Below are 144,179 nucleotides of genomic sequence, written 5' to 3' on the forward strand. Positions count from 1 at the left end.
TGAGTAAATGACAGTAAAAGAAAAAGTCCTCCCTTATAAGAGACTGCAAACTTGCTCTTTTTGAACATTTACCAATTTGTTTAAATGTGCTTTGTAAGCAATGATAACTTGTCATTTTATCATTGATCTGTCCTTCTATCTTGGAGGGATTCATTAAATAATGCATGCACCTCTGTGAATTACCCTTCTTCACTCTAGCATCCCCAGACCATTAGCCAAATATAGCAACATGAGCATCTTTCAACCCATAGAAACCCTTTGGCTTTCATTTAATTAAATTATCCCATTATGAAAACTCTTATAATGAGATTAAATTTAATTATTTAGTAGACACTTATTTGCACTAGGGAGCCTATCAATTATGCATGGGTGTGCTAAACATTTTTCAATCCATCACCTTTTCTTTTCAAGGAAGGTGCAATTTATTAACTGCAACTCAAGTAAGATGACAATGAATGTTCCTCAACGTGCTACAGATTGTTACAAATACAATGTGGAACATTATGTAAAAAAATGTTGATTATTATTTTTATTAATGTATACAATTTTGTTGAGTCCATTCATATGCATATGTAGCGAAGGAATGGATTGAAATCAAAAAGTATGATTAATACACGATGGTGAAAACTTGAGAGCATTCCTAATGAATAGAAAAATAAGATCTGAGTGTGGGACAGGCCTGTCTAGAACTGATCTTGGATAAAAATAGACCTGAAAGAAAAGAATAGAATAGACTAGAATAGAATTTTTTATTGGCCAAGTGTGATTGGACACACAAGGAATTTGTCTTGGTGCATATGCTCATAGTGTACATAAAAGAAAAGATACGTTCATCAAGGTACAACATTTACAACACAATTGATAGTCAATATATCAAAATAAAACATAAGGATTGCCAGCAACAAGTTATAGACATACAGTCATAAGTGGAAAGAGATTGGTGATGGGAACTATGAGACGATTAATATTTATTTTATTTATTTATTTTATTAGATTTTTATACCGCCCTTCTCCCGAGGGACTCAGGGCGGTGTACAGCCAGAGGATAAAAACACACCATATACACATTTAAAACAGAAATTTAAAACAAAGCATATTATAAAAGTGGCCGACATTTAAAAAATTTAAAACCCTAAAATTAATAAATGACCCCAATTAAAATTTAATAAAACTTTTAAGCCAGTCCCGCTTGAATAAATAAATGCGTTTTCAGCTCACGGTGAAAAGTCCGAAGATCAGGCACTTGGCATAAACCAGGGGGAAGTTCGTTCCAGAGCGTAGGAGCTCCTACAGAGAAGGCCTTACCCCTGGGGGCCGCCACCGACATTGTTTGGCGGACGGCACCCTGAGAAGACCCTCTCTGTGTGAGCGTACGGGTCGGTGGGAGGTATAAGGTAACAGCAGGCGGTCCTGTAAGTACCTGGGCCCTAAGCCATGGAGCGCTTTAAAGGTGGTAACCAAGATCTTGAAGCGCACCCGAAAGACCACAGGGAGCCAGTGCAGACTGCGTAGTAATGGTGTTACATGGGAACAACGGGTGGCTCCCGTTATTACTCGCCCAGCTGCATTCTGGACTAGCTGCAGCCTCCGGGTGCACTTCAAGGGCAACCCCATGTAGAGAGCATTGCAATAATCCAAACAAGAAGTGACAAGAGCGTGAGTGACCGTGCATAAGGCATCCCAGTCAAGGAAGGGGCGCAACTGGCGAACCAAGCGTACTTGGTGAAAGGCCCTCCTGGAGACGGCCGCCAAATGATCATCAAACGATAGCCGCCCATCCAGGAGGACGCCCAAGTTGCGTACCCGTTCCATTGGGGCCAATACCTCGCCCCCAACAGTCAGCCACGGCTGCAGCTGACTGTACCGGGGTGCCGGCATTCACAGCCACTCCGTCTTGGAGGGATTGAGCTTGAGTCTGTTTCTCCCCATCCAGACCCGTACGGCTTCCAAGCACCGGGACAGCACTTCGACAGCTTCGTTGGGGTGGTCCGGGGTGGAGAAGTACAACTACAGGTGTCATCAGCGTACAAATGGTAACTCACCCCGAAACCACTGATGACCTCACCCAGCGGCTTCATATAGATGTTGAACAGGAGAGGCGAGAGAATCGACCCCTGAGGCACCCCACAAGTAAGGCGCCTCGCGGACGATCTCTACCCCACTGTCAACACCGTCTGCGACCGGTCAGAGAGATAGGAGGAGAATCACCGATAGACGGTGCCTTCCACTTCCAAACTCTCCAACCGGTGCAGCAAGATACCATGGTCGATGGTATCTAAAAGCCGCTGAGAGATCTAATAGGACCAGGGCAGAGGAACAACCCCTATCCCTGGCCCTCCAGAGGTCATCCACCAACGCGACCAAAGCTGTCTCCGTACTATGACCAGGCCGGAAGCCGGACTGGAACGGGTCTAGATAGACAGCTTCATCCAGGTACTGGGGAAGCTGCCATGCAACTACACTCTCTACAACCTTCGCCACAAAGCGAAGGTTGGAGACTGGACGGTAATTCCCCAAAATAGCTGGATCCAGGGAAGGCTTCTTGAGGTAATAGTAGTGCAGATTCAGTAAATAGTCTGACAGTGTTGAGGGAGTTTAGCAGAGTGATGGCCTTCGGGAAAAAACTGTTCTTGTGTCTAGTTGTTCTGGTGTGCAGTGCTCTATAGCGTCGTTTTGAGGGTAGGAGTTGAAACAGTTTATGTCCAGGATGCGAGGGGTCTGTAAATATTTTCACGGCCCTCTTCTTGATTCGTGCAGTATACAGGTTCTCAATGGAAGGCAGGTTGGTAGCAATTATTTTTTCTGCAGTTCTAATTATCCTCTGAAGTCTGTGTTTTTCTTGTTGGGTTGCAGAACCGAACCAGACAGTTATAGAGGTGCAAATGACAGATTCAATAATTCTTCTGTAGAACTGAATCAGCAGCTCCTTGGGCAGTTTGAGCTTACTGAGTTGGCGCAGAAAGAACATTCTTTGTTGTCCTTTTTTAATGATGTTTTTGATGTTAGCTGTCCATTTTAGATCTTGCGATATGATAGAACTAGAACTAAATAGGAGGAACAAGAATAAAGGTAGAATAATTTCAGGAAGAGAAAGTATAGGTTCTGTATGAAAGTGGAAAATAGATTAATCAGCCAATAAAAGGCAAAGAAAATGGATATAAAGAAGAAAGATATGAACGCCGCTTGGAGCAGACTGTGAAGTTTCTTTATCACTGTATTGGAATTTAGTGAAGTCTGGCTTTGAGAATGAGGTAAGAGAGGTGAAATGATTGCTGAGTTCTGGGAAGTAGAAAGCATAAGAAACAGTCTCAAAACAGCCCATCTTGAATTTATTGTCCCTAAAAAGAAAGAGTGCAGTTGCCAGTCTTTCAATATTCTGTTAATATACTCTTCAATAATAAAAGTATTTCTGGAATCTGTGTACTATCTATTTCTGGACTTGCTCTATCTCAAAGGGCTAGCAATTACAGAATACCCAGATAGCATGTGGAATTAGGCTAACAGGAATTATGAAAAATGTTGCTTGTGTAATGCTTGAGGAAAAGAGCTAAAGGATAAAAATATAAATATAAGAGAGTAACTGTCTTCTAAGTCTGTATTTTACACAAAGACAACCAGCCTCTACTATGAAACTCAATAGCAGTTATAGTTGCACTTGTATACAGGTAGTCCTTGACTTATAACCACAATTGAGCCCAAAATTTATGTTGCTAAGCAAGACAATTAAGTGAATTTTGTCCTATTTTATGACTTTTCTTGCTATAAATGTTAAGTGAATCACTGCAGTTGTTAAGTGAATCTGGCTTCCCCACTAACTTTGCTTGTCAGAAAGTTAGAAAAGGGGATTGCAGGACTGCAGGACACTACAACTGTCATAAATAAGAATCAGTTACTAAGCACCTGAATTTGGATCATGGGGATACTGCAACAGTTGTTAAGTGTGAAAAACAGTTATAAGTCACTTTTTTAAAATGCCATTGCAACTTTTAAAGGTCTCTAAATGAACTGGTGGCTCAGACTGCTAAGACAGTCTGTTATTAACACAGCTGCTTGCAATTACTGCAGGTTCAAGTCCCACCAGGCCCAAGGTTGACTCAGCCTTCCATCCTTTATAAGGTAGGTAAAATGAGGACCCAGATTGTTGGAGGCAATAAGTTGACTTTGTATATAAATATACAAATGGATGAAGACTATTGCTAACATAGTGTAAGCCGCCCTGAGTCTTCAGAGAAGGGCGGGATATAAATGCAAAAAAAACCCAAAACTGTTATAAGTCGAAGACTATCTGCATCTGTAACAGCTGTGAGTTAAAACGTTTGACGAGGAAACCATATTTATAAAAGCAGATTTTCCCCAGAGACCAGAGTTCTCTCAAGTTCAAGGAGGGTCCAAAAATAATTTCCAGTCCAAAATTCCAAGTAATTCAACACAGCATGCTGACAAACTTGTAGATAGGGAAATAGAACATTATTTGTCACAATGACCCAGGCGAAGTGTTGCCCTTTTTTATAGCTCTGACTTGATTCATTTCTTAAATAATCCCACTTCTTTTTTTTCTTTGCACAGTAAAGTGCAAAGTTGTAAAGTTTAAATTTGTTTCTTTCAAGTAGATGGCTTGGCCACCTTCTCGACATTTACAACATGTTGCTGGCTCAGGATCTTGCCTCACTCAGGCCAAGGCAATGTCTCAGTCCATATTTATTTATTAATCAAATGTGCCCATCTATGTTTCTTCAAATGAATTTTCCACTGAGTGCACTTTCTTCTGTTCATTCTTGTGGTGTTCATGGATGCTTGTCATTCTGGACAAGTTGTTCAGCTTCTGAATCTGAAGTCTCTCACTGTTTCTGATGCAAAAAACAGGATTAGAGAAATCCTAAATTGATGGTCTAACCAGAGGTGGGATTCAAATAATTTAACAACCGGTTCTCTGCCCTAATGCCCAGCTGGGTAGGCATGGCTCGGTGGTCATGTGACTGTGTGGGCATGGTCAACTCAATGTCACTCACATCGATGGGCGCTTTGCGTTAGCTATTACAATGTAATAAGGGTTAACCAGAGAGGTAGTTTCTGTAAGCAGGGTAATAAAGATTAGGCTAGAAACAACACCAGAATGTTTCGTTCCTGCCTTCCTTACAGGATTAGCCCTGTAAAAGTGGAAAAAAACAAAAGGAGATTTTTTCCAACAATTGCTTGGAAAGTTAACAACCAGTTCTCCCGAATAGGTGCGAACTGGCTGAATCCCACCACTGGGTCTAACTGACTGCAGTAAGGAAAAAAAAATAGTCAAATCAGGCAAGCAACAGTAAAGCAGGATTAAAGGTTTATCCTTAATTAACATTTAAGCAATGTTTTCAATTAAACAATTAATTGATTCTATATTTTTATTAGGATGTTTTTGTGAAAGCTTTGATCTTTCTGGAGGCAACGTATCATAAAAGTTCAATTAACAATTAACCCAAGGACAATGCTTCTTTTGAGGTGAGCATCCAATAGTGTTGCCGGGCATAGAGGAACCCAGTCTTTGCTCCTGGAGCCAATCTTGCTGATTTCTTCCTTCTGCCTGCAGCTCATTGGAAGTACAATTTTGAAAGGAACTACAAATCTGCCTCCTAAGGAAAATGAGGTTCTTTCCTTCTTGTGTACCAGTTTCTGCAACCAATTATCTCCAGCTCTTTGTTCTGTAATTATGACCACAGTTCATGTGATTTATATGATTGCAAGACAAACTAGACAATAAATATTAGAAGCAGGGGATTGAAAAATGCTATCACAAAATTTCAAGTTTTTAAAAAAATACTCAACGCAGTCCTGCTCTAGACCTTATAGTGCCATGAAGGCATGTAAAGGATAGGTGTCACTAATTAAACACACGCAAAAAATTTATAGTGCAATACAGATAGTAAAATCTTCAAATATCTGGAGTAGTGTCTTTTTATTATAAAAATGAGAAGATAGAGCAATGTTACTGTATGGTCTAAATTTAATCATTGGGTTGTGACTGAGGCCCAAGTATGATTACCAAACACAATTCAGGCCTGAACAAACTTGTTTTATTAAAACATCTGAAAATTAATTCATTCTCAGCTTAGTCCAAAACAAATTCTTCATAAACAGTCCTGCGGCCTTATCACCAACCTTTGTTGTCTTTGGCAACCTGCCAAACGCTTTTCTTGGCAAACCCCCCACAAAGTTCAAGAGATGATGACAAAAAGCAATGGAATCAACATTGCTTTTCTACAAAGAACCCAACAGCTCATTGCTGCTCTTTTAAGCCTTATGGGAGTGGTCAATCATCTTCTGGCCTTACTTCCGAGTTATCCTTTTTCCTTTAGATGCTCTTGCCTTCTGGCAGCTCTTCACATGCGTGCACTAGGAACGGGCTCCTCTTGTTCCTCTGCCTCTCTGCTGTCTGCCTCTGGAGGCTCCGGAGTCCGTGCATCGCTGTCAGATGGCCCTGGCCCCATCTCTGCCTCTGACACAAAGCCCTTGTCCGGGCTTTCCCCTGACTCCAGGACTGACCCATTGTCCTCCCCAGCCTTTGCTGCCCAGTCTGCAGGCTGCTGGCAGACCGCAACACAATGATTAAACACTAGGATAGTTATGTGCTAATAGTATATGGCTCTTTTTCAGTTTTAATATTTTAATCATAATCATGTATTATTTGTTAAATAATAATAAGTCACAAAATATTTATTTTATTCTATTTGATGTTGTTATTTATACTGGTAGAATCTATTTTTGGTCTACCATTAATTTATTCTTAGGTAAGGATATGCAAGATTATGTTATGCTGCCTTCAAATAAAGTTCTTTGCCTATTTACTGTTTCAAAATGAATACATTATAGCAGCCACTTTACTTTGACTTGAATATATGCAAGGTAATTCATAACAATAAAGTCAAAACATAAATGTATGCATAATTTTCCAGGAGAAACATACTCAAAGCAATGGATGCCATCCTTTGAATCCAAGATCTCTGGCATATACATATGTATGCTCTTCCACTGAATAATGACCATTTTCCTGATAATCTAGGCAGGAGTCATTGCTGACGCAAATAACTTTGAAATGGACCATTGGGCCTGCTAGCAGAAACTGAACTATCATACAAAACAAATTAATTCAATATATAACTCCAACTAATATTGAGACATATTGAAAATTATAGGCCCATATTAGATACTGAGCAATATAAAGTGGTATATAAGTCTAAGTGCTATTGCTTTTGCTAATATAGGGAACTAGATAAGTATTGTGTCAAGTTTCTGGCTAACTCCCATGCTGGACTTGTGAAATATCACTCTCTGAGGACCAGAGGAATCAACTGCATCATACTTATCCTGCCTATCTCTAAATTTAGTCATATAGCAGTCTGTAGTCTTAAGCCTGTGCTCATGTCCTAAAGGAAATAGAGAATTAATTCCAACAGAAATAACTAGAATTTGATATGGGTTTATATCTTCTGGGGCCTCAGCATCAAAGAAGATTGTTCCCTTGCACCCTAAACATCAATTCTATCGAGAAATAAATAAAGGAGAAAAGGCTATTCCATCAGGAAATATGTTTGTGGATGTTTGCCTTCTGCTCATCTTTGTATAACTTTGGCCTTATCTATATGAGCAAATCCAGAGAACTCTGCCTACCAGGTAAGTTCTGACCTGTTCAATTAACAATTTCCAGCAGTATCCCTATTTTACAGGATTATGAAAAGAATTGCCTTGAGTGGAGTTATTGCTCAATCAGTCATCCCTTTGTGATCCTTTCATATCATTCCTTTCTATCACTGAGACATGAAAGTGATGGTATGTCTCCCCTCTCTAATATATAAAAATAAAAATCCAGCCTATGATCCCTTGGCCACTGAACCATCTGCTTAAAGTCTATTCACCATCTAATGGTTTTAGGGTCAGATGAATTATAAAGTGGAATGGAGAGCATGAGGTGGGAGAAGTGACCAGTATGTTTTAGCAGGTTTTTTTAATACATTCTGAGAACTCTAGTTTTTCTTAAGAATGGTTGGATTTTTCATACTATTTTTCTAGATTTTCTTCAGCTTCTTAAGCTCAGTGGTAGGGAAAAAAGGGTCCTGTTATCTTTATGATATGTTATGATAATGAAAATAAAACAGCCTATTAGTAGAGAAGAAGTAGTAAACAACTGTTCTTCCTTCCTTCCTTGAAGATCCATTCATAGCAACATGTTGGTCTAAAATGCTTATACTACATCTGATCAAAAAATGATTTTTACAATATGATCTATGAATTAGTTATAGAAGAAAATGATCACCTAGCTGGTGTGATTAAAACTTTGTGGTAGTTGTGTGTGTTGGGTGAGGATGCCAGGAGCTCAATATTCAAATTTTAGACACTGTGTTATGAATCATGGCAAGATAACCATTGATGAACCTCTTTATATTTTTTTAAAAAGTGATATTCAATTAAGAATTAGGTCATATTAAGGCTTTACGTTTCAACAGGCTGGATTATCTGAGTTCTTCATTCCTTTTACACGATGAAATAATGGCATTTTTAATACTGTTCAGATATGTGTGTAGTTGTGTGTGTCATATTGTAAAAATATCATTAACAGATTGAAATGTAGCCGTGGAAAAAGAACAAGGATAGTACTGTATTTAAACACCAAGTCCTAGGAGGAAACCTAGAGTTGGGTTTATTTCGTATGTCTACAAATTAATTTGTGGTCCCTTATTATTACATTACATTGTATATATTACATTCATTAAATAATACTTAGCTCTAATTATTTATATCACATGCCCAATCAAAATGTGTATATGTATATTGGATTCATAAAAACAAGGTGCAAGATAAAGAAACAGATGTCCCAAACATGAGATTGGAGAACTGCTCTTCAAAATCAAGAGGGCTGAGTTATGATCTGAGAGAATTTATTTTGTCTCCCAAACTATTCAAAATTTATGTGAATTGGAATTGCTTTAGAATTGGGGCTTTGGAATTGGTTGCCATCAACACATAGGTAATGCTTGGTTCTTACCATCCAAATCCAAAAACTGACCATATAAGGATGAGCAATCTGAAATTAAATGCAGGTAAAGCTGCTGTTGGCCAACAGGAAACCAGATTCAGTTATTGTAGTTTAGTCTGTTTGGAATAGGCTTGAATTCCTCTCTAAATATGCAACTGTGTAGTCCAATGGTAGTCAACCTGGTCCCTACTGCCCACTAGTGGGCGTTCCAGCTTTTGTCCAATACTGAAGCACTTTCCTTTTTTTTAATTTAATTGACTTTTTAAAAAAATGTCATAGCATTATTTAAAAACATTTTCATTAGGTTTTCATAAAATTCCCCATGAAAATTTAAATTTCTGAAAATATATTATTTGTATTGCTCGCGCATAAATTTAATTCACATTACACAAGTGAAACTAAATGGCACTATAGTGCGACCGCAAACAAAAGAGCCTCGTCCCAGAACAGCTTGTACAACTCTCTCCACACCACCCAGCTGTGGCTTTTCTCGCGGCCAGCGGGCTCGCCACGAAAGGGTCCGGCCTTCCGTACCGGACGGAGTGAAAACGAAGACACGGAGTCCAATTCTCCTCGGGGTGAGCGAGCCCTGAGCTAGCTCGAGACAAACTCTTTTATTGAGGTTTATGGGTTACAGAGTATCAGAAGGCAAGCATGTGATCCTGATCAACCATACATAAATTGACACGTATTATGGCAATATGTTTGCGAGCATATCTGAGTAAAATGAATATTCTATATGTGCAAAGCAGTTTTCTTATCATGTCCAGTGTTACCCGGACAGGCTCTGTGGTTAGCGTTTCTGAGCAGTTTGCAACAGCAGGTGGGTACATTTCTACAGAACTTTTCTGTTACAGGATGTATAGCTGCAGCGAGACATGGAAACATCACAGTTAATGGTTATGTGGTTGGAACAGGATATACAGAAATAATGCAACTTTGTCTGCTTGCTAGTTTTCCTTGTTAGATGATCCGATTCTGACAAGAATCTTCATCTTACAAGTTTTATATTGCTTATCTAAAAGATTATTTGGCTAATGCAAAGCAGAAGTACTTGACCATTGCCATAATGATTCCCAACACCCAGCTATAACAGGCAAGCAGAGGTGGTAGCCGGCGCCCCCCAACCCAATCAACAATGCGTGAGAGGCATGCGCAGACGACGATACATGGTGCATTACTGTGGAACCGGTGGGCAGTTAGAAAATTTTATTACTAACAGAGATACAAAAGTGGGCGGTAGGTATAAAAAGGTTGACTACCCCTGGTGTACTCTAAGGATGCTGCTGATCAGATTTAATGGTAATTGAATGTTTTTATATTTATGCCCAATGTACTCTTCATGAGATAGGGCAACAATTTTGTGCTGGTTTCAAATAGCAAGGTTTCCAGCTCCCAGGTACCAAGATTTTTGCCTTAAGTGATAGGAACAACTATTAAACAGAATGTTAATCAACCAATCAAGATGTTGTTTTTTTAAGGAGACTAAATGAAAATGAAGTTCAAGGAAAGAATGAAATATTTTTCAGTTTCTTTTGGGTTCAGATCCAGCAGTGTTCCATGTGAAACACTGCAAATGTTATAAAAATGTTCTGAAAAGCCCTACTGAAAGATATTAAGAGTCCAAATGAAACAAACAAAATGTTAAAAAGTTATGATATTTATGTAGTTACTTACCAAGCACAACTATATTATATTAACATAACCAAAATATCTTTACAATCCACAAGGCATGTCACAACTTTTGAGCATGTTTCGAAATTGAAAATTGAAAAATGTGGCATGCCCTAAGACTCCATCGCAACCATGGAACCAGTTGTGGGGGCAATCTTACCTCTGCAAAGTAGTCAAAGTGAAGGAATTTGGCTTAAAAAAACCCAGGCAAAATGGCAGCACCAGTTTAAGCAACTGAAGCAGGAAAACAATACTTAGAAAATGCATCAGAAAATCACTCCAGAGGTAGCTTTGACAGTGGGTGAGGGGTGAGTAGAAAATGACATCACCATACTGAAACAGTTGGGCACCAGCAGAGGCGCAAACAGGTAATACAGATAAATGCAAGGTCAGAATAGCCTGAAACCAGATTAGTGTGTTATTGAAACAAAGGACAGGTGGAAAGTATTCTTTTTCCCAAAAAATTAGTTTCAACATTTCTGCAAAACATAGATAGGATTAAAAAGGCACAAGAATTTAAACCTTAACTTCAGTATAACTAGGATTTGCATCTGATATACAACAGGTATACAACTATTTTTCAATGACTTCATTCACTATGGCTACTTTGCAGAGGTAAGATTGCCCCCACAACTGGTTCCATGGTTTGCTTATCAGAGATTTGCATCCTCGAATGCCTGCTTGTGCCTGTTTTGAGGTGCATTGCTTTTGAGAAAAGCCTGACAATCAGGTTTTTCCAGTAGCAGAAGCTGCATTTGCTGAAAAATGCTACAGAAAAACTGCCAACAGGTATGCAATCTCATATCACTGATATTGGAAAAGCTACGCTGGATATCGACTGTTCAGTTGTTAAATTTAAGATGTTGGTCATAACTTTTAAAGTTTTAAATAATTTGGGGTTAAGTCATTAAAGACACAACCAGCATCTTAATTTATTTGGTAATTAAGATCAATATAAGCAATTCCTTTGAGGTCACCTCTAGTTACAAAGGCCAGTTTATTGCACTTACAGGAAAACGGCCTTCTCATGTATGGGTTCCAAAATGTGAAATCTCTTCTCATGACATCCCAGAAAGGAATTTAAGACACACTTTTTTATTCTGGTTTTTAAGAATTGCTAATAGTTGATTTTAACAATATTTATATTGTTTAATGTTAAATAATGTCATTTATTGCATTTTGTACTATTATTTTGTGTAATACTGTAAATTCTAGATTCTGGATTCTTTTGATGCCAGAACAAAACAAGAAATTGAACAAGTCTCTTAAAAAGAATCTTGTTGTCTTTATCTTGTTTATATATAATAAAGGTATCTTAGATGTAGACAAAGATGTATAACACAAAGAGTTTTGATTTCCCCCCCGCCTTATTCCCATGAATTATTTTTATTGTGTTCCCTGCCTATTCAGTTCTGTTTTATTTACCATTCTATACTCCAATTATGTATAGTACTTAATACTAAATATACTACTCTGTAATATTTTTCTACAATATTTATTTATTTAAACAAACACAAACTATTTTCCTTTTAAATTCTTTTAAATCGTTCTACTTGAATGATTTTCCCTTAGTCTTTTCCAATGATTTGCATGGCCCCAAGCAGACTGGGTATTGTGTCGTTCTTGAAGGCCCTAGCTGCTGTTGACAAGGAATTGGCTTTCTTGAAAATGGGTGGTTGTGACTTCCTCAGGATTCCTTCCATTTTTTTTTATTTAATTTGTCACAACAGTATACATAAACATTGTCATAGTAAAAAAATAAAAACATATCATGAAATATATATATATACATATATACATACACACACACACACACACATATATATAAAGGATATGCATAGCTATATTAATTAGAAATAATAAAGAGAATAGGACAGGAATGGTAGGCACTTTTGTGCTCTTATGCACGCCCCTTATAGTCCTCTTAGGAATGGGGTGAGGTCAATAGTAGACAGTTTTTGGTTGAAGATTTTGGGATTTTTTATAGAGACTATGGAGTCAGGTAATGAGTTCCAAGGAGTAACAACTCTGTTGCAGAAGTCATATTTTCTGCAATCAAGTTTGAAGCGGTTGACATTAAGCTTGAATCTATTTTTTGCTCTTGTAATATTGCGATTGAAGCTGAAGTAGTCATTTACAGGAAGGATATTGCAATAGATGATTTTGTGTGTTAAACACAGGTCATGTCGAAGTCGACGTAATTGTAAGTTTTCTAATCCCAGGATTTCAAGCCTGGTGGCATAAGGTATTTTGTTGTTTTCGGAGGAGTGAAGAACTCTTCTAGTAAAATATTTCTGGACGCGTTCTATTGTATTTATGTCAGAGATGTGGTGTGGGTTCCAGACTGATGAGCAGTATTCAAGAATAGGTCTGGCAAATGTTTTGTATGCTCTAGTTAGTAGTGTAGAGTTTTTGGAAAAGAAGCTGCGTAAAATTAGGTTAACTACTTTTAGAGCCTTTTTTGCTATGTAGTTGCAGTGGGCTTTGGCATTTAGGTCATTTGATATGAGAACTCCAAGATCTTTGACAGGGTGAGGGTCGTCAGTAAGGTAATGACCATCAAGTTTGTACTTGTTGATAGGATTCTTTTTTCCAATATGTAAGACTGAGCATTTGCTGGTAGAGATTTGGAGTTGCCAAGTTTTAGACCAATCGGAAACTAAGTCGAGGTCTTCTTGAAGGGTAGAAGTATTGTTAGTGGTATTAAATAGTTTGACATCGTCAGCAAAGAGAACACAATAACTTGAGATGAGGTCACAGAGATCATTTATGTATAGTATGAAGAGCGTTAAACCAAGAACACTACCTTGGGGAGCGCCACTTTTGACAGGAACAGGATTTGATATAGCGTTCCCAATTTTGACCACTTGTTGTCTGTTTGACAGGAAGGCGTTTATCCAATTGTAAAGAGGTTCCGAAATGCCGTAGGATTTTAGTTTGAGGAGTAGTTTATCATGTACTACTGAATCAAAAGCTTTGCAGAAGTCTATGTAGATTGCATCTATTGCTTTACCTTGATCAAGGTTGGTAGTCCATATGTTTTTGCAATGAAGAAGTTGTAAGTTACAAGACAATTTTTTTCTGAAACCAAATTGTTTATTAGAGAGAAGGCTGTTTGTTTCAAGGTGCAGTGTAATGGATTGGTTTATGATAGATTCCATTACTTTGCATGAGACACAGCATAGAGAGATAGGTCTGTAATTTTCAACTAGGCTTGGATCTCCTTTTTTGAAGATAGGGATGACTGTGGCTAGAGACCAGAGTTTTGGAAGGGAACTAGTTCTGAAGGCTTTATTATGCTTAAGGGTTCAGCTATATTAATTGAAAGTTTTTTTAAAAAGTATGCACATAGTCCATCTGGTCCAATAGATAAAGATGGTTTCAGGTTGCAAAGGGCTTTTTCAACATTATCTTCAGTGAAGTCTATATGTGTTAGGTCGTTGTTTTCTTCTGTGAAGTTTATATGAGTTAAGTCGTTGTTAATATTATTGGTACGATTGGGGAATGTTGGATATGAGCCATCACTGTTTACACCTTGCCAGCTCTTGGGTTCTGTGCTTCCTGAATTTTTCACCACCATTTCTGTGTTATGAGATTCCTGAACTTACAGCACCACTGGTGTTATGGGGGTCATTTGTGCTTCTGGGTCTGCCGGTGCATGCTATCCAGCTTCTCTCATCAGGAATGTTCTTCTTTCTGATGGGCAGGATATAATTATTCAATGGCAGCTTCCTCCCTTCCCAAAGTGTTACTGAAGCTCTCAGCATGGCTTCAGCTCCTATTTATGGATTGATTATATATATTTATATAGTTGGACATCTCACATTTGCAACTCTAAAGTGTGCATGCAGGATTAAAATCAGTAATACACAATAATAAAAGTATAAGAAATGTCAGCAAAAGAAAACATAATACACAATAACAAAAAATTAAGGAAAGTCACAGTTTCAGGAAAAATTCAATTGAGGTCATAAGAAAGACAAACATAGTGACAGAATCAGCTAACCTCTAGTCCTCATACCCAAGGACTTCCAGAATACTAGCAGGTTCAATATTCCACAAATCCCAGGTGGAAATGGTGCTCCAGGAGGAGACTGCAGCCGAAAAGACATGCTTCCACACTGCTATTAATAGTCATTTTTAAGAGATGGGAACTTCTTAAGCTGGCCTTTTTCCTTTTTATTGCTACTTAATGTTCCATGGCCAATGATCTGCCAGGTTGTTCAGCTCAATTCTATTTCTTTTTCTCTTTTTGAGATCACCTTTTTATGGTGGTTCTTTCTGAAGATCTGATGACTTGTGCTTCTTCAGCTGAACTCTGGCTTTAAGTGCTGATTATCTTCCAGTGCTTCAACCCAACAGACTTCTGGTCCTGATCTGTCCTATCTTGTCCTTTTCTGTCTCTTGGGAAAAGCATGAAACACATAGGAGCTTGCCATATGCTCATTGTTTCATTCTGGTACTATGAGTACAAACAAACAAATAAATAAATCTTCCTAGTAATAAATAATCTTCCCAGGAGACAAATTCCTTGTTTGTCCAATCACACTTGGCCAATAAAGAAAATGCATTATATGGTATTGTAGTCCCCACAGTCTTATTATATCAGTCTGTAGTTAGTCAGGCATATTTTTTATAATTAGTTGCTATAATATCCATAACAAGTGTAACAGTACCTGGGCTAATTTCATTCTTCAGCTTGTCAAATAAATAATAAATATTGTGTAAAACAAAATTATAAAAATATTCTTACATAAGTTTTACATTTAAAATTGTAGATCTGTAAGAGCATTTTGGTAATCCCTTCTCCCACCCAATCTATAGCCTCTGTCAGGAACAACTTCATCTCTGATTGACAAGGAAAGAAAAATGATTGACTCTCTGAATAGCCCTCAGTTAATTGGAGTTCTATTGATGAGCCAGCAGGATTTGACATGATAGTAACATGTGATTATCACTTCGTAGTAATTTCTTTTCCTGAAAGTAACATGAATCTTAGGCAATCACTATCCCATACAGTGGTGTCTTTTGTTTTAGAGAAAACGTTCTAATTTTAAATTCAGTCTCATTTTTTTACAATAGTGTACTGAAGACAAAATGTCCTGAGATTTATATGATATTTCCTGAATTAAGTGAATTAAGTGAAAAGATAACCAACATTTTCTATACTTATGGTGGAACTTTATTTAATTTTACATACACATGGACTGCCTGATTGGGCTTAATACAGATACCTGTTTTCATATCAGATGAGAAATGTGCTTAACTATTAATTACTATGTTCAATTGTAATTATCTTGAAAGTGTCTAAAGCCCAATAATAGTTAAAACTTTATTTGTATCTTGTCTGAAAAATGTATCTCTTCTGAGTATTAGATAAGTAAACCAAAGCTGCTGTTTTGATTAGCCTATACACAGTTTGGTTTCCTTAACTTCCAGAGCATAAAGTCAAATTCAGTAGCATGAAGCAACTCGGTTTCCTGCAACTATCAGCCTAAGTAAACTTTAAGCTTTATAACATTGAAAAAAGCCTGTCCAGATTGCATAGTTATTGACATTGCTTAAAAATATCTAGAATACGGGTGCTCTTTCGTGTGTTTCCAATAGCAATGTGATTACAGAGTTCTGTGTATTAAGTTACCACAGACTTTGAATTCTGACCTTCAGTCTAAAACAGCTTTAGAGGTTACTCTTTTTCCGATTTGTGAGACTGCAAAAAAGGAGCTAATGCTCCCGAAAGGAAGGGGGAGGGCAGAATCTTTGAAGCTGCTAGATTCCCTGCTCACATTGCTTCTGCTTGGGCTTTAAGTATTTCTAAAAGTAAAATAGGAAGCTCTGTGTCTATCATTACTACTTTGATTTTAATGTCTTATCCTGCCTGGTTTGAAAGTGATGAGTGCAACCTATGGCAGACTAGCAGAAATATATAGACAAAGCACAAAATTAAATATATTGTATGAAGGATCCAAACAAGTCATGTTAGTTAACTAAAGTTAACTGGTGTTGGGTAGGTATGTTTATGAAATGGGTTTCCTTTTTTGAGTTGATGATCTGTTTGATAGCACAAGCTCAATCAAATCCAAACATTCCTAATATATGATTATCTAACTGATTTGAATTGAACAAATTAATCATATTTGAATTCTTTCTTTTTCATAGGTCACAGAAGAGCTTAACAACAGATGTAATAATCCATGCTACACTGAAAAATCAGTGCTGAAATTCCCAATGACGTACCATAGATATTAATGTGAGAAACAAAGATCAGATTGTAAATGCTGGATCTAGATTGCTTCCAATGATTAGTACTCTAAAAAAAATTAATAGAAAATAATTATAAAACAAAACTTTTAATAGATAAAGGTTATTGTGATGCATTTATGTGGATGCAATCTGAAACCAGTTTGGCTTAGTGGTTAAGGGACCAGGCTAGAAACCAGGAAAATGTGAATTAGTCCCATTTTAGGTATGAAGGCCTGAGTAACTTTGGGCCTGTCCACTCTCACCCAATGCCATGCTTGGACAACTAATGTGGATACAATGCTTGCAGATAAAGAAATATGGGAAATTGTTTAATGCATTGAAAGGAAAACAAAGGACATATCTTATTTTATACAATAACACATTGCAGAAATACAGATGGAGGCAATAGGTGTGGTGAATCATATGAGATTATGCAGTTGAAATTGGCAGCCCTTTTGAATGAATATATATTTAGACATGTTATGCGAAGCTCTAGCTCTCTGGAAAAGCTCTCCTACTGGGAAAGGTAGAAGGAGCAGAAGAGAATGACCAGCAGCAGGGGTGGACAGACTCAGTTACAGTAGCAATAAATACACCATTGGAAAACCTGAAAGACAGATTAGGGTTAGATTGCCATGGAAAAAAATCTATTTGTATGGTGGCTAGGACTCCAAAACTACTTGATGGCACATAATTAATCAACGAATATTATTAGGGAATTGAACTAAGAAAGAGAAGGCCTCATAGAAGTCCATGGCAGCTTATTTTCTGCTATGGCCAATTATTCTTAGTCAAATCACTGCCAAGTGCATTTACAAAGTTACTATTGTGAGAAAAAAATCTGGAGAAAATAGTACTGAGCTCATAGAAAAAAAGGTTGGATGTAAATCTAATAAATAAATAGTAAATGGAATTAAAGATGTTACATTCTTTTTAGCTGCAATGACAATTAAGCACTTGTTTTATCTTTCTCATTTGGTTGTTGTCAATTAAATATATTTCATTTGCACCTCTATAACTGTCTGGTTCGGTTCTGCAACCCAACAAGAAAAACACAGACTTCAGAGGATAATTAGAACTGCAGAAAAAATAATTGCTACCAACTTGCCTTCCATTGAGGACCTGTATACTGCACGAATCAAAAAGAGGGCTGTGAAAATATTTGCAGATCCCTCGCATCCTGGACATAAACTGTTTCAACTCCTACCCTCAAAACGACGCTATAGAGCACTGCACACCAGAACAACTAGACACAAGAACAGTTTTTTCCCGAAGGCCATCACTCTGCTAAACAAATAATTCCCTCAACACTGTCAGACTATTTACTGAATCTGCACTACTGTTAATCATTTCATAGTTCCCATCACCAATCTCTTTCCACTTATGACTGTATGACTATAACTTGTTGCTGGCAATCCTTATGATTTATATTGATATATTGATCATCAATTGTGTTGTAAATGTTATACCTTGATGAACGTATCTTTTCTTTTATGTACACTGAGAGCATATGCACCAAGACAAATTCCTTGTGTGTCCAATCACACTTGGCCAATAAAATTCTATTCTATTCTATTCTATACCCATAATAATTATGATCAGTCATGAAAAACTATTATTGTCTGTGTTGAGTGGTTTATTAAAATGAATTATTGACAATCTACCTGGCAAATGACCATGATATTCTGTTGTTTCTCTTAGTTTAGGGAGTACAATACATTTTTTTCTATAAACCTTTGCGCACAATGTTTTGCAGAAAATGTATAAAGTTCCTGTGCTATTTTATCTTGACCTTCTGGGCAATAAAGTGTCGAAACTGCTTGATTCGTATGCTTTAAACTTCAGAGGAATTATGCATGAGAAATAAACTAATTTTAACAGCTAGAACTTCTAAATCTTATTTTACTATTTGTTAAATATCAGTGTAACTGAAACATGTTGTTTTGGAAACAATTTATATTTTAAAAGTTCTTGATAGATAAATTTGAATTATACTTACATCACCTATAGACTCCAATAAGGTATGGTATAGAATAGAATAGAATAGAATAGAATAGAATAGAATAGAATAGAATAGAATAGAATAGAATTTTTTATAAATGTGATTGGACACACAAGGAATAAGGTACAACACTTAATGATAGTCATAGGGTACAAATAAGCAATCAGGAAACAGTATCAATATAAATCGTAAGGATACAAACAACAAGGTTACAGTCATACAGTCATAAGTGGAAGGAGATGGGTGATGGGAATGATGAGAAGATTAATAGTATGCAGAGTTAGTAAATAGTTTGACAGTGTTGAGGGAATTATTTGTTTAGCAGAGTGATGACATTCGGGGGAAAAACTGTTCTTGTAACATGAGTTACAGAACCACACTGACAAAAGAAGTGGCTTTGTCAGTTTCAAAGGGTTATGGTTGAAAATATAATTAGGTTAGGAAAATATAATTCAAGATAATGTCCGGCACTTTTTAGTTCTGCAAGTTTTATTAAACAAACACAATCTCATTAATTTTTCCTCAAGACAAGCAAAGAAGTCGCAACTGTCAAATTTATCCAAGTAAAATAGTAACTATAGATGCAGGTAAGAAAGAACTAAGAGAAGTTTGGGATGCTTAAAAAGTGTCAGGAATGAGATCTCAATATGTGGATCCATCCTACCGGTATCATATTTATACTAGGTAAGTTTGTTGGTGGTTTGTTATTCATATTCTTTTCTTGATTGAATGTTCTTATTTTTTAATTGAAAGTAAGCCATTCTGAAAGTACTTTGAAGAGAAAGGAAGAAAAAATATAACTAATCAATTGATCAATCAATTTATATAAAGAATTTGCCTCCTGATTCCAGTTCTAGAAGTAACTATAATCATAAGGGTTAGGGTTAGGGTTAGGGTAACCTAACCCTAACCCTAACCGTAACCCTAACCCTAACCCATAAGGACTTGGGGTCTTTGGAAGGATTGTCACTCTGCAAAGATATGAGTAAGATTTGTAATTGGTTCATTTTTTTTCTTTATAAACATTAAATTATTTTGTTATTTGCATTAAAAACAGTGGAAAGAGCTTGAGAGTACAATAAAATCTAGTGGGAATGAAAGAAAATACTCCTTTTATCTCTTAAAATTGGGGGTTCAGGTGCTTTTTACAACATCATGTGTGGTTAACAATAATATCTGTTGAATTTGGCCAGAATGTAGGAGTAATATCATCCAAATTGAGCGTTCTGAATAACACCCTCCTGAAATTTATATAATTCTTCATAACTGGAGTAAATAGAACTTGAGATTTTCAAAAGTTAGAAAACAGAAATAGCAGTTTTGTCCTTCTCTAATTTTGTCTACTTGTTTACTCAAGACATACATCTGCTATCACCTGAAGCAATTAAGCTTTTTAAAAAATAAATGTATTGATAAGTGCATATTTCTGCTACTATGCCTAAAATGAATTGCTGGATCAATATAGGTAACTTTAGAATCCAATAGAATTAAGATAACTCTGAAAATTAAAATAATTTTCTTAATCATTATCTTCAGATTTGATCTGATATACATTTTTATCAGAACTTCCAAGTACTGCATCTGCTTGAGGGTACTGGCAGTATGTCAATTCCATATATCTTTTGTGCAAATTCAGAAACAGAAGCATCATGTTTTGAAACTTCACAGCATTTCAGAAGCAGTTTTGTGATATATCACTAGGGACAGCTGTTCAAAAATATTTCATTGAATACTGTACTGTCAATGTTTAAATGTGCCTAAACTAGCTTTTTATTTTTATATTTTATATTTATATTTTAAGTTATATTTTAAGGAGAGAAAGAGTACCCTCTTAATACTTCTTCTAATATTCTTTGTGTGTTCACAATATAAATATTGTAGGCCAATGCCATGCCATAATATATCCTAATATTTCCATATATGTACAGTAGCTGCGATCCCATCAAATTATTCCCATTCAGTATTAAAGCTGCTTATGAAGTAAATTGATATTTTAAAAAATCAAAGATAGCAAGATATTATCTGAAGTTGCCTTATGCTAACCATCTTTACCCTTTGTTTCAATATTTGAAAAGTAAGAGATTCCAGATTGTTTGGCTTTGGACATCATAGGCAGAGATTATTGGATCAATATTCTATACACAGATTGGGAAGAATACCAGACAGACCATTCTCTCTTTATCTCCAGAAGTTATCCTAGAGATCAGGATGCATTGTCCCATTCTGATATTTACCGTACTAGCAAGCAAACAAAAAGCTTTTGGTTTAGTCCAGAAGTATAGAACAACTTCTGAATTTTTAATAGCATTTTCTTGCATTGTATCTTAGTGATATTTGCTGATTTGTGTACTCCAAAAAGATAGCGTAAACTTTCCTAAAATATTTGAATTGAAGTATACCATCCTTGAAAGCAAATAAAATTTTCCCTTTATTATTGTTTTATGGCATTCTGCATTGTCCTGGGGAGAAAGCAACTGTTCAAACATATTCAGAATAACTACAGCGGGCCTATGCAGTCTGGTTCAACTGTTTTAGTGGTCAAAGAAGTTCACTGAAGTATGATACCCTGATTCTGAATATATTAAGTCACCCAGACTGATTTCAGAATTTGCTAACAAATATGTTAGGCATAAGTATTATAATTTGAGAGTGTGGATTGGCTATTCAGTGACAAAGAGGAGGAATCAATGAGAATAGTTAACACTCCTCCCACAAAAGAATACACAGTCAAATTATAAAAGGTCACTAAGTGCAAGAGCTTCATCTACTATGAAGACAAGATGAAATAAAATACTCAAAATTCTATTTCCCTCAGATAATATAATAGGTGCCTAACTGCTAAAAAGCACTGTATTAAAACAAATGTTAGCATAAAACACATTTTCTGATGCTACTATAAAATTTAGTGCTTTGTTAAATATTTGCTAGCACAGTATAATTGCTTAGCAGCATGTTAGTTGCAGTCAGTATATAGTAAGCATACATCATTGCTTTACTAAATAATGTAAATGAGATCATTATTCCCAAATCCATATGCACCTGTCTTCTTTGAAATAGCTTATATGTTAATCATTAATCATATATGAATAGACATGATTTAAATACAGAGTACATAAAGTTACTACTGATTAGTAACACTGAAAAATGAAAAATGTCTAACTAATATTGTTAGTGTCATTGGTAACATTTTAAAACATCTTCTAAAAGAATTTGGTTTTAATTTTACACTCACTTTCTTGGGTATAACTCTCAGTAAACTGAATTGGCTAGAATAGGATTGCACTGTTAAAAAGTGTGATTAGTACAAGTCCAGTGTTTGCCAAACTGCCTCATATTCTCTTTTCTTGCCTTTTGGAAAAAAATCATTATGTGTGTGTTTCAAAATAAATATAAAACCACTTTTTCTAATAGTTTTGTATTAACAATATACCTGAGAAATAAGACATTACTGTATATATTACTACAAATTAGTTAAATAAATTACTTACGAAAAGAACTCCCAAAATAAGGAGCATTCTATGTCATCTTAAAAGTATTTTACCTTAGTAAGATGTTTCAATGAACTTAAAATATTGCATATATAACATTATAAATTCCACTTCGAACATATTTAAGAATTAAAAGAGGGGATATTTTGTGAATATATGTATCATGCCACAGAGGCAGACCTAACAGACATATGTGGATTTTGACCTTAACTTTCCATATATGGAAGTGTCTAATCATGATTTTTTGCCTTCACTAAGCAACCAGAGTTCTGTTCAAGGCTATCATGGCACAATTTCCTTCCTTGTGGAAAGTTTACCCAATGTATTTTTTTCTGAAAATATGTAAGTTGGACATTGCACAATATTTTTGTAAAGTATGTTGAGATTATAAGTTTTTATTTTTAACAAACATTATTTGAAGTTAACTTTGTACAGTATTCCAATATTCAACTGTGTACTCATATTACTTCATGTTGCAATACATTCAGGCACAACTATACCCTTCATTCAAAAACAGTTTTTACAGATATTTTAACATGTTTTAACGAACAATCTTACTGCCTTTGATAGCACATAATTTGTATTGGAACTGGACCAGTATTAGTTTAGAAATGGGTATATATTCTCAGATTGGTTAAATTGCTCAAAGCAACATATATTAGCTATCTGGATTTTAGTTAATTGTCTTATCTAAGAATTAGTTTTAAAAATTGTCTATAAAGTATTCCCATTCAAGGGTAAGCAAAGGCAACAAATATTAAAGTCGTTGTGCAGAAAAAATGAGTAGAAATAAGAATAATGCAGAATTACTCCCCGCCCCCAAAAAAGATTGACTCCAAGCAGAAGTGTATTTAAATAATTCATTTTGTCCACCATCATTTTAATCTCTACATTATAAACAGTTGAAAGGTTGCTGGTTAATCTGTCAAATTGCTGGAGGTTGGCACGGGTGCGGGGGGGTTTAGCGTTTTAACCTTCTTGTTCTCTTTCGTATTTTTGCCTCCTTTAAGGAACAACCAGGAACAAAAATCCGATACGCATCCAAACAAGTGCAGACGCGGGAGTTGGTGTTGCTGGATCGCCCTCTTTAGCTGTACTTTAAAGCAGATCTGGAGAGTGCCGCGAACGCCGTTCTTGGTCGCCTGCTTTGGGGATCGGGCCAAGGCTTTCAGTCCATCCACATCTCTCCCATCCCCCAGCTCTCTTCCCGGCTAAGGAACCCGACGCCGGGCTAGCCCGCTCGGAAGGTGCAGACGGAGCTTTTCCGCGTCGCCAGCTCTGCGAAGCTCTACGTGGCTCGGTAGCGCCGGTACCTCCGCAGCAGAAGGGCAGCCCGTCGGCCCGCTTCTTCTTGACAGGGCGCGCTCAGCTGCCTCTCTTCCCCACCCCACCCCCACAACCACCACCACCCACAGCTGTTTATGCACATGCCGCAGGATCCTTCATTTGCATACCAAAATTGCTTGCCAGCAAAGGTGGCCTCCGACGAGCCAGCCCAAGGGCTGACTTCGATTGTTCGCGTGTTCAAACCAATAAGGGCGAGAGACTAAGCTGTGGTTTGCATTAGGAATAAACAAAAGGGGACGAGTCGCAAGGAGGGTGTGTTGTTGTGGGGGGTGGGGGAAGGAAGGCGGAAAAGCCTCCGGGCTAGATTGGGGCAGACCTCCAAGCCTTGCCCAAGGTAGAGGCAACGAGCGAGCGCCGACGAGGCTTCGGCTGTTCCTTTGTCTGCTCTTCAGCGATCGTATCTCCGGCCGCGTTTGCGGAGAGCCGAAGAGCGAGCGAGCGAGCGAGCGAGCGTCTTGGTTTGCTGAGAGAGGATTTGAGCGGGAACTTAGGCGCGCGCCGAACTGGGTGCTGCTGCAGACGGACCCCTCAGTGCCACTTCCGACTTTAAGCCTTCCTGGGAAAGTCCTCGTTGGCTGTTTTCAATTTCGCTCTGGAGACCCGAAGGCCCCCCGCCCTCCCCGCCCCTCCCGCCGCCGCCACCTCACTCACTCGCCTTTGCCTCACACAGACCCTTGGCAAGCACAGCCCGCGGCGGCGGCGGCGGCAGCAGAAGTCACCCTCACCCCGCTCCTCGCCCTAAACGCGAACTTGTCCTCCAGAGCGAGCGGCGCTTCTAGGCTGCGCTTGGAGTAGGTCGGGGGTTCCTGGTTTGTTTTCTCGTTCTTTTTCAACCAGCACAGGCTGTTGAGCTTTTAAGAATAAAACGATGTGAGCAGCACTGGTTGGTTCACGTGAAGGGAGTATCTAACCCGAGTGGATGCTGCAAAGCCGTTCGCTGTAAGTACAAACCTGTCTGTTTCGAAAACTGCATGGATTTGACAACTGTCCCTTGTAAAACGGTGAGACACCCCCCCCCTACACACACACACACACACACACACTTTTTGGCCCGGCTAAAGCTTTATAAGGAAGTCACCCGCAAGAATGCTCTGTGTTGCAAAAACAAGTTTTCCAAGCAACTAAGTGAGCCCCCACCGAGGGATCATATGCACGTTTCTTCCCCCCCCCCAATCCCTGTTAATACCTAATATACGTCACAAAAATTTTTGCAGTAAATTTTGGCTGAGCTTCCTCTTTATGTAGACGTCTTTCAAGTCATATGTTCTGTGCTTCTAAAGTATTTATTGTGTTAAATTTGCTTGATATGACTGTTTAGTTTTCTCAAGTGTTCGCGGGTCACTGAAAATAAATAACCCAGTGATGAGTGATTTAAAAAAGATCCTTGAATTGCTGAAAGACAATTCAGAAGGAAAGAAAATAAATTTGGAGGAAGGATGTGTGGCAGAAATTTTGACAGCTTACTCTGAAGGAGGAAATCCTGGAAAAATTGCTGAGCATTAAAGGATGACTTTATCAAGCTACCTGACATAATTATAATATAAAACCTTTGGTATTTCTGGGAACTAAATGCTTACAATTAACTAGCATTAATACACCACTGTATTTATATGAAGCTTCTGAATTTCATTATTCATAAAAAATGTAAGTTTCATTTTTGACCTGTTTTATAAATGCCACCAGATGTTTAAAACACCCAAACCATAATCATGTTAAATTAGCCTCAGATAACAATGTAAGCGCACTTTACAAGGAAAATGATAAAATCTGAATTCAGTGTTTGAATAATATTTAAACCAGCTAAATATATTTTTCTGCAAAAGAAAACTTAAACTGACAAATTTTAAGAATAGTATTCTAGAAATTAGAGTATTTACATTTTTCTTTAAAGCATACCCAATACTACGTATCTTAACATTGGTCATTTTTTTCTTATTTTTCTGAAAGGATTATAGTTTTTGTTAATCCATGTCACAATATTTGTTTAAAACAAAATGTGTATTATTCAAATCTTGATACTATTTGGGTTATGGTAGTCCCTTTAAATGACCTGTCTTATACTTTTGGAAGCTGAATCCCTGCACAGTGACAGATTTATAAAACAAGCCATTGTTTAATTTTTCATAAATACAGCAGGGAAGTACATGATCCAAATGGGAGAGAAAAAAATGGAAGAATGGCTTGTTGTTGATGTTTTTGGGATTATTCATAGAATTTAAAAACATCTCTGATTCAAGAGCAGAGATTGTATATATATTTTAATCAAAAGAAAGATCCATTTTGTAAAAATCAAAATATTTTATTTTGACTTCCATGTCTATTTCAGAAGACCTGGTCTTTAGTTTTATATTTGCGTCATATGTCAATATATTTCATTAGTAATGCCAATATCTGTTGGGTGAAGTTCCAATGCTAGTTAAAACCAGTTTTAATAATTCATGCACTTTTGATACATGCATTATAAAGTAATTTTGAAGTAACTCCATGTTTGAAACCGGCAACATTTGTGACTCTTGCAAGTCAACTTTTTTTTAAAAAAAGGGGGGGGTGTATTTGAAAAAAGTAACTAAAAGAACTCTTGGGGTTGATTATAACTGGCTGAATATAATTTATTAATTCAAATATAAACTGTATAGTATTTTTACTTCAAAGAAATTCCTTTTGGTTAGTAGAAATGTTTTAAATTATAAATTCCTTTTTATAAGAATTGCTTCTAGCAATTTTTAAAAAGTCTGGAAAACCAATCATTTAGACAAGTACCTTCACTTTACTTGCTCTGTGCTGCTGAGATTTAGAAACCCTTCCCATTTACAGTTTACTTTTCACGGAACATTATTAAATTTCTGGCTTCATACATGATTTTCTGTCAGATGCTTTTGATTTGTAATTTACCAAAGTATAATAAACAGTGCAAAAGTCATGAATTTTCTTCTGCATCCTGAGCTCTGTGGTAGGGAAAATGTGATAAAATGTGTACCTTAAGTTCTGTTTGATGAACTCTTAAAGCAAGTTTGCCTTCTGGAAATAATTTCTGGGGTTGAAGAGCATGGTATTAACAGATTTAATGTGGCTATTCATTGGATTGTTGGAGTACTATGTGAGGTTTAACAAAATGAGAGAGACAAATTGAATATCAACAAAACCTACATCTGTGAAGAATTATGAAGTTAATTAGAAAAAAAAGACCAACTGAAAAGATTTTATCAGTTGGTCACAATTTGGTATTATTTGTGAAGATATTTAACAGTGCACTTTTATACAGGCCTTCTCATAAGTAAACTTTACAGAGCTGCATGAATCTATTATCACCATCCTAATTGTCACTAATTTTACTAAATGAAGTTTAAAATTCTGTCAAGTTTTTAGGAAGAATTAAAAAGCAGTTTTGCATTTTATCATGTAATGATAACTTACATAGCAAAGAAGTTCCATATTTTGTCTTTGTAAAACTTATTGGTTTGATTTCACAACTTGATTTTTGCATATTGCAATAATCCTATCTTCCATTTTTAGTGCATCAATTCTTCAGTTGATTCTAATTATTGCTGCAAACTTCTGCTCTATGGAATCATTTGAGTAGTAAAACTATGATTTTGAGCAGCTTACATTTTCTGAGTAAAATTTTAAGCTACAGTAGATATATGTTAATTAAAGTACTAATAAGTATCATTCATCCATGTGTTATTCTCTATAAATTGGTCTTCATACTGCAATTACTCACTATAGTGTAATTTTGCATCCCCCAAAGTCCTCCAAAAACATATGAAGTATAGTATTTTGTAAATTATAACTAATGTCACCAACATCTGTGTCTAATTGTTACATGCATTTGCATTCTTGAGAGTAGATTTATTTTTCCTGTACCACTATGTGGATTCATTTGACCAACCTAATACGAGATCAGTAGTTTTAAAGTTATTTTGATTAAAGAATTATTTTTAAATAGTATAATGAATAACACATGGCTTAAATAATCCTTAATAGGCAAAGGATTGCAACTAAAGTATAACACAAAAATGAAGGTCTTGCAAATGAACTCTCACAGCTTCTATAATATTAAAAGATATGCAAATATTTGTATTATATATGGTATCATATGTAATTCTAGCATACAGAAGACACATATATTGTATTATTGTACATGATTCGCACATTATATTTTATATATTAAATATTATAATACAAATAATATATATTATAGCAGTTAATTTAAAATACAAAATATCTGTATACTTAAAGAACAGATAGTTTTAAGCATGCTACTTTTCCATCTATAATTTATTCAAAGTGTATTCAAGAAGTGTGAGGGAACATATCCTAAAGGCGTAGTTTTGCGTATTAGAGTAAAACGTTTCCATTTAACAATATCTTTTTAAAAAACGTTGAAAAAATCTTGAAAGAATATGGTTTAGTTGTTGCAAACATACACTTGATAGTTTGCATTACCTTTTTATGGTCTCTTAAAATGCAGCATTTTAAAACAACACAAGAAAAATATTGTAGTTGTTCTATCTCTGTTACAGCATGCTTTTTGCTCTTATGTGTAACATTATATGTTGTCTGGCTGCTTATAGGAGTGGTGTGTGCTTTCTAAAGTAGTTATTCTGTCTAAGATTAAAAATAACAAAAACTACAAACACATAAGTGAGATTTGCTTAGATGATTTTTATGGCACTTAAAATGCCTCATCTCTCTTGTCTTTGTTCTGTGATCATCTAGGAAATGTCAGTTCAGGTTGGGTGGAATCCTGAATTCAGGTTTTTTAAGATAAAATATGGAGAAGTTTTGTTTATACTTTTAAGCTAGCAGTGGATCTTCACCTGAGATACGTATATCACCTGCTCTTTAGAAACAAATTTTCTGTCAAATCTGTTCTTAAATACAGATTATTTACAGGTTATTTTGAAATTTAAAAGCTATTCTACATTATATAAGCCTGAAAAGATTCTGATTTTTTTTAAAGAAAAAGTTGATTGTCTTGAAGGATGATACTCATTGAGAACATATTTGCTTATTTAGCAAATACCATTTTTGTTTGTGGGATTCATATTTTAAAAGATTGCATAAAGTTCATTTTTTCTGAGGCATGTATGGTTATTTTTAGCTTAATTTAAATTAGTGGAGGAGGGCACAGATCGAAGGCTACAGAATCTCTGGCCCGGTTAGACATGAAGAAACTTCACAGTTGATTTATAGAAGTATAGCATAGCTGTATTTTACATGCATAGCACTGACTTGAAATCTTCTTAAACTATCTGGAGTCTAAACTTTAAAACATAAATTGGGTGAAAAGATAAAAATTAACTTACTAGGCATAAAAGACTGTAAAGAGTTAAAGAATGGGAGGGAGATATATTTCAGTTAGTGTTAATAAAAGCTGGCTGATAAATCTTTAGAGGGTGTTGGAGTGTTAGAGCGTCTTTCCTTAAAATTGCTTGCTCTGTTAATAGCTTCCTTACCTAGGCACTTCTTCCTAAACTACTCTAGGAAGACAGCTTTACATGTTGATTGGGGGAGGGGTAATGCAGTGTGCAGCTGTCATAGACAAGTGATGAATCACTATCCCGTCATTTGGCTGCCTTCCCCATGACATGGGCAGGAGGGGGATAGACCTGCTGGAGGAAACAACAGTTGAAGCTTCAATTTAAAGACAATATGTCTTTCACCGAAGTACTGTCCCCCTCCTCTTTAGGTTAAAAAACAGCATTATGATCCCCAGGAAGATTTCTTTGTTTAGTTAGATTAAGACCTGACATGAACATAGGATAACATAGATTTCTGTTTGTGTCCCTGGTTTGCAGGTGTAAAAATCCCAAGTCAGTTCAGATGTTGCTGCTTCACCTTTTTGCAGGTAAGGTTAAAGTGAAAGTCGCTTCTCTATGGAAAGAAAAGCTTAGAATGAAATTGTGTTTGTTTACTTCAACCGACTAATACACAAATGAGATTTGTTTCTTAAGTTTAAACTGGAGAAATGTTTTCACTCTTTGGAAAATACTTTAAATATTCTGAAATAATTATTAAATTAAATTATTCTGAATTAAAAAAATATTCTGTTGTTTGGAATTTTTTAATGACAGTGATACAGAACCTTGTATGTAAGTTGGAAAACTAGTGCATTTTTAAATATAAATTTGATAAACAGAGCCATTGTCAAAAGAATTTATTACAAGAAAACAGTTATCAGTGTTGAAAACTAAATATATTATAATGAATTTTGAAAAATATGCTTCTTTGCATGATTTGACAGAATATGAGGTAAGTCTGGAAAAATTCAGTTCAGTTGCTTATTGAACTTTGTCTACCTGTAAGTATAATTTCAAATCATATTTTACAAAAAAAAAATCCTCCAAGCAAATTCGAAAATCCAAACTAGTAAGTTAATTAGCAATTTGGAAAGTCTAGAATTGATACCAATGATGTTTTCATATTGTAAAAATGAATAAAGTATTCTAGCACTATTGCTTTATTCAAAAATCATTTTTATTTTTTTAGAATGTGTGTTTTGACTATTGCCCTAACATATTTATTATACAAAGCACAAATGTAAATTTATTATAAAAACTGGTCTATGTAAGAATGCCAGTATTTTACTAAAGCATAAAGGAGGAAACATTGGCAATTTTGTACTTAGCTCAGTTTTTATTTTCTTTAAGTGACAGTTCAAGTACCGCAAAGTGCTAAGGTATATTAATGCTAGAACCATTCATTGTGCATTGGCCTTATCCTTTTTCAGTGGGTTACACTTTATGTAATCCACAAAGCAAACACGAATACAGAGATCATAATATTTTAATGCTGCATTTGTTTCAATAGAAACAGAGGAACAATTAAGTAGTTTGCTAGAGTAAACACATACATCAGGAATATCTCATTCCTTGTCAGTAGACTGTACGTTCAACGATTGCTTCAAGTGTTTTCTTTGGTTTGGAGGTCCATTAAATTGTAATTGGGTGGTAAATTATGCAAGCAAGCTTGTGTTACTTTTTAATGTGCTATTATTGCCTCTGACACAATAATTTATACAAATACATGGATATATTATAAGAAGTAACTTGTTTTTGCTATGTTAAGGTTCTCATTAGACAATAATGCATTGTGTATAGAAAGGTGCAAAACTCCTTACCTGGGAATAAGATCCATTGGATTTTATTTCTTACAGACTTTCCAAAGCTATGTAGATTTGCACTTACAGAAATGATTGTGTATTTGAAATAGAAAAATTAATTGTAGACAGAGCAATTAATTTTGAATTGTTTTTCTGTAGTTACATTTCTTTCTTTCTTTAGGTCTATGGAAATGCAGGATTTAGCCAGCCCACATAGCCGTCTGAGTGCTGGCAGTGAGTCTCCTAATGGTCCAAAACTTGATAATTCTCACCTAAATAATAATTCCATGACACCCAATGGCACAGAAGGTTAGTTTCTGGTTGTGTATGTTGCCTATGATATTGATATTGAATTACATTGTTGTGTAATTTACAAACAATATGAAATTTTGTATTAGGCCTTACCCATTACATTTGGGCTTTACTATTTGAATGAAAGTGGAGAACATATGCTGGAATGTTTCTCCAGTTCTCTGCATAAAGGCTAGGGGTAACTAACTTTTTCATCTAGCTGTTTGCTTGTTTGCTGATTTTAAGCAGCAGCTTTGTTTTGGCATCTTAAAGTTAATATCATGACTTTCAGGTTTAGCATCTTGGAAACCAGAGTTCTCTAGTAGATATGCAAAAATGCTTAACTAGATAAATTCTGCTAATGTATACATTTTTAATGAATATAAGGTGGTGCTAGAGACCAATTATAATTAGTTAGTAGTTTATTTATAGATATTTTGAAGCTTGCTGTCGGTAATGTTTCAGGATTTTTTTTTATGTTGCATGTTCATTTATATGATTAATTTGCCACAAAATGAAATATTGTGATATATGAAGAAAGTAATACAGACTACTCTGTTGCTACCTCCAGTTTAGGTATTTATTTAAAAAAGATTATTTAGTATGAAAATGCAAAATTTCAACTTAATATGTTAAAATGCATAAGCACATGGTGCTATAGGAGATGCAAATGAAAAGGACTTGTTGGCGTTCCAATATGCATTGAATAAGGCTATTAGCACAGCAATATTTTAGAGAAACTACACATACAATATGCTGTATAGGACAAATTAACAATTTCCTTTGAAATATTTGAAAAAAATAACTTTTTTATAAGAAAGTTTAGCATATTAAAAGAAAAAAGGTTTTGTTTCACTTGTATATATACTGCGTTCCTTTAATAGATAGATACCCATCCACTGGCCATTGTCCACTGGCCCTCCCAACCATCTTTACTCTCGGTTTTAATTAAAAATTACTTGGAGATACATAGGACGACATCTAAATAGGAAAGGTGGCACTACTTTAAATCTTTTGGTTTGGTATATACTGTATAAGTATATGTATGATGAGTATAAGTATGATGATAACTATTATATTCTGGAGTTAACAACTTTAACTAATGAAACCCACAAGAATTACTCTTCTTTCTAAACAAACCTATCAGGATGTTAAGTTAAAATTATTTTAATGCAACAATTCCAAGTAATTGAGAGAAGGAACAGAACTTAAAATGTCTTACAAATTTAAAAGAAATAAAACTTTTCTGATGGTTATTATATACATGTGATTCTGTGACATATATGGAAAAGCTACTAGCATTTTATTTTCTTTGCAATTTTCCTTTAGGTGACATGACTCTGCTCAGCACTGCAGACTGGTTGTTAAATGTTAATACACAGACCACTGCAGGTTTGTGTAGCCAAGATGAATGCAAAATTGCTAGCATGCATTTTAAGATTTGCAAAGTTGTAAGATTCTGACTATTGTTTGTTAGTGGTGTTAGTTAACTTAATTGAAAGGTAATTAATTCACAGTACTATGTAAACATACTTGAAGTAAGTTCCATTGATTGCTACAGGATTTTCAGGTGTGCCTATATGGAAAAACATACAGTGGGATAGAGTGAGAGTTGCTTTATCTCCTTAAAATGAATATGATATTTGTTAAGAGGAGTTTCCTTTTCCTTTTCCCGCTTACTTTACTTTGATTATTTTGATGAGGATTTGGAGGATACTCAGTTTTTTAAGACAGACAGATAATATTCATTTTAAAATAATAATGTTGGATTTGAACAAAGTATTTGTGGAAATGCAGTCCATATTTTGTTCTTACATGCTTCATGTGAATTTATAATGTAAAGGGTTAGGGTTAAATAAATAGGGTTAAACCTATTTAGTTTACATGAAAAATAATAAAGGTAAAGTCATTCTTGACACAAACTCAACTCTTGATTACTATATTTATCTACTTTTTCTTATCTGCACACTATTCAAATGGTTTTCTATTAATTTCTTCCACAATATTTCTTCCAATTCTCTGCCTATAGCCTTGTGCGTTCTTGGTGGTCTCCCATTCAGGTACTAGTTTGGTCCAACTGTATTTAACTTTCAGGAGTTAGCTAAAATGTTTGTATTCTGCTATGGATAAAATAAGAAGGCTGATCGAATAATCAGGTCATTGCTAGTTAATGATAAGTAAACAATTTGTGTAATGTCTTAATAGAAATGCAATAATGTTATAGGAAAAGGAAGAAAGAAATTTGAGTTTCTATAGGGACTTTTTTGCATGTTATAAAACCGGTCTCAAAGCAAACTATATTGCTGTTGAATATATTTGAATTTTATACAATCCAAAGTGCTTTAAGTGTTTAACAGAGGAATATGAAACTGCTCTGTTTCAACCCTGTATTCTTTGATTCCTTTCAAATGTACTGCAATATATTATATTCTGTTATCCTTTTTATACCAAGGTATTGTAAGTTAGGTGGAAGAAAAAAAATACGTTGTTATAGTCCAATTTATACCTGTAACATTCTTAGGAAACTGATGCTACAATATATAGTATGTACTGCCTTGGGAATAAACTCACAGGACTTGTGCATAGGACTTTAGAGTAAATCATAGTATCTGAATGTCATATGGCAACATGCAGAGAACATTTTCTTAACCTGTGCATAAACATGTTTATTCAGAAGAAAGTCAAGATCACATTGATAGGACTTGACATAAATTGCTTCCGTATTACTTATGTTTGAGACAGCATTTTATGCATTTATATCTTTTTAAGTTTTAATTTGAAGTAATTGAAACTCATTCATACTTTAATCACTGAGAAGTTATTGTACATCAGATCCACATTCCTTGAACTTATAGCAAGAAAAGATTTATAACTTTTGCTTTATTACTTGTATATTATTTCCTTCTCATATATTTTCCCAAGTTAAAATGTACTATAGAAAACTAAAGTTTAATTAAATTGGCAGAGGTACTCAGATTCCTCACAAGAAATAAAATTATTCAAGTGCAATTTTCTATATACAGTGTGATACTATGATTGGTATACAAAACTTTAACTATTTAAATAGTTGAGTTTCAGTGTAGCAGTTGGTATGAGAGAGATGACTGGCAGGTTATCCTAAGACCAGTGGGAATTATGTATCCTGAATTTTGAGTCTGAATTTATCATGTAAAAGCATTTGAGGATCACAGCAGATTCCACTTCCACTGTTATGAAAGGAGAAGCACACTAAAGATTTCCTTTACCCTCTCTAGAGTGTATCAATTTTCTTCAAAGGCAAACTTGTTCATAGTAAAGATTTAAAATGATTATAATATTGAAGTTAACTAGTTGACATTAGACGCTGATTTTGGATTACTATAACAAAAATGATGATTGCATATGGTATTGTATCAGTTGTAATATTTAGTGATTTAAATGTTGCAATTCCACCATAGCATTGGCATTATTCTTTTTATTGTGCACCTGCTTACGTAGCATAAGTCTTAGAAATACCATACACCATCTAACACTGGAAGTAGATATCTTTTACAGGGCAAGTACAGTACTCCAAAAGTCCAGCATTATGGATTTTCAGCAACAAGTGCTGTTTACAGAGGAGCCAATTTTAAAAGAGGGATTTTACTTTAGGGCAAATTATCCGGAACAACTATGTGATTTGGGACTTCAGTCCAAAAATATGTAACATAAATGCGTAGGTGATTTTTTGTGTGTATGTGTGTGAAGAAAAGATGTAATGAATGATTACGCAGAAACAGCCTTTTGGTAAGAAATATGTTAGTGGAGAAAAGTAGCAGTTTTAGAACAATAACATTCTAGTTTAAGCTTATTGGATAAGGTTATCAAGGCCATATGGGCAGTTTCTGCAGATGAAACACCAGTTCACTCTATTTTCCAAAACATTTGCAAAGTGAGAATTGCCTAGAAGGCCTGTAGTGCAATTGGGAGTGGAGCAAAGAATGTATTACAGTTCTTGTTGTTACTATTTTTTGCATTTTTCATCTTCCTTATATGAATACAAAAGTATTCTGCTATTAAACATTAGCAATAATTATTTAAAATGTATGTTAACTTTAAGCTATTGTGGTCCACTTTGGACCTGGGTGAACAGTTTTATTATAAGCAAGAAATGCATCTTGAATTCTTGACTAAAGGGTACACGGGTCTGTACTTTGTTGCATATTTTAGAAATTGGAATATTGATATTTGTTTTATTTATTAATGAAAGTAGGCTTTTGAAGTTAGTTTTCTAAATATGGATATATTTATTATCTCTTCTTGTTTCGAATTGTCCAGTGCAGAATCATTTGCTGAAATTAATATTAAAATGACATATTTGGTCATAGTATTCATATCAATAATTAAATCACCTTGATAATATAATGGATAAATAAAAGTCTACCTACTTTATCATATTTTTACTCTGCTATAACAGTTATAAAAAAATCATAGAAAAATAAGTTGCAGCTATGAATTATTTACAGATGAAGCAGTACTGATGACATTGTGGCAATACAACCATCAACAAAGTTTTCAAAATTATATCCTTAAATAAAATGCAAACAATACAGTATACAATAAAGTGTATAGATTTTCTAATAATAGACCAAACCAAAATTGCTGAATCTGGCTTTTTTTTTGAGAATTGGTTACACTTACATATTTATTTATTAATTCAGGAAAGTAAAAATAATTTACAGTGTTAAATGTACCAGCAAGCTGTAACCAGTAACTTCATACCATTATAAAGAATAACAAGTTTATTATATGTGAAACTTTCGATGGATCATGCATGAGAGGCTGTTGAGGGGAGGAAAAAAGAGGCAAATGGAAAAATAAGAAATGAAAATAGATGTTTATCATTATAAGCAAAACTATAATTATGTGTGAAACAGATATTACTGAGCTATAGGAGTTTGAATATACATTTTTAATATAAACAATGTTGACTGATGAAACCAATATGCAGGTTTTACTGAGTATTTTGAATTTGAGTCCAAATCTCAAGGCTTAGTATCCATTTGGAGTCTTTCTGGTTTGTAACATATTGCTATTGCTTGCTGGTGGTACATTTTCTCTGGAAGTTCAGAATTATATACAGTACATGGAAATAATCTTTCATTGTATCCTAATTATGATAATTCTAGGAAGAAGGTAGGGTTGAAAGTGAGACTGAATGACCTCAAATCACCCAATGAGTTTCAATGGCTAGAATGACCTGTGTCTCAGTCCTCCTAACCTTAACTACCATATTATACTGTTTGATATATTTTATGTATTTGTACTGTCCTACCCACTCCCTTGTCCACGTTTTCCCAACATTGGAATGTTACTCTTGGATATGTCATTCAAATATCATGTACATCTCTTGAAAATACTACATCGCCTTTGCCCTGCACAAATCAAGTAATGTTAAAATGAGGTGTGCCTGATCCTCTTCAAGAACCTAACTGCAGAAATATAATAAAATAATATAGCTTAGGGTATACTTAGTACACTAGAAATAAACCAAAAGAAAATTTGGAAACATTTCTTTAGAACTTTTCAATGGATGGATGGATGGATGGATGGATGGAAGGCAGGAAGGAAGGAAGGGGGAACAGAGAGAGAGAGGAAATATAAATAAATAGATTCATTTACATATCTAATATGATTCAGTGACAGTTGTCTGGCAGGATTCATAGGTTTTTACAAGGAAAAATATTGCCTATTTACAATAGGTATTGCCTACTTACAGTCCTGTTTCGTCTGGTATTTAAAGTCATCCGCTTTAAATCTGCTCCCTAATTTAAAACTATTATAGAATGATAAGACACTGACACTAGAGCCTTGTTTTTATCCCTCCTCTGAAATCATTAAAATCTTGTTTGATAATTCACAGCATTTCAATGCATTAAGTATATAGCAGTATATAATACATATATAGTATATGTTACTTTTTAAAGTGATGAAAGACCCTTTGCCTTTAATAAAAGTAATAAATGTCTATGATACCATGTTCTTTTGCTTTTACCATTAATAAAAATGTTACTTAGGAAGGATTATGATAGCATTGAAAAATTTTTGCTAGAGTTTTAGACTTTGTATAGCTGTCTAATGGCAAAAGCAAGAACTACAGTTCTCCCTGGATCTCTGATTTCAAAGCTGAATGAATTTTTCAGCTTCACTAAGCTTCAGCTAATTCCATCAAAAATCCTTATTTTTATGAATATTCACACATTTTGTTTTCTATATATTAAAATATGACAATATTCTAAATTTAACAAATTAAATGGATTAAAGAAATATTTGCTCTTATCTGTTAGATTAAGTGATGAATAATTCATTCTGAAACAGGAAAAATATACTAGTGCCACCAAAACAAAATAAATGTGATATTACATAGTGAAACAGACGTCATAACAATCTATATATTTCAGTCTGGAAACATTCAATACTTTTCATGAAGAGTCATCTCTTGGCACTCCATAATACATTATTTTGGATTGATCTTAAATTTAAAAATATAATTTACTTATTTTGATGACTTTCACATGTCATATTAATAGACAAGGCATACAATCAGCTCATCAGATACCATGCCACCACAACCTATTTTAATACTATTTAAATCCTCTATTTTTGTGTGTACGTGTGTACATACACACATATAGTTACAGCATAATTAAAGTGTTAATTTCCTCTTCCCTCATATTGTAATCCAAATCTTGATTAAATTGTTTCTATTGCTGTGGTTATAAAATTCTGTTTCTGTTCAAATATAGTTGATGTTTACCCTTATGAATATCTAATACTGGCCATAGAAGCATCTATTCCAGGACTTTTGGTTAACTATTCTGCCTTCGGTCTGGCTAGCACTGCTATATTCATAGAATTTTAGAGTTTATTAGAGTTTATTAATTTTGAATGTGCTTTGTAGTATTTTTAAAAACAATTAATTGGATTAAATATTATGGAGGGAATTTGCCCTTACATAGAATTTATCTTCACTTTGGAGCTGATCAAAAGATGGGATATACAGCTTTTTATCATTCATTTAATAGATTTGTAAATCCTCAGTCAAGAATTAAAAGCAAAAAAAAGAGAAAGAGATCTCATCCCCATGCCCTATAGTGCTGTCCTCTGGGAATGATAATAGTATCTTGGAAGACTCACTTCAGTGCTGCTATTTTTAATATATTCTTGTCTGTATGTAAAATAGTTGGTGCTGGAAAGATGTTTTTGTTCATTCTTCCCATTGTTAGTGGTTAATGTTTTAAATAGATAGGGAAAGAGGCTAAATCAAAGGCTTACCAAAACTGATCAAAATCCAAACCTGAAACGAATTTGGGGACCATAATACTTCTCATATAAAGCATTATATATTCCCTGAAATTAATATTTTCATGGCAGAAGTATGAGAATTTATTGAAAGTATTAGATTATTGTCTGACTATGTGTCAGAATATTTTAAATAAGACCTTGTCAGTTTTGTACATACTGGATTGAAAAATAAAAATCCATGTTGATTGTTTGACAGAATCATAAATATTTTGAATATTTATGATATTTTTATAAAAATAAATAAAATAAATGGCAAAAGTTTAAATATTTAGATTTAATCATCTTTCAACTAAATTAACTTTTTTCTCTATAAAACATTTTGTATATTTTATAAAGAGGAGGGTCATGTATTTAAAAGGATTAAGGGTTTTAACTTTTAACTTTATATTAAAATTTATAATCTGTTTAAAGTAAAAATTGAAATTGGTGCAAATCAATTTTTAAATGTCCATTTATTTATTTATTTATTTATTTATTTATTTATTTATTTATTTATTTATTTATTATTTAGATTTTTATATCGCCCTTCTCCCGAAGGACTCAGGGCGGTGTACAGCCAGATTAAAACAGAACAATATACAAATTAAAACCACAGTTAAAATAACGTATTCTATAAATGGCCAAAAATTAAAACCGTCAAATTTGACCCATAAATAAAATACACCAATTAAAATTATTAAAATTTGAAAAATTTAAAAAATTTAAAAAATATTGAAAAATTAAGCCAGTCCCGCTTGAATAAACAAGTACATTTTCTTAATTAATCGTATTTTTATTCTAGACTTTTTTTTTTATTTAAATGCTACCTTTCTATTTATGGCTCAAAACTGCTCCTGTTATTATTCTGCTGTTTTTTGTAGAGATTACTTTGTAATCAGTACACCTGTTTCAAAATGAATGTTCCTAGAAAATTACTAATCAAAGATGTTTTTAGGTATGAATTTGATAATTATATGTAAGAACTTCATTTCTTTTTAAATTTATAAAAAAGAGAAAACAAAGAAAAAATGTAGCATATGCATCAGAAAACACTGCTGTTGGCACTATATGTGTATTTTGCAGTACTCATTTGTTAACTTCATGATAATTACATAAGTTTTACTCATTCAACTAAATAACTAATTTTGCTTGCCTGGATCTTCATTATTTGCTGTGCTTCTATAAGTAAGTTTGTTAATATTGGGAGGAGGGAAGGAAAGATACAGGCATAGAAAGGGAGGGAGGGAGGGTCTCAATTTTGTCATTACATTACATATTGGCACTCAAAAGAAGGTAGCTGTACATTTTGTAAATGTGTATAATTCCAAAACAAATTCTATATATTTTACTACATTTACAGAATTCTGTATTATGAAATAAATGCAACAGATGTGCCTTGGGATACAGTCTTCTTTTTTCATAAAAGAACTTGCAAGTTATAACTTTTTAGGTGGCTACATATAGAACTCACCCACACACCTGCTTTAAAGACATCTGGTTGCTATCTTGGTGCTTAACTATGTGTTACATCATTGTGTAGCATGTGCCCAATCTTCATTTGACTTCCATTTTTATACACCTCTTGTATATGATAGTCTAGATTTAGATTAGGCCCACACATGTATCTTAAAAACAAGCAGAAATTATGCCTGACAGTTTCTTCTGGGGAAAGGAGCATTTTATTTTGTATTAAAGTATCTTATTCTGGAGGAAATTATGTCTGCGGAGTATTTGCTCTCACCCTAGTCTGATTTAGGTCCTGTTTGCTTAAGAAAACTGTTGAATATATAATTAGCATACAGCATAGTTTGATCTTTATCAAATGTTTGTTTGTGTGTGTTTGTTAAGTGTGCGATGTAGTAACTGTTGTAACAAGATCAGGATAAAAAGGATAAAATTAAGATAAAGGGAATATAATATTGTAAGATCATGTTAGATTTGGAAATGGGAATAATTGGCAATATAGGAAAAATATAGTCAAAGCTAGGCAAAATTCCTGCAGTGATTGAATAAGGTTTCCATTTGCTCAAATAGTGAAGTTTTTTAAATGTGGTACAAGTGGTTTTTGTACACATTTGCTGCATTCCAAAGCATATTTTTCTTTAGAATAAAGAATGCATGTTGAACCGACTTACAATATCTTTCTGTTTTTACTCTTGAGACTGCTTTCAGAATATGTCATTTTGCTGCCAAACTTTATAGAGAATTCTTTCAAGCTCTTACTCCTTTTAATTGCAGCAATTGTTATGTGCAGCAAAAAATTTTTGTCTGTTTCTTAATGCTTGTGTATGCCAAACAATCTAAGAAAGCAATAATGTATACATTTATATTGTGTTTGTTTAATTAAATTTGATTTTTTTCCATTTGCCTTCATGATGTTTGGTGGTAAAGGCTTTCCTTAATAGTAGGAAAAGTTGAATATAGAAAAGCCTAGCTTCATATTTTACAAAGTAAAGTGTCATATTCTGTTCTCTTCACTTTCTTAGCTCAGTTTGGCATTTGTAGAAATAAAGTAACTACTGTTTCTTCTGCATTATATACTATCAAAAACAGTGCAAATTATTTAATATTTTATAGGTGCTTGAAGGACTTTTATCATATCATGCAATGTGATGAAGGAAAACTCTTCTAAATAAGTTAAATTCTTATGGTGATTGGCTTTGTTTGTCAGTTACCATAAGCATTTGGGTCCTTGACAGTTAATAAAGCTATAAAAACAATTCCTCAGGATTGAATAAAACATTTTCTAACCATCCAGTAGAAATAGATTTCATTCTAAGAGAAAGTACAATATATACTTTAGTAACTCAAAAAGGAGAGAAAGATAACTATAGTTAACACTATTTATGTACAGAGAAAGTAGCTACAGCTTTTCTCTTTAAAAAAGGCATCTTTATAAATTCTTACCTTTAAACTGATTTATTATATTCCACATTGATAACATATTCTGTGTTAACGATCCAATTGGCTTTTTTGTATATTTCTTTACATATGCAACAACTTTTAATGTAAGATAATAACAATATCTATTTTTAATGTACTTTAGTTTTAATAACTAAATAAATGAGCTTGTCTTGTCACAGTAGAAACTATACTACAATTAGGAGAAGAACTTTAAAACAGGAATAAAGAATAGAATGGAATGGAATGGAATGAAATGGAATAGAACAGAGTAGACTAGACTAGACTAGACTGGAATAGAATAGAATAGAATAGAATAGAATAGAATAGAATAGAATAGAATAGAATAGAATAGAATAGAATAATGTTTGGAAATGTGGCCTCCTTTTGACCCTGGGCCATGGAAAATTTCTAGACCGTATTTAATTGACATTATTGCCTTCATCTTGGTTCAACAAGGAATGTATGGTGCTGGAGCTACAGTGAAGTCAAAGATTGGCTAAGCTGCTCATGAATATTAGGGAAATGGGCCCAACAGTCTGACGAAAGTATGCACCTGTGCATGCAGAATACACACAAGTGTGCCAGGTCCTCCCCATGCTTTTCCCATTTGGAGCACTTTATTGTCCCAGCAGATATAGAAAGTGATGGGTACTGCCTAGGATGCTGAGGGAAGCCCAGATGCCTGCCAGACTTTTCCACCAATATACAGATGTTCTTTGTAAAATTATACCATATGAAAAAATAGAATAGAATAGAATAGGGAAGGTTCTTGTCTAAAATCCTGAAAAGCACCTGTTGATCAGTGTAGATAATATTGAATAGACAAATGATCTGAAATTGCTTGTATTCAGCAAGGGGAGCATATAAGAAGAACCCTGCAGCATATAAAGAATTAAAGTAGTCTGGTTTCTAATTACAATGTAATATATATTCAATATGGTAAAACATGGCAAGACATTAAAAGGATGAAAAATAAAATTATATAACTGGATTTATTATTTATTTATTTATTAATATTGTTCAGATTTGTTCAGATTTGAAAATATTATCTTTTATGTTGTTCACTTTTGATATTTCTCTGGAAAAATAATATATCATTTAACTGATTATTAATGAATTATTTTTAACTTAAGCACTTCTGGAGTTGTATTCCATAAATGCACTTGTTGAGATTTGTGATGTGTTGCATTTTTGTATGTGATCCCACTGGATGCTTACAATATATGCGCGTTTTGCATGTATGCATGGGTTTGTGCACAAATAATAGGGTATATAGAACACATGTTATTTGTGGTTTCTTTTTTTTTTTAGTTAAAACAGAGCCAATGAGCAGCAGTGAAATTGCTCCTACTACAACAGACGGGTCTTTAGAGAATTTCTCAGGATCAGGTAAAAAATGAAATATTTTCACTGTATCAAAATGTCTGCGTCATAAATAAAAAATTAATGATTTTAATACTTATGTAACAACTTGTTTCCATGGCAGAAGACTATATAGCAATAGCACTTAAACTTATATAAAGTACCACTCCATAGTGCATTTCTGAGCAGTTTAGAATTAACATATTGCCCCCAACAATCTGGGTCCTCATTTTACCAACCTTGAAGGATGGAAGACTAAGTCAGCAAGGATCGAACTCCAGACTATGTGCAGAGTTAGCCTGCAATAGTGCATTCTAGCATGTGTATGTGTATGTGTATCCGTGTGTATCCATCCGTGTGTGTCTGTGTAATATATATTTCTTTCTTGGGATCTGTAGTAATTGGCAAGGAGTAGAGTTTGGAGGTTGCAAATATTCCATGGGGTGCCTACTATAAAAACAGATTTATTACTGCGGGATAATTAAGAAAAGAATAAAATTCAAATCTGCCAGTTTTGTAATAGTTTTAAATCATGCACTAACGATTGCTATTGAAAAAGATTAACACAGAACCGGAAAAGTTGCAGAATAGAATTAGATGCAAGGAAAGTACAAGAAAGGCATGTAGGACATGTATTGTGTATAGTATGAAAAGAATCTCCCACCCTTTCTCATAATATTTTCAGAACAAATAGCAGGATTTGTTTTTACATAATGAAGTATATAGCTAAACTCTGGAATCTAATTCTAGAAAATGTAATAAGTTTCACCAACATAGACAGCCCTAAACAGTTATTAGACAAATGTATAGAAGATAAATATATTAATAACTCTTATTTTTAATATATATTAGATCTAGTAAAAGGATTATGTTTTTTAACATCAGCTGCTGGTGAGATAGGATGATATTGTTTGTTTATCTCACTTAGAAATTTCTCATAAACATTTATTTATCCATAGTACAGTAGGAGCAGAATACTGGAATAGAAAAAGGTTTTATCTGATCCAGCTTTATTCTGAATCTCCCATGACATAAATTGTGAAGAAATCATCTGCCAGTCTAATTCAGTTCATAACATGGAAATAGTTTTCCTGAAACTTTTGATATTCATAGAATAAAGTATAAAATAGTTGCATCCCAGATATTTCAGTGAATGATTTCTTATTAATTTCATGAGTAATAACCAAGCAGCTTGTGTAGTCTGCTGCTTCTGCATATTTTGGGAGAACTAAGTAATCTTCCTTTGTTCGCATCTTTTCAATCTGAAAATTAACCTAATCTTGCGTAGCTTCTTCTCTGGTAATATTGAACTGCAGACTAGGGCCTACAAAACTTTTGCCAGACAAATTCTTGAATACAGCACTTCTGTCTGGAATCCACACTGCATATCGGACATTAATACAATTGAACAATTCCAGAGATATTTCACAAAAAGGCTCCTCTGCTCCTCTGTGCACAACAAAATACCTTATGCCACCAGACTTGAAATTTTGGGCTTAGACAATTTAGAACTTTGCCGTCTTCTGTCTGATCTAAGCATAGTACATAAAATAATCTGCTACAATGTCCTACCATCCAATGAATACTTCAGCTTCAACCAAAACAATACAAGAGCACACAATAGATAGAAACTCATGGTAAATTGATCCAAACTAGACTGCAGAAAATACAACTTCAGTAACAGAGTTGTCAATGCCTGGAATGCACTACCTGACTGTGATTTCTTCCCCAAATCCCCAAAACTTTAAACTTAGTCTACTGTAGACCTTACCCCATTCCTAAGAGGTCTATAAGGGGTGTGCATAAACACCATCCTGCCTACCATCTCTATCCTAATGTTTTCTTTTATTTGTATCCTTTTCATGTGTTTATAATTATTTTTACACTTGTATCTAATAAAATACATGCTTGACAAAAATAAAAAAATGAATATTCTTACATTTTAAGATTCTGTTGGCACTGAACTTTCTTTGAAGATAATATGTGTAGCTTCTTGATACTCTGCATATCTTTCTGTATTTCAGTAGAAAATGTGTAGACTGGACCCATATTTAATCTTTAGATCTTTACATGTCATTGAAAAGAACCATTGTCATCCTGGGAGCCTACTGTCAAATAGTGTGCAATAGAAGTGGAAAACCTCAAATACTGTTCACTAGGCTTCTAATTCATTAGTTCTTCGGTAGCAAACCAGCAAAGTATGAATAGAGATCCTGCTTGGGAAATTAATTCACCCACTTTCTTGCTATCTCAAAAGCTAGATAGAATATACAGAAAACTGAAATACTGCTATATTCGTAACTGAATTTGCTCTTTTTAAATTGTATTATTTTGTTGCTATCCAGTCCTCTATAAGAATTTCTGCACTGTGTGCCAACTTGTTTATATAAAAACCAGCATGCCAATTTGTGATTCAAAGAAAATTTGAGTATGTGCTATCAAGCTGGTGTCAGTAAATACATAGATGGATGTATTTTACCAGGATGATGTGTCTCCAGCCTAACCCTTCAGGTTTTCCAGAGGTGCACTCATTGCTGATACAGTTGATTGCACCTATTCTGCTGCTGGTTGTCATCTTCTTCTCTATCCTTTCACAGCATTACAGACTTGCTAGGAGAGCTGAGTCTCATATATTGTGCCTAAAATAAAGTAATTTGAACCTAGTCATTTGTGCTTTGAATGGGAACCCTGACTGATGAGTTCTATGATCCATCTGAAGAAGATTAAACACAACAAACATGGCCCTTAGGTGAAAAATATTCCTCAGTTTTGGTTTAGATAGTAGTGGATTACAAATCTGCAGTGATATAAAGAACATCCTGAGTTGTATAAATTTGTTGAAGTCAAGATTTTAAAGATACCATTTATTTACATCAATAACTGTTTAATATAGTTTTTTAGTGTGTGAGGGAGAAAGAGGAAGACAGATTGTAGTTAAAGATCATTAGCTTCCAACTGAAATATCACTCATATAAAATGTAGAGTATTAAGGAAGAGTGAAGTTGAAAGAAAAAAAAGTAACTTCAACATTAATTAAATAGAACCAAGTATGACAGGAAGTAAAAGTTATGAATGATCCGTTAGGAGCAATTGAAAAAATGTAATTTGTAATTAAGATACAGGGAGTCATCGTGCTAGTCTGACTTTAATAAATTATTACTTGACATTAGTTTAATAAACATTGTTAAATGTCTAAAGTGTCCTGACAAAAATAATATTTGGATTAGATATGTTCTGTGTATGTGTTAACACTTCCATGTGCTTTTTCTCCCCTTTCCTATAGCAGTTGGGAGCAGTGGCTTCAGCCCAAGACAAACTCACCCGTTTTCCCCACCTCAGATATATCCTTCCAAGTAAGATATCTTTACTTTAAAGAGAAAAAAGAAGAAAAGTTATACCCAGCTTTTTATCACTGTTATTGACTCCACCTGTTAAATTGTAGTTAAAATCAATTTTCTGTTGCAAAAGAATGAACTTCAAAATAATAAAATAAATATTTAGCTATAGAACTATATTAATGTACTTGCTTATCACTAAAATGTTTAGATTGTGCCATGCAGTTTTACCAATGTGTCTTTCTATTGTTTTAATGCAATTTTTTTCCTATTTTCTCTCATTTTGCATGTAACAGCAGACCATATCCACATATTCTCCCTACCCCTTCTTCGCAAACTATGGCTGCATATGGGCAGACACAGTTTACCACCGGAATGCAGCAAGCTTCTGCTTATTCAACATACCCACAGCCTGGTCAACACTATGGAATCCCATCATATGGTGAGTGAAAGTGGAAAATGGCAGCAGGTTTCACTGTTACAGAGGGATAAGCAAAAACGTTATTTAAGCAGCTAACAGAATTTGCAAATACTGTTTTAAAAGTGCAAAAAAGAACTTGACATTAAAAAAATATAACTGGAAAGATTTTACAGTTTTAAAAAGATTTTAGTTAGGCTTGAGTATTTGAAACCTGTACATTGAATCGAGTTATGGTGCTAAATTGAAGTAATCACTAGAGCTGTGTACATCATTCAAAAGAAGTGGTTTGGAAGAAACAGATGCACATACATGCATTTTTGAATTGTTAAAGCAGCTGCATCTTTTTCTAAAAAGTTGATTCCAGTTCTTTTTGCATACATAAAGATAGGGAGCATATGACAGCCCAGTTGTGTAAACCTGTCAAAAGATGCAACTGTTTTAACATTTCAGAAAGAAGGGTTTGTACATCTGAAAGGTTTATACAGCCCCAATTCTATTTGTTTAGTTATGAATTTATAATCTGCCATAACCAAGGCTGTGCTAAATGGTGAACAAAAGTCACCTTCAGTGTAAGAACATCAATAATATGCAATAAAAGAAGTACAAAGTGAAATGTACATAATTATTCCTGGATTAAGTTGCTACCTCTTTTCTAAATAGCTTACTAAAATTCAGATTTCTTTTTTAAAATGATAGAAAGATTTTGAGATTTTAAAATGTAATAAATGCAAAACAGATTTTTCTTAGTTAATCTTGAACTGCAAACTTTTTTTGCAACTGACCTCCAATGGTGGCAAAGGCTTTAACAGCTTTATTTAAGCATTATTTTCCATCTCAATTAATTGGGATTGATCTATAACCTAAATATATTGAAAGACTGCTGAGTCATGTAAAGTACCTTGGGTAATAAATATCGCCAATGGTTCTAAGGTAGATATTACATTACCTCTGGATGAAAACAAATTGTATATAGTACAATAGTCAAATGAATAAAACTGGGTTTTTTAATATACATTTTTGAATACAAAATAAGATGTGTGTAAATCTATAGATAACTTTCTTATTTGGTCATTTGATCAGTTTTGCAATATATAAATTTTACCCATGAGTCTAGGTAAAAATGTTTTAAAAGATTAGATTCAAACATAAAATTAATTAGATTAACACAAAATAGCAAAAAATTAGTAAGTTATCATACCCCTATGTAAAAGCATAAATTTTATAGGCTAAAAGCCTTAGAAGAGCAGAAAGGCCCTTTAAAATATTTGAATTATCACAGAGTTAATAGTAACCACTCTTAAATCTTATATTACATAGATGTAAGCTTATTTAGTATGGTCCATTTTTGAATGGACCCTTTTCCATTTCCCCGTTATGAAATATAGTATTGTTAAATGGGAAATGGTAGTAGAGATGATTAAAGTGTATAACATTTTGGTCTACGATGTTTCCAGGTTTTTTTTTCGTTATATCTTAGCTTTGACATTTTTAATGGAACTTTATTTTATTTGTAATATGTTTCAATATGCATGTGTAGATCCTCATAATTCTCATTACTATCATTACCAAAATTCTAGTAATATCATTTATATTTTTCCTCTAAAGATAGAGAAGAGAATAAAATATTAGGAAAATCTTTTGAAATAAAGCCATCCCACAGAATAACAGGATCAAATAAAAATTTACACCAAAGCTGTATATAATATTTATATAATGTCTGCTTTCCATTTTCAATAAACCTCAAGGAGAAGATGATTAGTACCAAAGAAGGTCTTATCTTTCAAGTCTATTCATAACACAAAAATACCTCATGTATAGTTTGAAACAATATTGGCATGATCCACTTGATGAGTTTCCTCTGTATGTCAAGTCATTATATTTATTTACTCCAAATAGATTTTTTTTCAATGCAATACAATGACTTGTGGTATGGAAACCAACCACAAAGTGAAAGTAATGTAAAGGCTGCAATACACATTCATGAAGCATTTCCAAGAAGTCTCAAGATGGTGTAACTACTTTCCAGTACAGATTTTTCATACAGTCCTTAAAGTTGGAAAAAAATAGCCAAATCTTATGACTAGTTGTTTGGTAACATCTTAACTTTCTCTAGACTGACTCTGTATAAATGGGGCATTTTAAAAAAAAAAGTCTGTTCATATTGTTATGCTGGAGAAAAAAGTTTCTAGATTGCATCTCTATATTTGCAAAGAATTTTGTTGATTTAATAAGGCTGAACATTTTTGGGTAATGATATGAATTTTATTTTTAGTAAGTATTTAAACCCTTTTTGATTTATACCTATTTTAATCTATTCCTGAAGAATATGAAGAAAGGACTGTATAAAGTTGAGAAAATATGAGTTGCTTTAATGAACAGCAGAAATGGTTTTGAAGCATATAGCCCCAATTATTGTGGATTCCTGGCACAGCCTCAGTGGACATGTATTCTTAAATCCAATCTGTGCTAAAAAAAGACCATTTTCTCCTTTTAAAGGGCTCTTTTGTCATAATTTGGGGTTGGAAGCAATGCTAACTACAGAAAACTTAAAACATTGGTTCTAGCAACTGATAAATATAAATGTTGTTTATCTATGTTAGTCATATTAAAGTTCATAGACTTTATCAAAGTTCATAGACTAAATCAAAATGTTGAATTTATTTATTTTAATAGGGCAAAAATAGATAATTCTTATATTTATGATATTTAGTACGTTGTAGGAAAATCAATTTTAATTCAAGATAAATCCCTTTTTTACAGTTTAGAATCACATATCTTCCATCTTCCTTCTTTTTTTACTGCTACTTGGTGTTTTTCAGTTTTTAGTCATTATTTAATAGGAAACATCCAGAAAAAATATTAATGACTTTGTATTTGTTGAAATGAGAAAAAATTAAAAGTTTATCAGATACTTTGTTCCTTCAAACTAAAATTATGCTTTATTATTGCTACTTCATGCTGTCCATCATGTTTTTCTCTATATAGAGAAATTTTGGAGTAAGATTTGCATTCACAAGGCCCTTATTTTCTATTTAGTCAACAGTTAAACCCACCAAATTCTAAAGGACATAAATGTAATATTCTGTGTTGAAATTCATTTTTCAGACTAGCCCCACTGAACTCAATTTTAGTTGCTGCTTAGTAGACATTCATACAATTGCACTGTACATAATATAATCTAGGATTTGTTGATCAACAATCAATCCTAGATTTATTATATTAGTTTACTCTAGATTAAGTATTTAAATTATAATGATTACATTCTTTGAACTAGATAATGAATTGTGGTTTAGTCTGCCTTTGCAGTTCAATGTATGGATCATTGTATGATTTATTAATGCCCTCTAAGTGTTGAAAATGAACAAATAGCTTTGCTATCACTAACTGATTTAGGTGCATTGTGGGCAGGCATCAAGACAGAAGGTGGATTGACACAAACACAGTCACCTGGTCAGACAGGTTTTCTGAGCTACAGTGCAAGCTTTAGCACTCCTCAACCAGGACAGGCTCCATACAGTTACCAGATGCAAGGTCTGTGTAAATGATTATAATTCATTTGGTTTCACCATACTGTTTTTATTTATTAAATTCAAACTTTAATTCATTCAGTGAACCAGTTGTTGACAGTTATACAATTTAAATATTTTGTATTTGGGTATTGAGAAATAAGGACATTCCACAGAACTCACGAGTGTGAGTTTGACTTTGACTATTTCAAAGATATACATTGCTCCAACAGAGAATGAGTTTTCTTTTTTTCATAATCCCATCTGACAAGATTATCAAATGACTAATACAGTTATTTACTTCAACTTTTCCGTATATTCTGTATTTCCATCAATTACAGATTTTTTCTTTATTGCTTTTTTAAAAAATCCATCCTTCACATGTTTTCCTTCTAAGTATCCATATGTTCAAATTAGCTTTTGGGCATAAAAGGAAGTACAGCTTTGTAGATAAAAACATTAAAACAAGAAGGCCATCTGTCTATTTGGAAAACGAAATTGACAGTGAATTGCAGTATCCAGACCCTTTTAGTCAGTGGCCTTTCTCTGTAATAATGCTTTGTGTATCAGGAGAAACAGTAGTTTCTCAAGAAAGAGAAAAGTGCTGCCCAAGGCTATATAGTGAATGACACTAAAATAAATTTTAATTATTTGTGTCACTATTAGACACGACACAGGTTGCCTTTAGCTAAAACTTTTTCTTTTTATAGCAAGAAGGTATACATGGTGATATTAAACTGCTTAAACTGAAAACTCTGAATACCTAGTTTCTTCCAGGATCAACAGAAATTAATTTTAACATAGTTTACATCCTGTTCTTGAATGTCCCCTGGTTAACCACTATGAGAACAGAATGTTGAACTAAATATTGTGCACTATATTTTGAATTCAAAGCATTATAAACATTTTTTTTAATCTTGAGTTCAAAACAGATTTTTCTCACCTTACTATTCTGAGCTTTGAACAGCTTTGGTTCTGATTTGCAACTGTTGTTTTTTTTTACTTCAAATAGGGCTAATATGTTGAGCTTAAAATGGAGTTGTCAAAACTGCACTGCAACACTTCCATTAAGATTGAAACAACCATGTTGATCAAGATTGTTCTTCAATCTTGAAACAGAACATTTCAAATTCAAAATATGTTTTAGATCCCTGCCAGGCATGTTTTAGTCTGACTGAATGTAGTTATACTAAAGATTTAAATACTTTCTCTTTAATGTTTTGTTTCAGGAAGCAGTTTCACAACATCATCTGGAATATATGCTGGAAATAATTCACTTACAAATTCTACTGGATTCAATGGTTCGCAGCAGGTAAATATGAGAGGTGGGGTTTTTTGAAACATTTTTCTCACTTTTTATTGAAATATTAGTGTACCTTTCCTGTAAGAATGAACATTGATTTGCTGCCCATTGTTTATAATCTTAATACACAACACAAAAAGAATATGCAGTGGAAAGACAAAAACAGAAAAAGGAACATTTGGTAGGATTGTGGAAATTAATTGAAAAAGTGTTTTAGATGGCTTGCAAGCATGAGCATAGCATCTCTGTGCCATTCAATGAAGTAGTTCAACCTTTTTGTAGGCAAATCATAAAGAAAATGCCATTACATTATGAATTGCCTTAATTTTAATGAGCAGTTGAAGTAGTTGGGTTGCTTTAATTAATGCCAAAGAAATGGTATTGTTTGATGAGCTTTCAAGCATTTCTGAATATTTTCAGTATTTACACTCCTAATCTTTTTTTTACCCATACATACTCATGCAAAGCATAGTAAAGAGCAAAAAATAATAAGCCAAAAAAATTAAAGCACTAAGTAAAATGAAATACAGCTAAACATAACTCACACATCACTTGATATACTTCTCTCTATATTAATATCCTACAAAATATATTTTCTTCCACTGTGAGCTTATCCCATTTCCTAAATTGCCATTTGTTCTTTAAAAGTTTACGTGTCTTTTTTTAACGATCACATCAATATCAGTAACTACAACTTTTTCTTTACTCACTTACTCTTGTTTGCCATTTTGATTTGATCTTTATCTAGTTTCTCTGTGATCAAATCATATCAGTGTATTTTCTTCGCATGAATCATTCACTTTTGTATTTAATCCACACCTCTAATGTTTCCACAAGACCACATAGATTTATCCAAATATAAACCACCAAACGTACATCATACTTACTTTTTATTTGACATTGAACCATTTTATTTACTGTTACATTTCCTTTATTTCTGTTACATACCACATTACTGCTTTTGGCAATCAACTTTCAGCTCATTCAAAACATTCCATAATTAAATGTATAACCAATTTTATTTGTCACCTTTGTACATTTCTGAATGGTGCACTTGAACAATAAATATCTAGTCTACCCATTAAATGCCCAGTATAAAACCTAATTGAATTTCCCAGATGCTCACTGTCACTTCTAGTACTCATAATTAAAATACAACACCTTCCAAATACAAGACCTTCCAAAGCACCCTTACTGTAACTAACTAAATATTATGTATGTTTTTGTATTTATTTTTGTTATATTTTCTTTTCACAAGGATGCAATAAAATATAGAATAGAATAGAATAGAATTTTTATTGGCCAAGTGTGATTGGACACACAAGGAATTTGTCTTGGTGCATATGCTCTCAGTGTACATAAAAGAAAAGATACGTTCATCAAGGTACAACATTTACAACACAAATGATATTCTTACAAAACACATATTCTTCCAATAACATGTAATGGATGCAATCTTCACATACATGTTAAACAAGTTGTACTCCCACTCAAAAAGAAATCATGAACATACATTAAAATTTCCTAATTTATACCACTTTTACTTGAAAACTTACTATGTTAACATTCTTACAGCAATCATTATTCTTTTCTTCAATTATCTTCGATACTATTATGTATTTCTTTTTAGTTTGACACATATATGAGAATGTATAAATCATTCTATGCATAGAACTCTACTAGTAGGAGTGAGGGTCCTTGGTGTTCTCTGAGCTTGGTCTTTTTCTTGCAGACATTTCATTACCAAACTAGTAGCATCATCAATGAGCACAACCAAGTTCTGGGAGCAACAAGTACCTCTCATTTCAACCAGGGGTGGGCTGCTGGGGGTTCGCAGGGGTTCAGGAGAACTTCTACCTAAGATTGTGTGCAGTTCAGAGAACCCCCAAATCCCATTCCTGGCCGGCCCCGCTCATCCCACCCCTCCCAGGAGTCCCCACACGGCCCATTTTGGATGCAGGTAGGTGCAGGGTGCGCATGGACACTTGGGAAAGGCAAAAAAACGGGCCTACCAGAAGTTCAGGAAGGCCCGTTTCCCAACTCCAGAGGGCCTCCGGAGCCTGGGGAGGCTGTTTTCGTCTTCCCAGAGGCTCGAGGAATGCCTTTGGAGGGAAAAAACACCCCACCACCACCCTAGTGTAGGAGGGCGACTAGGCAGCATGCCGGCTGCCCACCCAGCAACCGGGCAGAAAACCCTGTGCTAAAATTTTTGAAGTCCACCCCTGATTTCAGCCCTGAGCTATAAATATTCTCCTTTATCAATGTTGTAGTAGTTTTTACATAATGATCAGCTGCATAAAGAGAGAGAAACAGCCTGAAAAAATACATATTTCAGTGTGCTAATGGAATAGCTCTCCTATCACTTCCATCATCAAAGGGTGTGAGAGCTACCTTTTTTAGAAAGATTACAAAGCAAATAAAGGTAGTCTTCAATTTATGATCTCAATTGAGCCCAAATTTCTTTTGCTGAGGGATATAGTTGTTAAGTGAGTTTTGCCCCATTTTACAAAACTTTCTTGCAATATTTGTTAAGTGAATCACCGAAGTTGTTAAGTTAGGAACATGGCTGTCAAACAAATCTGTTTTATAGACTTTGCTGGTCAGAAGGTTGCAAAAGATGATCATGTAATCCTGTGACACTGCAACGGTCATAAATATGAGTCCGTTGCCAAGTATCTGAATTTTGATGACAAGGATGCTACAACAGTCATAAATGTGAAAAATGGTCATAAATCACTTTTTTCAATGCCGTTGTAATTTTGAATGGTCACTAAATGAACTGGTGTAAGTCAAGGACTACCTGCTCTTCACTCAGAAAAAAACAATTTAATATTATGTTATCTAGAACTTTGTGGTTTATCTTTATTTAATAACAGAATTTTAAAGCTTCAGTGTATAACTTTTATTTTCCAAATTTAGTTCAACTTTTGTAGAAACAGTTTCTATAATTATCTATTCTTTAAAAATAAATGTTAGAACAGTAATTTATTTAAGGCTAAGGTAACAGAAAGTGCATACAAAATTTGAATTTATATTAAAAGTAAATAAAATGTAATTGCTTGCTGATGGAAAGTGTAATTCAACATTTTTCTTGCCTCTGACAGGAATACCCATCTTATCCCACCTTTGGCCAGGGTCAATATGCACAGTATTATAATAGTTCTCCATATCCCTCGCATTATATGACAAGCAGCAACACCAGCCCAACAACTCCTTCCTCTAATGCAACTTACCAACTTCAAGAACCACCAACTGGCATCACAAATCAAGCTATAACAGATCCTACAGCAGGTAATTGTTCTATTTTATTACCTTAATAAACATAGGATGCATAAAGATAAATTCATGTTTTTGTTTTTTCAGTACTGAAAAGATGAGTTGAAGGTAAATTGTATAGCAATTAATTTTCAGATGCACGATTTTCTACAGTTTTTGTAAAATAGTCAAGTTTGCAATAATAAAAATTGCAAGATGAGGAATAGTATTTAAAGAGTTTGATTTCCTAACCTAAACTATTTTAGGTGCTGGGCTAAGAGGGCAGTTTTGTAGCTGGTTATATTGTATGTGAGTATGCTCAAACAAACTGAGATTTGTTTCAGAATAAGTTCATAAAAATAGTTCCAGAACAAGAAATTTTTGAGAAAAGCAAAACATTTGGCTTAAACAAAACATTAAGTACAGGTTTTCCTGATGGTGGGTAGAGAGGAGGGAGATGTAGAATTGTATTTCTGGCTGCTTTATTTAGGGAACTACAAGCACAACCAAAATTTCAAACTAGAATATGTGAAACTTTAACATAAATTTAATTCCAACAAGTTAGGATCAAAAGATTATTATTTTTATTTGTTCTCCTAGAGACAACAGATGAGAAGAGAAAGAACTAGAGAAAATACTGTACAAAGATCTATAAATAGAAGTAGAATGGCTATGGCAAGGGGATTGGACTAGAAGTCCTCCAAGATGCCTTCCAACCTCCTTATTCTTTGTTCTATGTACTAAAGCAAAGATAGTACCAATAGTAACAGGCACCTAAGGTTCAATCCTCAAACAACTTGTCTATAGAAAGTTCAATGGGTTGAACACCTTGTTTCTCTATTCCCCATTTATTATGCTTATACTAAGATAAGGTCTTAGACACTATACCCAGGTTATGGCATTGGACCGGGATATTTACGGGACCGCCTGCTGCCGACAGTTACCTCCCATTGTCCGGTACGTCCAGTGCGCGCCCACAGGGAGGGTCTTCTTAGGGTGCCGTCGGCTAGTCAATGTCGGCTGGCGGCCCCCAGGGGAAGGGCGGCCCCCAGGGGAAGGGCGTTCTCTGTGGGGGCCCCGGCTCTATGGAATGAGCTGCCAGTGGGACTCCGTCTCCTCCCTGATCTCCGGACCTTTAAACGCGAGCTCAAGACTTTCTTTTTTCACCAAGCGGGGCTGGCCTGATTGATTTTAGTATGGGGGGTTTTAGTGGGTTTTAATAGGGTTTTATTAAGGTTTTAGTTTTGATAAATTTTAGCTAATATTTTAAGTATACAGCGATTGAATCAGTTTTTTAAACTTGATATTTTATTTTAATTTGTTAGGTTTCTTGTCGTTTTATTGGCTGTACACCGCCCTAAGTCTTCAGAGAAGGGCGGTATAAAAATATGAATAAATAAATAAATAAATAAATAAATAAATAAATAAATAAATACCACTCTGAAGAAATTTTGTTCTGACTGGCGAAGGGGAGAAGGAAATGTTTGAAAATTCATTTCATTGATTTTAGTGTGCTTATATAATGTGCTTATATATGATTAGAATTAGAGACATTGCAGAAGTAAAAGTTGGCATATTCAGATAAGAGTTTCATGCAGTAAGCTGATTTAATTCTGTGAATACATGAACTAGTATTTTTCTCTTATTAAGTTATCAAGTAGCTGTTATTGGCTGACATCTTTAGATATCAATACTTCCAAATGAACAAGCACTCTAGTATTCACCTGAAAATTGTCATAAAACCATGAAAGACATTTGTCTCCTCTTCCCAAAGGAAAATATTGCTACTTCAATATAGATTGAGTTTAGGTTGTAAATGCAATAGATTGAGGAAGGGTCCTTATAGTAAAGAACTCATGGGCCTTCTCGGAAACAAGTCTAAGGGAAATAAATATATATATATTCAATTTCTTGAAGAAATTGAATTAATTATACAAAGGTAAACTGAAACTATTATTGTAAGTCTATCATATTATGAACCCTGACCTTCCTGAAAAATCTCTATGGGAATCTTAATTCGTATTATTTTCATTAACCCTATAATATAGTTAAAATTGATCATGAGTTTAAACCATGAGTAAGAATGTAAAATTAGGCACACATGTGCTTATTTTGATAGGTACTGAAACCAAATTCTGTCCCAAATTTCTTTTGTACAAAGGACAGTTCTTTTGGCTACTGAAAAACACCACTCCATGATTTTTTTTCAGGAAAAAATACATAAATCCAACTCTCAAAAAATTTTTTTTGTGTCTATAAAAATTGCCATATCGATTTAGCACCTCATTCATCACTAGCCCATTTTAAAGTAGAAGTTTTTATGGTGATAATTTTTAAAACATGGGGAACAAAAAAGTATACTTAATTGATATCACTGAAATTTAGGCATTCTTAACTTTAGATGGGACATATTTTGAGTTCTTAAAAATTGGAAATCATTTTTTTGAAGCAATAAGCATTTGATAATAGACAAGAAGTGAACTTCCTTTATCTAGTGATTGTTGCAGATAAGATTAGAAAGAGCTCTTCCAGGTATGCTAATATTAACCCAAAATGAATGCTACAATGAACGCAAGATAATTATATTGGCCAAATCTGTACAGTCTACTTAAAATAATGAAATTCAGAAAGCTACAATTGAATTAAAATATGAGCAATTTTCTCTTCTTTTTTCCAGCAGAGTACAGTACAATTCCTACAACACCAGTTAAAGATTCAGAGGCAGATAGGTTGCGTCGCAGCTCAGATGGCAAATCACGTGGCCGAGGCAGAAGGAATAACAATCCTTCACCACCACCTGACTCTGACCTTGAGGTACTAGATACGAAACAGCTATTTTATTTGTATATTGAGTCATCCTTTTCAGCAGCATTAGGGAGGGTTGGTAAGGAAAGCAAAGGTGAGTTCATGAAAACTTTTGAAAATTAGGTGAAACAACACTTAGCAACACTTGCATTTTTACAAGTGAGTTTTCTTCTACAAAATTATTCATCTCTAACTGAACTCCTATTGTTCTTTTCTCAAGGTAAAAGTTACATAATTTGTTCATGACTGTTCAAGCTCAAACTTTGAATGTTACATTTTCAAAAGAAATAACTAAGTTACAATTAATGTTCTAGCAAGTTGATAGTGATTATGGATACAGTAAACAACTAATGAACTAAGACTGTGTGTTTCCATTGTATAATTTGAGTTTGAATTTATAACATTCAACAATTAATTAACAATTAAAGGGTATACCTTATTGCTATAAATATTTATATCTAGCTTGAACTAATTTTATGACAGATATATGTATGGACTAAGGCTATGCTTACTTCAAAAACAATTTGGAAGATATATTTTGAAAAGCAGAGGAATATGATCATAGCATGTCCCAGTACCTGAATTATTTTTAAAATTTTGCATAAACATGAAAAAGATAAGTCTGCTTTAAAAAGCAAATATCCACTTTCTATCTTGAGAAATTTTGCAATATTTCATCACTGTTGACATTATATTATAGTATGGACATTGGTCTGAAATTGAATAAAAAACAGATAAGTTTATAATAAGTACAACTTTTAGATCAATTCTTTTAGGTAAGTCTACTATACTTATCAACTTGATAAAGCATGACTGGTGTAAATATTTTGATTTTATTTTTATAGAGAGTTTTCATTTGGGATTTGGATGAGACAATCATCATTTTCCATTCACTTCTCACAGGATCGTATGCTAACAGATATGGGAGAGTAAGTATGAAATACAACATTTGTATATGTGTGCATGGAGAAGCAATCTATAGAAAAAAATAAAAACTTAATAGTATAACAGGATGAATTATTGAAGCTAAAAGTGAAATAAAAATAATTGTCATTGGGGTTTCAGTTCTTATGAAGCATTGAAAGTAAATGGTCAATTTTGGAGATAATCTGGAAATCTGAAAAGAAATACCGTATTTTTTGAGTATAAGTATAACCTTTTTCCCCCAAAAAAGAAGGTGAAAATCTGGATGCGTCTTACACGCCGAATGTAGCCCCACCCAGCTTCTCAAACGGAGGTTTCAGAGGCTGAAAGAAGCTTCAGAAAAGAAGCCCCCAAATAGAGCTTCAGAAAAGAAGTTCCCAAACGGAGCTTCAGAGACTTTGTTTCTGAAGTTCTGTTTTGGAGGCTTTCAGAGGCAGAAAATTGATTTCTGCCTCTGAAAGCAAGGCACAGAGCTCACAACCAAGGAACCTGTTGCTAAAATTCCCCTCTGGGAACAGCTGATTGGGGGTATTCTGGGAGGCCAATCCACCCACCAGATTTTTTCTTATTTTTCTCCCCAAAAACTAAGGTGCGTTTTATAGTCCAGTGCGTCTTATACTCCAAAAAATACGGTAGCACCCTGGAAACTTCCATATTGTAAAGAAATCAATACAAATGTTTCCGTGTAGTCATTAGGATCCGATAGTGAATTCAGAATACTTTAAACAATTAATTGTAAAAGTAAAATCATTTATAAACTTAAATTGCTTTTCAAACAAATAAATACATATTTGTATTTTAGTTCTCTATAACAATACACTAGAAATCCATGGTGCAACTTGTCCTCATGTTGACATAATAAAAAATTATGAATATTTAAAACTTTTGGTATTTTCTTTATTTCTGATGTATAAATTGCCTACTGAATTCTGGATGACAAAATGTTTGCCACTCTAAAAAATAGCATATTTCTCAATACATAAAATGTCCATTTTTCCCCTGAATGAAAGAAAAAATTATTAAATGAAATTTGTAATGTTAGAATTGTAAAACAAAGTAAATCCAGTTTATGATATGGATTAAAAAATGTTCAGTTCCAGGTTTTTAATACTAGACATAAATAAAATATTCTTTGGGAATTACGTAAAGAACTTTCTATATATGCCTGTCAGTATTATATGTTATTGTTTTTAGATTAGTATACCACAAACTGTACTAATACAATGCGACTGTAATGAAAAATAAATCTTGCTACTAAATAAATGGGTTTATGAAAGTTGGTTACATGGCACAGGGTTATGATATGATAAAATATTTCATTGATGGATGGATTATGTGTCATCAAATTTTAATAATTAGATAACTAGATTTTTTCCATGACAATCTCTCTCTAACCTGATTTTTTAATAAAATCAAATCTAATAGTGCATTTATTGCATTGCCACAGAATTCACTCACTTTTCTCCTCCTCCTCTTCCTCCTCCTCCTCCTCCTCTTCCTCCTCCTCCTCCTCCTCCTGCTCCTGCTCCTGCTCCTGCTTCTGCTGCTGTATGTCTATTTAAGGAAATTAGATATGTCTAGCCCAGCGGTTCTCAACCTGTGGGTCGGAACCCCTTTGGGGGTCGAATGACGATTTGCCAGGGGTCGCCTAAGACCATCGGAAATATGGGAAGTATACTTGCGAGTCGAAGAATTGCACTCCAATGGTTGACTCCACAAGCCAACTGCAATCACTCCCAATCGCTAGCCTAATCTGGCTTCAGGTGCAATAAACTTAATAGGGGAGGAGTCTCCGCTTTAATGCCTCCGTTCTCAAGGCAATCGCAAACAGTTCAGATCACTAGCCAATATGGCTTCAGGCACGATAAATTCAAAACGAAAATAATTTTATGGTTGGGGGTCACCACATCATGGGGAATTGTATTAAAGGGGTCGCCACATCATGGGCAATTGTATTAAAGGGGTTGCAGCACTATAAAGGTTGAGAACCACTGGTCTAGCCTAACAAACAAAAGGATTAGGAGTGAAATGGTTAAACTGAATGGCTGTCAGAAAGAAGAGCAAGTCAACTTCTATGGGCCGCGGTGTGGCTCAGGCTGTAAGAAGCCTGTTATTAAAACACAGCTGCCTGCAATTACTGCAGGTTCTAGTCCCACCAGGTCCAAGGTTGACTCAGCCTTCCATCCTTTATAAGGTAGGTAAAATGAGGACCCAGATTGTTGGGGGGGGCAATAAGTTGACTTTGTAAATATACAAATAGAATGAGACTATTGCCTTACACACTGTAAGCCGCCCTGAGTCTTCGGAGAAGGGCGGGATATAAATGTAAATAATAAAAAAAACTTATTCTCCAAAGCACCTACGAGCAGGACAAGAAACAATGGGTGGAAGCTGCTTAATGAGGATGGAATAAGTACTGCTGCTTTGGGCAGAAAGTTGGACTAAAAGATCTCCAAGGTCCCTTCCAGCTCCATGATTTTATGATTCTCAGCATTAAAGCCTTCTTCAGAGAGCTAGGTCTTTGCATAATTTGTCCAAGTAGAATAATTTGAGGATGGCTGTTTGTACCTCTGGTGCGAACTTTAGATTGATTTGTTCTTTGACCCAGTTGTTTATTTTGCCTATCTATAGAGTTTTCAGGAAACTTTTTTAACATCATATTTCAAAAGTAAAGGTTCTCTCTATCCAACTTTCATTTCCATAGAATGGCATAGAGAAAATTTGCCCACAGGATTCTGACCTATATAGACATATCAGGGCATCTGAATATCTTTTCCTAGGTCTTCATTACTTCTATCGTGCTAATTTGCAGCATATTTCTTGAATGCTGGGTCCCCCCCCCCCCGTTGATATTGATCCTAAAGGGCAGAAACCATCTTCTGTTTCAATATTTTTCTTGTCAGTTTTAAGGCTGATTGTTGTACCTGTTATAGATAGTCTTCACCTAACTAACAGCTGGGACCAGCAGCTCTGTCAGTTAGTGTCACAGTAATTGATACATCACATGGCCACAACATGCAGCAATTTTACTCCTGGCTTCTCCATTGACTCTGTCAGAAAATGCTTATGAAATATGCAAATGGTGATCATGTGACTGCTCGAAGCTGCAATGATCAGGGCATTTGGCAACCAGTTGTGAACAGGTTGCCAGGTATTCAAAATGTGGTCTTGTGCCTGTAGGGTAGTGCAATATTTTACAGCATCTGGAAGTACTCTACTCCAGGGGTCTCCAAGCAACTTTTAAGACTTGTGGACTTCAACTCCCAGAATTCCTCAGCCAGCAAAGCTGGCTAAGGAATTCTGGGAGTTGAAGTCCACAAGTCTTAAAGTTGCCAAGGTTGGAGACCCCTGCTCTACTCTACCATAAAGTACCCATTTAAAGACCATCATGACTACAAACAGTCATTAAATAACCGGTTGTAAGTCAAGGACTACTTGTAATGGCAACCATGACTGAGGCACACTGCAAATGTCATAATTGGGCCATAAAGCTAATTTTTCAACACTGTTGTAGATTTGAATGGTTGCTGAATGAATGATCAGAACTGAGGATTATCTGCAGAAATGAAATTCAGACAAATAACAAATGATTCAAGTTAGGATTGCATCTCTTTTTTAAAAAATAGCACAGATATGTATAGCCTGAAGTAGGTGCTACAGTTAAAAATTAAGTATGTAGAAGACAAAGTTGCTATCCCCTTTTTTTACTACAGTAAAATTCTATATACCGGTAGTAGTTTATTATTTTAAATGTACTTATTGCATACTAAAAGTCAGCATATGACATACATATTTTATATAACTTTATTAACAATTTAAGAAAGAAGATAAAAACTAATAACAACTAATATTTAGAATGAAGGAAATAAGGAAACATGAAATAAAAGAGCAAAGCCAAAAGTGCAGGAAAAATGAAAATATATGTATAAAGAAGTGACTTGCAAATTTCTTTTATAAGGACAAGTTTAAATTAAACTCTTATTCTGTGGTTAGACCATTACTTACATGTTACTATAATCTAAATTATATTTTTTCCAGTTATTTATCCATTAGTCCTAAAAGAAAAGTGTATGGTTTGAGATAGAATAGAATAGAATAGAATAGATTTTTTTATTGGCCAAGTGTGATTGGACACACAAGGAATTTGTCTTGGTGCAGATGCTCTCAGTGTACATAAAAGAAAAGATACATTCATCAAGGTACAACATTTACAACACAATTGATGGTCAATATATCAATATAAATCATAAGGATTGCCAGCAACAAAGTTACAGTCATAGAGTCATAAGTGGAAAGAGATTGATGATGATTTTTCAGCAATAACCTTGAATAAAGTTGGTGAGGGGAGCACAAAGAAAAGGTTTTGGAGTAGCAAGCCTACATTAGCAGAAAGCTACTTGCATAGCATTGGATATAATTATTGTTATGGACATGAACAAAGGGTTGTTTGTGAGACTCATTTAATCAATTTTTTCACATTAATCATGATAGCAGTAAAAGTCCTAGAGGAGAAAATTATAATATTTTCTCAGTAATAAAGTATATAATTTGAATGCTGTTGAAAAACAGTTTTCTGTGAGCACTACCTTGAATATAAATAACTAACAGCTGTGTCGACATGCTGAAAAGAAAGTATAGAGGTAGTTGGATATGTTCTTTGAATATATGCAGTGATGCCTTCTGTGCATCTGTGCCTGTTGGTTTACTACTTATTAGTTCACCAGTGACCAGCTGGGATACATTATGAAGTGGACAGGTCCTCCTGCCTGACAGCTGTTTCTTTGAAGTCCAAATTGTCTCTGCAAAACATGGAGCAAGAATTGGAAAGTAGAAAAAGTAAAATAATTCAAATATAACATCGAGTTATATATTGGCATTATGTACATCAGTGGTTCTCAATCTTTATAGTGCTGCGACCCCTTTAATACAATTCCCCACGATGTAGCGACCCCAACTGTAAAATTATTTTCGTTTTGAATTTATCACGCCTGAAGCCGTATTGGCTAGCGATCTGAACTGCTTGCGATTGCCTTGAGGACAGAGGCATTAAAGTGGAGATTCCTCCCCTATTAAGTTTATCGCGCCTGAAGCCAGATTAGGCTAGCGATTGGGAGTGATTGCAGCTGGCTTGAGAGGGAGACATCAGAGCAAAGATTTCTCTCTTTTTTAATTCATCGTGCCTGAAGCCGAATTCGGCTAGCGATTTGAAGAGCCTGCAGCTGGCTTGTGGAGTCAACCATTGGAGCGCGATTCTTCGATTCGCAAGTATACTTCCCATATTTCCGATGGTCTTAGGCGACCCCTGGTAAATCGTCATTCGACCCCCAACAGGGTCGCGACTCACAGGTTGAGAACCGCTGATGTACATGAATGTCAGGCTTATGTATTGACTCTTTCCTGTTCTCAATGTCAAATATTGATTTTTAATTCTTCAAAGAGAAAACTGATTGTTTGCCAGTTTAGATTAAATGGAAACTAAATTGATTCAGATCAAGAAAGAGGTAGAAAATCACTGTGCAGAAGAACATTAAAAGAAGACTATGGAACTTAGCTAAAATTCTGATAATTTGTTTATGTACCAGTACTTTTGGTTCAACAGCTCATCATCTGAACTTTTATAGTGTTATTATGAAATTGGGTTTTTTAAATTTAATTGTAAGAGATATATGTCATAAGATGCTACATAAAAAAAGGGGGAAAGCCCAATTTCGTTCATAGAACTATTCAATTCTGACTTTTGAGTTAATTAGAAAATAAGCTGGAAAAAACTCTGAACTTTCCTGTTTTTCAACTCCTATTTCACCAGAAAACAAAGGGAGCAAGATTTTAAGATGACATGCTAATACGGGTGGTAATAAATCCTAATAAATATGCCATTCACATTTATAAATGGTTCTTTTTAATGGTTCATTGAACTTTTCAAACATTTAATTTTACAATAATTATTCGGAAATGAATTAAAATAAAGATTAAGAGAATAGTTTTCCATTATTTTCTCTCAGTCTACATGCCAGTTCTGGCCACTATTGTGCCTTTATATTGTTGAAGTATACAATCGTTAAAACAATGTTGCACTATTTAATATTTAGATTCTTTGTCAGGATATTTATCCTATAGACAAGGTCTAAATGAGCAAAGAGATTTTATCTCCAAAGACGTATAGGGGGTTAAAACAGCTCTAAATATATTGAAGATAAAATTAGTTGAATGTATATGAGAGTCTGTAGTAGAAAACTGATATTAATTATAATAATAGGGTTCTGTCATTTTGGATGTGGGAGAAATGAAGGTAATTGAATTAATGGTAATCGACAATAGGTTAGATTTAGAGAAGAATTCAGGACTACGAGCTTTGTTCACCATTGGACTCAGAAGTTATGAATATAAGATTTCTCTTCTCAGTTAGTGTAAACCTGTACGTGTCTAGCATTTAATTTAGCAATAGCTGAATTAGTAATCTCTTGAAAGCCTACAAACAGGAATTTATGTAGATTGCTTTTCCATTTTATTTATTTATAATTTTCTAAGTTTAAATAATAAGTAATATAATATGATAGAACTTTATAATAATGATTACCTGTTTTTAATGATCCCATTGTGTAAAAAAAGCTACGTGCAAGATGGTCTGTGAATAGCTAGCATTTCAACTTTACCTCACTTAACTCTTTCATGTTCTTTAAATTACTTGCATCTGATCTTTATTTCTTTATCTTGGCCTCCAATCTTACCTTCACTTTCGGATTGAATATGTTTATTTTTGGTTTTCTAATTTTGGTACTCAATTTTTTGTAACTACCTCTGCTATACTATAGGCAAGCTGATTGGTTTGTTCAAAAGATGTTATTTTGATCCTCACAAGCTTCTTATTCTCATCTTTCATTATAGCTGCCACAACATTGGAGGCGGGGCACTACTTTCTTGTGTTGGCAGTCTTTGTCTTCCTGCTGGTGCTTGTGCATATGCCATATTTTTTTTCTTTTGATTCTTGTCAGAGAGTTCATAGGTTGTTACAGTGCTGACCTATGCTACTAGTTCTTTTGTTATTACTTGTTCTAAGTCTGTAGCCCTGGACAACTATAGTGTGGCCCCATAAGATCATAAAAAATATAAACAAATAAAGTTTGTTCTTTATATATATATAGTATATATTATATATTAAAATGCAACCCAAGACAATTCCTTTTCACTTGATGTAGTTTAGGCAAGCCAAAGATTAAACAACCTAATTATTATTTATATCAGACGTTCCCTCTATATTTCCAATTTTTATTTCAGTGTTTTCTACAACTCTACTATAGATGGCCGTTGACTTGCTATCACAATAGGGACCAGAAAATTCATCATTAAGTGGTATGGTTATTACATAGGATAGCACATGACCACCCCCAATTTTATCACCTTTTTTGACACTGTCATTAAGTGAATCACTATGATTGTTAAACTCAACATCACATGACTGCTACTTGCAACCTTTTCTATTGGCTTTGCCATTGACTTTGTTGAAAGCTGTCTGGAAAGATCACAAATGGCAATCACGTGACCGCAGATGCTGCGACCATCATAAATGCATGACAGTTACCAAGCACCCACATCACAATCACATTATTTGTTGGGATACTGTGACAGTCAGTGCAAGGACTGGTCATACATTATGTTTTTCAGTACCATTGTTACTTCAAACAGTGACTAAAAGAATAGTCATTGAGTATGGACTGTCTATATTGTTTTTGGGTCTATTGTCACACTTTTTCTGAACTTCCTCCAATTCTGCATCCCTGAATAGTTTATTTCTAATAATGAATCTCCTTTTATCTCCTAATAGTTGTTCAGCAATATTTGAGTTTGAATAAATCCTTTCTAAAATTCAAACATTCACTTAAAGTAGCTTCATATTGTTGGTTCTAATTTATAATAGGCCATAATGGCTTGGTTTTTGAATCACAGTATATTGTTGCATTTTTTGTGGCTGTTATTTTTCCAATAATCCTACAGGGCTAAGCTCTGGTTGCGCAGGCATCCTGCTGCCCACTTGTCAATAGTTATCAAGGAACTCATTTATTTATTTATTTATTTATTTATTTATTTATTTATTTATTTATTTATTTATTTATTTTATTTATTTATTTATTTATATTTTTATACCGCCCTTCTCCCGAAGGACTCAGGGCGGTGAACAGCCAAGTAAAAAACAACTAGTACATAGATAAGCTTAAAAACATATTAAAAACTAATTATAAACTGGCCAAATTTAAAATTAACACTAAAATAAACAGTCCTAAAACCTCTCTTAAAATTTCCTCAGGCTAGCCCCACACGGTGGAGCTCGCGTTTTAAAGACCGGAGGTCGGGGAGTTGATGCAGCCCCGGAGGCAACTCATTCCATAGGGCTGGAGCCCCCACAGAAAAGGCCCTCCCCCTGGGGGCCGCCAGTCAACATTATTTGACTGACGGCACCCTGAGGAGGCCCTATGGGAGCGCACAGGCCGATGGGAGGCTATAGGCGGCAACTCTAACACCTGATGTGATCCTTGCTGAACCAGGCAAAGACCGATAAGGTCATTGAATCTGGTACAGGATTCTTTTTCTATTTACTCACTATAGTTAATGGATTGATGGATACACATAGTCAGGCTCTTTGTCTGAGACATCTCAGGCCTGAATGACTCTGCCGATAAAATACACTAGTGCCAGCAGAGCTGTCAACTTCAACAGAGTATCAAAACCCCATGTCCATGACAATGGGTGTCCACGGGGGAAATTATTATTGTTATTGTGTTGTGATTTATCACATAGTCATCCAGAGGTTTAGACATCATTCTCCCTCCCAGGGATCTGGGATAAATTGATGTTATTTAATAATGTTAAAGGTATCATAATAGGATGTAAGCTTCCAAGTAAAACTGCCTTTTCCAATTGACTGATGGTGATTTTGTCAATGCTGATGATATTCTAGTGGTGCTCCAGATGTTTTGGAATTGTACCCAAGGCAGTTGTTATTATTATTGGTACTAGCTTTCTTTTTCCACAGTTGTTCTACTTCTATTTGTAGGTCTTTGTGTTTTGTGATTTTGTCCAGTTCTTTCTCACATGCACTATCCAAACTTTTTTGCCTTATTGACAGTTATTAAGTCTTATTTATTTATTTATTTATTTATTTAATTAAACTTTTATACCGCCCTTCTCCCGAAGGACTCAGGGCAGTGTACAGCCTTCATTTAAAACAATTAATATACATATTAAAATAACAATTAAAAAGCTTATTCAATAAAAGGCCAAAATTAAAACTGTCCAATTGACCATGTAAAATACCCAGTAAAATTACAATTAAAAATTAAAAATTTAGAATTTAAAAATCAGGCCAGTCCCGCTTGGATAAATAAATAAGTTTTCAGTTCCCGGCGAAAGGTCCGAAGGTCAGGCAATTGGCGTAAACCGGGGGGAAGTTCGTTCCAGAGGGTAGGTGCTCCCACAGAGAAGGACCTTCCCCTGGGGGCCGCCAGCCGACACTGCTTGGCGGATGGCACCTGAGAAGACCCTCTCTGTGAGAGCGTACGGGTCGGTGGGAGGCAAGTGGAAACAGCAGGCGGTCCCGTAAGTACCCGGGCCCTAAGCCATGGAGCGCTTTGAAGGTGGTAACCAAAACCTTGAAGCGCACCCGGAAGACCACAGGTAGCCAGTGCAGACTGCTCAGGAGTGATGTTACCCGGGAGCAACGTGGTGCTCCCTCAATCACCCGCGCAGCTGCATTCTGGACCAACTGAAGTCTCCGAGTACACTTCAGGGGTAGCCCCATGTAGAGAGCGTTGCAATAATCCAGGCGAGAAGTGACGAGAGCATGAGTGACCGTGCATAAGGCATCCCGGTCAAGAAAGGGGCGCAACTGGCGGACCAGGCGAACCTGGTAAAAAGCTCTCCTGGAGACGGCCGTCAAGTGATCTTCAAACGACAGCCGTCCATCCAGGAGAACACCCAAGTTGCGCACCCTTTCCGTTGGGGCCAGTGACTCGCCCCCAACAGTCAGCCGCGGTTGCAGCTGACTGTACCTGGATGCCGGCATCCACAGCCACTCCGTCTTGGATGGATTGAGTCTGAGTCTGTTTCTCCCCATCCAGACCCGTACGGCCTCCAAACAACGGGACAGCACTTCGACAGCTTTGCTGGGGTGGCCTGGGGTGGAGAAGTACAGCTGAGTATCATCAGCGTACAGATGATAACTCACCCCAAAGCCACTGATGACCTCACCCAACGGCTTCATGTAGATGTTGAACAGGAGAGGCGAGAGAATCGACCCCTGCGGCACCCCACAAGTGAGGCGCCTCGCGGCCGATCTCTGCCCCCCTGTCAACACCGTCTGCGACCGGTCGGAGAGGTAGGAGGAGAACCACCGATAAACGGTGCCTCCCACTCCCAACCCCTCCAACCGGCGCAGCAGGATACCATGGTCGATGGTATCAAAAGCCGATGAGAGATCCAACAGGACCAGGGCAGAGGAGCAACCCCTATCCCTGGCCCTCCAGAGGTCATCCACCAACGCGACCAAAGCTGTCTCCGTGCTATACCCGGGCCGGAAGCCGGACTGGAACGGGTCTAGATAGACAGCTTCCTCCAGGTACTGAGGGAACTGCCGTGCCACCACACTCTCTACAACCTTCGCCACAAAGCGAAGGTTGGAGACTGGACGATAATTACCCAAAATAGCTGGGTCCAGGGAAGGCTTCTTGAGGAGGGGTCTCACCACCGCCTCTTTCAAGGCGGCGGGAAAGACCCCCTCCATCAAAGAAGCATTTATAATACTCCGGAGCCAGCCTCGTGTCACATCCTGAGTGGCCCTACTGGGGTCTGGGGTATTATGTGGAAGGGGCTTGTCTATTTGAATTCTAAACCCCATAGCACTTCAGTTTTTTCATTTTCTATTACCATGTCTGTTTTGTGGCCCCACCAATTCTTGCTCGTAGGCAAGTGGTATTTCTGCAAGAGATATCCCAATGTACTATTGTTGCTACTTTGTCATGCCATTGTTTTTTAATCAGTCTGGGAAATCTTCTTGCAGCAGATAAGTAGGTGGTTCATTCTTTTTCAGCTTCTTTACAGAGATGACATTTGCTGTCTGTTGCTTTCTTCCTTTCTTTTTCCTCCTCCTTCATTTTACCTCCATTTTGATATGATGAATTAATATATCCATAGTCAACTGGAAGATTTAAGTTAATTTCAGGTCACCCCTGTGCATTTTATTTAAAAGTCAAGAATGCTCTATGGCTAGTGATTTTTTTTCTTTAAGAAAAGGGGAAACTACAATGAAATATTAGTCTGTATCTCTCTATCTAATCCTAATATGGATTGGGCAGTAATACATTTAAATTGGAATAAAAAAATCCTGGAAGGACTGATATCTATTATAGTGTAATATCTTTTTTGTTTTCTCACTGAATTCACTGGGATTTAATCCAAGAAAATAAAAGTGTAGTTCCCTTCAACTTTTGCTTTTGGTTTCTATTCCATCTTTATCTTCAGATATAATAAAATATTATATCTTCAATTCTTTTTCCAGTAAGAATTAAATTGTTCCTTCCGTATGTGAACATTCTTATGTATGTATATATAAGTGTATACATATTAGGGAAAAAAGGGATAATACAAACCAAAAATATTTATTTGATTGATTGATGTGCCACTCATCTTATGTAAAAGTGACTCTAGGCATCTTCAGGAAGTTGCATATAGAGGATTAACAATCTGTGCCACCTGCATAGTTCCAAACAAGAGCCCTTGAAATTGCTGTATCTTAAGGCCTATTACATAAAATATGCTTCTGATACAATAATGTCTACAAATATCAATTTCCAAGTTAAGAGCTTCCAGATGAGTATTTTTGTTAGCCTACCCAAGCAAAACAACTTTTATAAAAAGGAAAAAAAATGCTTTACAGTGACTCCACTGATTTTCATATTTTAACAGGAATTTAGGGCATACCTCAAAAGGGGGTGGGTTTCATACATTAAATAGACATTTATATAAGCTGATGCTCTGTAAAATCAGAATAACTTAGTAAGGTGTCCACAAGGAAACTTTATAGTATTGGCTCTTTTTTAAAGCTGTAAAGACTCTTTTGTTTTTAAGAAGCCAATTTTGTTTACATTTATTTAATGTTATGTTTTGCATTTCTGGAACACCATCTCTCTTAAAGAGGGACTCTGGGTTGTATATAGTAAAATATCAGCATATAAAAGAGTATATAAAATAAAAGTTAAAATATTAAAGTTTTAATATTTTAATTAAAATTTAAAAAATTTGTAAGTGTGGTGCTACTGACTACTTATATAATAAATGAAATATATATCAGAGTGTGTATTTTTGTCATTTTTATAAAGATTCCATAACGATAGTATCCTGAACTATTACACAGAAACAGCAATAGCACTTAGATTTATATTCAGTTCCATAGCACTTTACAGCACTCTGACCAGTTTACAATGTCAGCATACTGACTCCAACAATCTGGGTTTTTACTGACCTCGGAAAGATGGAACAAACTCGTGGCTGTGGACAGTGTTAGCCTGCAATACTGCATTCTAACCAATGCGCCACTACAGCTCCTATCCAGATAACCATTAAGAAAAATCTGTAAATTTTTTCTCAGCAATTATAAAATAATGAGTGGAGCGGAGCGGAGCAGAAATGGAACAGAATGGAACAGAACAGAACAGAACAGAACAGAACAAAGTAGAATAGAAATACAACAGAATAAAGTTTACCTCTAATGACCTGTTGCCTTTCCTTGTTGTCATAGTACATGATAATTGTTTTATTATTTATCTTTTTTTTGTTATTTTTGTTGCATAATTTGTAATTAGAACACTGTTTTGGGTCCTCTTCCCCCAAGGCATTTTAACCATAACAATTTATCTTTTTTTCTCTCTGATAAGTCTAATTTTTTCCATTTTTTTTTCTTTTCTTTTATGAGGACCCCCCTACTTCTGTTTCACTGGGACTAAGGATGGAGGAGATGATTTTCAACTTGGCAGATACGCATCTGTTCTTTAATGATTTAGAAGTAAGTAATTATTATTTGAATTACACACAGAATTTTTGAAAGACTAAATAATGGCTGAGAGACCACTATTTTCTATGAAAGTACTATTTCATAAGAGTGGATTTACACTGGCAAAATTAGTGCTCCAGAGTCCTTATTTATCAGTTTATTTATACTAATTTCATGGTAATCAGCTGTCTGCTTCTAGCAGGGGTGGGTTCTACTGGTTCGCATCAGGACTACGCGCGTGCGCTCATTTCGCTCACTCACGCGAGCTTCTGTGGTGCACAGATCACCTATGTTGACTTCTGGGTCAGTGGGCAGAGCTTTCTGCCGGTTTTACTACCAGTTCTTGCGAACCGGTTGGAACTGGGAGCAACCCACCACTGGCTTCTAGGTGTAACTAACTAATATGCAACCCACTGTTTCTCAATGGTTTCAAGTAGCTGTCTATTGGATTCCTGGCATAGGTTGAGATAGGAACAGTTCTTCTGTTCCTTGCTATTGGTATCTCTTCACAAATAATTCCTTCCCTACAATATTTACCCACTCAACTTGTGTTATCCACTTAATGAAACTTAATCTTTCTCTACTATTGTATGTATATATGTATTCTTTCAAAAATATAAATTAGTTACTTTTGGGTTTAATGCTTATAATACCTGTAAAACATGTTAGGAATTTTAATGGTCATCATAATTTTCTTTAGTTTTATTAAGATATTAATATTTTAACTACATTTTAAACCTTTCACCGCGAGCTTAAAACTTACTTATTTATCTGCGCTGGACTGGGTTAGTTTTTTAAGTTATGGGTTTTTAATGGGTTTTATCTTCAAATTTTAATTGTGGCCAATTTAATAAGTTTTTTAATTGTATTTTAATTGTATTTATAGTGTATTGTGTATTTTTACTTGGCTGTGAACCGCCCTGAGTCCTTCGGGAGAAGGGCGGTATACAAATTTAAATAATAAATAAATAAATAAATAAATAAATAAATAAACATTAAATGTGATAATATGGTAGTTATTGAGTAAGAAAACATTCTATCTTCCTAATAATTACTTAAATTAAATTTGCTCTAATACAAATCAGAATGTGTTGAAATTAGGTGAATTCAGTAATCTTGCATATGTTAAATGCCTTTTAAAAACGGGTTTCTATCTTCCCCAATACTATACACTCTGTGCACAATTATTAGGCAAGCTGTATTTTGGAGGATGGGCCCGTGGCCAGTGGTGGGTTGCTTCCAGTTCGCACCAGCGTGGGACAACCGGTAGTAAAAATCTGTCATCGGTCAAAGAACCGGTAGTAGTGGCTGGCTGGCCATGCCCCCGAACCTGTCCCCTGGCCACCATGTTCGTCACCACCATGTTCTTTGCGCATGCACATCCCATTGCCTTGCAAGTTCAATGAGATGCGCAAAGAACATGGCGACTATGGCAGATGCTTCTTCCGCCAGTACTTTTCAGCAGCCTGTGAAGAAAGCAGCTTGCAAAAAAGGCTTTTCAGAAGCTTCCTGGCCAGCCGCTTTCCAGCAGTGATGTTATGTCCCCCTCCCCACTTCACAGAGCAAACACAAAGACATGTGTCTCCCAGTCTTTTATTTGCTACAGACCTGATTTTCTTCAGTTGAGGAAATACTTGGCAGTGACTGTGCAAAGGCCTGCCAAGTTCTGAGTCTGTTATCTCGTGTCCAAGATCCATTGCCAAAACTCACTGAAAAAGTCCTTTAACCCTCCAACAACCGAGCTGCAGTGCACCCTTGGTAGCCTTTTTGTCTGTCACAAGGGCCACATGGCAGCTCCACCCACTTTTATACCCTGTGGGGTGTGGCTCAGTGACTCAGCAATCTCTGAGCCTGCCACACCTTTTCCTCTGCTGCGCATGCCTATCTTTTCGTCGCTGCCTCAGATCAATCCAGGATTGATCGTCAGCAGCTGGGACTTGAGGTGTTGCCAGGGAGGAGGAGGGTGCAGGAGAGGGAGGCCTTGTCAGTTCCTCCTCTTGGCCTGCAGCTGGAACTTGGGGCGGTGCCAGCAAGGAGGGTCCTGGCAAGGGAGGCCTTGCTGGCTCCTCTCCCTCACTTTCCGAGTCACTTTCCTCCATGAGGACACGTTCGGGGGCCGGAGTCACAACAAGTGGTGGCTGGCTGGGGGCCACTGAAAACTCGGGTCAGTTTGCCTTCCCAACTCTGGACCAGCCACCATGGAAGGTAAGCAGCTGAAAAAAGAGGCGGTGGAGGAGGAGGAAGGCAGGCAAGCATGTTGGGGCCACCCAGCTAGTTAGCTCCTTTCTCTGTGGACCTGCCATGCTTGCCTGCCTTCCGGCCCGGCCAGTGGGTGGGCGGTCAGCCCTTCAGAGAGATGGAGCTGCTGTGCTGGAGATGAGAGGGCAGCAGCGGTGTTGGGAGAGGGCAGCTGGATGTCACACACACAACCCCTGTCACCCCCACTGCCGCTTCTTTTGCTGTCAGCTTCTCGCCACTCGTAAAGTCAATTGTGAAGAGCTGGAAGATGTTTCCTTAGATCTCCCCCAAGTCATTGTTGGAATGTCAGAGAGCTAAGAAAGCATCTTCCAGCTCTTTACAATTTACTTTAAGAATGGTGAGAAGCCGACAGCAAAAGAAGTGGCAGTGGAAGCGACAGGTCAGGGTGTGTGTGTGTGTGTGTGTGTCCCTTCTCAAGGACTTGGAGGTAGCTCCTCTGAGGAAAAGAGGTGGCGAAGCCCTGGCTATCCCCCGGGAGAGGACCACGGAAGGACACACATACACATACACACAAGCTCCTGTTGCCTCCGCTGCCACTTCTCGCCACTCTTAAAGTCGATCGTGAAGAGCTGGAAGACATTTCCTTAGATCTCCCCCAAGTCATTGCTGGAGCGTCAGAGATCTAAGAAAACGTTTTCCAACTCTTTATGATTGACTTTCAGAGTGGCGAGAAGCCAACAGCAAAAGAAGCAAGGGCAACAGACATGTGACATGTCCCTCCATGGTCCTCTCCCAAGTGACAGGGCTTCGCTGCCGCCTCTTTCCCTTGCAGCTGTCAGGTGGAGACGAAACGGCGCCCGGTTCCACTTCCAGGACAGGAGAGGCGAGGAGCAGCAGCAGCAATAGCTGCAAAGTTGGAGGCTCTTGGAAGTGGGGGCAGGGAAGGGTGAGAGGGAAGTGAATCTCTTCTTGGTCTGCGGAGGGGGTAGTTTGTCAAAATCCTGCCCCTTTTTTACATGCATCCATGTAAAGGGGGCTTTGTCCCTCTCTCCCCCCTTCGTCGTTTCCCGCTCTTCGTCCAACCCGGCACTCCTACCGTGGTGATCCTCCTGCCTGGCAGCTGCTTACCAAGAAGCCCGTGGAAGGGCAGCCGAGGGGCACTGCCCCTCCGGGATTGAAAAGCCCCCTTTCTTCCTTTGTCAACAGCTGCACTGAGGCCCCTTAACTCTTAAACCCCTCCCCCATACCCAGATCTTCTGTTTGTAGGGAAGTTGCAGGGGTGATGGGGAAAGCTCAGGCCATCTTCACCCCCCAAATTACAGACAGCAACATCTGGGCCAGGTGAGGTTTCATCCGCCTTACGAGACATACAAGAGACAACAGCCCTCCAGATGCAGAGGGCCCGGAACCTCCAGCCATTATTCAGAGACCGAGGCCCTGATCGGAAGAGTTTGTGGTTTGATGAGGCGATTAAAAGAAAGGCTGTTTTTCTAGACATGAATGGTCACCCCCATTTTTCAGTTTGGGCTGCTTGGCAGACAGGCTTTTATTTTGTCAGCCCAATGGGGACGGGGAGGTACATAGGAAATTGCCCTGTCTCTGCAGCATCGGTCATGTGAATGAGTGGGCGTGGCCAACTTGATGTCACTCACAGCAAGGTGCCACCCCACCTTGCCGTGAGTGACTTCAAGATGGCCATGCCCACTCAGTCACATGACCACCAAGGTAGTAAAAAAACTGGTAGTAAAAAAAATTAGAACCCACCCCTGCCCATGGCTGAACAGGCACAGAGCTCCACTTTGACTCAAGGTGGAGATGGGATACTGGCATGGGCTGGTATTAAGTTTGGTTCTGTGATCAATATCCCCAATATCTTAGCAATTCAAGAGTGCTGCATCCTCTGAAATACTTTTTATAATTTTTGACTTTTCAGAGTCAGTTAAATCTCTTTTTAGCCCATTTTGCCTGAGGGAAAAGAAGCTGCCTAATAATTATGCACACCTTGATATAGGGTGTTGATCTCCTTAGGCCACAGCTTCCCTCATTACACAAATACACATCACCTGATCTGCTTCTATCTACTAAGCATTCAGGTTTATACAGCTTGAAGGTAGAAAATATGCATAGAAGTGATGACATGGTCAAAATACTGATTTGTATAATAATTGTGCACATGATGTATTATGCTATTATTTTTTGTCATGCATCTTGTGGATGATGTATTTGTTGTGAAATTTATTTTATTTATTACATTGATTTATATTCCATCTCATAATTGCAAGTCTGAGCTGCTAACACAAGATTAAGATATCAACAAAACAAGAACATATTTGTTATTGGTAGCACAATAATAGCACAGTGAATCCTGAATAACTGTTCATACCTTTATGGTTATTATGATAAATGTTTCAGGTCACAATGTTTATGTGAATAATAAACACAAGTAGACCTTTTTCATGAACTGTAGGAAATTCTAGTGGTTAGTCGTAATGTCAAACTTTCTAGAACCATTTCAAAAGCTTAAAATCTTTTGTCTTAATACTTTTCCTCCCCCTAAAAGAACTTCCTTGGTTATGAATAGTAGTTTCCAACTCTTGTGTTTCTTTCATTTAACAATAGAAAAACAGACTTTTGAGTATTTTTATTAAAATTTCAAACACAGACAAAGTCCAATTTTGCTTCTGTCATAATAAAGGCAGCTGTTTATTTAAAACTAAACCACTAAACAAACTTGAGGAGCACTGCCAATAACCTTTAATCATCACAGTATTATTTTGTTAGAAAGTATAAATATACCGTATTTTTCAGACTATAAGACTCACTGGAGTATAAGCACCTAAATTTTAAAGAGGAAAACGGAAAAAAATCATTTTTGGCCACCCCACGTCTAGTTTTTGCCCTTCCCAGCCCCCAGGAGCACTCTGCAGGCCTCCCAAACACTCTGTGCATCCCATTTTTGCCAAAAACAAGTCTGTTTTTGGCAAAAATGGGGTGTGCTGACGGGTTTTGGAAGGCCAAAAACAGGGCTGTATTCGGTCTATAAGATGCACCAACATTTCCGCCCACTTCTTTGGGAGGAAAAGTGCATTTTATAGTCCGAAAAATATGGTACATTATTCTAGGCAGGCAAAAGAATCCTGAAGATTCACTTATAACTTTTGTTGATCAAAGGTAATTGACAACAATTGGCCTTTAAATATTTCCTGATGTTTCTTTTTCCCAAAATCTAACAAAATGTACTTTATTTAATAGATGAGATGATATTACTTGAAATTAGTGTGTGCAACCACTAAATGCGGTTTCTCAAACATCTGTCCTGTATTTCAATTTCATTTATGAAAGAAACTACCCAATGATACATTAACAAGTTAACATAAAAATTATTACTTTGTATCTTAAATATGTAAAATAAACACTATTTCAAGTGTTGCCAGTATGGCAATTTCATGCTGTACACACAAACATAAATATGTTTCAATACGAGATAACCTGACCAAGTTCATATATGAGATTCTTTGTTTTGACTATACAATATATAATTTAGTCCAAGTTTCTCTGAAAGAGTATTCTATCTTGATCCTGTGCCAAATAGCCTATAGTTTTTCCTAATCAAAATGGAATATACATCCATATGTTTTTAATAGTTGCATACCATTATAATTGACCATAAATGTCTTAATTTAATTGTTAGATGTCAACATTCCAAGGATTTGGTCAGCTCCACTGTGTATCAAGTGTGATTTTTAAGTTTTATTATTTTAAGCAGTAGTTCGTCACTCGAACCATAAAATTGATTTTGAAACCTGGATCTTACAAAAAGCAGTTTCTGGTATAGCATCAAGGATTATGATTCCAATTAAACATGTCTGAACTAGTGCTATGTTTCATGCTATTCCCTTTAATTAGAATATATTACAAAGTAATATTTTTGAGCAAAGTTTCAGAGAAGCAATATAACTTATAGATTGCACTATTTGTAATTGTGGTGATAATCACTAGTTTAGTTGATTCATGAAAAATAGCAGTATTAGTGTCATCATGGTGAACCTATGTCATGTGTGCCCAAAGTGGCACGCGAAACCATGTTGCCTGGCACGTGCAGCCTTGCCTGTTTGTCTTCCGGGTTTCTGGCACACATGCACGTATGACGATCAGCTGTCCTTTGCGTGTGCGGCAGTGCGGAAAACCGATGTGCACATGTGCGCCAGCCAGCTGATTGTCAGGCATGCATGCATGCTACAACCTGGAAGTTCGGCTTTTCCGGAGCACAGCATCGATGAGCATGCACGTTTCCGGGCTACCTTTTCAGCACTCGGTGAAGTACCAGTGAAAAACATTTTGTTGTTTCTATGACACAGAATACTGGATTACAGAGACTTTTTATTTGCGCTAGAGGGTTTCTTTTGTATTGTATTTCACCCGTCCTCCAAAAAACAGGGTATCCCTATTCCAGAATTGTGAACATAAATAGCTCAGAGTAAATAATTTGTCTATGCTATCTATCTATCTTGTGTTGAAAACAGGGAAAATATGTGGGACTTTTTTTGCGCCTACTCTTTAACATAACTTTGGAAAAACAGCTTGCTGTAATAAATATTGAAATTGCAGGCATGTTATGCTAGTGAAATCATCAATTTTATTCATGATAGGTCATAGATAGATAGATGTTAGATAGTTGGATTAATAGGCAAAGTGATTATATTAGAGATGTTAGTTTTAATGAAAATATATGCAGATGTTTTAAATTTGGGGATTTTATTTCTGCTTACAAGATTACCTGTGTTTCCTGCTTCTTGCTGAGCTATGACAACACTCTTTATTAAAGTATTTTGGCACATCTGGTCTCAGGCAGAACCAGGAAGTGGAGAGGCATGAAAAAATGTAAAACAATGGCAGGGCAGTTATCTGAGACTTTCAAACCTTTAAAAAGGTTTGTTTCCCTCTGCATTAAGCTTTGAGTCTCTTTTCATTTAATCAGGAATAGAATAGAATAGAATAGAATAGAATAGAATAGAATTTTTATTGCCCAAGTGTGATTGGACATGCAAGGAATTTGTCTTGGTGCATATGCTCTCAGTGTCCATAAAAGAAAAGATACTTTCATCAAGAATCGTAAGGTACAACACTTAATGATAGTCATAGGGTACAAATAAGCAATGAGGAAACAATATCAATATAAATCATAAGGATACAAAGTTACAGTCATACAGTCATAAGTGGAAGGAGATGGGTGATGGGAACCATGAGAAGATGAGAAGATTAATAGTAGTGCAGACTTAGTAATTAGTTTGACAGTGTTGAGGGAATTATTTGTTTAGCAGAGTGATGGCATTTGGGAAGAAACTGTTCTTGTGTCTAGTTGTTCTGGTGTGCAGTGCTCTATAGCATCGTTTTGAGGGTAGGAGTTGAAACAGTTTATATCCAGGATGTGAGGGTTTGTAAATATTTTCACAGCCCTCTTTTTGACTCGTGCAGTATATAGGTACTCAATGGAAGGCAGGTTGGTAGCAATTGTTTTTTCTGCAGTTCTAATTATCCTCTGATGTCTGTGTCTGTCTTGCTGGGTTGCAGAACCAAACCAGGCAGTTACAGAAGTGCAGATGACAAATTCAATAATTCCTCTGTAGAACTGGATCAGCAGCTCCTTGGGCAATTTGAGCTTTCTGAGTTGGTGCAGAAAGAACATTCTTTGTTGTGCTTTTTTGATGATGTTTTTGATGTTAGCTGTCTATTTTAGATCTTGTGATATGGTACAACTTAGAAATTTGAAGGTTTCTACTGTTGATACTGTGTTGTCTAGTATTGTGAGAGGTGGAAGAATGGAAGGGTTTCTCCTAAAGTCTACCACCATTTCTACGGTTTTGAGTGTGTTCAGTTCCAGATTGTTCTGGTCGCACCACAAAGCTAGTTGTTCAACCTCCCGCCTGTATGCAGATTCATCATTGTCTCGAATGAGACTGATCACTGTTGTGTCATCTGCGAACTTCAGTAGTTTAACAGATGGATCGTTAGAGATGCAGTCATTGGTATACAGAGAAAAGAGAAGTGGGAAGAGCACACAGCCTTGGGGGGGCCCCTGTGCTAATTGTACCGGTACCTGATGGAATTCTGCTTAGCTTCACCTGCTGCTTCCTGTTTGTTAGGAAGCTTATGATCCACTTACAAGTCTGTTCAGGTACCTGTAGTTGGTTTAGCTTAGTTAGAAGAGTGTCTAGAATGATGGTATTGAATGCTGAACTAAAGTCTACCGAGAGCACCCTTGCATAGGTCTTTGGAGATTCAAGATGTAGTAGGATGTAGTGCAAAGCCATATTAACAGCATCATCTGTTGATCTATTTGCTTGGTATGCAAATTCCAAGGGGTCTAACAGTGGATCCGTGATGGGTTTTCAAGTGGGACAGCACTAGCCTTTCAAAGGTTTTCATGACTACAGATATTAGAACAACTGGTCTGTAGTTATTCAGTTCTTGATGGTGGGCTTCTTTGGCACTGGGATAATAGTAGGGTGTTTGAAGCAAGAAGGAACATAGCAGATTTCTAGCGATTTATTAAAGATTTGGGTGAAGATGGGGGCCAATTAGGTTTGGCTTTTCCTGCAAGAAGGTGTTAACTTGTCTGGGCCTGGAACTTTTCCTGGCTTTTGTCTGTGAAATAGGTCTTGCACTTCCTTTTCTGTGATCACTAGGGGTTGTGTGTCTGACATGGGGGTTGTGGAGATAGGTGGCTGTAGTTTCCTTTCAAACCTGCAGTAAAACACATTCAGGTCATCTCCCGGTTGTTGATTTCTTTCAGCCTGAGAAGGAGGTTTGCCATAGTCGGTGATATTTTTAAGGGTTTTCCACATGTTTGCTGGTTCATTTGTTGAGAATTGATTCTTTAGCTTTTCAGAGTAGCTTCTTTTTGCTGCTCTGATCTCCCTTGTTAATACATTTCTAGCCTGATTGTACAGCATTTTATCACCTTTTCTGTAGGCTTTCTCTTTGGAACGACATAGCTGCTTAAGTTTAGCTGTGAACCAAGGTTTGTTGTTACTGTATATTCGCAAGTTCCTGGTTGGTACACATAGGTCTTCACAGAAACTGACATATGATGTTAAAGTATCTGTGAGTTTATCCAAGTCTGCAGAGGTATTTAAAAATATTCCAATCAGTGCAGTCAAAGCAAGCCATACCTTTGTAAGTTTAAAGTATGATGCCTTTGGCTTTGGATCTTTCTGATTTCTGGCACCTACTTTTTTTCTCTGAAGTAGACCAGTGGTAAGGTCATAAGTTTCTTTCGTTATAGATAAACTGAACATGAAGCAGCAATGAATAAACACTATAGCTCCTATGGTGTTTTCAACATCAGCTTATTCGGCTATCTGAAAGCACTGAATTATGTATAAGCTTGCAATACAATATATTTGACCTTTTGGTTTGTTATATCTGTTGGGTAAGAACAGCATCTATCCATATACATCTATGCTTGTTTCAGCTATTACCTGTACATAGCATTTTAGTTTGTATGGTATGACATGAGATGAAATGCTGCTTATCCTAAAAATAATTTTTCCTTTTCTTTCCTCTTCACTAGCCAACTTGTAAATGGTTCTAATTTAACCTCACACACAGTTGGTATTATGCCTTCAGGTTTGTGGAAATTGCAAAAAGCTTACTGGGTCTGCACACCTACACTCTCAATAGTGACAGCAATTTGTTACAAGCATAGGGCTTTAGAGTGATATCTGTCCAAAAATAACTGTAATAATTATTTCTGAAACAAATAATATATTATGGAATTTCAGTAATATCATTTTCAATTTTTTCATCTAAATTATTTTTCTATAATGTCCTACATTCTTGGAAAAAACCACTGTGGTATCTATGAGGTTTCTACACGCCAGTGTTTATATTTTATTTATGATGGATCAGACAGATGCTGAATACATTGGCACCAGTAAACACTTTCTTACTGAGTTAAGTTTTAAAGTACTTTTAAAGTACTTATTTAAAAGTACGTATTTTTTGGAGTTACCGTAATATGACTTATTCCTTAAAATATTTTCTGTGTGCCTGTAAGCACGTGCCTTTCAGTTAGTCTGAATTTCTAGCAACTGTGTAGGGAAGTCCATGCAGTTTTCTTGGCAAGTAGAAAGGAAGTAGTTTGCCATAGATAACTTTCTAGGGCTCACTTAAAATGGTTATTTAAGTGAAAGTGCATTTAAGATTAATTGAAATAATATATACCTTTTAGGTTTGATGCTCATTTTAAGGCTGAAAAAGAATGTTACAATTTGGAAATTCTTTTAAAGTCATCAGTTTAATTAGAGAATCTCAAAACGATAACATTAATACTGATTATAATTTACGGAGAAATCATATATTCTATCCAGAAGTTTAAATTTATGGGTTTCTTATTTTTATGAAGCTATTAGTACACAGGATAGTATTATTGACATTAGGATTTCAATTGAAATGTCTTATTGATAAAGATATAATTACCTTAACTGTAACTGTTTCAAATGTAGATGAAAAAATAAACAGTGTTTCAGTTCATGATCTAAGAAATGGTCATAATATCTGCTAACATTAAAAAAAAAATACTTAGCAAAGTTTATCATTAAATTAGAACTGAGGCTTGCTTATGTTCCTTAAACTGTTTTTATTTATTTTTTAATGTAAAAAATACATTAAATTAATCTCTGTGTTGCTTGAAAGGAATAGTATGATGGTTGCCGTGTATATAAAAATATAATATGCATTCTGTTGCAGAAATATAAGACATTATGATTCATTTTATAATTTATTGCAAAGAAAAAGATTTTCTTATTTCTTCAATTTCTGTGCCTTTTGCAATCTTTGTTTGAAAACCCTTTTTAGAAAATTCTTTCTGCAACAAGTTTCTGTAATTTTGTTTAAATGCATGTTGAAGCAATCTAGAATTTAGAAGGGAAAACAAAATACAAATTCATCAATTTATTTGTTTAATATTCACAAATCATCATCTTGTATTTTAATGCATAGCTTGTTAGTTTGGTTACATCATCCTAAAAAAATAGTTTCAGAAAATAGTGACTCATACTGACATTAATGATTGCTATTGAGGAGTCCAACTATTTCAATATGGTTTTCTGGTGCAGTTTTTTTCCTCTATGTCTTAATCAAGTAATTTCGGTATTTAGGGAATAGTTTCATCATCATAATAGCAACTCTGTTCTTTCTGTGCTGAACTTTTTGAGGTTGAACTGATATGTAATCTATAAAGCAGATAGGTGCTCCAGACTGATAAAACTACTAATTCTAACACAAATATTTAACTTTCCTTGGATTAGGTATTAATCCAAAGTATAATACAGTATTGCTCCAGGACATAATTCTGAATCTGAATTATGAACATTCAGGCAGCAGCCATGGCCAAAATTATCCAATTTCATTTTATGCACAAGCTTTTACCATTTTTGTTAGATTGGCATATAAAACTCAGTGTTTTCAGTTATTATCTGAAAACCTAATTTCAAGGTGGCCAGGTGGTGCAGTTACATCATAGTTGTACTGCTGCCAAGTTCTTTGCATGGTATTGTACTTGACAGGTGTCTGAAAATTCACCTGCTCCAAAAGATTTTTCTAAGCTGTTGACAGAAACTGGATATTGGGAGCTTATAAAAGCTCCACTGAATTCAATTCATTTTCAGATCAGATAAAATGGTTCTATACAACTTTTAAAGCATCTTTTAAGGCATCTTTAAAACTGAAAAAGCTAAAATGTTTATTTCAAGTAAAACTGTTTGCCTCATTAAGATTTCTTCAGGGACTTTCTTTTACATCCCATTAATATATAGGCTACATTGTTAATGATAAAGGGACAGCATTTCTGTAGCTCTTACTATTTCTTTAAATCATAAATAGATTATTTTTCCTCTCACTCCCAACTCTCAGAAATTTAGGGATATACAGAAAACTCCCTTTTCAGATTCAGATCAGGGTAAATGTATTACACTGATATATTTCATGCTCTACACAATTGTAAGTAAAAAGTTTATTTAAAAGTATTTTATTTTTAGAACTCCAAAATAATTCTTAATACATATCACCATAGCGATATTATTTGAACTCTCTGTTTTCTCTTTTCTGACCTCCAGTGGCAAACCATAAATCTGTAAAATTATTAATTTTGTCCTTCCTGTCCCCCATTTTCATACCCCATTAGGTAATAATACTATTGCTATTTTGTTACTAGACTTCAAGCCATCCTGAACGTTTTAATGGAAAAGTCAAGTAAACTTTTGAAAAGTAAATGTAAAAGTAGACTAATGCTAAAAATAACTTATAATTCACTACAAATGATGACCAAAAAAAGATATGGACATGGTGATATTATCAATCAAATGCTGTCTTTGCAAGTCACAGGATGAAAGTCATAGTGTTTGCATGATCATATAGTTAGGATCGTGTCCTCCATAATGCTTCTGATATCTTAAAACATTTTTAAATCGGCAAGCCTGAACTAAACATATCATTATAATGTTTTTAAAAACCATCAAGCATAAATGATCCAGTTAGGATAAAGTAAATAAGAAAATCCAGGAACCAGAAGGAGTATTTAATTTCACTTCTTAGGTCAAATGTTCTTCTAGAAATGGATCTGGATGTGTGAACAACCTATTGTTTAAATTTACCTTATGATTATATGTCCTGAGTGGACTCTTAATAAATGGTTGAAAGTCACAATCCTTTCATTACCTTGAAAGGTAATAAAAATCAATTTGAATATATGGTTGACTCTGTGACAAACCATGATAATAAAGATATGCCTGCTGAATTTTTCCAATAGATAATTATTGTTTATTGTTGCAAAAAAACAAGAAAAATTAAGTTTTTATATAGTTTATAATTATAAGACCTTCAAAAATATATGCTTGGTTGCACAATCTTGTCAATTTGTATGAATTTTCTTAGTGCAAAATGAAAGGTACAAGACTTTAAATAGCTAGTAAATCCGTCGTGAGCTCAAAACACACCTATTTATTCAAGCGGGACTGGCATAATAGTGTTAAATTTTAATTCGGGGTTTTATTAATATTTTTAAATTTTAGAACTAAATTTTAATTACCGTATATACTCGAGTATAAGCCGAGTTTTTCAGCATGTTTTTTGTGCTGAAAAACGTCCCCTCGGCTTATACTCGAGTATATACGGCTTATACTCGAGTTTTTTTTTTCTTTTTTTCACATTATACCGGATGGTGCAAACTTGGCGGGCTTTTGCATTAGCGCGGGGAAGCCCTGCCGGTGCAGTGAGAGGGGGGGGCGGGGGAGCCGCCAGCCTTCTCGGCTGAGGGAGGGAGGCTTTCCCTGACCGGTAGCTGCCTCATTTCCCTCCCTCGGCTTATACTCGAGTCCCCAGTTTACCCCAGTTTTTTGGGGTAAAATTGGGGACCTCGGCTTATACTCGGATCGGCTTATATTCGAGTATATACGGTATCATCCTTTTTGTAATTTGCTAGGTTTTAAATGTTTTAAATTTGTATATATTTCGTGTTTTATCTTGGCTGTACACCGCCCTGAGTCCTTCGGGAGAAGGGCGGTATAAAAATTTAATAAAATAAATAAAAATAAATAAATAAATAAGTATATTATAGCTTTTTTGGTTACATTTTTTTCAGTTTATATAATCTCTATAATTCTTAGAATATTTTCTAGTTGTTGTCAGTAACCATCTTAAACCACATTGCTTCTAGCAAAAGTTGTTATTTTTTTAACCTGGAAATATTGTTAACATAAAATGAGATCACAAAAATTGTTATGGTATAACTGCAACAACTTGTTCAGAAGAATGGCATTTTTCCAAATTTGTTGTTATTCAATAAAAATTATTATTTTGGTCATTTTAATGTGTGAAACACTTATTCCTCCTAGAATCAGACCCTATTTATTATTATTATTGTTCACCCATTTCAGCAGGCCCTAGTATTCAGTATGTTTGTGTAAATACAGTTTCTCTGGGAATGTTATTTGTATATGAACATTCCCACAGTTGGAAGAATAACTTAAGTGGGATGTTCATCTTTTCTTGTCACTATGAATATGCATGATTTTATGTGGATTTTAGATCGCAGTGAATGAAAAATATACGTTCAAAGCTTAGATTAATGACCTAGAAACAAAATATTAAATCCAAAATTACTGTAAAAATAAATTGTTTTGCCTTTCAAGTAATTACAAAATAGCTATAGTGTGAGATACGACATTTTCGGTTCTACCGTATCATGTTTATTCTTAAGATCAGCATTATAATTCTGAAAATGGATTATTTGTAACACTCAATGTTTTCATTCCTAAATCCAATGTATTAAAATAAGGGATGAAAATTTTCTTAAATGTTAGTTTTCATAGTCTGCCATCAGTTTAAAAAAATGCTATTATTGCATATGTACTGATTTTTGGCAATATTATAACTAGGCAAGTATGAATAGTTCCTTTGGACTATGTGCTTTTTACATTACAACATTAGTAAAGATTACAAATTTAGTGGAAATATAAAGAAGCAAAAGGTTAATGGAGATAGGTCTAAAAATGATAGAAACGATGCATATTAAAATAATGAAAAATGTAGATTTTTTTTAAAAAAGTGTGAGGTTTGTAAAATAATTTGATGGATATTTACTGTACACATGAGTGATTTATCCTTATCCTTAATGGATCATAGACTATCTTATAAAGATTAATAAGACAACTTCTGTCCTTTGCAATCTGAAAGCTGCAACATAAAAGGAAAAGAATAGAAAGGAGGATCAAAGAACAGACTAAGGTGCTGGTTCTTAAAGACTTTTGTTTCTAGGATAAATTGGCTTCCTTACAACTGCTCCTATTCTGGATATGGTGGAAAAAGTGTCCACAGTGCATTCTCAGCTAGGGAAGCCAGATTTTTTACAGTCCAGTTGAATGAAGGGATAATTGCAAGTCTGAAGTCCCACACAACCTCCTCCCACCAAAGCCCTTACCTGGCTTTGACTAGCAGAGATTTGTACGGTGGCATTAACATAATAATGAAAGAGGTAGATAAGCAATTATTTGTTCTGTATTCCCAGAAGACAGTAACGCTAGAAAGAAACAGCTATACAAGGACTACTATATAAAGCTACCATAGTTAATAGTGGCCCTTAAGCACACAAAAGTCTAGTATTCAAGGAGATGCTACTGCCTGGACTTGTTATCTGATAGTCACATTGATCAGATTTAGCAGCAGTTTTCTTTTGATCTATCACTGTTGCTGAATAAGGTAATCTAGGTAAACATCTGCTGTAGAGTTCTATCAACAGGTAAATAGACAGACTTAAGATAAATTATTAGATCTGAGACAATTATTTGACGTTGCCAGGTTTCAACTAGAAATTTCAAGGCAACAGTATGAAGAGGAAAGGAACTTGAGTAGGGATCAGCATTCTCAGGACAAAGATTTCAAATATTCCAAGTCGTTTAATATTTGGGGTCGGAATTTCTATTTCATTTAATTTTAGAAGTATTATTAAGGAACGTTCTTAAGAGAAAGAACAAAAAGATTAAAACCTTTTACTAGATACAATGAAATCTGCATTTTATAATAGTGTGAAGGTGGAGTAGACGCAATGTTTTGAAACTATGCCTTTTTATTCAGAGGTTCCTTTGTGTCTATTTTTCTAATTTTTAAGTGTGCTAAGGTTAAATATATAGATACATTGCTCTATATGAAAAACATTTACAAAAGGCTTTAAAATAAAAACGTATCCAATTTATTTATATATTTTAAAATATGTTAACATTGAAAGTAGGGTTGAAATATTTTGGCCTTAGTTTCTTAAAAGAAAATTCTACAGCCACCTTAATGGCTGTCCAATTTAGTACCATTCAAAGTTATGATGTAACTAAAAAAGTAACTTTCCAACTGGTCTATGCACTTATCGCTACTGCAGTGTCCCTGCAGTCACATGATTAAGATTCAGGCAATTCACAACCAGCAGGCATTTATTATCATTGCAGCATCTCATGGTGATTTGTAATCATTTGCATGCTTCACAGCCAGCTTTCCATAGGCAAACAATGGAGAAGCCAGTAAAATACAAGTTTCATTCATGTGATGCCTTACTTAATGACCTATGGTGACTCACTTATGACCATGGAAGTGAGACTATAAGTCTGTTGCAGTCACATAAAGCCTCAACAACTTCTTCATTTATCAACAGGTTTGCTAATCCTAATTGTGGTTATTAAGCGAAGACATGATTTTATCCTGCTTAGTTTGCCAGCATTGCATCTAGGATAATTCTTACTATATGGTTGTCCCCAAAGTAGTAATTTCTCTGTGACCTGCCAAGAATTTTGTAATTGGTATTTTGCTATTATATTAAATGCAGAAATTGTATAGAATTAAAGAAGGTGCACTCTGAAATATTACTAAAATATTATTAAATAATATTACTAAAATATTATTAAAATTCATTAAATGAATTTAAAATTCCGTTAGCTATTTTTTTTCCAATTTATACTCATGTTGATCTTGTAAAAAAAACCCATGTGATGGTTGGTACTATTCTATATATTATTTTGAAATACATTTTATTCAGTATCATTATTTATGCAGATTAGAATATATAAGATTGTTATCAATATCTACCTACATTGAGAAAAAATATGTTTATTGTGTAGAAGAAATTAGAGGGGCTATTTATAATGTACATATTGTTGTGTTTGATTTTTTTTTCTCTTGGACATTTTCCTTAAAAAAATATTCTTTTCAAAAGTGTGTTTATCCAAATTGTATAATTTGGTTTTTCTGGGTAATAAATAATATGTGAATTCTGATTCAAAATTTAAGCCTATTGTTAAACAAGCTACATATACTACTGCTAAGAGTTAAAGAAGTTCCCGGAATATTGATCAATACAGTGGAAGTATTCACACTCACTGCTAAAATATAATTCTGAAGAATTATGGAAGACCAGGAATGGTCATCCTACTGGTGTTCCATTGGGAATACTTAGGACAGTGATGGCTAACCTTTTTGTCATTGTGTGCCGAAACTGTGCATGTGACAGCATGCGCACTTGCTGGCACCCATAATGCAATGCATGCGCCCGTGTGCTCCTGCCCCCTGTGCATGCACACCCCCCACGCTCCTCCCATCCCTCCCTGCGCATGTGCGCATGACCCTCCTGCCCCATTTTGGCCCTAGTAGGCCTGCCTGCAGTTTCCTGGGACCAAAAATGGGTCACGGGGAGGCACGCCATACCCCCGCGCATATGCGCCACACCTCCATGCATGATCCTCACGCATTCCAAAAATCAACTGTGGTGGGAGGCGCATGCATGCGCGGTGGAATTGAGCTGGGCGATGGTTCGTGTGACCGCAGAAAGGTCTCACATAGGTTCGCTATCATGGACTTAGGATCTTTGATTAGTGAGCAAAGCAAATCTTAAAAACTCAGGCATTTGTCAGAATTGTCTTATTATGAAGTATCTTTGTTTTTTGACTCAGAATAAAAATAAAAGGGCAAGAATCATTACTTCTGACTTTGGTATATTTTTGAGTGACACATCACAATGAACATGGATAGAGCCAACTGGCTTATTGGCAGTGTCTACTGACAGGAGGAGCTAAGCTGTATTGATAGACTGCTGTGTTTCAGAATGCCCTCATTGTTACATAAGCACGAATAATTCTTATCTACCAGTGCATCTTAATTCTTCTTTTTGTGCATATAGTTTTCTTATTTGACCAGAACTAAATTTTTACTACATAAAATTCATCAATATATACACAAAATATTAGCTTCATATATAGGATAAAGAAATTAGGTTTCTAAGTGATAATCTAAATATCTTCTATATTATATGAACAAATTATGTCCATAAGTGTACACATTCAGATTTCAGAAGCAGAAAATCAAGCATTTTCCTGTATTTTAATTTCCACTCTCTGGATTTTTACCTTAGTCTTTGTCCTCACAGTGTTTGTTATTGTCATTTTTTTTTTTTTTTGTAGAAATTTAAGTTGTATAAGTCCATTCTATTTTTTTTTTAAAGGAAATTCTTCAAGGTTAGTTTTAATTCTTTGACTGTTAATCCACAAATTGTCAAATTCAGTGAATTGGATTTCAAGAGCTCTCTTTGTTCTCTATATCTGTGCCTATCCCACAGGTAATCTGTACCTTTTCTCTACTCTCTGAACAGAATAATTATTGTGGGAAAATGGTTGCAAAGTACATACCAGACGAAGATGACAGGTTCACCAATAGTTGCTCCTTTTTCACATGGTTTTATGTTGTATTTTTAAAATATTTTTGTGATAATAGGTTATGCAGTTCACAGCATATTTCAAGCTTTTATAATTCTCAACTGAGAACAGGTCTTTTTTAAAAATACTTTTTTCAGTTCTAAAAAAAATAATGGTTTTTCTCTGATTTTTTTTCCACACATCAGCATAATGGTTTCATATAAAGAGATATACTTTTGCAAATTTATGTTTTATGACTTTATGAGAACTGAAGTTTTTACTTTTGCTTGTGGTTCGAACTTGTACATACAGATAATTCTTGATTTATGACTGCAATTGGGATTGGAATTTTCATCATAAATGTCTTAAAACACAAGGCCCTACATGACCAGACCCAATTTTATGACATTTTTAAGCAAATTACATAGCTGTAAGTTTAAATCCATTCTCCCAAATTCATGATTTTGTTGGAAGTCAGCAAAAAACATTGCAGATCATGATTGTGGCATGTTGCAACCAGTCATAACTGTGAGCTGGTTGTTAAGCACCTCAAAGGGAGTCATATGACTATGGGGAGAGAACAGCATGATATTATACAATGTTTGGAAATCTTATGGGCCATTATAAACAACCAGTTGTAAGGCACGAACTACCTTACATATAAATATATAAATATATAAAAGGTGCAATAAAATACATTTAATTTTTGCAAAAATAATCATGTACAAAAGTATATTATAAATAGCACACTTTTGAAATACAATTAATATTTAATAGCATGAAAATAGAAACCAATTTTTGTAATAATTTTTATGTATGAAAATAATAATAGCTATGTTGCCCATGAGAAAAAGAGTCCAATATGGCTACAATTACAATTCAATGTCAATATTCTATTTAGAAAGACATTTTAAATCATCATTGTAAGATAATATTTATTAGAGGCACATTCTTTTTCACTTACATAATTTAGTTTTAATTTACCTAGCAGAGCAGCTGAAATAATTTCTAATCTTGTTCCTATGATTGTCTGTGTTGATATCTCTCCTAGTTTCCACAAGAGATCTATGTTAGGTACTATAGAAACACATTGATTCTAAACACTGGAATTTATATCTGCAAAATATGAGAAGCAAAATGTTAAAAAGTTTATTTGTTTTCCAGCAAGCTTTGGAACAGCTTTTAGCTTTAGTCTCAGAATATTGTTCTAATGGTACCCAAAGTGAATTGGGTATTTCAATTATAAAAGTAAATAATAGCTGTAATCCCATCTGCTTTTTTTTTTTTTTACTTTGAAGAACTCTCTAGGATTTGCTAACTTGCAACTGTTTTGTAAAATTTGAGTCAGTTTTAGGCAGAAATTCATAAATAGTGGCAGCTCTGAACATTTTAAAAAGTAGGGGTATTGAATCCAATCCATGATATTGTTTATCTCGCCATATTGCAAAGACAATCATGATTTCATTTTTTATTTAGTAATATGTACCATTTTCCATTTTGATAACTTGTGAAGTGTTTAGTTGTCTCACCAAGATTGAAGAATCAAAATTAAAGGTATTAATCCTGAGCCTAGTAGTTTTATTATGAATCTATTATGAACATAAAAATCTACTCATTACACATCTTTTTCATTCCAATATTATAATTTAGGACATTTACTACTGCTGTTAAACTATTGGAAATAAAAAATCCTTATCAATCTACTGCATTTTATCAAGATATCTATGGATAGATTCATGTCTGTCTTCTGCCTACCACTAGCAATCATACATGTTGCTCAAGTGCAGATTTCACTAAGTCTAGATTTTATGTCCAGATTAATAAGTATAGAACTATAGCCTAAATGTACTGTGTTAAACGTATTATGCAAATTACAAATCTGTGCACCTGAGTATTTGAAAATTGATTCAATGTTATATTTGTGTGAATATTCTCCTTTTTCTAATAGGAAGAAAAATATGTTTTTCAAAATGTTATCAATTAATGGTGTTTCAATAAACAGGCAAAATTATACAAAATTGTAAGTGTTTTTTGTAGTAGGAACAGTTTTTGTCAGTTGAAAATCCCATGCAATTTAGAAAACAAATATTAACAAAATACATATCTGTAGGTTTACACCTTTCAAATGGGTCAGTAGGTAAGACAACAACAACAACAAAATACTGGAAAGAAATGGAATAAACTGCACATTGTTTCACATACCTGCTACTGTTTCAATTTACTTTAGTAGGTTTGATAAATGATTATGGTATACTCATATTTTTGGAAACAAATATGGAGCTCTTTCTTTAAAATATGTGTTCTGAATTTAAGGTGCTGGATTTTTCTTTTAACTAAGCAGAGATTTTCGCAGATATGTAAGCTTTGCAGTTTTAAACATTTTGTTCTCACACATACTTGGACCAAAATTCTCTACTGTTCGTTCAGTAGAGAAAAATGAAACAGGAGGATAATTGCATAATGACAGATAGGAGGGGAACAGAGAATCCACTGATCATTTCCTATGAGTTGGACAATCTCCAGCAAGTCTCAAAGGACACTGTGATGTGTAAAGGATAGAGGAAAAGAGCTAGTTTTGATGGAGCATTTCCCTGTCAGCTCATTTTACTTTGTAAAGCAAATCACTGAAACAATTAGTTGACAGCATGGTGTTAGTTTCCTCATGGTAAATTAGGAAGATTAAGCAAACACAGGACTGCATTTTAGCTATGATCAGCATGTTTGGATCTGTAGTCTGTAATGATTTCCAAGTCTCAGAAGAGGTTACATTGGTAATATTATTCGTATTGTCCTTTTTAATCAAGTATAATGGTATTTAGTGACTTTCTATGTCCTTCATTTTATTTTGCCTGAGAATGTCTTTGCATTACATTTATTTTAATTTTTTTAATTTACTTGAAGCACATGTTATCATTTAATCAAATCAGATAACATGATTTTGGAAGTTGTAAGATTTGTTGTTATAATTTTATTACATTGCTTTTCCTAAAGTACAATGAAGAATAACGTAGAGTTTGCATTCCTGTGTTACTGGACATTTGAAGAACATATAAATTAATAAAATGATGTAAATATATGTATCATATGATCCTACTTCATGAAAACGTCATCTACGAATTTCCACTTCCTATTTTGTATTTAATTATATGTTTATAAGCAAATACTGAAATTATATTTAACATTTATTTTAAATTTGTAAAAATGAAGGACCTGTAAACTAATTGTTTTGTATAGTTAGTTAGATTCTTGCAAAAGTAAGCATCAGTCTTTCCTATCTAAAGAACTTTTAGTCTTCCCTTCATTCCATGTAACATAATTTAGAGATAAATACTATCTGATTACTAAGGAACCAAATGTTGTATATGAAGGAAATATGGTTTCTGGAGACCAACTTGTGCATGCACTTATCACTGCTTATTGACATATTTTGCATTTATTTTTGCCCATTCTTAATTTGGGCCTTCTTTCAGCATCTTTATCTTTTCTTTTATTTGTTCAATGACTTCAGCCTGTCACATCAATTAGTAGTATCTTTTATTCATTTAAATTAGTTTTCCAACAGCCTTCGCAAAGTGTCCTTGTATCGGTTTTGGATACTTTCTATCTCTTTTTGTAGTTTAGTTTTAGTGGACTGTTACAGTTTGTTTATGTTTAACGAATTATAGTTAAATGACATGACGGCATAATATATTGACATTCCAATAAAGGAGAATATTTGTAGCTCAGGATTGAAATGAAGGATCCTTGTATTGATATAGTTTAAATTCAGAATATTGATTGTAAAAAATACTTTGCAGGTCAAACCTAAAAACAAGAAATATAGTATTTCTACCAAAGTTTCACATTTTTCTTATTATATTTTTTTTTTCTGTGTTTAGAATTCTAGATAGAGTCTAAGACATTTATGTTAAAGAGTAGCTATTTACTTTAAATTTAAATATACACAGAACTTTATTGTTATTTAATTCCTTTTACAAATGTGTTTGGTAATTTAAAATGCATCAGAACTTTCTGAAACGCTTTGAAATTGTCAGTCAATCAAAAGTATACTGGTGAAATAAAGGAATTGTCTAGTTGTCAGCCTGTGAATTATATTTGAATCAAATCTCAAGTGGCCCAGTTTAGCAAATTAAGATTTGCAGAAATTAAGTCTTGAAACCTCTTGAAAGTGAAAATTGTACTTAATTTAGGTACTGAACAATATTACAAATACTTCTTTCTATTTAAAAAAAATAATCCAAGCACAGGATGTTTAGAAAATAGATACAATAGATTAATAAAGATTTAAATGGATCCTGTCAGTTCAATTTGTTGTGCGATTATTTCTGTATTTATTTATTCATCATTCCCGGAGTAAAAGAAGCTTTGTTTCCATTTCTACCTGTCTTTTGTAGTGGATACTAAACATTGATTCTGCTGACTAATTTTCCTGCTTTGATTTTTCCTTTTGTCTTCTTAATTGAAAATGGCTTCTCTTTACATTTTCTCCCCTTTTCTGTCACAATCATTCTTTTTTCGACCTTTTTATGTATGTTTGTTTTGAATTGTTTTCTGTACTATTTCTTTCCCTGCCATCAAGATAACTTTTACCCAAAGCAGTGCTCCAAAATTGCATCTCACTTGCTTTTTTTAACACCTGAAATTTAGTCAAAGAATGTTTCTAAAAATCTCACACTGATTAATAGCAAATAGTGGAATAGATATTGCCTAGAATTTTAGGTATACCTTTTAAAATCTAGCTAGCTAGTATAGCTAGGTAGATAGATATTATCTAGTTGATATGGAACATTTTCAATACCATTATAACAGGGCCTAGAAAAGTTTAGTAGTTTAGTAGCAGACCTCCCCAAGAAGCTAAAAAGATAAGATAACTTGACTCTAAGGAATATATTTGCTGTGATTAGTTTCACTCATTGTTTTTAAAAAAGATAAAAACTATAATAGCATCAATAATTTAAACAACAAAATGACTATTATAATAAAGGTTATAATGTAAATAGGAGCTATCTTTTAAAATACCAATCCTCTTTCTTAATGCTGTTTTTTAAAATTTCTGTGAGAAAGAAAAGGAAAAATCAACTGAATCCATAGTTCTTGAGTCACCTTTCTTCTTTTATTTGTGTATATAAAGTGTAAAGAACCTTTCCTTAGAGACTTTGAGACTTGTCCAAAACAGTGTAGGATATAATCCAGAAGCTCCAAGGATAAGGAACAAACCAGTAAAACTGTATCCCATCCATTTTCTGTTTCTGTTTCCCTTACACTACTTTTACAGAATTTTTGAATTTCAATTAATATTTCTTTTCGATAAAAAGCTGATTATATTATATATAATATAATTATTTTCTTCTTCACTTCCAAGATCCTGAAAATATGAACTTTCTATGTTGTTTTAAAATAACTATTCTGCTTGCAAATTTGAATGTAAATTACGATGAATAAGCAAAGTGTGTATGTTTGTTTGGGCACACACTCAAAAATGCAAATATACAGATGGACCTTTACTTACAACCACAACTGGGACCAGAATTTCAATCATTAGCAATCATAAGTTGAATCAGATCTGATTTTATGACAATTTTATTATGCTTGTTAAGTGAATTCAGTTTCCCTTATGGGTGTTATTTTTCCCGAAATCAGCAAAAAAGTTGAGATCATGATCACATGACCACTGGTAAATGCAAACCAGTTGTTAAGCACCACAATTACAATTACATGGCAATAGGGATGATGGGACAGTCATGAGTTCAAGTGCAGGTCATGTCAATTTGTCCAAGGCCATTGTAGCTTTGAAATATTATTAAATGAACAGTCATAAATTAAGGACCACCTGTAAAGCGCAAACAACTGTACTTTTGCTAATTTTATTGGTGATGGAAATATCTATTTGTATTAAATACAGTGTTAGTTCAGTGCAGAATTGTTGGTGTGAAACTGAGAAATATGTCTTAGATCCGTGATGGCGAGCCTATGGCATGCATACCACAGGTGGCATGCATAGCCATATCAATTGGACAGGAAGTGATGTTTTTTGCTGTCTCCAGCCTGCAGAGTTTCTCTAGGAGTCTCTGGAGGCTGGGGACAGCAAAAAAGTCACTTCCTGTTCAACGGGAAGTTGGCAAATGGGCAGTTTTGAGCCTCTGGAGGGCCTCTCGAGCGGTGGGGAACACTGTTTTCCCCATCTCCAGACTCATAGAGAGAGTTTGGAGCCAGGTGAGAGAGAAAAACGGGCCTACTGGGCCATCGCATGCCAGGAACGTGGGGGAGGGAAGGTTGCAGGGCGGGGCACATAAAATTATGAGTGCACGCATGCACGCGACCCCTCCCCACCTGCACCCATCTCCCGGCACGCAATGGCAAAAAGGTTAGCCATCACTGTCTTAGAGAAATTTTGTTCTACTTCATTTCTGACTTCTGTTCCAACAATGGAACATAATTTTAATCAGAATAAATGTACGGAATTGTGGAAGCAAACGTTGTATGAAAAATGTGTAATTTTTGAAATAATTATTTTTATTTTATTTTTTAAGTTTGTGACTTTGATTTTACTAAACTTCAGACAGATTGTAGTTTTGTTTTGTTTTATCCAATCTCTCTTTTCTCATCCTACCTATTCAGTATTTAAGTCCTAATGCTGTTTCAGCTATTTTAAAGGCGTTCTGTGTTTTCTCTATTTAAAAGACTTACACTCATAGTCATCATGTGAGGCCATTCTTCGGGGTTTTTTCCCTTCTTATCTGAGGCTGTTGACCTCAGAAGAGGTGAAGAAGGTTATGGGGTCAAAGTCTTTTCCTCCTTGGAACTCACTGCTTGCTGGGAGAGGGTTGGCTGAGAAATAGATGTTTTTTAAAACAAAGGTTAAGGGTCATGATTTTAATTCTGTTAGAGAACAGCTGTTTTGAGTTTCTTTCCACATCTAGCTCCCCTCCCTTCTTCCAAGCCCATAGAGAGATTGAAAAAAATTGTTCAGAAAGAACCAGTAACACAGAAATATGCAGCTCTGGAGTGTTACAGCTTTACAAATGGATCATCTTTGCTATTGGTATTCACATTAGAACTTTTAAAACAAAGAAGCAATAGACTTTGGCATTAAACACAATCCTGAAAGGTGTTTTATTTATAAATAAAACAGCAGTAAAATATCAGTACTAACAGTAGTAGTGATTCTGTTGTTTAATGTTCAGATAATAATGTATATTCATTTGTCCAATTATAGGCAGATAAATCAAAATTATACATATAAAGGAATTGTTCTTTTCAGTGGCTTTAAGAAGTAATTTAGAGCATTCTGAAAATCTTCAAAGTGTTTCTACTTTATTCTAAGTTTGCGCTTTTTAGAAAATGCAGAAATAGTGGGAAACAACTTTTTCTTTTTTGTCTGCACTCTTCTAAAATGTTAGCCTCGGGCTGTGTTAGTGTGTGGCTCAACAGCAATCAGAGGTCATAGTTTCATTGGTGGTTAGCATCAGATTTAATTTTTCTAATAAGTTACATTTACCAAGAAATCTGGTTTGAGTTATACTCACGCACTGCCTGAAAACCCTTTGGAATAACTTAAAACTTGAGGGTGGCTGAAAATGTATAAGAATATACATAATTATTTTAATAACTTTACTTCCAAATGCAGGCAGGGTTTTTTCCCTAAATTGGAAGAATAGTGTCTAAAATTACTTTTATGAACTCAGCTATAGCAATATAGAAAGTAAATATTATTGTTGATTTGCATTTTTTTAAAACATTGTTAGTATTTCTGGTATTGCAATTGGCAAATTAAAGTAAATATAGTGGATTTTTTTCTCCATTATAGGAGTGTGACCAAGTTCATATTGATGATGTTTCATCAGATGATAATGGCCAGGATTTAAGGTACATTTAAACTAATATAGGACTGTGACTGAAAAAGTAGTTTTTGTTTGTTTGCTTGTTTGCTGCTTGTTTATAATAACTTCCGAATACTGTTATTTCTATTCTTTTTCAAGTCGTCTAAATTGCCAGTATAACATTCAGTTATCTTGAACCATCTGATAATTTTTAAAACTTTCTTACATCTAAAACAGCACCTATAACTTCGGGACAGATGGGTTCCCTGCAGCAGCTACCAGTGCTAATCTATGCTTAGCAACGGGGGTGCGTGGAGGAGTGGACTGGATGAGAAAGCTAGCTTTCCGATACAGACGAGTAAAAGAAATCTATAACACCTATAAAAATAACGTTGGAGGCAAGTACCCATAATTTCCCTGTCCCATGTAGCTACTGCGTGAAGTTTTTGACTCTTGTGGCTAAGTTTTCCCACCTATTTACAGCTGTAAATTCTATAGAACTGTAAAACATGGTAAGGGATTATAGTTGACATGTAAATGCTACAGTGCTTGTTCTCCCTCACTCATCCCCTGACAGGTCTTCTGGGCCCAGCAAAGAGGGAAGCTTGGTTGCAGCTTAGAGCAGAAATTGAAGCCCTTACGGATTCGTGGTTAACACTTGCACTGAAAGCACTCACACTAATTCACTCTAGGTAAGTACATTTCATATAGGTAGTCATGCAAATTAACTGGAGACATATCATGTAAACATACATTTTACACTTTTGTAAGTTACAATTAATACATTATGCACTTCTAGGAATAGCTGGTTTAATTAAAATTACAGCTTTCTAAAATATGGCATTTTAAAGTTTGGTGAATTGATGTGTAGTGTTGTTATAAAAGTGGACATGAATTGATTCATTTTTTCCCCTATTGCATCATGCTGTAGTAGATTAGTTGATAGTGATGGCAGATTTAGTTGATTATATAGAATCATTTAACTAATTATATAGAATCGTTTCAACATATCCCAGGCAAGATAGCAATAAAATTTAACTCTTTAATTTATTAAATTTATTCTTAGGTTCATAGCTTGTCTTTTCCAGAAAAGTCAAGAAACTATACAGAGCACTTCCCCACATACAACAGTTTCACCTCACAGTAATAGCTCTATAAGGTAGATTTGGCCAATTACTATCTTTTCATCCATACATTTCATAAATCTTCATTCTTTTTCTATTGTACTGCATCCTATAGCTGTTTCGTTTCTGTCTTATGATGCATGCAGAATAGTTCTAAACTATAATTACACAATGTCAGCAAAACACCATTGCTTTACCAATAATAGCATGCTGATCATCCAGGGATCAGATCATGATGCTGATCTTCAAGGGACAAAAGAGAGGAAAACATGAGTGCTACCTTCCATGCATTTCCATGCATTTGAAACATGGAACATAAGGACAAGATTTCTCTGCTTTTGTTATATCACATCAAGCAATCCAGTAAAGGTCTCATCCTTTTTTCAAAGGATCTATATGATTACAACACAAAAAGTTTATTAGAACACAAAAAGCTCCTCTTCTATCAAGCCCCTATTGCATCATGCTGTAGTTTTTAATTAATTTTTTTTAATCCTTCTTTCCACTGCTTGCCTAGATGGGAAAAGGACAAGCTAGGAATGTATGCACACTTTTAAGCTTTCCTCCCACCAGTCTATTCTCTCACTAATAGAATTTGCTGGAATTCAAGTTCCAGAGTTTCACAATAGGTAGTTGGCATGTAGACATATGTACTCTTTCTTCATAAATGGCCCTTGTCATTTTCCTCCTCCTTTTGCGTAAGGAATGTATGACTCCACTCTTACCACACTGCTCAGTCCACAGTTTCCCAGTTCCCAGGTAAGCACTACATCTGCATTTCACAGGTGTCCAACTTGTGATATGTCCAACCAACTACAAAATGTGCACTATTGGGACACAGTGTTTCTGTGCTATGAAAAACTGGCATTTCCAGAACAGCTAGCAAGAATACCAGCACTCCAACTAAATTCCTGCAGTTTACCAGCATCACCAAATGAGACTCTCTCTTTCCTAGGTCATTATGGAAAATATGACCCTATATTGAAGTAGAATAAACCTTCTTATGGTAGTTTTTGAGAGGGGGGAGCAATGCTATAATAAACATAGAAGCTGCATTAATACTATAAGGACTTCTCCATTAATTCATGAGAACAATCCCTACCTTTAAATATCCATCACTAATGGTCTGCTTTATACCTCCTAGTATCAGTCCTCTTAAGAACAGAGAGCCAGAAAAAGAGCAGAAACTGGAGAATTTATAATTATTTTATATTGGATTCCACATGAATCCTTAATTGTAGGGTAAATTTTCCTTCCAGGTTTTTAAATGAAACTTATAATTTGCTTATGGTGTTGCAGTATTTATTTCATTATTATAACATACTTCTTTACATTCTTCTAGGACAAATTGTGTCAATATTTTAGTAACAACTACTCAGCTTATCCCAGCTCTTGCCAAAGTCTTGCTATATGGTCTGGGTGTGGTATTTCCAATAGAAAATATTTACAGTGCAACAAAAATAGGTGAGTGTTTACAATGAACAGAATCTGTTATGCATGTTCAAGTTCATACTCTTCAAATTCCAAATCCAAAATTTCATTGAGCAGTTAAAATTGTTATTGATAGTTCTGATCTGGATCATTAAATGGTTTGTTATGCTTTCATTTATTCTCTGTGGTTTTGTTATTTGAACATTTATTTCAATTGACCATTTATAATTTAATGATATTAGCATCAAGTTAAATGAATTTTATCTACTACGTACAGGAGTTCAGGAATAATTATTTTACACTATAAATCAAATGTGTCCAGTCATTTTACTGCTTCCTAAACTGAAATAAACTACACTATTCATTCTCAGATTTGGGCTTGATAATATGCTTGAATTTTCCAGGAAAAGAAAGCTGTTTTGAGCGCATAATTCAAAGATTTGGAAGAAAAGTAGTTTATGTTGTCATAGGAGATGGTGTGGAAGAAGAACAAGGATCAAAGAAGGTAATGACACAAGATTTTTTTAAATCATATAATTTAATTAAATAAATTATACTTTATTTTAATTAAAGTCTTTGGTGTCTCCCTCCAAGCATGACCATAGTGACTGGGGCTGATCGGAAGGACAGTCCAAGACATCTGGAGGCTATCAAGTCAGAGAAAGTTGCTATGTACATTTCCTCAGAAGTAGATCCTGTGGTTCTCAGTATAGCTTGCACTTTTTTCCATAATTATTGATTTCAAGTTTCTTCATCTCATAAACCTAGTAAATAAACAAACCTTGTTAATAAAATAAGAACGCTTTACACTTACAAGCTAAAAATAGAAAGTAAAGTCACTTTTCCAAAGATTTTAAAATAAATTACCAGCTCCACCCCTTCCCTGCCAAATTAATTATGTTGGCTTAAATAATACTTAACCACTTAGCGGGCTTAATGGCCAAAGTCTTCTAAGTTGTGCCTTTAAAAAAAAGACTCAGAACTTGTGAATTAGTTATAGTTCAACGAATACCATAAAATTGTATGTTAACAATCAACCTCAAGATCAAATAAAAACCTTTACCAAACACAAACATTACCTGCTTTCATATATACATGTACATGTGGCTTCAGGCCTGGACCAAGGACTAAGCATTTGTAGTGGTGAACTAGTATGCAATCTATTATTCTTCACTCCTTTGAAAATAATGATCTTTTAGTCACACTGCACTGAACATTTTTTCATTCTGTTTTATGACCAAGCTAACTCTGATAATATACATATTTGTCTTCACTGATACTTTCTAATTTTTCTGAAAAGCAACCACAAAGGCTGATGCCTGGACCAGAAGATATTGAGGGAGGAAAGGCTTCTTTATTACACATTTGAACAAAATAGAAAACATATCTTTCTATGGGGATTTCTGGCTCTTTTTTAATGTAGCTTGGCTAACAGATAGCAGTCGGCTTAGATTACCACCTCATTCATGTGTGCAAGTTCAAACAACACATTTGATTTTGCAGCCTGCATAGTTACATGCAAAATATACACAAAAACTTTCATACAGCACCTTTTGTGACAGTTTGCATATTACAGCTGCAAAAATTCTAATATTAATGTTCTACTCACTTTATACAGTAACTTTATAGTAGTGCTCCAAAAGTTGAAAACAAGTTCCAGCACCCAAGGCTTTACAAATGATTAAAATCTGCATTTAAAGACCCCATGAAGCTCAAGAGGATCAGAACACAAGAGCGTGCTCAATATCTTTATACCAAAGCTCAGCAAATCAGTACAAAACCAGCAAAAACCTCAAATTAAATTTTAAATCATTCTTAAATTCAACTACATTAGGGCATGATATCATTCAAAGAATAGAGACATGTACCAAGGCAATCATTAATAGTATTAGACGTTTTATTTATATTTATAACAGCAACCTGTCTTCTTGTAATCCTCACCGTCATTAATGGTATTTACTGAAATCAACTTTAATTTCTCCATAACAGATTTTTGAAATCAAGGTGCAAGCACTGTTTTTGTCTTTGTCCAGAAAAAGAAGCAGACGCTGTACTATCAATATGCTGACACCCAATTATACCACAGGTTGGCTAAGTGAGGAAACTAAAGACTTGTCCCAGTGCCTGGGGGCTGAATAGGCTTGAATGTGGGGACAAATTGGTTCTAACTCAATCCTACCAACATTGATACTGGGCTGTAGATATTAGGGCCCCTGGATCGGTGGACTTTCCATCCATATCCTTGAATGGAAGTCCACTTGGGCTCATAACTTCTGCCTAAAAAGCAAGTAGCAACTGTAGCCAGGCAGCCTTTACTGAGCAGCCTCTATGAACCAACTGTGTCTTTCCTGTACTAGGTGGTTCTTCAGACGATCATTCATGTCCTAGTCAGACTCAACTACTGCAAAATGCTGCCCTTAAAATCTACTTAGAAATTTCATCTGGTCTAGGACATGTAGACATGGGACACTTCTATTCTCCAAACTGCAGTGTTTGCTGGTTTGCTTCCAGGTGCAATTCCAAGTGCTGATTATTACTGCAGTTACCTGAGGGACAGCCTGTAGTGGCACTCTTGGTTATATTCAAAAGACTTGGAATGAGATTCCTATTAAAATCCATGTTGCTCACACAATTAAAACAATGCCATTTGAAAGAAAATATTTGTTACAATATAATAAGTGCTTTCTTTCAAGCTGAGAACAGCCAAAATATTGAATCATTACAGGCTTTAAAATCTTCCCATAGCTTGAAACTCTTCTTGGTCTAGCACTTCTAATTCTTAAATGCATTCCCATGCTGTTTTCTATCTGTGAGATTTAATAAATACTTAGATCTTTATTCTCATTAGATGAAGTTGGTTGGGTAATTTTAACTAGGAAAACTTTGATGAAGAAAGAAGTAAGTTCTTAAAGCAATATTTGATATCTTTGCCTATGGAATGTAACGGCTATAGCTACTATTTAAGGAAAAATGTTGGAGAAGATCTGTGGGAAATAAAATTAGTTTAAGCCTTAATGATAAATTTTAAAATCAAATATTGTAATGAAATGTAGGAAAGACCTTGGGCAAAGGTGTGGGGGGATTATACTTTCAGTCCAGCAAGACTGATACTGGCCTCATGAAGTAAGCCAGGTGAGACTCACAACTAAATAAACTAATTCTACTTTATTGTAATGCTACAGTGACAGGATCTTGCAAGTCTGAAAGTACATCCCCCCCACCCTCCGTTCATCTCTTTTAACACCTGAGAAACTGGGAGGGTCTCTTCTGAACCTCTTGCTTCACCCACTATCCATCTGCAGGCTATGCTGACTCTTATCTGACCATTTCCTTGGCAGTGTCTCTTTGTCCAATCCCCCAAGGTCTTTCCATTGAAAATATTTATCTTGCAATCTATTTCTATATTTAATCTAAACAGTATTTCTTTTCTTTGTGATAATTGAAAAATATACTGTACTTGGTAAAAAAAATTATGCACTTAAATTTGTGCTAACATTTAATATGCAGTTTTTAAAATGTAAAGTACAATTTACAGTGCAATCCTGATTTTGTTTTCTCATAAATTTGGTGAAGCTTTTTCTCATATGATTGGATGTAGGATTGTAAGCTAAGAAAGCTACTATGCTTGTGCAATAAATAAATGGATATGAACCATCCTCAGGAGGCATTGCTTTCATGTGTTCTTTGTTGCCGGAAGGAATTTCCCACCTAGGACACAAGGCAGCAGCCACATTTTCTCCTGGCAAAAAAAACAGTGAATTAAATGGGATTATATCAACAATGAATTTGGTAACCATATGTATTCATGCCGAAGAAAAACATCCTCCTGAGTCTGTGACCATTCAGATTCTTACCTCACCTCAAAAACACTACTTTTCAAGCTGTCTGTGACTATATTTATATGTCTTCAACGTAAAGGTCTCAATTGTGGTTTTTTCCTGAAGCCAGAATAATAAAGGAAACCCTGTGGATCTCTTGCTGCCAATGCTGCCAGCAGGGAAATTTTCCTCCCGTTCAGCCTGATCTTTTGGGGAAGGAACAAACTGTGCTGGCCCTTTGCCCATCATAGCAAATGCACCTTCTCTATTCTTTTGGCCTAAGCGTGGATGAAATTGCAGGAAGATGTGAGCTGGAGCCAGGGCAGAACTCTTTATAACACATGTACAGCACACGGGTGGTGTTATATAACCAAAGAATTGCAAATGTTCCTTCCGTTGCTGTATGAATAGTCAGAACACAAACTAAAATAAAAGGATTTAAGTTAGGTACTCTTACATACCACACAAACTAATTTTATTCAGGCCCAGTTGCTATTTGTCTCAAGTGGTCAAGTCAGAGTTCCACCCTGCTTACCAGCTGACAGTCAGAAAACAAGCTGCTATCTTGCCAGCTGCTCTTCAAATGGATGTGTCTAGTCATCTCTGCTGCCAATAAACTAATTCAAGTATGCTGTTAAAATATTATGGCTTAGAGCCTAGAATATTCTGTATTGGAGAATAGATTGATGGTATTCAGAATCAGTATTGTATGCAAGGCTGATATATGGCAGTTGGATAATTAAAATATTTGTCCATGTAATAATAATTGAGAAAAACTATCTGGACTAATTCACAGGATAACTGATCCAGATAAGGATCATGATGTATGAACTTTTTTTATATATCTATCTAGCTATCTAGCTATCTAGCTATCTATCTAGCTATCTATCTATCTATCTATCTATCTATCTATCTATGACATGCTTACCATATTAGAAAATATATCCACCTGAATATTACCACTATTTATCATAATGCTTGGTTATTTACCAAATTGCCACATTATTCATTTATGAAAATAAAGGGTTGGATTTTTTTGTCAGTTCGAGCTTGTCGTATGTAAGATCAGTATGTTACCGATACTGAAGGTGTGAGGTGCTATAGAAAATCAGGCAAGAACTATTATATTTTAAATCCTTTTAAAGTCTTAGAAACAAGATAATATTTAGAAGCAGTTTAACAAGTTCTGCTTTGATTCGTTGGAGATGAGGAGGAGCAGCACCTGCAAGATTCCATTATTGTAGCTAATATCTGATCTTCTAATGGAGTTCAGTTACTGGCCTGGTCTAGCCTAATGGGGCTGATGAAGAGTTGTTTTACATTCATTCCTAATTTTCCTTTCAAATTAATTGCTGTAGCTAAAAATATAGTAATCTTAATAATATTAAAATATGTATTGATACTTACCAGTCTGTCCAAGCTGTAGCCCGTCTTATGATGTTTCTTATTTTGAACAATTTTCTTGCTGATACCATATAAAGGAAAATGTTAAAAAAAACAGTTCCTTGAACAAAATCTGTAATAAAAAATATACGAACTTGTTGAGAAGAAATCTGTACAGTCTTTGACAGTATTCGCATTATTTACAATATTAGGTGACTAATATTAGGTCCAACGATCTATTGGTATGACCGGAACATCTCCGCCAGTCAGGGATGGACATCTTTTCGCTATTTATTGACTATTTCCCATGAGATACTCGTTTGCCGAACTACTACGACTGCGAGGTTCCCCCGCCTCGCAGGAATGGCCCTCCAAATTATCGAGGGCTTACCTTAACGAAGGGTCTTGGGACCCAGAGAGGTGGCATGCGGCTAAGAAGAAGTTGTGGGGCTTTTTAAATAGTTTTTTAAATAAGGGTTTTTTAAGGGGGGGGAGGGATGTGGCGGGTGGGGGTGAGAACCCGTCGGGGAGGGATCCAGCCCCTGTGCTAGTTCGCGACACTATCCCATCTAGTCTGAAGGCAGGGGGGGAGGACGTTCCAGGTTTAGTGGGTTGTCCGATCTGTACGGTAAGTGGGAGAGGCAGATATGGCGGGGGGGAGGGGCCGTACCGAGTTGAGGGAGCACGCGTTCGATGTCTGCGAGCGATCGCGTGCTCCGGCCCCTCAGTCCCGACCCGTTCCCCGGGTGGCCATGATCCTCAGAGCTTGGATCTTCGGCTGATGTTATGTAATGCTCGGTCCGTGGTTAATAAGGCCCCCCTGATTTGTGATCTTATTCAGGGGGAGTCCGCGGACCTTATGGGCATCACGGAGACCTGGTTGGGCCCAGAGGGGGGGGTCCCCCTTGTCGAGATGTGCCCTCCAGGTTTCCGAGCATTTCATCAGCCGAGGGTCCAAGGTAGGGGGGGGGCGGTGGCGGTTGTCATTAAGGAGGATCTAGAGCCGAGGAGACCACTGTTCCTCAGATTGCCGGCTGTGAATCCTCTATGCGGTGGGGCTATAGGAATCAGTTGGGCTTGGTGATCGCGTACCTGGCTCCTTGCTGCGTGACCACAGCCCTGCCTGAGCTGTTGGAGGTACTCGCTGCTGTGGCGGTTGAGACCCCCAGACTTATAGTCATGGGGGATTTTAACCTGCCATCAGTTGGCTTGTTATCAACGGCAGCTCGGGAGTTCCAGGCTTCCATGACGGCCTTGGACCTGATTCGAGTAAATGATGGCCCTACGCACACGGGGGGAGGCACGCTGGATCTGATTTATATCTCTGGACAGTGGCTTAATGATCTGGTGTTAGATGATTTAGTAACAGAACCAATGTCATGGTCGGATCATTTTCTCCTTCGCCTAGATTTCCGGACCGCCATTCACCACCGCAGGGAGACGGAACCTATACGGTGGTTCCGTCCCAGGCGCCTGATGGACCCTGAGAGGTTCCTGACGGAGCTTGGGCCATTCCCTGAGGATCTGGCCCACGGCACGGCTGAGGAACTGGTCGTGGCCTGGGAACAGGCCGCGGCCGGGGCCTTGGACCGTGTCGTGCCTTTGCGGCCTCTGACCCGGCGTAGATCTCGTCCGGCCCCTTGGTACTCCGAGGGGCTGAGGGAGATGAAACGCCGAAGAAGACGCCTGGAGAGCACTTGGAGGTCCAGTCGCTCCGAAGCTGATCGGACACTAGTTAGGTCCTATTCTAGGACCTACCTAGTGGCAATGAGGGAAGCGAGGCGTTCCTACGCCTCCACCCTCATTGCGTCGGCAGATAACCGCCCGGCCGCCCTGTTTCGGGTGACCCGTTCTCTCCTACATCAGGAGGTACGGGATGACCCCTTGCAGGGACGAGCCGAGGAGTTTAGCGGTTATCTATACGATAAAATCGCTCAGCTGAGGGACGGTCTGGACCGAATTTGGGATGATCCAGGCGAGGGAGAGGAGGCTCGTCTTGTTGAGCTTATTTGGGATGAGTTTGACCCTGTGGCTCCCGAGGACGTCGACAGGTTGTTGGGGAGGCTGCACGGCACGACATGTTTACTGGACCCGTGTCCTTCCTGGCTGGTACTGGCCACTCAGGCGGTGACACGAGGCTGGCTCCAGAGGATTATCAACGCTTCTTTATTGGAAGGGGTTTTCCCTGCCGCCTTGAAAGAGGCGGTGGTGAGACCCCTCCTTAAGAAGCCCTCCCTGGACCCAGCTATTTTGGGTAACTATCGTCCAGTCTCCAACCTTCGCTTTGTTGCGAAGGTTGTAGAGAGTGCCGTGGCGCGACAGCTACCCCAATACCTGGATGAAGATGTCTATCTAGACCCGTTCCAGTCCGGCTTCCGACGCGGATACAGCACGGAGACAGCTTTGGTCGCATTGGTTGATGATCTCTGGAGGGCCAGGGACAGGGGTTATTCCTCTGCCCTGGTCCTATTAGATCTCTCGGCGTTGATACCATCGACCATGGTATCCTGCTGCGCCGGCTGGGGGATTGGGAGTGGGAGGCACCGTATATCGGTGGTTCTCCTCCTATCTCTCCGACCGGACGAGACGGTGTTGACGGGGGCAGAGGTCGACCGCGAGGGGCCTCACTTGTGGGGTCCCACAGGGTCGATTCTCTCGCCCTGTTGTTCAACATCTACATGAAGCCGTTGGGCGAGATCATCAGTGGTTTCGGGTGAGATACCAGCAGTACGCTGACGATACCCAGCTGTACTTTTCCACCCCGGCCACCCCAATGAAGTTGTTGAAGTGCTGTCCCGGTGTTTGGAAGCCGACGGGTTGTTGGGGAGGCTCCACGGCACGACATGTTTACTGGACCCGTGTCCTTCCTGGCTGGTACTGGCCACTCAGGCGGTGACACGAGGCTGGCTCCAGAGGATTATCAACGCTTTGTTGGAAGGGGTTTTCCCTGCCGCCTTGAAAGAGGCGGTGGTGAGACCCCTCCTTAAGAAGCCCTCCCTGGACCCAGCTATTTTGGGTAACTATCGTCCAGTCTCCAACCTTCGCTTTGTTGCGAAGGTTGTAGAGAGTGCCGTGGCGCGACAGCTACCCCAATACCTGGATGAAGATGTCTATCTAGACCCGTTCCAGTCCGGCTTCCGACGCGGATACAGCACGGAGACAGCTTTGGTCGCATTGGTTGATGATCTCTGGAGGGCCAGGGACAGGGGTTATTCCTCTGCCCTGGTCCTATTAGATCTCTCGGCGGCGTTCGATACCATCGACCATGGTATCCTGCTGCGCCGGCTGGGGGGATTGGGAGTGGGAGGCACCGTATATCGGTGGTTCTCCTCCTATCTCTCCGACCGGACGCAGACGGTGTTGACGGGGGCAGAGGTCGACCGCGAGGGGCCTCACTTGTGGGGTCCCACAGGTCGATTCTCTCGCCCTGTTGTTCAACATCTACATGAAGCCGTTGGCGAGATCATCAGTGGTTTCGGGTGAGATACCAGCAGTACGCTGACGATACCCAGCTGTATTTTTCCACCCCGGCCACCCCAATGAAGTTGTTGAAGTGCTGTCCCGGTGTTTGGAAGCCGACGGGTCTGGATGGGGAGAAACAGGCTCAAGCTTAATCCTCCAAGACGGAGTGGCTGTGGATGCCGGCATCCCGATTCAGTCAGCTGCAGCCGCAGCTGGCTGTCGGAGGCGAGTTATTGGCCCCAAAGGATAGGGTGCGCAACTTAGGTGTCCTCCTGGATGATCGGCTGTCGCTTGAAGATCATTTGACGGCCGCTCCAGGGGGCCTTCCACCAGGTTCGCCTGGTTCGCAGTTGCGCCTTCCTTGATCGGGATGCCTTATGCACGGTCACTCATGCGCTTGTTACCTCTCGCTGGATTATTGTAATGCTCTCTACATGGGGCTCCCTTGAAGTGCACTCGGAGGCTTCAGTTAGTCCAGAATGCAGCTGCGCGGGTGATAGAGGGAGCTACGCGTAGCTCCCATGTAACACCGCTCCTGGCGCAGACTGCACTGGCTGCCTGTGGCCTTTCGAGTGCGCTTTAAGGTGTTGGTGACGACCTTTAAAGCGCTCCATGGCTTAGGACCTGGGTACTTACGGGACCGCCTGCTGTTACCACACGCCTCCCACCGACCCGTACGCTCCCATAGAGAGGGACTTCTCAGGGTGCCGTCCGCCAAACAATGTCGGCTGGCGGCCCCCAGGGGAAGGGCCTTCTCTGTGGGGGCTCCCACACTCTGGAACGAGCTTCCCCCGGGTTTACGTCAAATACCTGACCTTCGGACATTCCGTCGCGAACTGAAGACCCATCTTTTTATTTGCGCGGGGCTGGCTTAAATTTGGATTTTAATAAGGGGAATTTTATTAATTTTAAATGGGGTTTTAACTGATGGCAATTTTTTAACTTTGGGCTATTTTAAATAAGTTTTTTAAAGGGTATTTTAACTTGTATATTTGTATTGTTGGTTTTTATCTTGCCTGTACACCGCCCTGAGTCCTTCGGGAGAAGGGCGGTATAAAAATTAAATTAAATAAATAAATAAATAAATAAATACAAATAAGGTTTATATTATATATTCATATTTTCTTGTATATTGAATTCTCTAGTTGGCAGGTCAACATTATCAATGCCAATATCCTATGAAGCAATAGGAAAGGATTAAGTTAAACAATGATATTATAGGATTTTTATTAGACTACTTATTTGTCAACAAAAAGGCTGAAAGAAAATATTTGATAATGAACATTAATCATCACAACAAATGTGTGACCAAATTAATCATTTTAGACTGTTTCTCTTTATTTTGTTTCTGTCTCCCCTAACCCTATCAAACGGGCCTACTTGACTATTGTGAAAAAGAGTTCCCAAACTACTTCTCAAATTAAACTATTGACATCCAGGCTGATGGGGATTTTAAAAGAAATTAATAGTTCAGATAAAGAAACAGTAAGCTGAATATTAGGGATTTTATGAATCCTTTGCTAGGATTCCGAGGGCTGTACATGGATTTCCAAAGGAAGAATAGAGGTTATTTGTCCTGTCTTATTTTAACCTGTTGCCGTTTTATGGTTGGTCATGATGGTTATGGAAACTTCTGGAATGGAATTTAAATGGAGTGTAAAGTGTTGTGGCTTAAAAGGACATTTGGCAATCCTTCACGTACACACTGTAAATAGCAACACTTAATAATTTATTCTTTGGATTCCAACTATGAATATTATTTTGTTGTTTTATGCATTGGTACAAATGATAAGAATTAGTGCATCTAAAGATATTGTTGACATACTGTGTTATCTTTATGATGCTTCACTTAAGAAGCTCTTTGTATATTCCCCAACCTAAATTGGCTCAACATTTTTTTAATCAAAGCACTTTGTTTTATTTTGAGATTGCTGTGTTCTGAAACATAAGAGATATGCTAGGACTGACTTAGAGTCACTTGGCAAAAGAATCTCAAAACATTCGGCCTGAATTTGAATACATAATAACGTACATACCAAATTGTCTCAAAGGTGTTTTTTTCAAAAGGCAATTGAACTTTCTTATTTTTCCTTGAAGATATTTTGCTTCTCATCCAAGAAGCTGCTTCTCCAGTTCTGACTAACAATTCACATAGATACATAGCAAATTATTATTCTAATTTGACTTTGCATTAGTGGGGTAGTTCATTGTATTTCACACTTCAGAGTAAATACATTTTTTTTTTCAAATGTTACTAGGTTAGAGAATAAATGATGGCTTTAGGTTCTGGGTATTGGCTATTTGGGCACCTGGCTCCAGCATCTTTGTTTGTGAAAAGTTAGAATTCTTAATGGAAAGCATTAGAATAGAATAGAATAGAATAGAATAGAATAGAATAGAATAGAATAGAATAGAATTTTTTAGGCCAAGTGTTTATCCTGAATAGAATCCATTTCGAGGTATATTTGTAATAATACTTGCAAAAAAAGTAAAATAGACAGGCCTTTAACACAATAAGTTTGCATTCATTTCATATACTTGCTTTCAGCGTGGTCTGCCTTTAAATGATTTTCTTTGCTTACATTTAAGTATGAATTTCTTGTGGGGTTGACGAATTTTGACTGTTCTTGCATTGTTGTTGACTTGGTTTGCAATATGGAATAGCTAAATACTACTGTGTAAATAAAACAAGATTTAACATTGTCTCTCTATAATATGTTTATATTGCTCACAGCATGCCATGCCATTCTGGAGGATCTCAAGTCACTCTGACCTTATGGCGCTTCATCATGCCTTGGAACTGGAGTACTTATAGTAGCACTTTGTAACTTCGGAACCTCCCTCACATCCGTGGACGGTGTTCCTGAGTCTTGTTTCAGCACTGGCCTACAGAATTTTGTGATTTCATCATGTTGATGTGCAGCTGCAGATGGTCTTAACCCTTGCCCTTTCAATAAATGGAGGAGCACATCTTTTTCTTCAGAAACAGCTGTTCTTTCTAGTACTGTGAATCCAATGAGAACAAGCCATGATGAGAATGTTTTAGCAATGTCTTCTTATCACATTCACTACATGTAAATGTTCATACCTGTGAAGAGACTGAGAAATGCTTTGAGATTTCTAGAATCTCCAATATGGTATGAACACATCTTAAATACAGCAAACCTGATTGCACAACTAAGACTGAACTTTAAAAAAATGGACACATTTTTAAAGGTTTACTTTTTTTCTTGCTTTTTTCTTCAGATCCAGGGTACTCTGTAAATCTTTACTTATTTATGAACAGATTCTGTTTTGACATCATTTAAATGTGGATATGTACAATATGTGGGAAGGCTCTAACTTGTCATTGCCTTCTGCTCACAAAAAGATTTTGGTTTTAGCACATTGCAAAGTAGAAATATTTCTAATTTAAGCAAATAAGTACATCACTGAGACAATCGTGTACAGGAAGAATGTTTTTGTGTAAATTTCTAATGGACAATGTTTTACATATTGTTTAGGCAAATATTATTGAATCGTAGTAATGGGTTTTTGGTGAAGAATGAGGCAGTATGTGCACAAACTATTGTGCTGTGCCTTATAAAAGAATTGTGTATAATGTGTAAATTGAAATTTTTAAGATCAGTTTGTCAAGACCAAAACCATGGTTGTCAAGTGTCAATGAGGAATTACTTTTTATTCATTCTTTTAGTTTTTTTCTTTGCAAATCTATTATATCACAATATCAACTCCCTAATTTTACCTTGCCTATAATAGGCTATCCTCTCATTTATATTTTGTACTTGAATGTATAAATTCAAGTGTAAAATATACTTCATTCAAATCAGATGAGAAAAAATTGCATGGTTAAATTGTCACTTTTCTTTTAAAGTGCATATGGAGGCCTGATTTGGCATTGTTTATGTGTACTTTGCCAAGAAAAGTAGCAGTTTACACATGAACATGTATTCCTAACTGAAATGAAGCACATGTATTAGTACTGCTTGCAAACTGAGCACAGTGTTCTGTTTCTTTATTTGACTGGTTTGAATCATAAGCTGAACAGTTCCTGTCCATGGAAGGATGTTGATACAATAGAAGAATCTTCCTAATGGATAAAATCAATTTTATTGATTATTTGTCCCCCAGGAATTCCCAATACACGGCAAAGAAATGGGATATGTTCCAGAACAGGATTTTAGGAGAAAGGAGATAGTGACAAAATTGCCTCTCCCTACTTCTATTTTTACTTTCAAGAGCAATATTACTGGAATTCTGCCAATGAAAAAATATTTGCATTCAAGTCATTGTCTTCTCGTGCAAATATTGAATGTGGAATCTATTCTTTTTGTCAGAAATATAGAGAACTTTTTAAAAAGATAACCTTGTGTAATGTATCATGATTTAATAAAGTAAAAAAATCACGTTTTTGCACTCAAAACCTAAATATGAAATCTACCACCCTATCTTAAAATAAAACAGGGAATGCTTTGGGGGATTCTGTCAATACATACTGACTATGAAAATTAGTCTTGCTCTTAAAAATAACCAATTTGTTGGGGAAAAAATACATCCTTTAACAACCATATTCTATATATCTTGCCAGTACCAAATTCAGTGAGCTTAATTCAAAAGTAAGCATGTCAATGATTGCAGTCTCTCTCATTAACACCTGCTATGGAAAAGGCCAGGCACAGTGGGAGTTAAGATTTTTAATATGGGTAATTCAGAAACAGAAATCCCAAATCTTTTCTAACTTTACATGTGTGCAAATTATGTCCCTAACTACATAGTGTTTATTTAAAATAAGAAGCTATAGCATAGATTGGAAAAATGGCAATGCATATTTTTTTAAGCATTAAAATGCATAAAACCTGCAAGCATTTTGAAATGATTTTGTTTGTAAACCCACAGTTTGAAATGAAATTAAGAATGGTAAATGTCTGCTAGATCCTTAATTTTGACCATTTCACACTAACAATCAGATTTTTGTATTGGTCCATTGCTGGCAATGGACACAGTAAAATTGTTATTACCAATTTTGTTTTTATTGTTTGTAGTTGTTTAATTAATTCTACCTTTTCTTACTAACCTGCAATAATCCTGACAGTTTTATTTTGAGATGACTTATATACTGTAAACCAGTGTGGCTTTCTTGGTCAGAGTGAATAACAAATGCATCTTGTTTCGTCTTCAAAAAATTATTTCCCACTATATTATACAAACACCAGTGTGTTTTTTAATCAGGCTTAAATCATATTTAATCAGGATTCTTAAGGGAAGAGAAATTGGCACAGGTTGAGAAAATATATGTAATATCCTCTGAGCATCCATGTTTTAACCATGGCTAAACAAAGCCCTTATTACACAAAAACCTGCCTGAATCTACGCATGAGTATAAATTCTTGTCCTAAGTTTTAATACTGGGCACAGCTGGCTTATCTAGAAATACATATTTTATTTATATTTTACCACTTTCTAGATTTTTATTTTTGTGGAATAAACCAGTTTTTAAGCCAGCTAGTAGCAAAAGTAGCTTTTAGGCAATATGTGTATCTCATTCAGCCAAGATCCAACCTGAACTTGTAATTTGATTTAAAAATTCACATTCATAACCTGTAGGTTTAGCTGAATAAATCCAGATAGGCGCCTGTGTAAAAGTTTGATGATTCTCTCTCAATTTGAATCAAAGCGTCACACAGCCTTATTGGGGTAACTCCTCTTTTTGTGGGGGATGCATATTGCTGCTGAAGTTTACATTATTTTGTGGCTTATTTCAAACTATTTGATTGTAAATATAGGCCTTCATCTTCAGTAACTTGATCTACCAAAAACAAGCCAATGCTAGGGCTACTTAAAGTCTGTGGTTAAGCAGGCATGTAAGTCTTTTAATTGCGAAGCTGGTTTTTGTTTTAGGCAAAATGAGTTTTTTTTCCTGCCACCGCTCCCTTTTTTGGGGAAGGGGGTTAGTCTGTATGCTGACTAAAAGTATGTCTGGCCCTTGTACAAACAGTGTGTTGTGTCAACCATTATGTACAGAAACTTTCCTCCATTCACTTTGCGTTTAAATTAATAAAATTGATTTGTGACATATAGCCATTTTGAATGCATTTGAATTCTCCCATCCCTTAACATATAATGCCTTAGTCCAGGAGTCCCCAACCTTTTGGACCTCAGGGACCACCAAGTTCATAATTTTAAATCCCGCGGACCACTAATACGAATCCAGTGTGCTGCTTGCTGAAACGCCTTGACTCCCAGTGACGGGATGGGGTCCTTCAGGAACTCTCCCCCCTCTCTCCATCTCTCTTATTCTCTCTCTCTCTCTCTTCCCCTCTCTCTTTCTCTCTCTCTCCCACTCATTATCTCTCATATCTCTTTCTCTCTCTCCCCCACTCTCTCTCTCTCATTCTGATTCTCTCTGATACTCTTTCATTTTCTGTCTCTCATTCTCATTCTGATTCTCTCTCATTTTCTCTCTCATTCTCTCTCTGATTCTGTTTCTCTCTCATCTCTCTCATTCTGTTTTTCATTCTCTGTTTCTCTCTTTCATTCTCTCTCTCATTCTCTTTCTCATATCATGAGAGGAAGTCAAGCATCTCCCTGAGGTGCGCGGAACACCAACAAGGGCTGGAAGAAGTGCGGGAGCAAAGCACTACTTCAACTTGCGCGGCATCAGCCTTCTGCCTCGGTATATTTGTGCCAGCCAGTGGCGCAAAGCAGCCCTCATCTCCTGCCGCTTGGGACTTGGAGCAGTAAATGGCAACTGGTCTGGGGAGCAGCCAGATTTTGCTTTCCATTGTGGTTGCCATATAGGCTCCCTGCAAGCTCTCATCTCTCAAGGAGTCCGGCCAAAATTTCCTGCTCCGCTTCAGCGAGTGCTCCTCAAGAGACGGGATGAAGAGCAGGGCAAGAGAAGGCTCCAAGGTTCGCTTGGGCAGTCAAGCCAGAGGGAAACTCAAAGCGTTGGAGGCTTCAGAAAGGCACAATGTGCTTTTGTGCAGCTCCTGGCTTCTGTGACATTCTGTGAAAGACAGAATGTGCTTCTGTGTCAGAATGTGCAGCTCCTGGCTCTGGATGTCAAGTTGGCCACACCCACCTAGTCACATGACCACCAAGCCACACCACAAAAAGTTTAGATTTCACCCCTGCGTGGCAGCCTTTTGCAGCCATGAAATCTAAACCATTGCATAGGTTTACTATTTAGGATTTTTTAAAAACTACAGAGGAACACAATCCCATAAAAAACCCCCGAAGATGATGTATTCATTGATAACTCTGGCCTGTAAAGCATTGAGGAGTCCAGAAGAATTAATGCTATCAGAATCCCATTGTCTGTTTCCCAGTTTAATATTTGTCTACTAGAAATTCACAAATCTACATTCTGTTTAATAAATGATACATCTAAAAATTTTGACATTATTTTGCAGTGCACATCAATTTTAACTATTTACTATTTGAAAACTGAAAACTCAAACCTTCACCTTAATATTGAAATGAAATGCATAATAACTTTTAAATATATATTTTCCACTAAAATTCACCCTTTCATTTATAATTGTACGTGTTCAAACACTTACCCTGCGCTACAAAATGTATGGTCAAAACCAATGAGCTTTTACAAGAAAAGAATGCCATGATGATGATCCAAATTAGATATAAGCATTTTACTATTATTTATGTTTCTAGAAAGGGAGATACTTTATATTAAAGTATACAAGTAATTTTTTTTGAATGACACTTGGGCTTGTTAAAACATCTGCATAAAGATATATTTTAATCTATATTTCTTGAGAGAAGAGAAAATTGGATTGAGTCTAGTCTGAATCCAGATCAGATGTATTAAAATTTATATGACAATCTTACTGATTTCAATTGGTATATATAAGCCTTATCATTGACCTTCACCTTGTATTGGTGAAGGTTTGCAACAATATGAGCTATACCTTTGGAAGTAAATAAATGGTAACTTATGGCATGGAGCTAATAGCTACCACTATTAGACAATAAAATTCCATTATTCTACATTATTCTACTATTCTACTATGAAAGCAAAATGAAGATTCAGAACCAAGAAAATGTCAATATGATACTGTAGGATAAGCCTCAGATTGAAGTTATCCCAAAAGCTACTGAGAAAGAATGGAAAGTAAGTGGAATTAAAATAAAAGTTTGATGCTGCAGGATATGTATACAATCCATACACAAAATGTCAGAATCAGAAACCAAGGTAATTGTTACAGGAAATCAAGATAGAACATAGATCAGTGATGGCTAACCTTTTCCGGACCGAGTTTCCAAAGCATGTCCAAAACCCCAAAATGCAATACCTGCGTGCCCCCCGTGCAGACACCCCACTCCTGTGTATGTGCGCACCATATGCATGTGCCCCACCCCCACCCCCATGCACATGCCCCGCTCCACCACACATGTGGAGCCCCCCCCCACGCAAGTGTCACAGTCCCTTTTCCAGACTGAGTGCCCAAAGCGCACCAAAACCCCTAAAATTCAATGCGGGCACACACACCCGCATGTGCCCTGCCTTCTGCATGGATACTGTGCATGCATGACAGAGACCTGAAGACATGCTGGCTGGAGGGAGGCGTGTGCTGAACTGGGGTGATGGCTCGTGTGCCCACAGAGAGGGGCCTGCATGCCATCTCTGGCACACGTGCCATAGATTCGCCATCACAGACAGATGTATTTGGACTCAATGAACAACAAAATGTTCAAAATTATCAAAACATGTCACTATGAGAAGAACATTAAGATATGCTAAGGACAAAATCGCAGCAGAAATGAAATAGTCATTGTTCAACAAAAAGATGAAGATGCAAATCAAAATATGATATAATGATTTCAGTTCTAGTCCAAAGCAAACAAATCAATATTATGATGATGCAAATGTATACCACAAATCCAGAGGAAGTACAACACTTTATGATGACTTGAAACACCCTGTTGACAGAATAACCAAAAAGGTATCATACTATTTGTAAGAGACTGAAATGTTAAAGTTGAAAGTAAAATAGCATCTGGAATAATAGGAATATTTGCCTTTGGTTCTGAACCAAAGCAGGAGACAGACTAATACATTTATGCCAAGAAAATTCAATGGTTATAACAAATGAATTCCTCTTAACAATCTCAAAGACATCTGGACATGGACATCACCATATAAATAACACTGAAATTGAATTCTCTACATTCTAGAACCAATAAAACAAGATCTAGCTGACTGCAACTCAGATCTCAAATTCATTGCAAAATTACAAGTTAAAGTAGAATAAACAAAATCATAAAACCAACAAGATAGAATTTCTGCAGTATTCAATATGATTATGTGGTGAAGGTAGATTTGATAAAGAATAACTCAAATGAAACTTGTAACATTATTAAAACAAACAAAAATAAATTTGGGAGGAAAGAGGAAAAAGCTATATGCAAACATAGTGACAAGAGCTAAAGAAAAATAGACAAAAAGAACAGAGATAAATTTGCCCAATGTCAAGTTCTATGTAAGAGCAAGAAAATAAAAGAAAAAGTTGTATTCAAATAAGTAGTGCAAATAAGTTGAGGTTAATCAAGTGAGAATGGACAATGTATTTTTTTTTTAAATTACAGGATTCAAGGGAAATCTTTATATAAAGATGGGCAAGATATAAGACAAAGAAACTCTTATCTAGGATATAAGAACTCTTGGATAAAGATAAAAATAAGAAAGTAGACAAATTGAGATTATAGTACAAAGGCTTAATCACTAAAGCAGAACCAGACATTTTGGAAAGTAAAGTTCAATGACCCCTAAAAAAATTATACTTGAAGCAAGGCTGCAAGGTTTGACGAAATATTAGCAGAACTATTTAAAAGCTTACAAAATGCTGCACTTCAAAGGGGCATATGGTTTGCAAATAGCATGGAAAACATAGCAATGGCCAAAGAACTAGAAGAGATCAATTTATACTCCACTACCAAAAAATGATGATACTAAATAATGTTCCAATGTGTAGCATTTATCAATCAATTAAACTTGTTTCAATGGTTAGTAAAATAATTATTCTCTAATTATAGAGAATACAAGAACTGCCAAATCAGCAAGCTTGGTCTTTGCCATAGTTGTCTAATTTCCTTTTACAGAGCTATCTTTAGTTTGACATACCTTCCCTGAAAGTCTGACAGAAACCATTTTCTTAAGAAATGGTTCTTGAGGACTCAAAAGCAATTGAATTATAGAGAAGTTATAATTTGACTAATATGCAATCCATAAAATATCTATTTGAATAGTCATTGATAAACTGCTGTATTCCTTTATTAATATATAGTTGAATCTGGGTGTTCATTAAATATTCTCATTAATACTTAAATTTTGAACCACTTCTAATAGAAATAATAGCTTTTCTGGATCTATATTATCAGGAAAAAATGACTTAATAATACCTATAAAAATGAACAAACTACTCTGCACTTCTCTTTAGTTCATACACTACCAAAGTAAATGGTTATATTCTTAAAGTGTTTCTAATACTAAACTTGGAACCAATGGTGGTCTAAGTTTAGTGCACTTACTATGGTCAGACAAGTGATTTCTTTATCCTGGATGTAATGCAATGTGGTTTGTAACTGTGCTTAAGTATGTTTTGTAAATCCAGTCAGTTTTAAACAAACCAGGGTTATATTATGCTTTAATGTGTTAATACAGTAATGGCATAACTTGTTTCATGTTAGCCAAAGTGCCTTTGTAATGTCAAGATATGTCATCTCAGTAATGAAACATTCCTATTCCATATGTTAATTGGGTACAGATCAATGCCAAAACAAAGAAAACAACATCGTGACCTAATTTAACATAACAACCCAGCTGTAATGACATAGCTTTGTTTGTAGCTGGTGGTAATGGTTGTGAACCAACAAATGAATCAATTAAAACTTTCACAACTTAAAAAAAATGTGGATAACTTTTTACATAACAAATCCATATTTATATATCAGCATCACTAATTAGTTTGCCATCTGTATTTACAAAACCATGCACTCAGGAGGATTATCACCCCAAAAACCAAAGGCTTACAAATACTATGTCCTTACACTCTTTAGAAAAAATACAGCCAACAAATACTGCAGAAAACCACAGTCCAAGAATTAAGGCTGCATATCCTGTAGAACAGTTTCTGTTGGCCAACCTGTTTTGTGCATGGTCAGTTTTTTAAAAACTTGATTGTGGACCATTTTAAGAGTTTAAAATCCTGCCAATCAAAAAAGTTTTAAAGCTTAAGCATCATACTGAGCCAGATCAAACACTGTTTGAGAATTTTGGGAAAAATCCAGAGTTAACTATTGTTCCTATTCATTTCAGGTATTCCAATTCATACACAGCCAGAATGGAATAAATGGTATTACTCTGCAAACTACTGAAGCATTACATTCCTATGGTATTAAATATCAATATTGGAAGATATTTAGAATATAGATTAGATTATTGAACTCCTAAGTGGATTCCCAAATCAAGGGAAACCTAGGGATAATATTGTAAAGTTAAAACATGAGCATGTTTTTGCATGAGCAAAATTGAATTCTTACTATCCAAGGAAACTCCTTATGATATTTTTTCTATTTGTTTAAATCATTCATATACTACTTTACATAAACTAAGAGTCAAGAGTCAAGTTTCCAATATAGATAGTCCTTAAGTTATGCAACAATTGGGAACAGAATTTCTGTCGCTAAGCAAGGTGGTTGTCAGTGAGTTGTGCCCAATTTTATTATATTTTTACCATAGTTTTAAGTAAATCATGCTGTTTTTAAATGAATCCTGTTTTCCCCATTGACTTTGCTTGTCAGAAGCTGGTGGAAAAGTCAGAAATGATGGTCACATGAACTTGATGGACAGCAACCATTGTAAATACATGCTGGCTACCAATTTTGATTACATAACATTGGTCGTAAATGCAAGGCCCAGTGCTAAATCATTTTTTCCAGTGCTGTTGTAACTTTAAACAATCACTAAATGAATGATTATAAATTGAGAACTATCAGTAAAATAAAACATTCCAGGTAAAGCAATGTATGCAGAGCTTGAAAATTATTTGGAAGAAATGCTTCAGGATTTGAGCAGCATCTGTTATTAGTAAAGCAGCCTTTCTTTTCAAACTTCCACTTGAAGATGAAAGAACACGCTAACATCTTAAGAAATGAAATTCTTAAAGCAGCTACATCTTTCTTTAGCTGCCACAGAAGCTTGAAAAACGCAGACTTTTTAATTAATAGCAGACGATTTTTGCACAATGACTGAAGCATTTCTTCCAAAGCATCTTCATAGCATATATATCCTTATAAAGCTGAAAGGTGGGAAAAAGCAAAGAGAAAATACATCTTTTACACAGGGAAGATCTTAATGAAAAAATGAGAAAAAATTTTTCTCAGAAGGAAAAAAAAAAGTAACAATAAGTGCTCCTCAGTATTGGCCAGGGAAACATGGCAAAGATCAGGTGACACCACAGCAAATTTCTACTTGCAAATGATCACAAAATAGAAGCCCACAGGTTCTTCCACCTGAAATCTAATATTCATTTAAAAATAGATGAAATTACATTTTAGAATGTAATAGAAATATTGAAATCAAGCATTAAGCAAAACAATATCAAATGCTTATATCCAGGCAATTTTTACAATTCAAATTACACTGAAGTTGACGTTGAATCAACTTTAGATTCAAATGTATGGATAATATTTCATCACATAGCAATTGGCAAGAAGCCCATCCTAAAAAAACCTCTTAGAAGTACAATGTGAATATTTCCCCACAAACATACTCTGCCAGTTTTTAAGCAACTTGGGTCTTTAACCCCTGATATTAGCTAACTTCAATATTTGAGAGGCTTTACATCCAGCTATCAACACTGATCCATATTACAAAAAATGCACTCATTGTTTTTGGAGTGGTAGAATTTTGCACTGTTTGTGGATGGCCATTTTTTCCTACATGTTCACCGTCTCCCTGTTCCTCAAACTGCCCAAGCAGACCCATTTCAAGACCAGTTTCCATCTGGAAAAACACAAATAACTTCTTGTTTGGGAATACCACTTCCTGAAAATGATGGCCTGTCTCCAAATGATCAGAACAATGTATTCTAAAGAATACTAGAATCTTACCAGAACATGCAGCTTTCACTCAATTACTGGCTTGCCTTGCTGTCAATTTCTTCTTTTCTCAACTGACCTCAACTAGGTCAAAATCATTGTGCAGCAGTAGAAAGTTACAGTACTGAAATTCTCTAATTGTAATTTAGTGAACTTTAATGCAGACTTCTTTTCTGTTTTAAATTGCTTTTTTTTTTTTACATGCACGCAAGAATGTTACTTTAGGAACAACAGAGCATTTAGAATTATTTTGGTTACTTTTTTCTTGGACAGACCACACTTTATGAAATCATTTGTTTTCTTCTGTACCATTATTCAGGCTTTCATTTGAAAACATTACACATTTAAATAAACAATAGAGACCTAAATAAAATTCCATTCGTGCTTAACAATATGGTTTTGAAAAACCTTCCTTCTTTAACCATTCTTAAATTACATACACAATACACAATGGTCTGTCCTTTGACCACTTCATTAAAAAAAATCTCATAAAGATATTTTATGTGTTAAAGTAGCAGAATTCTCTAAAGACATACATGTTTCTGTTTCCTGTTCTGACCTAGGCTTCCTTAGAAATTAAACAGCACAAACTTAGTCCCAGCAAACCTCTTTTATTAATACGGCTATAAATTACTTTCATTTACAGTCTGCAAGGCTTGATAAACAATCTTTCAGAGGAAGGTTATCAACACCTACCTATCTCACAGGGAAGGCTGCCAAAGAGCTAATTTCCAGACATAGGGAAAGGCCAAACTCGGCACAGAGTCAGAAACAGAATTTTCAAATCTTGAATCAGCCAGATGAACTACTTGCTTCCTGCAAAAGCTCATGTCTGTTCACTTCTCTTTTATGTCTTATGGGAGAGACCAATCATCTCCAAGCCTTACTCCTAAATTGACCCTGTTTCTTTAATTGTTCCTGTCTCCTCGGAGCTCTGCACATGCGCACACTAGGAACAGGTTCACGCTGTTTTTCTGCCTCTCTGATGTCAGACTCAGGAGACTCAGGAGGCAGCAAAAAACCACCAGATGGGCTTGGCCCCCTCTCTGCCTCCAATTCACAACCATTCTCCGAGCTTTCCCCAGACTCCAGGACTAGCCCACATTCCTCCGCAACCTCTTCGCTGCCCGAATCTGCTGCCAACTCTGCTGGCCACTGGCAGGCCACAACATTTCCTATGGTATTTCTAAATCAGCTTTAATTAAAAAAATATTTTACAATAAATAGAATTTTTTAATATTTTCCATCCAATTTACATGCATCTGCAGCACCAAAATTGTGCCTCAAAACCAAAAAAAATTTGTTTAACTTTTAACAATATGCTGGTTAATATGTACTTACCAGCTTAAACTTCATATGAAATACACAGCCCTCAAAATGCATAAGGAATTTCTACAACTTCAACCTTCCTCTGTATGGTTGAGTTGCTGAACTACAGATAAATAAAATGATACAAATATGAAGCGCTAAACTACAATTCCCGTAATCTTCCATACATCATAGCCAGTGGCTATCCTGGCTAGAAATTTCACAAATTAAAGCTCCATGATCTGGGTAAGAGTTAAGGGCTAAAGGAAATAGAAGCAATCCTTGATTTACAACTATTCATTCAGCAATTGTTTAAAATCACAACAGCATGAAAAAGGTGGTTTTCATTGCAACTGTTACAGCATCCCCATGTCAGATTATCAAATTTTGAGCATTAGGCAACCAACAGGTATTTACAATGACTGCACCAACCTGGGGTCATGTGATTGCTATTTGCAATCTTCTCAGCTGCATCCAGCAAGCAAAATCAGTGGAGGAAGTTCGATTCCCTCAACGACTATGTAGATCACGGGTGTCAAACTCACCATTTCATGTTGTTGTCACGTGATGTTTCTCCAATTTGCGAAGCTGGGGTAGGCGTGGCCTGCATCTGACACATCCAGCCCGCAGGCCACCAGTTTGAAACCTCTTAATAGATTAACAAATTCAATGATTCCGTTAACAACCATGGCAAAAAAAAAAAAAAGGTTATAAAATTGGGTGTGGCTCACTTAAAACTTTAACAATGAAATTCTGGTCCCAACTGTTGTCGTAAGTCAAGGAATATCTATATTTTACTTGCTCATTTACTTCAAGTAATGTTTTAAAAAGCAAATCAAATAAATACATTTTCTACTTAGAAAACTGCAAGGTACTTTCCCAACACTAATTAAACACCATCTTATAAAGAATCTAATTCTCTGTTACCAGTCACTTTTATTATCCTTTTAAAACTCAGGAGAAAGGGCTTATAAACTGATACCCTTATAAAAGGATAATTGATGTTTCATTTACTGTGATAATTAAAACTTTTATAAGAAGCTCCCTAGGGTTGAAGCCAAACACCCAGCGTAACCATTTTCTTAACTGTCCAGAAGATGAATTTTTAATATGGCTAATACAATATAAATAATTAAAGTGTACAATGTTTTTAAAAAAACATGTTTGTTCATTTAAAATCGTATGGACTATTGTTCAAAGCAAAATTTTCTCACTGTGGTTTGCTCCAATGTAAAAATATAATTTAAAATTAAAATTCACTTACACCAAAAGAGCATACCATAAATAAAGAAAAAGATCAATAAATGTCCTCTTCAGAGCAAAATTGAAAATATTATAGTATCATCTCATTTCACTGGATGCCAAAAATAAATGCCAGGTATAGTTTTGAAGGCAGTTTTTCAGAAATGGAGGGGATACCACTCAGAAATTTCCTTTTGCATATTATGTCTGAATGTAATATCCATCACTTCATGATGAATGAGAAAAGCCATTTTCCATATATATGTCTTGAGCACTAACCTTTTATGTCTAGGTCCCTTACATTAATTATTTGTATTAGGTATGATGGGTGCCTATTTATAAAGATAATAAAGACAGGAAACAATAAATAAAAGGATGAATGGAAGAGGTTTGTATCTGGGTCCAAAACACCTAGATACCACGAGATTACTTATTTCTGTTTTCTGCAATGCTAATACCAATATATTTACTGATTTGTTGTGAGCAGAACCAGAGGTGGAGAACTGGTAGTGGAAATTTTGAGTAGTTTGGAGAACTGGTAGTAAAAATTCTGACTGGCCCCGCCCCCATCTCCGCCTCTGAAGTCCCAGGTGATCAGGAGGAAATAGGGATTTTGCAGTAACCTTCCCCTGGATTGAGGAGGGAATGGAGATTTTACAGTATCCTTCCCAATGTACGCCCCCCAAGCCATGCCACACCCACCAAGCCACACTCACAGAGCCAGTAGTAAAAAAATTTGAAACTCACCACTGAGCAGAATGTAATTCACATAATCATCTGATTTCATAAATAAATTTTCCTTTTTATATTGACATTGTTCCAAATAAAACTATGCTATCATCTATTTTGATAAATTTATTTAATAGAACTTCTGAGAGTGTGTCTTATCCCTCTCAATTCAATGGATTTGTGCAAAAATCCATTCAAAGATTCAGTTTTTGCATAACCCTATACATTAGACAAGGCAATATAAATACTGGAAATTTATAGGTGTCATGAAATATAGTAGTCATATTATATGCAGATATATTATATTATAGCCATATTCAAAAAATTAATGGTGTCCTGAATTTTTTTGAGTTTGCTTCTGTGACATATATGATCATGTGATGATAGAGTAATTCTGCAGGTAATGGAAGAGGTATGGGTACCATATGTGATAGTTCTACTTTTATACATGCTACATGTGAGTGTTTGAGTGATTTAACTACTAAAACAATTCATAAATTTAACTAACTTTTCACATAGAAGTGCCACCAATAAGGATGCATTTTGATATTTTTAACAAAATAATCTCTGAGACCAGCTGATTTAGGATATACAAATCAGTTTAATTCGTGCAATGAAATAGCATGAGTAGTGCAATGAATTGTAGCATCTGGTTTTCTCAAAGGTGTTTAAAACTATAGAAAACTAAAAGTGATTTCTCATTATACAATATTTTCATTGTGGTAAAAAAATGCAACCAATGTTCTTCATTAGGGGAATTAGGAGAATATTTAAAAATCTATTAATTATAGAATTACATCATACCCATAAATCTGTATTCAAAAAGAGGTTATCACAGTGAGAAATAGGCATTCACTGTTAATTTCACTATTAAGTGGAATTTAATAAATACCTAAATAGTTGCCATGGCTTCCATATCAGATATTTATTTCTGGACATATACCAAGCATTTCTTCCTTCATGAGCAAAATAGTAGAAATTTTAAAAATCAGTAATTCTTCTATCATCTCCTCTTTCCTCAAACATCTAAAATCATATTTCTTATACGCTTTTTATGATCCTATAACCCAGTGGTAGTCAACCTGGTCACTACTGCCCACTAGTGGGCGTTCCAGCTTTCATGGTGGGCGGTAGGGGTTCTGTCTGAAGCACTTTCCTTTTTTTAAAATTTAATTGACTTTTTAAAAAAAAATTCATAGCATTATTTAAAAATATTTTCATTAGATTTTCATAAAATTCCCTGTGACAATTTAAATTTCTGAAAATATACTATTTGTATCGCCTGCGCATAAGTTTAGTTCATGTTACATAAGTGAAACTAAATGGCGCTAGTGTGACCGCAAACAAAAGAGCCTCGTCCCAGAATAGCTCACACATCTCCCCCCACACCACCCAGCTGTAACAGACAAGCAGAGCTGGAAGCCAGCACCCCCCCAAAACCCAATCCACAATTCGCGAGAGGCATGTGCAGGCGACAATACAGAGCACATTACTGTGGAACCGGTGGGCGGTTAGAAAATTTTACTACTAACAGAGATACAAAAGTGGGCGGTAAGTATAAAAAGATTGACTACCCCTGCTATAACCCTATGTGATGTACACAATGGCTTAGGTTATGCCCATTATTTTTTTAGCTCAAAAATTATGCTGACCAAAGGGACAAAATATTATTAAAAGTAAGCAGCCTCACTCTAGCTGCACAAATGTAGACAGGACACCCAAAATGGTAAATTGTTGTGCATGTGTGGAAGCCTGTGCACGCACACACAAACACACACACAGATAAAGTGGTTAACTTTTCTTTTCTTGAGAATGATGGAGATGTGCTAATCAAGCACTCCTGAAACCTGATATGCGGTCTTATTCCCTCCTTTTAAATTTGCAGCAATGATGAAATGGTTTTACTCTTTGCTTTTGTTTGTGAAATTTGCTGCTTCCTTGCCAAAATATATGTAAGGATTAAGCAATCTAATAATTTAAATCAGTTTTTTTTCCCATTCAGCCTTGGTCTCTTGTAGCCACCCACATAATAATAATAATAATAATAATAATAATAATAATAATAATAATAATAATAATAATAATAATAATAATAATAATAATAATAATAATAATAATAATAATAATAATAATTTAATTTGTATACCGCCCTTCTCCTGGAGGACTCAGGGCGGTGAACAGGCAGATAAAATAAAAACAATACATTTCAATAAAAGCAATATTTAAAAAACTTATTCCAATAGCCTAAATTTAAAATACAATACAAAATATAAAATAAACCCCAATAAAATCCGTATTTAAAAAACCCTATTAAGCCAGTCCTGCTCGAAAGAATAGATATGTTTTAAGCTCGCGAAAGGTCCGGAGGTCTGGAAGTTGTCAAGTCCTGGGGAAGCTCATTCCAGAGGGTAGGTGCCCCACAGAGAAGGCTCTCCTGGGGGTCGCCAGCCTGCACTGTCTGGCTGACGGCACCCTGAGGAGGCCCTCTATGAGAGCGCATCGGTCGGTGGGAGGCATGTGGTAACAGAAGGCGGTCCCGAAGATATCCCGGTCCTATGCCATGGAGCGCTTTAAAGGTGGTAACCAACACCTTGAAGTGCACTCGGAAAACCACAGGTAGCCAGTGCAGCCTGTGCAGGATCGGTGTTATATGGGAGCCATGAGTGGCTCCCTCTATCACCCGCGCGGCTGCATTCTGAACTAACTGAAGTCTCCGGGTGCACCTCAAGGGGAGCCCCATGTAGAGAGCGTTACAGTAGTCCAGGCGAGAAGTGACGAGGGCATGAGTGACCGTGCATAAGGCATCCCGGTCTAGAAATGGGCGCAACTGGCGGACCAGGCGGACCTGGTAAAAAGCTCTCCTGGAGACGGTCGCCAAATGATCTTCAAAGGACAACCGTCCATCCAGGAGAACCCCCAAATTGCGCACCCTCTCCATTGGGGCCAATGATTCGCCCCCAACAGTCAGCCGCGGTTGCAGCTGACTGTACCGGGATGCCGGCATCCACAGCCACTCAGTCTTGGAGGCGTTGAGCTTGAGCCTGTTTCTCCCCATCCAGACCCGCACGGCCTCCACACACCGAGACAACACTTCAACAGCTTCATTGGGGTGGTCGGGTGGAAATGTACAGCTGGGTGTCATCCGCGTACAGTTGATAACTCACCCCAAAACCACTGATGACCTCGCCCAGCGGCTTCATGTAGATGTTGAACAGGAGAGGCGAGAGAACCGACCCCTGTGGCACCCCACAAAGGAGGCGCCTCGAGGTCGACCTCTGCCCCCCTGCCAACACCGTCTGCGATCGGTCGGAGAGATAGGATGAGAACCACCGAAATACGGTGCCTCCCACACCCGATCCCTCCAACCGTCGCAGCAGGATACCATGGTCGATGGTATCAAAAGCCGCTGAGAGATCAAGGAGAACCAGGGCAGAGGAATAACCTCTATCCCGGGCCCTCCAGAGGTCATCCACCAATGCGACCAAAGCTGTCTCCGTGCTGTACCCGGGTCGGAAACCGGACTGGAACGGGTCTAGATAGACAGATTCATCCAGGTACTGGGGTAACTGGTGTGCCACCACACTCTCAACAACCTTCGCCACAAAGCGAAGGTTGGAGACTGGACGATAGTTACTCAAAACAGCTGGGTCCAGGGAAGGCTTCTTGAGGAGGGGTCTCACCACCGCCTCTTTCAAGGCGGTGGGAACAACACCCTCCCTCAGAGAATATTCTAGGTAGAATAGCTTGATTGAGCCACCACCAGCATTCATGATTGAGAACTAGTAACCCGTACAAAGGCTTAACCTTGAAAAGCTATTAGCTTCTGAACAGGACCAAGAATGCTTTTCCTCCTAAAGCCAATCTGGGATTATAGCAAAATCTGGCAGATCAGACTGCATAACATCCCAACAATCTGAAATTCCAAAAACATTCACTTTAGAAATAATGTTGGATTGCTGGCTCCTTCTCCTCTCTTACGATAATTAAAATAAACAACAGATGCTAAGCATAAATCTTATTGGCAAAGTCTTCTGTGATGTCTGTTATGTTGCTTTTCTTTTTCAATATGGACTGTTAGTTATATTTTTGATTTTTAAAATTGTTGGAGTTTGTGATTATTGTAATTTATTAATTTATTCTTCACTTGTGAACTATGCTGGGTGATTCAGAGAAGTACAGAAGAGGAGCAATAATTACATTAAGTTGTTTGTTGTCAAATTATCACATAAAATTAGAAGATTCATCTACTCCAATTTTAAGCAAACATGATTGTAACAAAATGATTTTAAATGGCAATAGACAATTATTTTTCTTATCACAATCTTTCTCAAGCAAATGCTTTTTCATTTTAATTTCTACTAAAACAGTCAGACATATCGTTCATAGTGCTTGAGACCAACATTTACAATGGAGAAGTAGACAAATGATAAACCATCATCTGGTTTGTTTAGTGACATACTCAACAGGTAAAGGAAGAGAAAGAGACAAGACAAAAAGGAGAAAGGGTCAACAGGTTGTAGAGGGAAAAGATCAATGGAAAATGAAGAGAAGATGTAGAAACTAATTTAAGGAATCTTCTTTTTTAAAAAAAAGTATACAGAGAGTTGTTTTAGATATTTTAATAATTTTGACTGCAAAGGAAAACTCTGCTTTTTAAAATAAATAAAGATTAGTTGTCAGTTCAGAGCAGATGTTCAAGCTACATACAATAACTACTTGGTTGGTAAATGACCAGCACATATAGCAGAATACCTACATGTAGAATATTCTGCAAGAGTGTTTCCCAAAGTTTACAGATGAGTGAGACATTCTCAGAGATGCAGCTGATTCACAAATTATCCTCCATTGCAGAATTCCAACTGAATCTCATTGAAGAGATTTTGCTGCCATGTTCTTCCTTTCTCTCCTTCTTATAGCTGATCTAATTGCTTAAATAGTGTTTATCAGTCATTTGGTATTCTTCCTTAAGTGGCTTCCTACTTCTCTTTTTCTGTGACAATCTTCAACAGGTTGAAGTATCAGCACAGCAACTCCCAAAAGTCTCAGCCAGCACTTTCAAAAGAAGGCCATAGGCCAAAGTCCCATCGTTCAGATTTAATGTCAACCACTTTAATCTAGATTGCAGAAAATATGACTTCTGTAACAGAATCATCAGTGCTTGGAATACTTTACCTGACTCTGTGGTCTCTTCCCATAATCCTAAAAGTTTTATCCAAAAACTTTCTACTATTAACCTCACCCCATTCCTAAGAGGACCATAAGGGGCGTGCATAAGCGCACAAACGTGCCTACCGTTCCTGTCCTATTGTTTTTCTTTTCTTCTTCCTATATATATGCTTATACCTCCTTATATTTACCCATATATGTGTTTATTTACTATATAATCTTTTTGTATGATACCTACATATATTGTTGTGACAAAATAAAATTAATTAATTAATTAATTAATTAATTAATTAATTAATTGCTGGCTCCGGAAGCATTCTCTACATTCCTAAATGCTCACTGTGGTCCCAATTCAACACCTTCTCTTATTAAAAAGGGATTTGCAAAACAACTAATGATATAAGACAACTCTCCTAAGTAATTAGGAGCAGAGGAAGATAAACTGTATATCAAGTTACATCTCCAGAACTGTGATTGGTTTTCTCCAACCAAGAGTTGTAAGGACTGACTAATCACTCTACACAACCAATGACCCCTTTAGAGTTTCCAAGCAGTAAACTTCTCACATAAGGAATTTGTTACTACACCTTGAGACAGCAAATCGTTTTGAGGTGTTGAAACAAGTAAAGATTTATTACAGAACAAAGGCAACTGTGAATTAAACAATTCCTGAGATGGCAGAAGTAAGATTGGGTTGGGGGCTTTAAAAAAATCAATAGCATTTTTATTCCATTATGACTACATCAAAGGGTAAGCAATAGGAGCTGAATATTTTGTGTTTTTAGCTAAAATTAGTCTTCCACACTATAGTATGGCAAGATATATGTTTCTTTTTAAAACAGTAATTTTGTCCAGCTTCACATTTACATATGTATAAATTAGGACATTTGCATTGTAGATAGTGTCCTTTTTTAAAATAGTATGAAGTAATTAGTGACAATTGCTGAGAACTATGACAGTGTTTGTCAGCAAAACTTCCTTAGAGCTCATAAGAGACTCCAAAAATTGATGCACAAGATGCATAGTAGAAAGTCCAAAACAAAACTTTTTCAGAAGAATAATAAATAGTAAGCAAAATACTTTTCCCAAATCTTTCTGTACTACTGAGCATCTGTCTTCCTTCTCTCCAGGAAGAGATTATTTTAAATCCTTTGGTGTACTTTTGATGTTCTACATGAAATCAGGGATTTGATGGAATTTTGAGAAAGCTAAGGCTGCAGCTTGATGGAACAAAAATATAAAGTGATTTTCCCCTTTCTTTTGTTGATAGATAAGTTCTTTATTTTTAAAATTCTACTAAGCCTTTTGTACAGTTTATATAACATGTTTCTGAGGTTTTCTACCTTAATATGAAGGGGACAATGTCTCTAATTTTCATCAATGATCAGAATGGTCTTGAAGGGTACTTCGAGGGTCAGAGGACTGCTTGCATCCATGGGTTGCACACCTCTGTTTTAAATCTCACTTGAGCTTATTATTTAGGAGCACCCAGCCAACTTTATCTAGCCTTGGAAGCTAAAATAATCAGATATAGGTGGTACTTTGCTGGGAGAGTACCAAAAATATCAAGGCCATAAAAGAAAAGGTAAAGGTTCCCCTCACGCATATGTGCAAGTTGTTCCCAACTCTAGAGGGCAGTGTTCATGTCTGTTTCAAAGGCAAAGATGTCTGAAGACGTCTCCGTGGTCATGTTGCCGGCATGACTAAACACCAAAGGCGCATGGAACTCTGTTACCTTCCCATCAAAGGTGGCCCCTATTTTTCTACTTGCATTTTTTATGTGCTTTCATACTGCTCAGTTGGCAGAAGCTGGGACAAGTAACGGGACCTCACCCCATTATGCGGCACTATGGATTCGAACCACTGAACTGCCTACCTTTCGGTCGACAAGCTCAGCATCTTAGCCACTGAGCCACCGCATCCCTATATCAAAGCCATAGGAAAGTTTAAAACAAGAACCAGGAGGGCAGTGACCAAATACTTCTCTATGTTGCCAAAAAAACAACAATGGATAAGTTTCCAAGAATCAAGCTTGAGTTGAAGGGCCCAGAAAATACCTTCAAAGTACCTTTGAAATGGACTATCAAGACCAAGAATTTCTTTTTATTCTATAAAATATTATATATCACTTTCTGAGTGTTTGGGATAACTTTTCACAAGAAATATATGAGAAGGTGGGGAAAATAAGAATACTTGATGAGTCAGGAAGATGTTTCATATGTTTCATATCCAGCAAGGCCATGGGTTCATTTGTATCATCTTTGGTTCAAAAAGGGTAAGTTAGCAGTTGGTGTGGAAGACTTATGCTTGCAAAAAAAAAATTGCTGCTGTTCATAAAAATATAGTCTTCTTTATCTTGTCTCCTGCCTGTGTGTGGAACCATAGTTAATTCCAAATTAGCATGACAAACGGGTATGTTGGCTATGCATTATAATAGTTTAAATCTCACATGTTTTAGTGGCACCAGATAGGAAAAGTTGGAACTGATAATAGATATTTCATATACCCCTAATATGCAGCTTCCTGACCATCCTAAAATGCTGGATAAATAAGATCTATTGCTATTATAGGAAAGCAAGCATTGTTGACCAATGAGAATCATGAACAGTAATGTCATGTTCTACTTTATATTCCTCATGGTTTCCGAACTATTCAGATTTTGTTCCCATCATATGCTAGGGATTGGATTTTTTAAAATTCACATACTCTGACACTATTTTTCCATTATGTGATTGAACAGTAATCTTGTCAACATGCCTTTTGCATTTTACTAATGGTGCTTGATTTCCAAAGCTACATATGTAAAAACCACATGAGTTGGGCTGGAAAATAAAAATATAAAAAAGTCTCCTTATTTTGATATAGTAAAATCAAAACCATTTTGTACAAATGAGTGTCAGATGTTCGCATTTTGTATATACTATCAGATACGCTCCTTGTCAGAGTTGGTACTTTTCAGTAAATATCATTTGTTTAGACTAGAAGTTTTAGAGGGAAAACATTTTCTAAAGCCATCTTTCAAAAGAAAAAATCCAGCCGTCTCATGCTTGTAAATATTGGGAAACTACAAATGCTTTAAAATGCATCAAATTTAGTTTATGGAATAATTTCATTATATATACTTACAATGCTGAAGGCCAGTATTTAATATTAGGCACATGTAAAACCCACAGGTGGAATTCTGCTTTCAGATCAGTTTTCTTGACCACAACCAACAAATTCCCACCGAAAATCCACTTGCCTGCTCAAATTTCAGAGCTGATTTGTTTCTGCTGCTATCCTTCAATGTTACCAAATTGCTTGATTTAGTTAGGCAGCAATCTTACCCGTACCTTCTTGGAAATAAGCCTCACTAACATAAAGAACCTTACATCTGAGTAAACATGCATAGAATTGCACTGTTAAGACCCCATATATTCTTATGTATTGCCAGGGTAGTCCTTGACGTACAACTATTCATTTAATAACCGTTCAAAGTTGCACCAGTGCTTTAAAAAAGCTATTTAGAACTGGTCCTAGTACATGTAACTATTGCAGTCATATTGTACCCGCAGTCATGTGATCTAAATCAAGGTGCCTAGCAACCAGCATGTATTAACAACAGTAGAGTGTCCTGGAGTCATGTCATCACCATTTGTAACCTTCCCAGGGGCCTTTCAATTAGCAAAGTCAATGGAGGAAGCAAGATTTGCTTAACAACAGATTTGCTTCATGATCTCAGCAAAAAGGTCATAAAATCAGGCAAGATTTACTTAACAACTGCTTTGCTTAGTGATGGAAGCGAAGTGATGGAAGATCCAGTAGCAGTTAAGGATAATACACCTGTATTATCATTCATATGACTCCATGAGATATGTTATTTTCCCACACAAAGTTTATTTTATTTGTGAAAGTGAAAAATCTTGGCACAAAAACTAAATTGTCACAACTCGCTGGTGTGAAAATAAATAATACAGTTGATGTGAAGACTGGATGAAGGTACAACAGCTTTAAGAAAGGGCCTCATTTTTTTTCTTTCTGGATCCAAAAGAACACTGAGTAGACAAATGGGAGAACATCAGCATGGGTTTCAATTCTGACTTTGTGTGGTAGTCTTTTTAACACAAGAATCTCAGAGCACTGGAGTCTCAGGAGTGACAGGAGAAGATGCTGTACATCTGTCAGCTTCCCATGCAGGCCCTTGGTTGGGACATTCCTTTTTTCCTGTTGGATACTTCCACACCCAAAGCAAATACCAACCATATAAGCTTTGCATCCCACCTCAGCTTTTTCTTAAAGCCAGAAAATTATGCAATGTTCCAGTGTGTACTGCAGGAAATAGATGCCTGAACACTTCTGATTATAGGGCAGAAGGAAGGACTAGGAGAAAAATGAGTAGAAAAAAAGATTTCAAGTTGTCTTAAAATAAGTAGCCTGTTGGAGGCTTCAAGTCCAATAAAAAAACTCCTACCTACCCATTTTGATGCTATAAAATATACATTACCATAAGTTACTTATCAGTGTGGATTGGCCATCCCTGGATTATATAAAACCCATTTCTTCATAGCATTAAGACAATTCTAAGTTCTAATTTCTCAGCTAACAGTATTTCAGCACTGAAGTAATAAAAATCCCAAACCAATTTGTTTCATGAATGAAGGCAAATATACGTGTCTAAGGATAATGTAACAAGATCCAATCTGGATCAATCACAAGGACCAGAGATTTAGTCTTCTGAGCTTTCGGATTTGTGTGGAGACGAGGCCTTGGCAACACAAGGAAACAACAGCCAATAACCAGCTATCAGCACACCAATCAACCAATAGAAAGGTACCACATAAATAGATAGAATAGTCCAAAGCACACATTCTGGTGGAGGGCAGTTCCTTAAGGTTAGGCTCCAGCAGGAGTCTGAAAGCTCAGAAGCCTAAACCTCTGGTCCCAGTGACTGACCCAGATTAGATCTTGCAATTTATTTCACATGACTTTTAAAGGATAAGTTATCCCATCCCTGTTGGAGCTGTGTTAGACTAATATGATTCTGTCATTACTTGAGCCTTAACGCACTCTTCTGGAAGGTAATCTGATTCTTCTTCCCATTTGTTCTCCATTCAGCCTCCAAACCTCCAAGCTTCCAGGGAGTTGTCTCACAAGCTGCCTTGCCAAACATCCATCAACAATTTAGGCAGCATCAGAAATAGATAACAGAACAGGTGCACATAGTAAGGTACCTTAACAGCTAATGATTACATGCGCCTTTTAAAAAAAAATACACAAAGCAATCCAAATTTAATGTTGAGAGGACTGAACAAGCTTCCTTCTGCAGTTAATTGAAACTAAACAGAACAGTAGCCACTTATGACCTGTAAAAAGAAAAAAGGCAACAAAGCAGAATGCCAAAAAGAGAGGGAGAAAAGACAAGGCAAATTTAGAAATAATTACTGCAATTTAAATATTGTAGGAGGAGAGTCATGTTAGTGTTAACTATTGACTAGTACCCTTTGAGCAGATTTTTCAAGTGAAAAATTGGGTTCACTTAACAGATTGGCATTAAACCTGTATTTATACCGTGGTGGCGGTCCAGCAAGACTCTATGAAAGGGCATTTTACTTTCATTAAAGCTATAATCCAGGTGTCTCTTTGAGCTTTCTCACTATGGATACCATGAGGCCATTTTAACATAACATAACATCAGAGTTGGAAGGGACCTTGGAGGCCTTCTAGTCCAACCCCCTGCCCAGGCAGGAAACCCTACACCATCTCAATCAGATGGTTATCCAACATTTTCTTTAAAATTTCCAGTGTTGGAGCATTCACAACTTCGGAAGGCAAGTCATTCCACTTGTTAATTGTTCTAACTGTCAGGAAATTTCTCCTTAGTTCTAAGTTGCTTCTTTCTTTGATCAGTTTCCACCCATTGCTTCTTGTTCTACCCTCAGGTGCTTTGGAGAACAGCCCGACTCCCTCTTCTTTGTGGCAGCCCCTGAGATATTGGAACACAGCTATCATGTCTCCCCTAGTCCTTCTTTTTGTTAAACTAGACATACCCAGTTCCTGCAACCGTTCTTCATATGTTTTAGCCTCCAGTCTCCTAATCATCTTTGTTGCTCTTCTCTGCACTCTTTCTAGAGTCTCAACATCTTTTTTACATCGTGGTGACCAAAACTGGATGCAATATTCCAAGTGTGGCCTTACCAAGGCATTATAAAGTGGTACTAACACTTCACGTGATCTTGATTCTATCCCTCTGTTTATGCAGCCCAGAACTGTGTTGGCTTTTTTAACAGCTGCTGCACACTACTGGCTCATATCTAAATGGTTATCCACTAGGACTCCAAGATCCCTCTCACAGGTACTACAATTGAGCAAGGTACCACATATACGGTACTGGTGCATTTTGTTTTTTTGGCCTAAATGTAGAAACCTTACTTTTTTCACTGTTGAATTTCATTTTGTTAGATAGCGCCCAATGTTCAAGTCTGTCAAGATCTTTCTGTAACTTGAGCCTATCTTCTTTGTTGTTCTATTTTGTTGGCTCTGTTTTGATATTCTATACTTGTTTCCACCAAAATCTCCTTTAAAGTGAAACAGCCAGTCCAGCGGCATCCTATTTGAATGTCTCTGTTGGAAGCATTGAGGTACAGTCTCAATGGTATTTGGACTTGAAGTACTTCTTTTGAAAATGGACCTCTGCAATGACAGGTCAGGTGAAGTAGTGTCCCTTCACACTAATCCAATCAGTAAATTTTGGTGCTGCCACAAAATGCGGTCCGTCTGCACTTGGGAGGATCTAAATTTATTCAAAATCAGTTATATCCCTTGATTATGTTGCTATTAAACTCGGATCTTGCTCATTTTGCCAGTTGTTCACAATTGTCAATGCAACCATATAATTTCAAAGAAACTTTAATTATAATTATAATTCTTCCTTTTCCTTGCTATTGCTAACGTGTTAATTGGGCTGCTGGTGTGCTGTTTCTTTTCTCTTTCTTTTGTTTTGAATTGTCTTAATATCCCAGCAATCTCATCACCATCCCTACAATTAAAAGTTACTTGTACCTGTCCTTCTTTCAGCAGCAAGCAAAAATAAAAATGTCAGCTTGTGCTAGTTAATTTCAGCAAAAAGAGAGAGAGAGATTTTAAGCATTGTTCTCACATTATAGTACATTTTATACGGTTTAGTTTTAAGTAAGTTTACACATGAATATTGAGTATTGTCCTCAACCTAACACATCATTCTTATCCCAACAGAAATCCCTCAATCTGAATGAGGTAGGCAATCTGAATAATATCGGATATTTGGGCAGGAGTCTGTTCTTCAAACTTTCTGTTCAGTTTCTGGATGTTGGAAACCAAACTAGGTAACCTCTTCAGTGCGGTTTGAAGATGTTACCTAGTTTGGTTACAAAATGTCTGGGAGCTAAACAACAAGCTCATAGAACAGATATCTGCCAAAACCTACAACCTGAGCTACGAATATTCTCAACACTTTCTAATATTGCATATTATTTTTCAAACCTGGCAATTTTACGATGTGTGAACTTACATCTTACATGTCCACACATCTTAAAGTTACCAGTCTTGAAAAACACTCTTTTAAACAAAAAGGAAAAGTTTCTAGCTCAACATTAAAAGGTCACAATACACACACACAAATAACTGCTATTCCACATTGGACATGGAATGGGAATCATCATATGAACAATCCCTTTATTATGGGTAGCCCAAATGCCTAAACACAAAAAATGAAAAAAATAAATTGGTGCTGATCATAAATAGCAGCTTTTTATCAGATTTCTTATATCACTATAATTATTGCCAAAAATGATGAAAATGCATTTTTTCATGCAAAACAGCTGCTTTATTTCTGTCAGATATCCCCATGAAATCAAAACCAAAGCTTTCATAAGTATAACCTGTAGCATGAAACCACAAAAACCGCTATTTTTCTGAATACATTCATAAGCTATCTCTGTATGTAGAAGTTATAACTAGGAAAAATTCTATTGCCTATAGCTATCAGAATGCCTTCCTGGGAATAAAAAAGAGCAACATGTAATTCAGAACAGCAACCTCAGCCAATTTCATTAAGTGCCATCTTAACTGGGCAGGCCTCTAATCATCACACCAATGGTAATTGGTGGTTCTACCAAATCTAAATATGTGTTTATGAAAGAAGAATTCTAGGAACCGCTAATAAAAGTACATAATTCACCACATCAAGAATGCTATATTTCCGCCCTGAATTCTTATAACTCTTCCCAAGGCTAAGCCATAAGGGAGTGCTTTGCAATGCCCCCATTCTTGAAGTCAGCCTTATTCAAGAAGAGTCAATTATTTATTTTTAAGATTTTTTTATAAATAAATAACACAAGGCAGCAAACACACCTAATACTCTTTTCCTGTTCTATTTTCCTTTCAACATTCCTGTGAGTGGAGCTGAGCTGAGAGAGAGTGACTGGCCCAAGGTCATCTAGACTTCAAGTCTATGACAGGACTAGAACTCACAGTCTCCTGGTTTCTAGCCTAGAGTCTTCAACATAAGACCACATTAGTCTATTTACTCACTTATAAGAAGTTCTATTCCTTATTATGGGCATTCCTTCACTTGAAAATCAACTGAATTATTAAACTCTGTTACCTATAATTTTTATGGTGCAGAGCGGCAGCCCAGTTCGTAGTTTTATATCAGAGAGATCCCTACAATCAGAGGAAGCAAGTCCAATATTCTCCAAATAAGAGAATATTGTCAATAAATCCAAAAAAGATGTGAGGTCGTTATTCCACCTGCTGGTTTCCATATATGGTTGCCTTATTTAGGTAACAGAAATGGAGCCAAACCAGGAGCAGTGAAAAACAGAAAGCAAATTATCAAAATGTTTTTAAGGAATCCTGAAAGTTATAGTAGTAATTTTTTTAAAAGGTAGGGGGGGGAGACTAAAGGATAAGGGTAGGGGGGGAAACACTCATGTTTCAAAATAGCCTAAAGGGTAGTCAATATGTATAGTAGCCAAATAATGTTGCATATCAGTTCAGTTAGAAAATATTAAAATAATGGAAGATTAGAAATGGCCTGAGAAAATATTTGGCTGAGTGCAGTATCCAGACCTTTTAGTTGGAATAAGACACAACTCAAGTAGGCACAGAAGATGGATTAGAAGATATTATTATTAAAATCATTTGCTGCCTATTTCGCCATGGGGATACTCTGCTATGGCTTTTATCACAAACAAGTCATTATGCCACTTTGCCAATGATAGCAAAATCCATGGAAGGCAATGGCATTGCTGGTGTGTACCGCATGTGGTGTCACCACTATCAAGCTTTTGTGGTTCCATAATTGCACTCAGAACCATGCTGACGGCTCAAACTTCACACAGGACAAATGGGACAAATGATATCCATTTACCACATGCTGTTGTGTATGTGCCATGTACGTGTTGTTGGTTTTGTGTGTGTGTGTGTGTGTATACATGTGCACAAGCTATGTTTCAGAATTTCCTTTCCGTCTTTGTGTTGCAAATCTGTCATTAATATACAAACATTTCAAATGTACAGATTGTATAAATGTATGGGCATTTGTGCCATGTATTCTGGAATTTACCCATTATGGAATGTGCATGTAACCATAATTACAAACACTGGAATGTCAGCCATGTGCTTGCCCACAGAAAATTGTTGTATCTATGCCAAAAAGACAGCAAATATATCACAGCAAAGCTGAATGACAGATAATGTGAAAATGATTATCACTTGTAATTTTATACACTACTGCAGCTTATTAGTTTTCATTCAGCTGCATGAAATCATTTTACTTATTTCAAATCAGTATTAGTAACACTGAGTTTCGTACAAGTTTATTGAAGGAGGGGGTGAAACCATTGAAAGAAAAGAAAAAGGGCAAAATTCAATCCTAGCCAATAACTAACATAGATCAGTAACTCCAGAAGCTGTTACTTTAATGTCTTAATATACAGAGAATAAATGTCAGGGATCTAAAGGGGGAGCGGGATGACCCGTTGCAGGGACGTGCTGAGGAGTTTAACGGTTATCTATACGATAAAATCGTTCAGCTTAAGGACGGTCTGGACCAAAATTGTGGCGATTCGGATGGGGCGTCCGAGGGCGGTCTTGGTGATGTTGTCTGGGATGAGTTTGACCCTGTGACTCCCGAGGACATGGACAGGTTGCTGGGTAGACTGAATGCCACCACGTGTTTACTGGACCCGTGCCCCTCCTGGCTGGTGCTGGCCACTCGGGAGGTGACACGAGGCTGGCTCCAGGGGATTACGAGTGCTTCCTTGTTGGAGGGAGTCTTTCCGGCCGCCTTGAAAGAGGCGGTGGTGAGGCCCCTCCTCAAGAAGCCTTCCTGACCCGCTGTTTTAGGTAATTATCGTCGGTCTCCAACCCGCCGCGCGAAGGTTGTAGAGAGTATGGTGGCATATCAGTTTCCCCTGCACCTGGAGGAAACTGTCTATCTAGACCCGTTCCAGTCCGGTTTCCGGCCCGGTTACAGCACTGAGACGGCTTTGGTCGCGTTGGTGGATGATCTCTGGAGGGCCAGGGATAGGGGTTGTTCCTCTGCCCTGGTCCTATTAGACCTCTCAGCGGCTTTCGATACCATCGACCATGGTATCCTGCTGCGCCGGTTGGGGGGATTGGGAGTGGGAGGCACCGTTTATCGGTGGTTCTCCTCCTATCTCTCCGACCGGCCGCAGACGGTGTTGACGGGGGGGCAGAGGTCGACCCCCCGGCGCCTCACTTGTGGGGTGCCGCAGGGGTCGATCCTCTCGCCCCTTCTGTTCAACATCTATATGAAGCCGCTGGGTGAGATCATCAGTGGTTTCGGTGTGAGGTACCAGCTGTACGCTGATGACACTCAGCTGTACTTTTCCACACCGGGCCACCCCAATGAAGCTATCGAAGTGCTGTCCCGGTGTTTGGAAGCCGTACGGGTCTGGATGGGGAGAAACAGGCTCAAGCTCAATCCCTCCAAGACAGAGTGGCTGTGGATGCCGGCATCCCGGTACAGTCAGCTGAGTCCACGGCTGACTGTCGGAGCGAGTCATTGGCCCCGATGGAGAGGGTGCGCAATTTGGGCGTTCTCCTGGATGAACGGCTGTCTTTGATGAACACCTGACGGCCGTCTCCAGGAGAGCTTTCCACCAGGTTCGCCTGGTGCGCCAGTTGCGCCTTTCTAGACCGGGATGCCCTATGCACGGTCACTCACGCCTGTGACGCCTCGCCTGGATTACTGCAATGCTCTACATGGGGCTCCCTTGAGGGGCATCCGGAGGCTACAGTTAGTCCAGAATGCAGCTGCGCGGGTGATAGAGGAGCCCTCGGGCTCCCGAATGACACCTATCCTGCGCAGGCTGCACTGGCTGCCTGTGGCTTCCGGTGCGCTTCAAGGTTTTGGTGAACGCCTTTAAAGCGCCCATGGCATAGGGCGGGCTATTTACGGGACCGCCTGCTGCTACCGAATACCTCTCACCGACCCGTGCGCTCTCACAGAGAGGGACTCCTCAGGGTGCCGTCGGCGCGACAGTGTCGTCTGGCGACGCCCAGGGGAAGGGCCTTCTCTGTGGGGGCTCCCGCCCTCTGGAATGACCTCCCCCCAGGACTTCGTCAACTTCCGGACCTCCGAACCTTTCGCCGCGAGCTTAAAACTTACCTATTTATTTGCGCTGGCCTGGGTTAGTTTTTTAAATTTATGGGTTTTTAAATGGGTTTTAGTTTTAAATTTTAATTATGGCCAATTTTAATAAGTTTTTTAAGTGTATTTTAAATTGTATTTATATATTGTCTATTTTACTTGGCTGTGAACCGCCCTGAGTCCTTCGGGAGAAGGGCGGTATACAAATTTAATAAATAAATAAATAAATAAATAAATAAAAAGAACATTTAGTTACAATAATTATATTCACAAGAATCAGAGAATCAGAATTGGAGGGGACTTTGCAGATCCAACCCCTGTCCAGGATAGAAATATTCAGGCCATATCAGACAAATATCTCTCGAAACTGCAAGATTTGATAAATAAAAAGACTTACAGTATTTCATGCTAAGCTTTCAAAGGATTATGTTTTTACTATTACAGGGAGCCTCCTAAACTCTAGTAGAAGAATTCAACCATGGACAGTGATTAACTGCACTTATCAACTATTCTCAAGCAACAAACCAAAGTTAGGCTATAGATAATTTAATCATTGAAACTTTAGAATGAGGAAATAAAAAGCAAACCCCAATGCAGAAAATGCTGATGTATTTACGTGAAAGATAAAACTGAATTCAAATATTATAACCATTAATACAACAAAATGTACAACACCAAAGAAGTTTTTGTTTTCGCTTGTTTAAATTCTCTTTTGAAAAATAAATACATGTGTCTGGTGCCAAGGAGATGTGTATATAACAGAGGGGAGATTGTACAAGGAGAGCCTATGTTTGCAAAAATCAGGGATTGATAGCATCATTTCTAATAATTTTTTATCAAAAAGTCTAAACTTTTGTGACTGTAAAATTTCCTCGGATGCTTCTTGTGAATTGAGTTACAGTTCATGAAAGCTTATATATCTCTTAATAACATTTGCTAGTCAGAATGAGACCAGCTGATCACAGGAAAGGTACAAGTAGTCCTCGTTTAGTGATCTCTGCAGTTACAATGATGAAAAGATAAAGAAAAGAGATAGAATCAAGATCACATGAAGTGTTAAAACCACTCTAGAATGCCTTGGTAAAGCCACACTTGGAATACAGTGTCCAGTTTTGGTCGTCATGATTTTAAAAAGATGTTGAGACTCTAGAATGAGTCCAGAAAAGAGCAACAAAGATGATTAGGGGACTGGAGGCTAAAACATAAAAAATGGTTGCCATAATTGGGTATGTTTCAGTTTAATGAAAAGAAGGACTAGAGGAGGTGATATGATAGCAGTGTTCCAATAAAAGAGCAGTGTTCCAGGGTCTGCCACAAAGAAGAGGGAGTCAAGCTATTCTCCAAAGCACCTAAGGGCAGGACAAGAAGCAATGGATGGAAACTTATCAAGGAGAGAAGGAACCTAGAACTGAGGAGGAAATTTCCTGGTAGAACAATTAATCAGTAAAAACAGCTTGCCTCCAGAAGTTGTGAATGGTCCAACACTGAAAGTTTTTAAGAAGACATTGGATTACCATTTGTCTGAAATGATATAGAGTTTCCTCTCTAAGCAGGGGGTTGGACTAGAATACCTCCTAGGTCCCTTCCAACTCTGTTATTCTATTCTACTCTTTAAAAAGGTAATTTTATGACCCATTCTCACATTTACAACTTTTGCAAGTCTATAAGGAAACTGAAGCAAGATGATAAATACAATCACAGTTTCTCTTCGCAACTACTTTTCTTAGTCAATTTGCCAGTCCCAATTGTGGTTGCTAAATGAGGATGACCTATATTCTATAACAGCTTCAAAAGAGAAGTCAGCCTCACTTTTTCTCCTAACTACTTGCCAAATTTTCAGTCAAGGGAGCATTTGGAAAGGATTTATGTTGATGATCTGCAGTTATCAATAGAATCTAAGGGATTCTAATCCTAAAATTCCCACTCTCTTCTTTTGTTTCTTACAGGCATTTGAGATGGATCTTTCTGGCCAGGACATTCAAACAAGTGGGATAGTAAACTTATTATATTTATTTTCATTCATTCATTGTCACTTATAACAAGGAGATCAAGACAATATTCCTGTCTCTTGCACACACCTGCTTTATCTTCATAACATCTTCCAGAAGTAAGCTGGCTGAGATACAATAATTGGTTCAAGGTCATTCAAAGCTTGCAACCTTTGTCCTTCCAGTCTTATTGTCTTTACAAAGTAGTGCTAG

The 144,179-nt window shown here is 36.2% G+C and overlaps 1 protein-coding gene across 13 annotated transcripts; it reads left to right on the forward strand.

The window, feature by feature from the left end:
- The first annotated feature begins 23,050 nt into the window (after window positions 1-23,050).
- EYA1 (EYA transcriptional coactivator and phosphatase 1) lies at window positions 23,051-114,840 on the forward strand. Of its 13 annotated transcripts, none has more exons than XM_058176846.1 (19): window positions 23,051-24,703; window positions 29,566-29,615; window positions 31,051-31,178; window positions 32,490-32,552; window positions 42,678-42,755; window positions 46,012-46,081; window positions 46,360-46,505; window positions 49,878-50,015; window positions 51,220-51,302; window positions 54,398-54,584; window positions 57,226-57,362; window positions 58,199-58,282; window positions 71,239-71,328; window positions 97,549-97,607; window positions 97,799-97,959; window positions 98,139-98,253; window positions 100,028-100,149; window positions 100,521-100,621; window positions 111,514-114,840. In XM_058176846.1, the coding sequence occupies exons 3-19, from the start codon at window positions 31,055-31,057 to the stop codon at window positions 111,592-111,594; spliced, it is 1,839 nt and encodes a 612-aa protein (XP_058032829.1). In that variant the 5' UTR covers window positions 23,051-24,703; window positions 29,566-29,615; window positions 31,051-31,054; the 3' UTR covers window positions 111,595-114,840. The 13 variants fall into 13 exon arrangements, with proteins under 13 accessions (XP_058032829.1, XP_058032838.1, XP_058032826.1 ...); XM_058176855.1 differs by having other exon boundaries at window positions 46,363-46,505; XM_058176843.1 differs by lacking the exon at window positions 111,514-114,840 and adding an exon at window positions 102,106-104,722.
- Window positions 114,841-144,179: the final 29,339 nt, after the last annotated feature.

Source organism: Ahaetulla prasina, chromosome 3 (assembly GCF_028640845.1).
Source record: "Ahaetulla prasina isolate Xishuangbanna chromosome 3, ASM2864084v1, whole genome shotgun sequence".
Taxonomy (NCBI): Eukaryota; Metazoa; Chordata; class Lepidosauria; order Squamata; family Colubridae; genus Ahaetulla; species Ahaetulla prasina.

Excerpts from the sequence above, each read along its gene's own strand:
- EYA1 (XM_058176843.1), top strand. The coding sequence starts at position 31,055 with ATGGAAATGCAGGATTTAGCCAGCCCACATAGCCGTCTGAGTGCTGGC. Across the intron at positions 46,506-49,877 it reads CTATGGAATCCCATCATATG|GTGCATTGTGGGCAGGCATC; the intron begins GTGAGTGAAAGT and ends TAACTGATTTAG. Across the intron at positions 51,303-54,397 it reads GATTCAATGGTTCGCAGCAG|GAATACCCATCTTATCCCAC; the intron begins GTAAATATGAGA and ends TGCCTCTGACAG.